We start from the raw sequence: 144,179 nt of genomic DNA, 5'->3' as shown, positions 1-144,179 counted from the left end.
CTAAGACATTCGCTCATGGTAGCCAGGCTTTCCAAGTAGAGGCACAGACTCTTACTGTCACCAAGTCATTTTCCGCATAGGGTGGCTTCTCAGTGACAACCCGCCATTGGCCTAGTTGGTTATGGAAAAGTGCACATGAGACCATGTTAAATTGCTCAGGTTAACTAGTTTTCAGCTTTAGATCCATTTTAAGAAGGACCACTTCTAGACTTTTTTTGTTTTCTATTGTGTTGAATGAATTTTTCTTCCTGAATTACGGTAACATGTTATATATCTCAGTCACCAATCATTTTCCTGTTGTATATGTTTCAGGTTATCTCCATGTCTTTTGCCATCAAACTGGGTATATAGGATGCAGACATTTTTAAATTTTATGTAACCAAATACATTATTCTTTCCTTGCCGATTTCCGCACTTTTGTGTTTTAATTAGCAAGGCCTGCCCTCCCCAATAGTTAGTATGAGTTTTTAGTATTTCTTTGTATTTTATTCCTAAGCTTATATGATGTCCCTCTTCTAGTCAGCTCTTTTATCCGCCTGAATTTCCCTTTTATGTGTTTTTGGAGGCAGGGGATGAGGAATACTATTTCAAGACCACCAGCTCTATAACCTTATGTTCTCCATGAACAGATGTGCCCTCACAATGCATTTCTTCTCTTTGGAAATTAAATATAGAATCAGGTCTTGCTTGCAGACAGTCACAGAAGCTTCATTTCATATGAAGTCCCAATGGTCTTACTTCAGATCAAGCCCAATGCAAAGCCGGGACACTTGTTCCAGTGGCCCTTTTGTCTTCTTTCCAAGGGAAGACATTGTAAGGCCATTCACAGATATATAAAATGCCTTCTTATGGCTTGTGCTGACTACAGAAGAACTTCTAGTATGGCCCAGTATGCCTTGAAAAATTTGATGAGCTTTCCAGAATAAGCAGATAAGCCTGTGCTGTAAGGTCAAAACCCCTAAGTCCAGATCATTCTCTTCAAAAGACCTTCTGAGTACCTGGCCGAGGGAATTTGTTTCTTATGCAGTTGTCAATAGGCAACAACAAGAGGGCTGCCGGCTGGTGAGGCCTCCTGAGGGCAGGGCTTGGAAAGAAGTTATGGGGCTCATCCTGTGCAGGGAGGTGGTGTGATCTAGAATCTCAGTGATCCTGGCTCCTCCTTTGTTCTTTCAACAATTTCCTTGTTCAGGGAGCGATTTTCCTTTGCCAGCAAAAGTTTCATCATTCAAACATGCATCTGTCAGTGGGGACACCATGTCCCCTTTTTCTTTACCAGACCATGGACAATCAGCAAGGAGCATCTTATCAACATGTCAGAGCCTGGTTCAGTTAACCAGAAGGAAGGACAGGCACTGAGTAATTGGGGCGCAATGACACCGGGTCATTCCAAACCATCACAGCTTGAACGCATATAGTCTTTTCTTTGTCCTTGGATTTCTTCACCAGCACATCTTGACTCCTGGGGAAAGCATCACCACCCACAGAAACTTTCTGCCACTGTTTCAAGAGCCTTTTCCCCCAATGTAGTAGCACAGGTGGTGTTAGCAGAGGACTGGAGGTGAGTCTGCAAGGTCAGGGTGGACCATTCAGCCCCATGTCCATGTCTAGTTGAGCCAACGTGAAGTCTCGGGACGTTGTTGGGTGTATTTTATCACTGAGGCGGTTTGTCCTTTTGCATTTACCTCTGATGCAGTTAACAGATTCCTAATGAGTGTGTTCCACATAGCTTCGTGCCCTGAAAACTTTGGGGAGTTACCTCTATCTACTGAGTTTTCTAGGAACCCAGTGAAAGAGAAGACTGAATCTTTGCAAAAGCCAATCCTTTCCTTCCTGGAGCTGACCCTGGGTTGTTCTGCCGACTCTGGTGAAACGAGCTCCTGTTCAACTTCATCACGAGCTTCTGGCACTTGCCTGTAGCACTGGAACATGACGGGAAATAAGACAGAGAAAGACGCGAGTGCGCACAGATTGCCTAAAATGTCTGCTGCAGAACCCCCTGCCCCCCGTTTATTCTCTTATTTATCACTGTGCAGCCAGATGGAAAATCTAAAGCATTGTGGCACCAGGAAGCTCTCTGACGACCCAGGGTCCTGAATGACGTCTTTGCCAAGTTAGAGATTGGACCATAGTCAGGGCTGAGGCTCCTTGTGGAGACGAATGCCAGGATTCCAGAGCGCTCTCCTCTTCTTACGAAAGGAGGAGATGGTCTGGCAGCAGTCCACTCACATCCGCACGTGTCCTGGCAAAGGCACAAACAACTTCTCCGAATCGAGCTCAGTACTGGACAGCTGTAGGTGCTTGAATGCCCTCTTGGGTATCACTAAACCCAGCCCTCGATCTTTCTTCTCTCCAAGGTGAGGGTCTCCCAGGAGTCCACATGTGTGATCAGGCATAAAGGAGAACCACACCTGCTTACCACATCATGGTCACCACAAAGAAAACGAGAGGGAAGAGGGCCATGGGAGGGCTAGGGACGCAAGCTTGCTTTGGCTCGGTACCTCCAGCCTGGCCGTTGGGAACTTCACCACGGAGTAGCAGATGGGTGCAGGGCCAGAGCAGCCAAGAGCAGGTCTCTAATTCACAACATCAGATGAGTTTGCCTCCCCGACCGCCACCCCCTGGCAAAGGAGGAGGGCTCTCTCAATCTCCTTCAGAATTTACAGATGGGAGCCTCTGGCCGAGCAGCCCACTCAGGAGACCTTTGTGAGAGCTGAGTGAATGTCCTACAAGGTATGTCGACGGCTGGCCTCACAGGAAGCCTGTGTGCCAGGGACCCTGGGGAAGGCTGTGGCCGAGCTGGCAGGATGTGGCTCTGGGCCACAGTGATATGTCCCCTGCTAGCCTACGTGACAGAGGGCTGTGTGTTGCCTGGGCTTCAGACCAAACACTTCCCCAGAGCCAAGCGACACTGTTCAGCGAACTTGAAGCAAGAACTAACACAAGGGGCAAGGAAAATCCGTGCAAAGGGCATCAGTAACAATAGCTAATATCCGCTGGCTGCTCCCTGTCTACAAGGCCATGTGCTAGAATGGCCGAAATGAGAACTGTCCCTTTCCTCTTCAGAGCAGCCCTAGGAGGCCAGTGCTGTGTCATTATCATGCCTGTTTGACAGAGGAGACTGAGGCTGAGAGAGGCCAAGACACTTGTCCTGAGTCAAACAGAAGCAAAGGAGACAGGACCCCAACCGTGGCTGTCCCATGTGGCAGTGACACATGAGTCCCTCAGACCTACGTTGTGAATACAGATAATACCTAATACATTCTCCGCAAATCACCTAAAACTAGTGAGAAAACAGAAAGAGCCCTTCTGCCCTGACTCCGTCAGGTGAAACCGGCTCCATCCCTCCCCTTGTCACCAGCAGCCTGGCCTCATGGCCGCCAAGCCAAGTTTGCTTTAGCAACTGCTGCTCCAGGCCCTGCCGCAGAGCCCCGGGAAGCTCTTTGCTTTTATTCCCGGTAACTGCTCTTGGTGTAAAGCTCTCAAAGATGAAGCTTATCCTGATGCGTTTATTCCCCAGATGTCTGGTTTTCTTCTCCCTCGGGGTCTGACCCCGCCTTCACCTCCTCTTCCTACTCAGCATTGGCCTTCACAGATTGGAAATCTGAAGGTGTCCTGCCATCTCCCTGCAGGCAGGCCCCTTGGTGAGTGGGGTGAACAGGCACAGCGCATGTACCGGGAAACCCCACATCAGTGACAATGACAGTGGCTCCTTTATCCCCTCCTCCTCCACCTGCAGCCTCACTGGGATGGCTTGCGTGTGTGCGCGAGTGAGCATGTGTATGCCCGCGCTCAGGCACCCAGTGCACATTCAGCTTCCTGGTTGCTCAGATACAAGAGATGAAAATGTTCTGTTTGTGGTTTTAAAGTCTTTTTAAAAAGTATCTAGCTTTCATTCCTTTACTCCCCAGCTTACAGCCTACACGTGCAGGAAAACCCCAACCGCAGTGGGTCCCTACTCAGCCCCACTGCTCTTCGTGGAAAGGATGCAGACATTTCCTTTGGAAAGCTTAGGTGCTGATTTGCATGTTACTTGCATGTACTTTGCATATTGATTGCTCATTTCCAGTCAAACTGCTGAACACCCAACCTCGCGGGCTGCCGTTCTGTCCTCCCGTTCTGTCCCCCACCTCTCATCCATCCAGAGCAGTGGTTTCTCTCCTGCAAAACTAACATATATTTGGGGGCTGCACCTTGGGGTGGGACGCTCCTTCAGGGTGATGGTGAGCACCAAAGCACCAAAGGAACCTTCTGTCTTATTTTAGGAAATAGTGTAAGTTTCAGGAGAGCCCATTGTCTCAGTCTCACCGCCTGAACCAAGTCCCGGAGACGGGAGGCTCAAACAACAGAAATCTGTTTCTCCCAGTTCTGGAGGCTGGACGTTCAAGGTCAAGGCGCCAGCAGGGTTGGTTCTGTGAGAAGTCCCTTCCTAGCATGTGGATGGCCGTCAGCTCCCTGTGTCTTCCCACGGCCTGTGCTCTGTGTGCGCTCCTGTTCTTCTTCTAAGGACGCCCGTCTTGTTGGATAGAACCCTGCCCTCCGGACCTCATCTAAACTTGGTTACCTCCCTGAAGGCCCTACCTTCAAATACAGTGACATGGAGGATCAGGGCTTCAGCCTAGGAATTTGGGGGACACTATTCAGTCCTTAACGCCCATGTTACTATAATTTCACTCTAACCTAAGAGCCGGGGTGAACATATTCCTCCTGAACATGGAGATTTCCCTGAGTTTCTTTGTTTCCTTTTCTTACTCCAGTGGGGAGAGGGCGTGGTGCACGGAGAAAGCTCGAGTCCCGGTAGGGAGACAGCCCTTCTTACGTTCTCACGTGTCCGCTGTTCCCAGGACACAAGGGTACCCCGGCCTCCAGGTGGGCCACCCACCACCCTGTGCCCTCCTCCGCAGGAGTCCCCTGCCCACCTGGCCCCTGATCGGTGTGTAGACAGCGGGCCCCAGACTGCTCACACTTCACTGGGATGCGCACAGACCGACTGGTTGCTTCGTCCAGGGTTTTGCTTGGTTTTGGTTTTGTATGCAGCTGCTCCAATCTTCCTCAGCCCCCGCCTTTGCCATAGAGCAAGTCCGGCCCATTAAGCTCAGTCTGAAGAAACGATTTAAGTATTTAGCTTAATATGGTGGTGTTTCGTCTCTTCACGTAAGGATTCAGACTTTGGTCGCATTCCTCTGTCCCTTTCCTTGGTAGAGGCAGAGCTTGTGGCCTGCTGGAAGCAGAGGACAGATGGAGACCGCTCGGGGTCCGCGGTGACGCCCTTCCCCACCGCACACTCGGACGACGCCCTGCCTTACTAGGGAGGTGCCTGCCTCGAGGTGCTTCCACACCGTGGCACGGCTGGCGGCGCGTGCTCCCCCTTTAAGGAGCCAGTTTCCTTCTCAGAGCCTGCGTCTGAGCCCCAGGGTGCACTCCTGGTGAATCTCAGAGGAGTGGGTGGTGCTCTAGGGACAGCAGTCCTTCCCCCAGTTCTCCCATCCCCGTTCCTCCTCCGTGGCAAAGGGGTGCCTTGGTTGGTGGCGTGGGGAGAGGGGGGCTAATGAGGCCCGCTGGAGGACTGGAGATGCTCAATTCAAAGTCTGAAATGCAGTGCAGCTCCCCCTGACTCACAGACCTCCTTTGCACTCACCGCCTTTTGAAGTAGCTCCGCCCACTTTAGCCAGAGGGAGTAAAAGCTGAATTTCCACCCCTGTTCACTCCTTGGTTGAGATTAGGGAAGGCAGGTCCATAGCCTGTTAGTGCACAGCGTCTGCTCTGGGGCTAGAATAGGAGTGGGACCTGTGGGCCCTGCACAGCCGGTGACAGCCAGCTGGGTGCTCCCTCTCCCTGCTCTACTCATTCAGACACAGGCCGCAAGTCTGCAGCGTCTCCCTGCAAATTTAGGAGGAAGGCAGTGATCACACAGTGATTAAAAAAAAAAAAAAAAAAAGATTAAAAAGAGAGAAAAGCTCAGCTCCTGAACAAAAGCCAAACAGGAATTTGCTCCCAGAGTGATCAGTGGTGCCTCAGGGGTGAATTAGCACTTGCCCGCACTCCTTCCTGCAGCTGCAGGCACCCCAGCGTCCTCTGACTCCCTTTGTAATGCATGCAGCACTGGGCTGCTCTCATCTTCCAGGCTTGTGAGCAAATACATTTAATTTGGATGTATTACATCCAGGAGGGCAAGTTCTCCCGATGGCAATTTAAGCAGCAGGTCGAGATGGAGTCAGCACCCTGCTCCCTGCGATCCTGGGAGATGTGCAGGACGCAGGAGTCCAGCCTCGGCCCTGGGTCCCGTGGGAATCCAGCTGGGGTGGACAGAGCTTCTGACTGGCTGCTGGATCCCACCCTCCTTCATTTGCATGCTGATTATCCAATTAGTTAATGTTCTCCTCTCCAGTTGAGTGGGCTCCTGGGAAAAAAAATAGTAGGTGGAATCTCAAGGCTATAATAACGGCATTCTGCTCCTTGAGAAGCATTTGATGGGTGTTTTTCCACAGAACTTAATTCAGTTTTGAATATGAATCAGGATGAAAACAAAACAAATCTAATAGCAATCAATAGAATTTCGCCATGGCGGATCGCAGGGTAATTTACAATGAATTAGCACAACACGAGCTGAGTCAAACCCACAGATGCTTCCTGCCTTTACCAGCAAGGCCTTGCAGGAGGTCCGTCAGAGTAGAAGTTCTTGGCTGGAGGCTGGCAGCTAGTCCTGGACATGGGTTCCGAGGCCGGCGGGCCGTGCATTTTTGGAGGAAGACGATCCTTGCAGCAGGGTCCAGTGGTCCCCGCTGTCCTTGCCAATATAGAAAGTTCAAAAGATGATTCAGGATTGATTAAAGAGCACAGGAGGAGAGATGACTCCAGACCTGGGTCTTGGAGCTGCCAACTGCTACCGTGTGTGTGTGTCTGTGTGTGTGTGGATGTGTGTTGGAGGTGCACTCATACACTTGTGGCAGGTCTGCTGGACACAATAGGGGAGTGAAAGAGCACTGGCCTTGTATCTGGACCCTGATTCTGACTCCCGTTGTGTGACCTTAGGCAAGTTTCTCACCCTCTCTGTGCCTCAGCTCCCTTACCTGCAAAATGCGGAGGGTCATAGTGTGCGTCTCTTAGGGGCTTTGAAGCTTAAGAAAATCAATGCGCACCGAGTTTTGCAGACTTTGCACACAGTAGAGACAAAGAAACTGTGGCTTCTGGCTGCTTTCCACCTGTGTTTACGGTCGTGTTGCTGTTTTCATTCTAGATCCTGTGTGCTTCACATTTCTGGTCATTTTTGCTTTGGGTAACGGGTGATGACACGTGTGGCTAAGTGCTCGGCACAAAGTGAGCATAGTAGGTCTTCAAGGAGTGTTCGTTCAGGGGCACGCACGCTCCTGTCCGTGAAGTACAGCCTTGCCCTGGAAGAGCCTGGAGGGGCCCAGACTTCAGATCTCTGAAGGCTGCACTTCAGTGAATCCTCTCCCTCTTTTGTGCTGATGGCAATAACTTCCATATGTATGTTAATTGTCTTTCTCTTGAGAGATAAATTTCATGGGCTACCATTGAGTCTGCTTCCCAAATGTAGCTTGGAGATTTTATTTGAGATAAACCATCATGTGAATAAAGATAGATACTATATTTAATCTGGGAAGATTCCATTCGGAACCTCTTTTTTTTTTTTTTCTTTTGAGTCAACATTAGTGCTGCCATCATTCAGAGGGTATGGATGTTTGGGGGAAATTTACGTCCCGCTGTGCCTGCGAAGCTCTGCCAGCCCTGGGCAATATTCTCTTTCTCCCTGAAAACAGCACTGGTCGAGGTTGTAAGACAGCGTCCCAGATTGCGGTCCCCACGCCACGAAGGTCCATGTCTGTTCATGCACAGCCGCGGTGATGATACCCTTCCCTAGGAGGGCCCCTGCCTTACAGGTGCTGTGTTCCTATCGGAGCAGAAGGAGGGGTGTCTGCTGGCTGGTGTAGAGGTGGTATGCACAGGGAGGATGCAGAGGCTGGCGCCCAGCAACCCGGGAACCCTCTGTTTAATCTTGTCCCAGTTTGGACACAACGGGGAGGAAGGTGAGCATGTGGTTGAAGGCACATGAAATTGTGGTCACCTTGCGGTGTTTCCCAAATTGAAACGAACCTGCCTTTTCTCATAACAACAAAGATGCAAAAAAAAAAAAAAAAATCAAGACATGTTACTTTGGATCCAGACAGATCTTGGTGTTTCTGTTCCATAAACAGGAAACCGTAGCATGATTGTCACCTTTGGATCGGTTCCACATCAGCACGCCCGTGAGTCTAAGTTAGGGACATCAATGAAGAGCGGATCTCGTTTCTTTAATCTAAGCACACTCCCCTCGTCAATGACCCTCTAGCAGGTGCCCTCGGATCTCATCTGCGGACGTGGGGCCAGTGGATCTCAACACACTTAGGAGAAAATGCACCTCAGCCATCGTCTTCTGACACATTTGCGGGATGTACAGTAAGCTCATCCACCCACACATGGAAATGTGACCCACGGCTGCAGCCTCAGAGAGGCGCCCACCGCGCCCGGAAATGATGCTTCTCCAGGAAAGCAACAAAAATGCGTGACATCAGCGCTCGCCCTGGCAGAGATGTTCAGTTCTCCATGGTGATGGGCGTGAACCAAAGCAGGGGCAAGACGACACCGGAGACGTTTTATTTATGGAAACTACATGACGCTCTTTCCACCCCCAGCCCCTCCCAGCGGGCACCCCAGGCTGTGATTTGCTCAAACTTACATTGTTTTTTATGGGCGTGTGTCATCCCCCAAAATGGTGGAAACTGATCTAGGATTCAGATTTGCTGGAACTCAGGCTGCGGAATGGATTGATGTATACCTTGCTAGAACATAACAGCAAATTCAAGTTCGAGGTGGAGGTAGGAAGGGACTTACAAACAGAAACATAGACTTGAGCTAAAAATGTATTTTGAAAGCGTGGAATTAAGCTTACAGATACGGTAAGAAGGAAGACGGGATTCAATAAACATGTATTGGTCAAGCACGTAAGGCCAACGCAAGGGCCTGTTAGGGAACAAATATGAAGAAACTTTGCCCTCAGGCCCTTGCAGGTGTGCAGACAACTGAAGGTCGTGGGAGCTGGGGTCCTGTGAGGGAGGACGCAGCTCTGGAGGGTGAGCCCTGGGGCACGAAGGGCCTCTCTAGCCGGACAGGCAGGAAGGAGTCTGTGAAGATGGGCACCGAGAGGAGGTGGGATGCCACCATGGCACCGAGCAGGAGGCCAGTGGGAGGGCCCTGCGTGTTGTGAGGAGACCCCCTGCTCTTTCAGACCCCAGCTTTGGGGGGAGTGGGTCCGCGGCGTGTCCTGTAGGTTTCGAGCTAGGGACACCCATAGGAGTGGTAGCTCCTTTCTTTAAGAATGTGGCCAGGCTCCTGACTGTTTCATCCAGGCGAGAGCAGGCAGTAGGGACTGATCTTTGCCGGACAGGGAATTAGGCTGCAGGTGCGGCGCTGAGGTCACCTGTGTGGCGTGGAGGGAAGGCTTGCGCTTCGCTGCCCTCTGTGCTGCTTGTTTTCCCTGTCGCTAAGTGTTTGTCTGAATTTTCCCTGAAAATCCCATCCTTCTCTCAAGGCAGTGAACTCCTGGGAGTCTAGTTCTAGAAAATTCCCAAGCTCAGCCCATCTCTTTGTCTCTCAGCCCCAAACCATGGCTCTTCCGAACTCTAATTTGAGTTCAGGGAGTAAGAGGAGGGTCTGATCAGTGACACGTTGGTTTTCCGAGTCTGCACAGTTCTGTGTGGCGCTTAATTGTTGCTGCTCTTCATCCTGCGGCTGAGAGTCGCGGCCGCGAGCCAGGCTGTCTCTCTCTGCTGTGCTGTGAGGACGCTGGGGCGGTTTCTGCCAGGACTGGAAGTGCTGGGAGCCTCTACATATTCTATTTCTCTTGGAAAAAGGCTCTTCTGGGGCCAGTACAAAGAGAATTCTTGATGCTTCTGCGAGGGATGCCAAAAACCATACAAGAACAACAACAACAAATTCACCATCACGTTTACTCCTGAAGTTTACTGACAGCCCGTCACAGTGAAATAAAACATTGAGACTCACTTTGTGAACTTAATTTAAAATGACTTAGTGGAAAAAAGCAGGCTCTTGCTTTGAACCACCTGTGGTCCGAACACAGATCTGACATTCAAGTGTGGAAAGGGTCTGTGTGGCACTGCCGACTGCGTGTCCTGTATCCACGGCCCCTTCTCCCTTTGCCAGCAGGGCCTCCACCCATGTCCGCCCCCAGCCTTGAGGTCCATGTGGCCGTAGGGACGCTGGCCTCACCTGTTCCCCCAGTGCTGGGCTGGGTGGGATGCAGGTGCTCACAGGGGACACTGGAGACAGAAAGCCTCCCTTGTTTTGGCACGAGCAACCACACTCACCCTCTTCTCTGGGATCACGTTGTGTGTTGGGGGCTTGGAAGTGCTACAGCCCCTTGCCAGTGGGAGGTCAGCCCTGGGGGACAGTGGGGCGGAACTGGCATGGACAGAGGAGGCGTGCCTGAAGCTTGCCCTCTGCTGGACGCACAGGAAGATGAACCGGGCAATTCCCTCTGCCTCTCTGCTGCTTGGACTGGGGGCCTCTGCTGTTCCCAGACAAGAGAATCCCTGAGAGCTGAGAGCTGTAGAGAGTATGCTCATTGTTCATATTACAGTTGGGGACCCAGGCGATCCAGAGGAGGCCAGCTCAGCCATTGTTGGCTTTGAAGGCCTTTGGGTTGATTCTTTTCCCAGCAGGGAGTATCTCAAGCTCCCAGAACCAGCCCCAGACACCAGGCATTGTCTCCATCCTGCCAGGAGAAGGACCTGCGCGCCCCTCTGCCCAGTGAGACGGCCGAGCCGGAGCACAGAGGCAAAGGGTCTGCTGTGACCTGCCTTTCCTGAAGGTCTCCGCTTGGCTTTGTGATGGTCACAGAGCCACGGCAGCCACCCAGGGGTAGCTGGCTGAGGGATGGGGGCTTTCCTTGCGCCAGATGCTCTGCATAGCCCACCACCAGCAACTGCACCCTGCTCAGACAGCCCTGGGTGTGCATGAGCCTCTGGTTTCCGCAGGTGCGCGCCAGGGTCCGAGGCCTTCAGCGGCAGAGCCAGGACTGCCCCTCTGGGCATCCCTGGCTACACAGCCCCCCTGCCGCTCTCCCAACATGCTGTCCTGTGCCTGGCCACTGAGCTTGGGCAGAAGTGCTGGAGAGCGAGGAGCTCCCTTCCATGTGGCTGCTCTGGCCCCAGGCATGGCCACGTTTGGGATGTTGTGTGATGCGAGTTCTGTCTGTGCTCAGTCGCTTCTTCAGTGGTACGGGCTATTTAAAATTGTATCGACTTGGTGTTTTCTGTGGTCAGCAGAGAGCATGGCGCCTGGGATGCTCCTGGTGCTCTTGGAGGAGCTGGCCGGATGGTGATAAGAATTGCAAGAACTTCCTCTCTGTAAGGCTTTTTCTTCACCTGCCATTAGTTCTTTCCCCAGCTTCTCACATACTCCTCTCACCACCTTCAAAACGAGGCATTCTTATTTCCATTTTACAGGTGAAGGCAAAGATCAGAAAGGTTAAGTAACTGTCTGAGATCACACAGCTTGAAGAGTGTAGGCTCCATGCGGGAGCTGTCGGGGCTCCTCACCATGACTAACGTGCCCCTAGACCCAAGGTCTTCTTACAGTTTGCTCCTGGAGGGAAGGCGACAGGGGCTGAAGGATCTGACGTACCCGGCAGGTGTGGGACATCCATGGTCCCAGAAGCCTCCCCTGCCTCCAGCTCCCTCCCACCTCATCCTTACTCCTCCTGCTGATGACACAGAAGCCTGGGAACGCTGGCAAGTCTCTATTATTCTCCCCAGAAGACGGGTCACCTTGGGAGATGGGCAGCCCCACTGCCCCTGAGCTAGGAGCAGGGGAGAGAGGAAAACCTTCCACGTCAGGGAGTCCACACAGGAAGATCGTGGCCACGTGTCTGCCATCCCGTGTGGATACATCCTCATCACAACACATTAATAAGATGCTTTTAAATTCCGATCACTTCAAACGACGAACCTTTGCACATGCAACAAACTACTCCTGCCCCACGAAAGAAGACCGAGTGATTCCTCATAAAACCACCTCAAGCTTAACCCTGACCCCCCTGCTTTAATTATGCGCTCCAGGCAGGCCAAGTCCCCTGCAACAAGCAGGCATTCATTACCTATAATTCCGATTTTATAACTTTTTTGTTTGATCTGTCCCAGAATTCATTCTGAAGAAATTCAACAGAATAAATGATCGTTCTCCCCGACCACTTGACTGCTGCTTTGAATATGTAATGAGGCTATACAAGTATATTATTTATGAAGAATTGATTGCCGCAGTGTCTCCATATCCCTCTCATGCTCTGCCATCGCGGTCTTAGTACGCTTCCTCTGAAATCCATGGCCGGCCCCGAGAACGTGACAATACGTTGAAGAAGCAAATGGATTTATTGGTTTGGGCAGCATGTTCTCGGTGAGGAAATTAGGGAATTTCTGTGCAAAATCTGCTCTCAACCGCATCTCAGGGCCCTGGCTGCTTTGAGGTGCGATGACTGCGTTAGCCCAAAGGGCAGCCCCCTGGCCCCAGGAATGACGAAGACCCAATGAGCCAGAAGTACCCACCTCCATTTCTCTAAGAACCTTCTGGAGAAAAGCACCTGCTAGCGGGGAAGACTACAGCCCTGCTGCTGCTGTGAGGCTGACAGGGGCCCCAGTCCGCTGTTGGGTCCCTCAGACCCAGGCCTTCAAACAAGGACTTGGGTCCAATAGTTCACTTACAAGAGGGTTCCAGGGGGAATCGTAGCGGGTAGAGAAATGGGCAGGTGCCAACAAAGGGTGTGTTTGTTACCAAGCTCTGGGATGCCTCATGAACCGCCCCAGAGCTCCCCTGGGGGTGAGGGAGCAGGGTGCAGGACCTCCACGGCCCTTCCTTGCTCAGCATTGCTGGCCTGCCCCACTGGTGGGATGGAAACGGGGTGGCCTGAACAGGACCAGCGAGTGCTGGGGGCATGTTTGTGGCCGGCGGCGTTCCCAGCCTTTACAGACCCTTGTCCCACGTTGCTCACCATCCGCCTGGAGCCCCAGGAGTCATGCTGGCCTGGCCTTGCTTCATCTTTGGGTACAGGATGAAAGGGATCCAGATGGAGGGTGGCGTCAGAGTGAGGACAGCGGTTGGGGAGCGTGGAGCTCTGGTGTCATGGTGAACGTTAAGACCTGAGCCGGCTGTTGGGCCAACCAGAACCTTCTGAAGAGAGGGCTGGAGCTGGCGGTGTGAAAAGCCCACAGAGCCAAGTAGGGCACAGAGGGGAAGGAATTACTGCAGGAATGGGAGGAACATGCAGGGGGAGACAGCTCAGTAGACGGGTCCCGCTCCTGGGCTCTGTGGGCAGGGGTGGAGGGTGTTTGAGGCTCAGGCACGGTGTCCCCAGCTCAGCTCCAATGCAGGGACCGAAGCTCGTGTCCTCTGGGCTGGGAGAGGAACAGCTCCAGCTTGTCTCCAGCCCTGCTGCTCCAAGCCTGGCCAGAGGCCCGGCAGCTCCCGTGTCACCTGGGAGCCGTGAGAAATCCGACTCCGGTCCAGCCCCGGCCTTGGATTCAGAATCTACATTTTCGTAAGATCCCCAGCTGCTTCCAGAGCACGTGGAGTCCAGAGTGCAAGAAGCACTGACTGGGACCTGGCTTTCCACTGGGAGTCACAGGCCCTGCCCTGGGTCTTTGGGATCTAAGTGGAGGGGAACCCCCATGGTCTCAGTGCTTTCTGGGGGGCCAGACTCTGCACTGTCTCATTTCATTCTTCAAATGACAGTGTTCCATGGGGAGCACCCCCGTCCTGTCCTCCTCATCATCATACAGGTGAGGAACCCATGACCCACAGTTGCCTTGGGATACACACACCTGGACCCCTGCATCCTACAGCATCTGGCCTGGGCTCCAGTCCCTTCCTTGGGAGCCCACAGCCCTCGGGCCCCATGCCACGGCCCATCCAAAGACCAACCCCCAGCAGCAGACAATCCCATCACATCTTGACCTGGAAGATTTTTGGAAGATTTCCATATAAGAGAAAAAAGTTTATTTTGTTTCGAGCCCCAAGTGGAGGAGAAGGTGAAAGACAAAGTAGTGAAGTTGGAATCAGTGTTTTGTGCTGCTTTTTCCTGTTGAATATTTTTCGTGAGGCATCCGATGCTCTTTAAAGGTCAACTATTACTATTGTTCATTTCCTCATCAGTTAGCTAATCAAGTATTGTGCATTGCTTAAGGTCACAAGTGTTAGTTACTGATGAAAAGGAAGGCCTGCTCTTGATTTTGTAAGGGGAAGGCATGATTTGAGCACATGCTTGTAGAAACAGTTTTGCATTCAGGGCAAGCATGTTGCACACAGATTTGATTTGGGGGAGATGATGTTATGTCGGATACAGGCTCCTGAGTCCGATCTCTGACCGCCGTGTGCGAGGACCACACTTGCTGTGCTCCTCTGGGTGGGACGGTGGCCGCGGCAGGGACCACTGTTTCTGTGTCCCGACCAGGAAAGACACTGAGTTCTGCAACAGGATGGCCGAGCCTGTTTTCCCTCTTGTGTGATGAGGACCTTGAGTCTGTCGGTCAGCTCTGGGGTGAGGGGCAAGGTGTGCAGAGCCTGCATTCAGTAAAGTAGTCGGCGAGAAAAATGAGATGGTACTAACCACTAGGAACTGAGAACCTGCTTCATGTTGCAGCGTGCAGATGAAACTTCTCTGGCGCGGTCCTCACACTGGCCAGAGCAGGAAGCTGTAGTCCCCTGTGAACAGTAGAGAAAACCAGCCAGCTGAGAGGTCTGGTGACCTGCCTCCCACCGCACAGCCAGGTATTCTGGCTCCTGGCCTGACAGAGTCCTGGGGTGGGAGTCCCTCTAGGGTCCTCTCTCACTTCCCACAGCTACAGAGCAGGAGGGTTGGCCTCTGTGTTTTATTGCCCGTCCGAGAGGGAGAACTCATGTGTGGGGCTAACACAGTAAGGCCCAGAGGCTCCTCAGTGACAAGAAAGCCTGGAATAAAACCCCTGTGGGGGTCTCCCTGCACAGGATGAGCCCCGAGGAAGGGGAGATCTTGGGAGGGGATCTTCTTTTGCCCAGACCTCACCGTATCCCATTTTCTTTCACCATCTTGGGATCTGTTTGGATGTAAGAGACAGGACCCACTCCTATAGTTCAAGCATCGGGAACATTCCAAGCACTCACGGAGGACCCAGTTCCAGAAGGCAGAACAGTGTCCCTGGGACCTGGGCTGAGGGTCAGTGGCTCCTCTGTCCCGCTTCCCTCCAATATGGGTTTCTTTTTTTTTTTTTTTTAAGATTTTATTTATTTATTTGACAAAGAGAGACAGCGAGCGAGAGAGGGAACACAAGCAGGGGGAGTGGGAGAGGAAGAAGCAGGCTCCCAGCAGAAGAGCCTGATGTGGGGCTCGATCCCAGAACACTGGGATCACGCCCTGAGCCGAAGGCAGACACTTAATGCCTGCGCCACCCAGGCGCCCCCCAATATGGGTTTCTATCTCCCCTCTCTCCCTCTCTCTCCCCACCCTGTGCCTCTCCCTCTCTACTAAATGGGACTGGCTTTCATCCATACAGTCAGCAAAGAGGGAGAAAACAGAGCATTTCTCTAAGGGGGAGGGGGACTCAGACGATTCTGATTGGCTGATTTGGGTCACATGCTCAGGAGCAGGTGATTCTGATGGAAGGTCTCACCTGGACTACCTGCATGGGGGATGGGGAAACACTTCACCTGAAAGAGGCGATTCTGTTTTCAGAAGAGCAAGACAAGCCTGGGGACCCTCCGTTGGAGTTGCTGACTGTGGGCCACAGCCCATCTTCAAGGCAAGAGCGCCCTTTGAACATGTGTCACCTGAATCAGGGAGGCCTAGGCCACTGCTCTGCTCCATTCCCAGCCCTCTGATCACTGCCATCTTCACCCCCTTTGAGGGTCCCATTATTGGAGGGGACATGTGAGCCATGATGATGCTCAGTCCCTTGGTTTCTGGGTTCCTTTTTTGTCGTTGTTGGTTTTGTTCTTTGCTGCAGTAACAGAATTCCGCTATGGAAGTCATTTTAGGTAAGACTGATTTCGTGAGTTTTTCCATTTGCTAGAAGTGACCCTGTATTTTGGGATGGGGGTGTGTGTCCAGGCTGTCTAAGCTCAAGGGTGTTTTAGGACTCAGTGGGAGGGCTTGGCCCTTCATCGGTGTGCATCATAAACGTATCCATACATGATTCCACGCACATATGGCATCCCCCCCCCCCCGAGGACGTTGTTTGGACTGGACATTGTTCTGCAGACACTCACCCACAGCCTGTCTGGTTCAGACCAGTGAAAGCCACTGTGCAAATGGGCTGACAGGCCTCTCTGCCCATTGCACGCAGACACACATTTCCTGCTCCCTCTGGGCATGGGGGTTTGGGGAGACGCTGCAGTTCATTGCTTATCAATCCTGCGTTCAGTCAGCTGCTTTGGAAATATGACAGGCTCCGTTCTTCCCCTCAAGCTGCAGCCCGTGCTGGGGCTCGTCCTGGGTTGGAGATGTCGGCTCCCCTTGGAAATCACGAGCTGTAATGACTGGTTAACATGTCGACTGCCCTAAGAAGGCCCCGAGTCATCTCCTGCAAAAGGTCAGCCTGAAGCCAGTGTATAATGACTGCTTCTCCGAGATAATTAGTGACTTTCCTTCAATTAAAATTGGAAAATGCACAGAGCAGAACATTTGTCTCAGTTAACATCCGCTGAGATTCATCTTCAGACGGATAATCACTCCCCGAAGGTGGGAGGGATGGCTTGGGAGACCACTGACAAGTCAGGGCTGATGTGCTTGTTTCTTGAAAATCGGAGAGGTGCAATCCTTCTCACCATGGTGAGATGAATTTGGCACCGAGATGGCATGGGACCTTGGAGGGCCTTGGGGAGATGTGCCTAGCCCCCCCAGGCCCCAGTCAGCTCCCCGCATCCCACGCTGCCTGCCTTGCTGGAGCCAGGGTCTGGGACAGCCATATCTGATCAGCAGCTGACTCCTGCCTTCTGAACATGCCCGACAACACGGCTCATTATTCAAACAGATGTTTCTGTTTGTTTCAGATTGCTATTCCAGAGGGAATCGCGCTTTCTCGTTTACAAAGTGAAGACTGTACTTGAGTTGGTGCAAGATGTTAGGGCCCCCAAATACGCAGATGGCTGATAGGCTGGTGGCTCGGGGGAAGAGGTGGGGTGGGAAAATGGTCATTCTGCAGTGACTGAACATTCTGCATTTCCTTCATGGACCTCCGGTCCTTTATCTTTGTCTCTTGAATATTCAGAATCCTGGGTGGCTTCACACTGGAAGAACCCCCCAGCCCCCGCCCCCAGCAGGCTGGTTCTGCGACTGGCCGCTCTGGGGGCCCAGCCTGAGGGGGTGAGACCCTCCATCCACAGGCTCCTCTCTGCCCCGTTAGGTGCATTTTTGTTTACTCCCACATACTCAGTAGTTGTCCTCTGATTATATGAATAATTCATGTTCATTATTTTAAAAAGTAACAACACATAAAATTAACACGAAGAAGGCAAAAGTCTCCAGAGTCCCTGTCAGTAGAAGTGTCTCCGGGTCCCTCCTGGGTGCCCCGCCTCTGTTTACCTCTGCGAGTCGACCTCTCCCCGCTCACATTTAGCTTCACAACCTCAAGCAGATGGCCGTCCATGGGAAGTATATCCCAGGCCAGGAGGAGGCGGGGTCCCTGTGTCCACACATCAGCACAACCAGCAGATGGGAGAGGGTAGTAATTTCGTGGGGCTGCCTCTTATGGGAGTACTCGGGGTTTGGGTGGAGATTGGAGAAAGGTTTCAACCAGCTGAATCATGCACATCTCCTGTTTCCATTCTTCAAAAGAATTTTAGGTAGAGGATTCTGATTTCAGAGGATAGGCAGGAGGGCTGCGTTCTGTGAGGTTGTGGGGGGGGGGGAAAGTGAGGTTTAGCTACAGTCTTAGCACAGCCAGAATAGGTCTTTGGTTCTGGCAGAAGGGCATCTCTAGATACGGCCTACCTGTCAGAGTCGGGAAGGTGGGAACTCAACTTTGGACTGGGCTCGGGGTAGATGCTGGACAGCCTGGGAGGCAGGAGGTCAGGAGCTGGGCAAGGGTTGCAGGAACTCCAAGGACAAGTAATGTTGGAGAAAATGTGGGCATTCCCATGACTTCTGGCTGTTCTCATCCTCACATCATTTCAGGAGACATTCTTTCCCCTGTGATCCCACACCACCTCAAATCAGAGCACGGCTTGCAGGGGCCAACGGAGAGCTAACCCGGGCACTGATAAGCTCATCCGTTCACAGAAGGGCAATGAACAACTTCAAGTTTGGGCAGGAAGTGCTGAACATGACCAAGTTTTGGCAGGAGTGTTGTTTTCCACTTTAAGATGCCTGAAAGGCATTTTAACACTACACTCCCCTGTAGCCTTCCTGTGGATGATCTATAACTCCATTTACTGCTGTAATCTGGGTGGCAAAAGGAGCACTCCATCATTGTGCTGTGAATAGTAAATTAGCCCAGATAAAAGTGTTCTACATCCAATCAAAACCATTAAGTAACTAGTTGACTAAGATTAGTGAGCACGTTTTGGAGCAATTATAACTAATGAATACATTAACTTCCAGAGGGCGAGCGGCTTCAGGAGGCTTTCTGGTCCCTCCAAATAAAATTAGGGTAGGTGGGAAGAAAGCTGAAATCATTTTGTGAAAAGGACAGATTTATCGATCTATTCAGGGCCATTTAGAAGGGGAAGGGGTTCTTAGGGGGACGTGGGCATGTTAGCCGTCAGCAGGATCGTTAAAAGGAGCGAAGGAGTCCTCCCCGGGCACCACCTCCTACAGCCCAGCCAGGCCAGACCCAGAGTCCGTGCAGCGGAGCCTGTGTCCCCTTTCCTGGACCTCAGTGTGGCAAATTTCCACTGTCTGTGAGGAAATACCATGTCCATGTTTTAAGTGTAAAATTAATGTATACTAATTGCGGACAGTACAGGAAACTCACCAAAAAATGCAAAATAAAAACAAAACCAATCTATAATCCTGTCACCCAGAGACAGCCATTATTAACAATTTGGGGTAACTAGGTTTTTAAATTTTGTATATATATACATAAGTACATACGTATATATATATGTATGTATATATTATATGTTTGGGTAGTTGTAAATTATTCTGTTTACTTAAGAATAATGGCTTTAATATTTTGGTAAAAATGATACAACTTATCATATAAAGTTCAGGCCATACAGAAAAACTCAAAGAAAGATATTAAAAACTTTCACCTAAATTCTCAGCCACAAAAGTTACCCATGCCCAGTTCCTGGGTTGTCCCCCAGCTTAGGTGCTGATAAGAGGGAGAACTATTACCTTCTGCAAAAAAGAGATGATTGCAGGCATGCTGTTTTAATGCAAAAAAAAAAAAGTGTTTTGTGATTTAATGTAAGGAAATAAGCAACACTGAGACTGAAGGACCAGCGGGCTACTGGAAATGCTCTCCCGAGGCGACCCTGGTTCTTCTAAGAGATCCTGACCCTTCTCCCACTTGGCTTTCTCCTCCTTGCTCCGGGACATCTTAGCTCGGACCTTGGCTTCCAAGGCAGCAGTGAGGCTCCTTGTACAGCCCTCAGCTGCCTGTCTTGCTTTTCCTAACTTCTGGCAGATTCTCTTAGTCTGGAGGCTCAAACAAGGGCCCAGCACAGAGAAGTTTTAGCTTATGGCCAAGTCACTAAAGGAGTATTCTTAGCTTCTGCCACCAAGCCCCATCTTCAGATGCAAACACAAACACCAAACAGAGCAAAGCTTCCAAGAGCCGAGCACTAATGTAAGAGAATCAAGTGGGTTGTGTATAATAAAAGCTAACAAATACACGTGAACATTCAAAGTGGACAGGGAAAACCCTGGCCTATTCTTGCCCCATGGGAATTAGGGTCCAGCACATCATCAAATTTTTCAGGAGGAACCAAAGACCTAAATATTTTTTAAAGATTTTATTTTTTTAAAGTAATCTCCACACCCAGCATGGGGCCTGAACCCACAACCCTGAGATCAAGAGTCAAATGCTCCACCGACTGAACCGGCCAGGCGCCCCCAGAGACCTAAGTTTTTAAGTGAAATCTCCTTATTTACATATGTTGACAGTAAGTTAAAAAAATAAAAACACACATAATGCAAAGAAAACTCATTGATGGGTCAACCGAATTTCTTTTGCACATTCCTGCAATTCAGGACACCAGTGCAATTTGAATATCAAGTGAGCAATGGACAATTTTTAGGGAAAATATATCCCATGCAATATCTGGGGCATACTTACACAAAAAGCTATTCATTTTTGTTTTTTGTTTTTTTCCTCTGAAACTGAAGTTTAACTGGATGTCTTGAGTCTTCTCTGGCAGCCCTCGTGGATGAGCCCCTCCCATCCGGACCCCCACTCCTAGGAAGTCTGTGGGCTCCAATGAAGCGTGTGTGGGCTTTCTCTGTCTTCCCTGGTTCTGTCCAGATTTCAAAGTATTTGGCAGCTAAGTGTCCTGTTTGTGTTTTGGTCCATTTCCTTTTTCATAATGTAGTTGTTTTCCTCTTACTCTTGTTTTTTTTTTTTTTTTAATTTTATTTTATTTTGGTTTTCAGTGAATTTGGTGGAAGTAGTGGGGCAAAAATGTATTTTAAATCATGGATGGGCAGTCTCTGTAGTCTGCTTTTTCTTTTTTTTTTTTTTTTAAAGATTTTATTTATTTATTTGACAGAGATAGAGACAGCCAGCGAGAGAGGGAACACAGGCAGGGGGAGTGGGAGAGGAAGAAACAGGCTCATAGCGGAGGAGCCTGATGTAGGGCTCGATCCCAGAACGCCGGGATCACGCCCTGAGCCAAAGGCAGACGCTTAACCGCTGTGCCACCCAGGCGCCCCTGTAGTCTGCTTTTTCATTGAACATTATTATCATATACATTTCCTCATTATTAAATATTTTTAAAATACATTTTTCTTGGCTGCTTATAGACCCTCATATGAATTTTGCAAACCTGTCTTAGGTGAAGTTCAATTATATGTAATGTTCAGAAATCCTGCATACAAATATTTGAGGTAGAAACAGAATGTAGTAGGAGAAACAATATTGTCCTGTTTGGTTGGTAGATGGGTCAGGAGAACAGACGAGAACCATCAGCTGGGGGTCATCTCTGTTCTTAGGAAGGCCTACAGAGGGCAGCTCATCCCAGAGCCCTCCTCCCAGACTCTCAGTGGGCTCCCTTACCTTTGCCTTAAGTATACTGGTGAAAGAGTTCTTTTTCTCCCCCAGGCCATCTGGGGATCCCTTACTGTTAACTGGTTCTCTGTCAGCTTCTGATGAGCAAGGCAAACCTACGAGCTGGCTTTGATGTGATTAGGGAAAGTGCTTCTTCACACTATTACTTCTTGGTGGTGGGGAGGATTCTCGTGTAACTAGGCCACGCCGTGAAAAAACAACCTGATACGTTGGCTTCTCTTGGTTTTGACAATATGATTAAAAGTCCTAGACTTTCCTGAACAATTTGCCGCAGAATGTTGACGTTCCATTTGGTATCGCTGGAATCTAAAGTTGTGTGAGCGAGACGAAGGTAAATTTACAGCAAGTGGAGGAGGGGTCGCAGCGTCCTGTGTGCGTGATGCATTTGGGGGTAGCTCGCAGTAGCACTGGCTTGCTGGGATGGGGAGGGCACCGCGGAGACCACGTACACTTCCCGGGAAAACCCCACAAATCAGGTGGATGGTATCTACTTTAACGGCATGAAGCACTGTGATAATTCCTTTCTGTTTTCTGTGGGCTCCAATCTGGATTTTTCCAAATTCTCTCAAACAAGTGTAGCAAGCGTGGTTTGTCATGTTTGTTCGCAGTTTCTTAGCTGGTGTTTTTAATTTTGTTGGTGACTTTGACTGCCCCTCTCCTGAACTTGAACAAACATGAGGCCATTCGTTGGACACGTTGGGTCTCCGTAAGCCAGCTTTCTTCCTCCTCAGACAGAGGAACTTCATCCAGCGTGGGAGGCGTCCCCTGGCCGACACTGCTGCTCCGTGCCACCCAGACCAGAGGGGCCCTCCTTGTTCGGGCAACTGGTCCCTTAGTCCAGCTGTTTATGGCTAGGGTAGCAAGACAGAAAGGAAGAAGAGAGGAAGACAGGGGGGCAAGAGAGGGAGACTGTAAGGAGAGATCGCTGCTTCAGTCTAGCTCCCGGTGCAGAAGGACCACAGGCGCTGGTTAGGAGGAGCTGGAGTGCAGACACTGCGAACATCACTTGCGCTCTAAAGCTGCATTCCAGAAAAGGGAAATCAAATATTTAGTGGCTCTAAAATGCTAATCTATCCAATGAGGATTTGCACCTAAGATGTTTCTCCACATTTGGTGGCATCCAGACAAAAGATAGCTACATTCCTAAAGCATCTCCTGGAGAGAGACGCATGATAAAGAAAAAGTAAAACGCCCACAGCCCCTTCTGCTGCACACATCACCAGTCCAAAAGCCAGGAGGGTGCTGACCCTGGCGTCTTCACTGCTGGCCGAACACAACTTGATTCTCAGATATGACTGGGTTAGCCGGGCTCCTGCCAAAAGCTTGTTTTGACTTGTAAAGAATGCAAATTTGGGATAGAACTCAGCGACAGAGAAGAAAGCTGGGATGCTAAGTTGTCCTTCATACAATCACAATGCAGAAGCAGAGCTGGTTTTTTTCTTTCTAATTCTTCTGCCAGCTTTCTATTATTGTTGCCAACCTCTTGTTTCCAAACCACCTGCCAGTGCGCTGTCTCTATTCAGGTCGGTGTGGGCTTCAGCGCTGGGAATGGAAGATTGTTTCAGCTCCCACAGACACCTATCCCACGAGGCTGGAGATCTTCCCTCCTTTCCTTCATCTCTGCTTTTCTGTGGAGTCGAACAGTGCTCTGTTCTCAAAGATGGCGCACAACGGGGTACAAACGACAATATATACACTTTTTAAAAAATATGTGAATTATATTTTATACAAAATCGTATTTCTACCTCGTTTCACTTACAGAGAAATCCCCTTTAGTCTCATGATATTGTCTCTCCTCAGCGGAAGCCTGCCCTTCGCTCCGCCGCTTAGTCCTTCTATCTTAAATCTGCAGGGACTGTGCCTGTTCCGCATCCCTGGCAGGTCCCCTGATCCCTCAGGTTAGGATCCAGATGTGAACCGGAGCTGTGAGGAAGCTTACCCCATCTCTGCATCAGAGGGGACATTGGGGTTGTCACTCGGATTGTTTACGGGGCTGCCCGCGAGCACCTGCCGGTCCCATTGACGCGGGCGCCTCTCCCGTCGCTCTTCGGCGCCCCACCCGCTATTACAGACCAGCTCATGCCCACTGGGAAGCGTGCTGGCGAGAGGAAGGCGCCCGAGCCCTTCTCCTGGGCCGCACAACCACACTTGCACGCGCATGAGGGCGGTGCTCGCGGGGCACGTCTGCACAGTTGCGTTCCTCACACAGAGTAACTGCACTAAGCGTGTCCTTAGTGGTGTGGGTGGCAGCAGCCCTGTGAGGCCTCCGTGCTATGTCTCTCTTCTTGACTCCAGTCTGGATTTATCCTCCTGCCTCAAACTACCCGCGAGTCCCTGAAACGGGAAGTCAGGCAGGATGAGCACACCCCCCCCCAGGATATTGCTCACTGCTTACTGCGTAAGCTTTGTAATGCTCATTTTATGAGAGGCTTACACCATGCTCGAATATAGGTCAGAATATTATTGGGGCTCTGTTGACTCTCTCTCTGGTCGGGGCAGCAGTGTGTCCCCTCTGCAGAAAGGTGCTGAAGAAATTTGCCGAGAACATAGTAGGCCGTCAATAAATAGGTACTGACCTCATGACAGGAAGAGAGAAATGGCATTTTCAAACATGGCTAATGAAATTTGGAGCCTAGGAATGAGCATACGGTTGAGCTGTAGTTTTAAAATCCAGTGGAGAGAGGTGGGCAGAGTGCTAAAGTGAGAAGCCACCTAAGAACAAGTCTGCAAGAGTGAGCTCGCACAGCGTCTTCCGGGTGTCCTTGTGTCCCCATGAGCTCGCACGGCATCTCCCGGGTGTCCTTGTGTCCCCATGAGCTTACACAGCGTCTCCCGGGTGTCCTTGTGTCCCCATGAGCTCGCACAGCATCTCCCGGGTGTCCTTGTGTCCCCATGAGCACTCACAGCGTCTCCCGGGTGTCCTTGTGTCCCCATGAGCTCGCACAGCGCCTCCCGGGTGTCCTTGTGTCCCCATGAGCTCACACAGCGTCTCCCGGGTGTCCTTGTGTCCCCATGAGCACTCACAGCGTCTCCTGGGTGTCCTTGTGTCCCCATGAGCTCGCACAGCATCTCCCGGGTGTCCTTGTGTCCCCATGAGCTCACACAGCATCTCCCGGGTGTCCTTGTGTCTCCATGAGCGTGCACAGCATCTCCCGGGTGTCCTTGTGTCCCCATGAGCTCGCACAGCATCTCCCAGGTGTCCTTGTGTCTCCATGAGCGTGCACAGCATCTCCCAGGTGTCCTTGTGTCCCCATGAGCTCGCACAGCATCTCGCGGGTGTCCTTGTGTCCCCATGAGCACTCACAGCATCTCCTGGGTGTCCTTGTGTCTCCCTGAGCACTCACAGCATCTCCCGGGTGTCCTTGTGTCCCCATGAGCTCGCACAGCATCTCCCGGGTGTCCTTGTGTCTCCATGAGCATGCACAGCATCTCCCGGGTGTCCTTGTGTCCCCATGAGCTCGCACAGCATCTCGCGGGTGTCCTTGTGTCCCCATGAGCTCACACAGCATCTCGCGGGTGTCCTTGTGTCCCCATGAGCTCACACAGCGTCTCCTGGGTGTCCTTGTGTCTCCCTGAGTTCTCACAGCATCTCCCGGGTGTCATTGTGTCCCCATGAGCTCGCACAGCATCTCCCGGGTGTCCTTGTGTCTCCATGAGCGTGCACAGCATCTCCCGGGTGTCCTTGTGTCCCCATGAGCTCACACAGCGTCTCCCGGGTGTCCTTGTGTCCCCATGAGCTCTCACAGCATCTTGCGGGTGTCCTTGTGTCCCCATGAGCTCGCACAGCATCTCCCGGGTGTCCTTGTGTCCCCATGAGCTCGCACAGCATCTCCCGGGTGTCCTTGTGTCCCCATGAGCTCGCACAGCGTCTCCCGGGTGTCCTTGTGTCTCCATGAGCGTGCACAGCGTCTCCCGGGTGTCCTTGTGTCCCCATGAGCTCGCACAGCGTCTCGCGGATGTCCTTGTGTCTCCATGAGCTCGCACAGCGTCTCGCGGGTGTCCTTGTGTCCCCATGAGCTCACACAGCATCTCGCGGGTGTCCTTGTGTCTCCATGAGCTCACACAGCGTCTCGCGGGTGTCCTTGTGTCCCCATGAGCTCACACAGCGTCTCCTGGGTGTCCTTGTGTCCCCATGAGCTCGCACAGCATCTCGCGGGTGTCCTTGTGTCCCCATGAGCTCACACAGCATCTCGCGGGTGTCCTTGTATCCCCATGAGCTCGCACAGCGTCTCCCGGGTGTCCTTGTGTCCCCATGAGCTCGCAAAGCATCTCCCGGGTGTCCTTGTGTCTCCATGAGCTCTCACAGCGTCTCCCGGGTGTCCTTGTGTCCCCATGAGCTCACACAGCGTCTCCCGGGTGTCCTTGTGTCCCCATGAGCTCGCACAGTGTCTCGCGGGTATCCTTGTGTCCCCATGAGCTCGCACAGCGTCTCCCGGGTGTCCTTGTGTCCCCATGAGCTCGCACAGCATCTCCCGGGTGTCCTTGTGTCCCCATGAGCGTGCACAGCGTCTCCCGGGTGTCCTTGTGTCCCCATGAGCTCGCACAGCGTCTCGCAGGTGTCCTTGTGTCTCCATGAGCTCGCACAGCGTCTTGCGGGTGTCCTTGTGTCCCCATGAGCTCGCACAGCGTCTCCCGGGTGTCCTTGTGTCCCCATGAGCTCACACAGCGTCTCCCGGGTGTCCTTGTGTCCCCATGAGCTCGCACAGCATCTCCCGGGTGTCCTTGTGTCTCCATGAGCTCGCACAGCATCTCCCGGGTGTCCTTGTTTCCCCATGAGCGTGCACAGCGTCTCCCGGGTGTCCTGTGTCCCCATGAGCGTGCACAGCGTCTCCCGGGTGTCCTTGTGTCCCCATGAGCTCGCACAGCGTCTCCCGGGTGTCCTTGTGTCCCCATGAGCTCGCACAGCATCTCCCAGGTGTCCTTGTGTTCCCATGAGCTCGCACAGCATCTCCCGGGTGTCCTTGTGTCTCCATGAGCTCGCACAGCATCTCCCAGGTGTCCTTGTGTCCCCATGAGCGTGCACAGCATCTCCTGGGTTTCCTTATGTCTCTGTGCACGTTGCTGCATGGAATATGCATCAGACTCTGGGAGTATTCTCTTCCCCCCATTCGTTATTCCAGCCAGTAAGCATTTACTGAGCATCCACTACGTGCCACTGCTTATGAACAGGACGGTGATAGAGCGAGATGGACACATGAGCGCATGGAACACATTTTGGCTCAAGGGTCAGCATACTGGCCCACGGGCCAAAGCCACCTCCCTCTGTATGACCTACAAGCTAAGAAGAGTTACTTTTTTTAATGGTTGAAAAAATTAAAAATGAGAATCATACTTGGTGACATGTGAAAATGATACGCATTTCCAACGTCAGTGTCCATCAGTAGGGTTTCTGGGAACAGAGCCGTGCCGCTCACGTACGTATCATCTGTGGCCGGTTTCTGTGGCAGACCTGACTCATTATGACAGAGACCATTCGGCCCACAAAGCCTGAGCCGTTTACTGTCTGACCCTCACAGAGAAATTCGCCAGCCCCCAGGTGAGTGGATGAGGAAAACAAGACGAGGAGACTTCTTCGGTTGGTGTCTGACCCCAAACTCTTTCTCTTTATGGCACGCCCTGACGTGGTCTCTGTGGAATCCGTGGAGACCTGAGTGTTCTTCATGAGGCTTTTACTTCAGCAAACCAGGCGGTAGATATCGCTGGCTCCTGAGGACGGTTCACATTCCATGGGAAGCACCTTTGTGGATTGTGTGGCCCTTTGGCATGGAATGTACAGGAATAATGTGGAAATTGCCGCTGGGCAGTGCTTAGGATGGACGTGAGGTGCTGGGGAGAATGGGGGTGGCAGACGCCAGGGCGTAGCTGCCCCACGTGGAGGAGAGGAGCCCTCTGCGGGGGGCGGGTAACTCGGAACAGAGCCTGCGCCACCCACCAAGGCCCTTGGCTGTTTTCGGCTCAGCAGCAGCTCTTGCCGGATATGACAGATCACCATGATTGGCATGTTTGGTTTTTTTTTTTTTCCCCACATTTATTTCCTGCCTGTTCCTTAAAGAATTTAACACAGATTTCAACTAGAAGATATGTATGTCCTCGAGTTGCTAAAATAGATATAGAGTGTTTAAATCCCAAGTCCCCAAATTCCTACAATTTATTTTTTTATTTTTATTTTTTTTAAGATTTTTTAATTTATTTATCTGACAGAGATAGAGACAGCCAGCGAGAGAAGGAACACAAGCAGGGGGAGTGGGAGAGGAAGAAGCAGGCTCCCAGCGGAGGAGCCTGATGTGGGGCTCGATCCCATAACGCCGGGATCATGCTCTGAGCCGAAGGCAGACACTTAACTCCTGTGCCACCCAGGCGCCCCTAGTTTGTTTTTAACCATAATTGAACAATTCCTGAAACTGTTTTGGCTAGTTGGAAGCAATATTTCTGTAATTCATAACACCAAGATTCTTCGCTGATTCTCTATCCCTGGACAAATGAGAGATATTATCTTCAGGGTGAAGCTGGTACTCACGGTTCTTCCCTGTCCTGGCTGTGCCTGCGCGGATCTGAGCCCCCTGCGTCCCTGCAGTCCTGACTTCCCATCTCCCGTGGATAATGCGGACTAGCATCCCTGATAAGGACTTTCCTCAATACGTAGAGAATTTCCTATTTTGCTCTCTTAACAATTTAAACACCCTTTATTGGAGCTCAAATTAAACTCCGTCTTGTTAGAACCTAGTATTTCCCACGTGCTGTTGATAATTGTCCACTGCGTGTCGGAATCGCGGAACAAGGACACTGAGCCTTGATGGTTTTGATTTCTGCTGTCGATTTTTAATCCTAGCGCCTATCTGTGTGTTCTGAGCTGTGTGCTGTGGAGGAGCTGAGGCTCCTCGGCTGTCTGAGTGCAGGCCCGGGGGCAGAGGGAGTCCCTGCAGACCCTGCAGATTTTGCTCATTTCTGTTGGAGCCCTGCGCGTGGAGAGTGCCCTTCTGGGCCTCATATGGTAATTCTAGAGTAAACTGGCCCCAGTTAAAACCCATCCGTACCTGCAGTAAGTGCTTTGGCTTTTTAAAAATTCGGGTGCCTCATCTGTTAGCCACGATAAATAATAACAGCTGTAAATGCATAATGAACTTAGACGGAGGGGTACCTTGCAGAGGGAAGCCCCCGGGTGCTGCTGCAGTCATCGCCAGGATTTTTGTTGTCCTTCTCATTTCCAAATGAGCCTCACCTGACAACCTCGTCTTGATACACGATATTTTGTCACTCCTGCGACTGAGTCCCATCTCTGTTCAACTTCTTCAACCCATCACGTTCCACCCTCCACTCCATCAGCTGTTCTTTCTTCCCAGGCTGTTCTGTGTTCTCTCTGCCTTAGGAACTCTCTCTGCTCTCACACCGTGTGGGGTGCAGGCCCTGATGGAAAGTTCCCAGGCACACTTGCTCTTTCCCCCCAGGCATCCGGGACACACAGCTGGACGTTACCTCTCAGGTCTCTGGCTTCCATGGCTACTGTTGGGAATTCTGTTGCCAGTCCGATTGTCCTGCCTTCAGGGGAAATCTGTCTGTTTTCTCTAGCGGCTTTTGATGTCTTTAGGGATGGCTTTCTTTTTCAAGTTTATCCTGTTTGGCACCATTTTTATATTTCATCCGAATGGAAAGTAGGGCCCTGCTTTTGGATATTGCTTCCCATTCTTCATCTCTCTCCTTCCTTCTGGAATTCCTGTTAAATGTATATGGGGCCAATGTTTCCTACTTCCTGTGTCGCTAAGTCTTAACCCACTCCCTGTGCTGCTTTCTGGGTGGTTGCTTTACACCCACGGCCACTGACACCTTCAGCCGTTTCTCTGCTCTTCCATTGGCGGAGGCCTTCAGTTCGGTGACTGTACGCCGGGACCAGCCTCTCTCAAATCTGCCAGCGCCTGCCCCGTGGGAGTCATACCAGCACCTCCTCATGCTCCCGGGAGGACCAAGTGCACAGGCAAAGTACCTGATGCCCTGCATCGCATCTCACAAACATGCAGAAAGCCCAGGTCTTATTTTTATTTTCCTGTGTCTTTCTTTTCTCCCCAACAGCTTGCAAATTTTGTGTCCCTCAAGCATCCGCCATATTGCCTGACGTAAAGAATGTTTGTAAGAATGAGTGAATGAATGAATGAATGAACATCCTTCCAGATGGGTGTAGGTCACTGTCAGTCGTGCAGCTTTGGACCCGCTGATGCATGCACTTAATAATATATATTTAAATACTATGGCATAATTTTCAGGGTGCTCTCTTATCAATGGTTTCACTAAACAAAAAATATACATGCAAGTGTTACATACACAGGTTCTCTTTGTTAAAAATATGAAACATCACACAAGACAATAAAGTTCCCCTCGACCATCAGGGACAGACCTGGCCCCTGCTCCATCATTGTTCCTGACTTCGTGGTGTCCTTCCAGCCCCTTCTCTGTGCGTTCATAAAACAAGCATGTGCTTGCGTGTGTTCAATATTGACAGGATTGTACTGTAAGTACCCGTCTGCAGCTCAGTGACGTTATCTCAGAAATCTTTCCACCTCAGTATGTAGAACCGGCTTATTCTTGATAACAGCTGCTTTGTCCCATGGCATGGAAACACGGTCCCATTACGACCCCCCATTACGCTGTTGCAGTATATTTTTATTATAAGCAACGCTGCAAAGGATATCCTTGAAACTGACAAACATTCTTTGCTTAACCAAATTTTAGTCAGGCAGGTGGGTTTAGCTGGAATCTGCCTCATCCTTGGTTTCTGCTCCTAGTAACTGTCCATCCATCCACAGCATCCACCTGCCCCCTCCCCCATCTTGCTCCTTGGCTGTAAATCCCTGCTTGTTTGGGTTGTGTTCAGAATTGAACCCAGTTCTGTGCTGGGGGCTCTCTTCCCCTATTGCAGTAATTTTTTGGAAAAGAAAATCTCTCTTCTCTGCTTTAACTTCTGTCCAGCTCTGGTTCTCTTGAACTACTTTTAAATACATGTCACATGATATAAATCCTACATTATATGGATTGTATACATTATGCAGGACAGTTGTACATTACATGAATTATACATTGTCTCTAAATCATGCACTCACAAACACTGTATCTCTGACTCCATCTCAGCTTTGATTCTGTGGTCAGTGCATCCAGGCTTTGAAGCAGCCCCTTGAAGATGGCAGAGTAGCACCATTCCCTGGGCATTTCACACAGACTCCAAGTCAGTGGACCTTTACTGAGCACCTGCTACTTATGGCATTTTACACTGGTGGCCTTTACCTCTGAGACCCTGTTTGAAATAGACCTCAGGGGTGCCTGGGTGGTTCAGTCAGTTAAATGTCTGCCTTCAGCTCAGATCATGATCCCAGGGTCCTGGGATCGAGTCCCACATTAGGCTCCTTGCTGAACAGGGGGCCCTGCTTCTTTCTCTCCCTCTCCCTCTGCCTGCTGCTCCCCCTGCTTGTGCTCTCTCTCTCTCTCTCTCTCTCACTATCTCTCTCTGTGTCAAATAAATAAAAAAATATTTTAGGGGTGCCTGGGTAGCGTAGTCGTTAAGCATCTGCCTTCGGCTCAGGGCGTGATCCCGGCGTTCTGGGATCGAGTCCCACATCGGGCTCCTCCGCTGGGAGCCTGCTTCTTCCTCTCCCATTCCCCTGCTGTGTTCCCTCTCTTGCTGGCTGTCTCTCTGTCACATAAATTTAAAAAAAAATTTTTTTTAAATAAAGTAAAATAAAATAAAATAGACCACAGATCATACTGGCTCCTGCCTGTGAGAGCGACTTTGGTGGGGAATGGAAGCTGCAGTTCGGTTTCTGTCCGTGGGTTCCTTGTCCCTCCGAGACTGCACTCACAAATCCTTCCCACTAGTGTGTTTCAGCTTGGCGTTATGCTTCGATTTATTCCCGGTTCCCTTCCAGCTTAATTTCGTTTTTGTGAAATAGGTTAAAAACATTATCATCTACATATGTATTGTGTTTGCGTCAAGTTTTTCAACCTAATTATCTAACTGGCTTAAGGCAAAAACTCTTCTTTGCCAATGACACTCCTCTTGCATTAAGAGTGGGATCTGATTTTTCAAGGACCCTAAGATTGAACACACACCGATGTGTGAGTGCCTACAAGCACACACACACCTTCCCCTGTGAATACGCTCATTGATCCCTGCAGTGCTTTTAAGAGCTGCCGGATCCCAATCTATAAGTGACTAGTTACTTCTGAGCTCCATTCACTGCAGCCCCTCCAGCCTCCTCCCATCCTGCTCTGTGGTCACCCTTGGTGCTTTTGGAGGCGTCTGTGACTATGCAGTCACTAACAGCGAACAGCGCAATGTCACCAGGTTTAATACCCATGAATTAATTTAAAACATGAGAAATGCCTTGAATTCATCAGTTCAAATGGCAAAAAGTTTGGTAGGATCAGGAATTAGTAGCAGTCTGTGCTTTCTTTACATTGGGTTTTATGTGTGTGTCTCTCGGGGGTGAGTCTGGAAAACCATGTACACCTGTGATTTTTTAAAAAAGTCACAAAGAGCAAAAATATAAAGAGATTCATCTCTCTGTTATTTCAGACCAGAATGCCTTGTCTCTCCATCCAGAATGTACCATTCTTACCAGCTTATTGTAATTCTTCAGATATACGTAGAGCTCTCTCTAGCTCCTGTATTTAGCAATTATGGGAGAATACAATACTCACTGTTTTGCAACTGGCTTTTTACAGTTAATCCATATTTGGGGATTGTTTTATACTCACGCACGTAGAACGACCTGTTTTCGCAGCCATATAGTATCGCACTGCATGGGTGCTGCACCTTAATTTATTTAAGCAGAACCACAGGAAGCTGTTTTCGACCATTGGCTGTAGCACATGGTGCTGTAGAAACCAAACCAAACAGAAACAAACACCCAAACAACCGCTTCTTTGTGCATCTTCACTCCATGTTAGTATATCTGTAGGATGAATTCTAAGAAGTAGAATTTTGGGCCACAGGCTCTGTATGTTTTTTATAGTAAGATTTTTATGGAAGTATAACAGTCATATGGAAAATGTATCAATCAGAAACAAGCGTACAAATCAATGGCTTTACAGAAAGAGAGCACACACGTGCGACCCTCGCCCAGCACCAGGAGAGAACGGGACTAAAACGACAGGCGTCTCCAGCTGGGGCACCCGTGCGTCACTCCCCCCAGGACCGCCACCCACCCCTCTGTCCCCATGGCCCCGTCTCCCTTGTTCAGGACAGAAGCGCACAGTAGGTGGTCTTGTGTACCTCTGTGTGTCTCATGGTGTGTGCGTGACATCGTGTAATTTGTACATTTTTCTTGCCATGTGATACCTTAAAATATCAATAATACTACGGCTTATTCATTCCACGGTTGATGGGTATTTGGGTTCCTTCCATATTTTGTCTCTTGCAGGTAACGCCACCATAACTGTCCTTGACATGTTTTTCGTGCATGGAAGTGTGCATTTCTGTGGAGCATGTCCCGGGGAGTGGGTTGGTGGCTCACAGGTAATCCGCACGTTTGGCTTCACCAGACACGCCCAGCGGGACTTCCAGAGTGCTTGCGACATTTAATCTCGCACAAGCAGCACGTGAAATTTCAAGTTGCTCCACATCCTCACCAATATTTGGCATTTTCTGTCTTTTTAACTTAACTGTTCTGGCTAAGTACATAGTGACAGCACGTTTTGGGTTGAATTTGCATTTTTATAATGATTAATGTGACTGATTACCTTTTCATGAGTGTAATGGCCATTTGGTGACAAAAGGACTGTTCAAAGTCTTTTCTTTCTTTCCTTTTTTTTTCTTTTTCTTTTTCCTTTTTTTTTTCCTGCTGGGACATCTGTCTTTTTCTTATTGATTTGTGAGAGTTCTTCATTATACACTGGATCAAAGGCCTTTGTTGGGTACATGGATTGCAAATACCTTTCCCACATTGTTGTGTCTTGCCTGTGCACTCTCTTCAGCTGTCATTTGTCAATTTTAAGGGTAACTAATTAATCACTCTTTCTTCTATGTGCTACTATTACCATTAGTGCTACTTGGGTCCTGCTTAAAAACATTAGCCTTCCCTGAAAGACTGAAGCTATTCCAGGCTTTCTTCTAAAACATTCACAGCCTGGCATTTCACATGCAGATCTGCAGTCTGTCTGGTATGGGTTTGGGATTGGTGCCTGATGGAAGCCAGGGCCCATCATTCTTTCTGCATGGATATTTGAATGGCCTTACGACCAAGACCATCCCCCCTTCTCTGCACTCGGTCCTTCTTGCTGTGACACTGTGATCACATGTGCATGTTGGCTTCTGTCCATTGGTCTAGTTGTTTGCCTGTGCTCCCGTGTGCACGGTCCTACAGAGTGCCCAAAGGAGAGCCTGGGTGTTCACCGGATCTCCTCCTTGAAAGAAGCTGAATTCACATCCTTTTTTTCTCTTTTAAGCCCCAGAGATCGCTGAAAACCATGCCTTGCTCTTTCTGCTCTCCTTGTGGCTTCTTAGCCCATTGTCCTGCATACTTCAAGGACAGAACCTCAGAGAATCAGGGTCACCTCTCAATCCTCCCCTTTATCCAGAGGAGCTTGGCCTCTCATCGCTGGGCAGCCCCACACTTCAAATTCCATGTCCTCAGTTGGATGGTTGGAAGAGATGTCACCCCATGCTCAGTCCTCGTCCCATCCACACACCAGGGGACTGGAAGTGCTGACTAATGCTCCAGAATGGTGGGGTTGGCCCCGCTGGATGCAATGACAGATCTTCATGCTTCCAGACTTGATTCTGGGGTTCTTATCCCTGCTTTCCTTTCTTGTTTTCATGGGTGCTGTTGTCTCCTACAAGCTACTCCATGATAGCCTGAAGCAGAAACCCAGGTATGTGTCTTATAAATGTTGATAAATATGAAAATATCGCTAATTTCCCTTACCTTTATACAGTACACACACCTTAGCTGAAACTGTAAGAGGCTGATATTTAAATGGAAATACAGGTTAATTCCAAGATGGGGAAGTGGTACGTTTCCAGCCATGCCTTTTGGGTCTGTTCATAACATTTAATCTACCATCATTTATAGGAAATATGCTTACAAGCCACATCAAAGAAACACAAGTCCTTGATGGTTCACTAGGAGCTGGCAGGACAAAGACAGGCGGTCTGACTGTCTCTGTAATTTCAAATATGCTACAAACATGGTAAAGACACCCACCTTCAGGGTTCCTTCGAAGCTCGATGCCTGGCCTTAGTTGGGAAATGTGACCTAAAGGCTTACATCTTGGGGCAGCTGGGCAAGGCCGGCCTTGAAGTAAGGCTGCAGCTCCTTGAGCAAGTTCAGGCCAGGCAAGAGAGCTCTCTGCTCTGTTCTCTGTGTGTGTGTCAGGGGTTCAGTTGAAAGACACATAGGCAAGCGGCTCTCAGTGTCCAGCAAGAGGACAGAAGTTTGTTTTATTGGTGGTCACCTGATGGGTGTAGAGCCCAACCCTATCCTTGTGCATCCTGACGAGGGTGGGTGTGCCCGTGGTCAGCTCCCACTGTCTGTGCGGCAGACCAGGGCGGTCCCCGTGTTTCCGCACCTGCTCTCAGCACGGGGGTTCGCAAGGGGCTGAATGAGACCAGAGAGGGCATCTGGAGTTGGAGAAAGATGATCCGTGATGAAACAGGAATGACAAAGTCTCTAAGGCAGCACATTTTCACCCAGTTGGATCCTTTCCTCCCAGCCCTTCTTGAAGGATTTATGCTCCTGGCTTTCATTGCTAGGGCGTATTCCTTCCAACCTTTGGGGAACTGTTTGGCCTTTATGCAGAGCCGCACTTTGAAGTACGTTTCAGCACACTCATGCAGGTGCACACGTGGAGAAAGTGACTCAAGCAGGAACTGGCTCAGGTATTTCTGTCTGCAGAGCATTATCCCTTCAGCGACAGACCTTTCACCACAACTGGATGTTCTCAACCCTGGTTGCTAATTGGAAGCAAATGAAAAGGATTTTTTTTTTCTTTTCTTTTTTCTTGCTTTTTTTTTTTTCTCCCTTCAATATGGAGATTTTGATTCCATTAGTTGAAATAGGACCCGGGCTTAAATATCATTTTAAAAGCTACTCATGTGATTGTCACATGCAGTAGAAGTTGAGAACGACAGATCTATCCTCATTTCTCCCCATCTACCCCATTGCTTTCTCTGCTCTAGGCACCCTGGACTCGAATTCTTGAGGACCTCATAGTCATTCCTGTCTCAGGGCCTTTGCACATGCTGTCCCCTTAGTTTTAGATAATTTTCTTCCCTATTTTCATCTGACCAACTTCACCTGATTCTTTAAGTCTCAGCATGAATGATCCATACCCCCGGAAGCCCTCACAATGTGGTTCCCTCTTCCATGACACTTGACTGAAATTCCACATGTTATTTGGAAGGTTATCCGTGAAGAGTTGGTTTCCCACACTGGACTCATCTTCAGTGTGTGTCTTGTTCTCTGCTGTCACTCAAAGCCTAGTGGAGGGCAGCTCGGAACAAACCCTGACAGTTGTGCATGCTAACCCCGTCCTCTTGTGCTCCTTCCCCCCTTGCACTCTTCCCTTCCGTCATCCAGCATTTACTGAGCAGGCAGGGTGCTGTCAGGACATAGCTGCTTATCTCTTCCAGGATCATTAAAGCCATTTCCAACTGTTCTTCAGCTTGCGGAGAGCGTGGATTAATGGGCTGACATCGCTCAAGTACTGGAAACATAATGAAGCTTCTGGACTCCTAATCAGAGTTTGCCTCTCTTACAACTAAGATAGTCATGACTTTGCTTTCCTTCTGTCATTATCTTTACTTTCTCGCCTGCCCCCCCTCCACGTTTACTGTTGTCAGCTCCCCAGAGCTACTATTGACATGCAATGAGATGCACCAATTTGATGAGTCTCACAGATGAGTACAGCTTGAGTAACCACTGCCATGGTCATGCCCTAGAACATTACCTCCAGAAGCTCCCTGCGCCCTGTGCCGTCGGTCCCTTCCTCAGCCCCCGGCCCCTGGCAACCACAAATCTGTTTTCATCACTGTAGCTTCGCCTGTTTCAAGAATTTCATATAAAAAGAATCAAATAGCACATAACCTTTTATGCCTGGCTACTTTCACTCAATAGAATGTTTTTCAGGTTCCTCCCCGATGCTCTGATCTTCGTGCAGTTCCTGTTTTCTTGCCAAGCAGTAGCCTGTGGCATGGGTGGCCCGCAGTTTGTCGATCCCTTCACTGCTTGATGAGTGTTTAGGCTAGCTCCAATTTTTGGCTATTCTAGAAAGTTTCTGTGAACATTTGCATGCAAGCCTTTGTGTGCGTGTATATGGCTCCAGCTCAGAATAAATAACCGGAAGTAGCAGCACTGGCCGTGCGGTAGGTGGCTGTTGATAAGAAGTGGAACGCTTTCCATGGTGCTTGTGCATTTGACTTCCCACCAGCAGTCGGTGAGACTTCCAGCTCCTCTGTATCTTTGCCAGTACTTTCCGTTTCAGCGGTGCCGGGCGGTGCTGGGCAGCGGTTTCAGTCTGACGTTCCCTGATGACTAGCCCCCAACACGTTTTCCGTAGGCTCGTTAGCCACCGGTACACCGACTCTGTTGAACTGTGTGGTCAAGCCTTTTGCTCATTAAAAAAAAAAAAAAAAAAGAGCTGTCATCTTATTCAATGTTAAGTATTCTTTGTATATTCTGGATATATAGGGCACTACCGAGTGTTTTTGGCCGTGCAGGAGCCCCACTGACTGCTGTGCCTTTCTGGGGGTCCTTGTCCCAGCACTTGCAGCTTGCTCACATGTCAGCATCGGGGGGCTGAGTCTTGAGGGCATCCTCCGAGGGTCCCCAGAGTGTGTGTGCTGCTCACGCACGCACTCTCTCTCTTCCTTAGCTTTCCAGAACTCTGCCTCACAAGTGAGAACCCCCTTGACATCTGCAAACCCTGAGCTCAGTCTCCTCAATCTAGTGAGACCACTGGACTGTGTTTAGCTGCCCTCCCTTCCGTGGTGGACAGTCTTCCCAGGCAGAGAGATGGGCAGCTGCCATTTTCTGGGGGTCACTGTCCTGCTTCCCAGGAGCCAGCAGACCAACCTTGTCTCGGGTACCCCCCTTCTTGCTAGCCATTTACAAAGAGAAGGTAAATGCAGTGCCTATGAGTCTATAGGGACCATAGGGCAAGTCGTTTACGCCTTCGTGGTTGTTAAAATTAGGGAACATTTTCTTATGTCTCTAAATTTATAGGTCATGTACTTTTGCCTAGATTTTCCATAAATGCAGTGTGCTTTTGGCGAATAGAAAAGGGAGATAGTGTCCATTGGGAAAACAGTGATTGACCAAATTACCGAATCATGTCCTAGTTACATCTTGTGGATTCAGCAATAATCGTTTCAATCTTTTATTTGTCCTTTAAAAAAAAAAAACTCTAAGAAGGATTTTATATCTTAAAAAATCAGTTGTCTTTCCATGAGTATGTTGCCTGAGCATGAATCTTTGCCCTAAAATTTTAGTTGAATTGAACTGATGTATCTGTCCACAACCATGTGCACATATACGTACATAGTGCCCACACACATGCATTTCTAATTTACAGGTAGCACTTACAAAATAACTTACTGACATGTGTAAAGGAATTCAATGTCGACAGATTAAATTACCCCTAAAACACACAATAATGTATTACAACATTAAAATTGCCAAAAGAAAAAGGTACTTTTAAATTTTAAATGAAAAGAAACTTTGTTTGAAAAAGCGTTCTAGGGGCGCCTCAGTGGGTCAGTTGGTGAAGCGTCCAACTCTCGGTTTCAGCTCAGGTCATGATCTCAGGATTGTGAGATCGAGCCCCAGGTCAGGCTCCGCACTCAACAGGGAGTCTGCTTGAGATTCTCCCTCTCTGCTCCTCCCCCAGCTCACTCAAATAAATAAATAAATTTTTAAATGTTTTTTTATTATATTATGTTAGTCACCATACAGTACATCCCTGGTTTTTGATGTAAAGTTCGATGATTCATTAGTTGCGTATAACACCCAGTGCACCATGCAATACGTACCGTCCTTACTACCCATCACCGGTCTATCCCATTCCCCCACCCCCTTCAAATTAATTAATTAATTAATTAATCATCTTAAAAAAAGAAAAGAAAAAGCGTTCTGTTTTCTGAGACTTCCAAACACAATTATTAATATGGATTATACACACTCTCTTTCACTTCAGTATTCTTGTTTTGGGGGGGGGCTAAAGTCATGGGGGGTGGGTGGAGAGTCCCCCCCCCCCATGTTCTACTATTAATGGTGCCTTACCTTACCCATCTAACGTAGCTGACTTCCAGCGTGCTAACATTTTTTCTCCCTACCGACCACCTAGTCATTAACCAAAAACATAAATTGATCAGCAGTACTAAAGCCCACACCTTATTATCCATTTCTGTTAGACAAGCCATAGTATGTAAGATCCTGATGCACAGCGATATAAGGAAAGTCGAATTTTGGCTGTTAAACTGATAGAGCATGATAATCTCTAACGTGTCCATTTCTCTCAGTTACCCATAAATAAGGTGTGTGTGGGGGAAACCCCTGCCTTTAATTTGGAAATATAATTCTTGGGGCAAAAGCAATTCCCCAGAAAAGTGAGGAAACCTTCAAAATCTGCTTTCTGTAAACAGTCCAGGTGCAGGGATGAGCCAGTTGTATTAACGTTTCTCCATTCGAAGCAGGTAGCCCTTATCTGGCGTTTTAAATCCACTGAATAAATGGAGCTGGGGCTGCCAACTTATTTTCTGTCCTGCAAGCAGCGATCACACTCCAGTGGCTTCTGGTTCTCACTGGCACTGCATGTTAAAAGTAGTGGTTGACATATTTTCAAATAGGTGTGCACTCCCTCTTTGCTTACAAAATTTATCTAAAAAGACTGACTTGGCATTTAGGAATGCAAAATTTTTCCTTGAAATAACCAAGACCACTCCCAGCCAGAAATGTTCTCATTAGCTTTGAGTAATACTGGAGGTTCTGACCTGCCCAGATGTGTGTCAAATCTGCGATCACAGGAACTCAGTGCCCCTCCCTGACCCCCAACTCCACCTGCCCCACTTCTGGCTCAGTAGGGCTCTGGCTGGACCGGAGGATCTGAACATTTAACAGACATTGCAAGATACCCCTGTGCATATTTCAAGGATCATTGTTTTAGGGACTCACTCTTACGTGGGCAGGGAGCTCATCAAGATTCCACTTGCATCCTGAAATATGCAAACAAGTAATCCAGAGGAAGTCTCTGCCATTCAGTGAGCAGTCAGTAAAATCTTAACTCTTGGCTCAAGAATCTTCTGGACTAGAAGTATTTCTTACTTGACTGAAGACTCCATTTATTAGGCAGAACAATTTTTATCTCTCCCTCTTGTCCTGGACAAATGCGCTGGTCAGGGACGCTCAGTTTGCTGATCCTTTCATTTCCTGAAAGTAACTCATTCTCCCTGCCCAGCGCAGTGCTGGTAGGAGCCCACATCTCTCTAGCTGTCAGTCCCTTTTGCTTGGGGGTTACACAGATCTGGAAAGAGGGTATTGGTTACTAGAGGTTTGCAAAAGGTCCCTGGATGTCCACTACCTTCAGTGAGGGGAAAGAGACAGAGACAGACCGAAGGAGAGAGAGACTGTCAGGTTATTACGTTCTCCTACACACTGCATGACTTCATGCAGCGAAATATTTTGACCTCTTTGGAGTTTAGTCAACTTCTTCAGAGAGACACACGATGCAGAACAGGTAAGAAAAATTTCCATGCATTCGTTGCAGGTATTGTAAGGAGTAGACCATCAAAATCCAATCCACATTCAGAAAAGGGAGTAAAACCTTGCAAAGATTAATTGGTGGAGACAAGATATGCTGTTAATAAAAGTGCTATAAACGAAAATTATCAGAGTATCGGTTTCCTGCTCTGTCTTGGAACCCAGCCCAAGGACACGAGCCGACTCTTGGAAATGAGTTTTAATAACTTTCTTTTCTGCTTGTGTTCGTCTGTAGGCAAAATTTTGTAGTTTTAATAATCATCTCTGACAGTAATACATTCCTCCAGTGTTTATGCCTCTCTAACAATACATGGCTATAATTACTGTAGCAGGGGATTTAATAAGTTGCAGAAAGTGGAATAAATATGACATTGTGTTTTCCAAAAAATATTAATCCTCTTTCTTTGTGTTTCTGTAATTGGAGGTTTTTGATCAGGAATGTTTTCCTTGGGTGCCTCTTTGGCTGCCAAGGATGGAGGCACGTGGGCAGCGGGCTCCTCACCACTGGGGACACTTTTGCTGCATTTTATTCCTCTTTCACTGGCCTCATGGACCGGCGTCCTCCAAGAGATCAGCAGGCTGATCGCACGATGCATGGCATCCCTGTATATTGGGTTAAATAAAATGCATTATTCAAGTGGATTTTGCCTGTTGTATAGTCACATCTAGAAGCTAAAGACCCCCCCCCAAGGGATCCATCATGGACACCCCCTTCCCTACACACGCCGTCTCCTCTGTACCAGCCCCCCACCTACCCTTTCTACCCCACTGCCATCTCCCCCTCAGCCTCTGTGACTGGCTTCTTCTCCTCTGCCCAACCTGTAAGTCACTCAGCCAGGGGAAGATTTCCCCCGGGGGACTCTTGGCAAGATCTGGGACATTTTTGGTTTGGTTGTCACACCTTGGAATGGACGTGGTGGGGAGACTACTAGCCTCTCATGGGTGGAGGCCAGGGAAGGTGCCAAACATCCTGCAATGCACACCCCCCACCCCCCGCAATACATAGTCAGCCCAAATAGCAACAGAGTCAAGGAAGGGGGTAGAGCCCTACTGTAAATGTTGAACTTCCTGTAGAGCTCAATCGTATGTTTTCTCCTCCTGGTACATTCTCGTAACTTCTGTCCAGTCTCACGGCTTTACGTATCACTCATGCTTGGACAACTGTTGCCTGGGTCTCTCCCCTGGATCACTGGGTTGGTGCACCCCACTCTGTGTTTGGTATCACCCTTTGTGTGTCTAAAGGGTTCCACAGCCTGCTCCCCCTGGTCTTTACCATCCTGGTAATTGGCACCTGCATTCACTCACTTGCTCAAGCCCTGCACTATCCGATAGAGCAGCCACCAGCCACATGTGGCCTCTGAGCCCTTGAAACGTGGCTCATCTGACCTGAAACTCACTGTAAGCTTAAAATGCTCACTGAAATTTAAAGACTTGGTTTCAAAAAGAAAAGGATATAAAATACTTTATTAATAATTTTTATATCGGCTGCATATTGGAATGATCATATTTTGAATATGATTGGCTAAATAAGATATATTATTACAACGTATTAGCTGTTTACATCTGCAAGGCTGCATATACAGCTCACATCATATTTCTGTCAACTGTCCTACCCTAACCAACAGTGCTCACCTTTCATAGTGATCTGCGCTGGCATCCCTCCCAAAACTCCCCTCCACCCCCAATCCTCTGTCTTCACCGCCTCCACTGGGCACCCAGGCTTCCATAATCTTTTGCTCAGTTCTTGAAATGGCCTTATAAACCATCTCCTTGCTTTCTGTTTTGTCCACATGCCGGCTAGAATGATCTTTTAAAAGCTTACATTAAATCACACCACTCTGCTGCCTGAAGCCCTCTCCTGGTTTCTCAAAGCAGGGAGGACCCAGTTCCCTTGTCTGCTGCCCAGCACCTGACATAATCCGTTCCCACCCATCTCTCCCATCCCACCCCTGCATATCCTGTCTGGTGTGCACACAGTGCTGCATGCACTGGTATTTTTCTTGCTCCCAGGTGCCCCGAGATTACTCACTGCAGCCTTTGTGTTAGCTGTCCTCTCTTTCTAGAATGCTGTTTACTGTGATCATTGAGTGCTGGGTCCTTCTTATCTGCGGATATCGGTTTTAATAGCCTATTAAATAACTTCAAAATAGAGCCAAACTCAGCTCTGTGTGACATGTGCTCTCTGTCCCCCAAGTGTCTGCTCTAGCGGCCTTTGCCATCTGTCATTGTGTCTGTTGGTGTCGTGCACTAACTTGTGGTCTGATGCCCACTGGGAGAATGCAAACTTCTTTTTCACTGCTATATCCCCAAAGTAACTGGCACATAGTAGGCACTTAAAAATATTAGTTTATAAAGCCACCTCCTTGTCAAATTGTGGCTGAATCCCAGGGATCTCAGTAAATCTAGTATATTCTAGAATATTCTGTGTATTTCTTCACATAGAAATTTGCCTTAAAGGGTTTTTCTCCGTCAGCCCCCTTTATGATCATGTGTCTGTGTTTTTCTTGGTCTGCTCCTGCTCAGGCTCTTACATGATCTCTCTCCCACCCTCTAGTGCCTCGGGTGCTGACCCCCTTGGGCTGCATTAACTGGGCTCCCTTGCTCCCCGGTGGGTGTAGCCAGTGGAGGATGAGTAGGTCAGAGAGTGGATATTGTCCCTCCGGTTCCCTTCAGCCCAGGCCACAGCAGTGTCTGTCGTGATCAAAGACAAAATCTCTTGCTGGGCGGTATCCTCCATCTCTACCTCTGCCTGGTCCCGGGACAGGCCCCCCACCATTTGCCAACTTCAGAATTATCCCTGCTGATGCTTCCCCATCTCCTGAGGCTGCCCTTTAACTTGCCCACGTCTTTGTAAAGAGTCCTTCCTCGATGCTCTTCAGCTGTTCCAGTTGTGTGCGCCATCTTGTTTCAGCAGGATGGGCTCCTTGGCTTATTCCATTTTCTTCAGCAGACCCTCCGAGGCTGATCTTTTCCAGTGTTTCATTTTCCATCGTTCATACGGCACAGGATATTATCTGTGACTCTTTTTTTCTCCTAAAGTTAGAATTATCATGGATAAGCTGATGACTTTCAGATGTTTATCCTCATTTCAGAACTCTGTCATTCAGTCTCTTATATATAATTGCCAGTTAGATAGGCGTGCTTCTTCAATGCATCCTTAAGGGTGGAAATTATAGGAAAACAGATTTTTCTCAAAGTAAGAAGGGAATTTCTAACAGAGATATCTAACAATCAAATGGTCTGTCTCAGGAGACAATGGATTCCCTATTAAAGAAATTATTCAGGACTAGACGAAAGAGATAAGATGACCCAAACGATTCTTTCCGGATCATACCTAGAAATATTTCACTGGGCACATCTCTGGTAGAATAGATATCACTGACAGAAGAGTTGGTTGGGATGGAGAAAATATGTGTGTGTATATGTGTGCATTTGTGGGTATGTATTTAGATGTATCTGGGAGTGTGTGTGTGTGTATAAATAGAGAGACATATAATGTATACATATCTGACATCTTTTTTAATGCCTGCAACCCAAATAAAAATAAGCCCCATGAAGAATGAATGAGCTGACAACACACCGTCCAATTCTGCGTCTGGAGCACGCACAGGAATTTATGACAAGCAGTAGCCAGATTTTTTTTGGACATGCGATAATCTTTTATTCTGTTTTATGTGAAAGTTAAAAGCTAAAGAATGCCATTTGCAGACCTTCAGCAGCTTCTAGCTTGGCTTTAGAAATTCATTGCAGAAGAAGTAGAACTTTGATATAGGGCCAGCACAATGGCATCCAGCAGCCAGATCTTAATTTCCGAATTGATTCTTCAGCTCAGCACCTGCTCTGTTTGCAGGAATGACAGACAGAACATCCGAAAGTAGATTTCAGTGCATGGAAGTAGCTAAGAGATTCCAGCTGAGGGAAAGAAAAAAAAATTAAGTGAGCCCCACGTCCACACACATCACTTATTGTAAAGCCACTTCCACAATTTTTTATCAGGAATCTTCTGCTCTGACAAGAGATTAGCATCAAAAAAGAGCAGTGCGTACATTTCAAATTAATATGACTATTGAGAAATCCTATAGAGGCTTGAATTGACTCTGGCAAGGTAAATTCACCAAGATCCCAGGAGATGAGTCTGACACTGGCCCCACTTGTCAGGCAGAAAATGCCAGGCAACAGAATTCTCCCTGAGCAAGGTCAGTGGGAACATAGTTCGTCTGGTGCTATGGACAGGAAAGAGGGCCCAGAACAAAATCAGACCCTTTACGGAAGAGGAAGAGACTTTTGCTCCCACCCCAGACTCTCAGTGGAAAACTCTTGGGACGGCCACAGTGACACTGGGATGGAGGGATGGGAAGGCTCCTCTCCTGTGGGTTCTGCAGCTACAGGGTTCCAAAGTGGGTATCGCTCAATCTCCTGAGCCCCTGGGGAGCAGGCCTGTCTCTGGTTGGCTGGAGCTTTGAGGAAGGGGCCAAAACAGCCCCAAAAGGGTTTGCTACTCGGTCAAGGGGAGAGAGAAGGAGACTAGTGGGTTTTATTTTAGATTTCCACACTAATCTAGTCATTCCTATGCTTCAGATGTTGTCCATCACCTTCAGAATCAAAGCCCTTCTATTCAGCGTGGCCAACAGTGCCCCAAATATTGCAGATCCTACAGACCTTTTCGAGCTGTCTCTCACCCAGTCTCCCCCTTTCCAGAGTCCTTCCCACCTGGTCATCTTCCGTGGCCACCCACTGCTGGGCCTTTGCATGTGCCCTTCCTTCTGCTGTCCCATGCATCCTGTCTTTCCCCATCCCTTCTCTTCTTGAGTTTGCCGATGCTCAGACCTTGGTTTATATGTCACCGCCTCTCAGAAGGCTTTCCCTGTCCAGCCCTCACCCACCTACTGGGTCAGGTGTCCATTTTTGAGTTTCCCTTGAACCCCTGAGTTTTTCTTATCATGTATTCTGCCAGATTGCATCTTGACTGCTTGCTTGCCTTACTGCACCGGGAGCTGGTGTTCCCGAGGGGGCTGCGCATCCTTCACTCCTGGGTCTTCAGCCCCGGCGCAGTGCTCAGCGAATGGGAGAATATCAGCCTCCTCAGGCCCCAGGAGTGTGTGTGTGCAGCTTTTTAAATTTATCTTCTTGAATTTGGCTCTGGAGAAGGAAGTTTTGAGAGCATATGATAGAGAACTCCTAAATCAGCCTAGAAAATGCCTACACCCTTGTGAGCCGATTGTTGGTTGACGCACAGATGCAACAGTTGCTCTGGGCTCAGAAGGAAGTGAGGGGCGTGTGTTCCTGGCAGGTGACGGAGAAGGGTGTCAGGAGGGAAGTCAGGGGGGTTTGGGTCACAAGGGCTCGCCATGCCCTCACCAGCTTAGAGATGCAGGGGCCTCACAGAAAGTGTGAACAGATACTGGGTTCTGGCCGCCGTCTCGCTGCACCTGGGCCTCCAGGGGAAAGCCCAGCCCACACCTTGCTTTCCACCTTGTGAGACCCTAAACAGAGACCAGCTGAGCCACACTGTGCCCGGACCCCAGACCCACGAAAAGTGTGAGATGGACAGTGGGCGCTGTCTTAAGCTCGTCGGCCTGTGGCGACTTGCCAGTGCAGCCATGGGACACTCACACAGGTGGGCTCTGGAGTCTTCCCAGATTGGTTCAGCTCCTGCTTCTGCCACCTGTGCCCGCAGCACCTCCCAGGCTTCTTCCTTCCTCTGTGAAACAAGACATACATGCCACGGAACGTTAGGAGGATTTAACGAGAAGTCACACAGGACACCAGCACAGGACGCGGCATGCAGATGAAGCCTATAGGACATGCTAGTGGCCGTGTGACTCAGTGAATGCAGACCTGTAGTAGTGCTCCTTTCCCCGTGGCCAATTAACCGGAAGACGGTCTAACCTGGATGCTAGTAAAGGAAGCAGAAGCCAGTGGCCACACTTGCTCTGAAGGAGCCCGTCCTCCTTCCTTTGGTTTCTGTTAGTTATCAGGTGATCATTGTCATTGTCATGGTGAGTGAGGGTCACATGAGGAGTGTTTTGTATAAATTCATTTTATTTTTTACTAGACTCAGTTCCATGAGGTTTCTGTAACTTTCAATCACAGTACCCCTAAGGCACTACTGAAATACAGATGCAGTAAATTCAAATGAACTGTTCTAGACCTTGTAAATCGAGGTTGCCCTAATAACCATCCTTGTAACGTTGACGTCTCTGGGATTGATGAGCCTTAATGCGTTATGGTGGCTCCAGCCCCGTCCTGGAAGGGAGGTGGACTTCCTCTCAGTTCATCATGGTGCCTCGCACTTACATCAACAGGACGGCTTCTAAGGAAAGTCATTTCCAGCCCCATTGTCCAGGCTCTTACCAATTTGCATCAGAATCCTCTTCTCCATCTACCTGGCAGATGCTTAATGCAAGTCATCCTGTCCGCAGGAAGACATACGTCCTGACATGAGACATGTGTTCTCCATTTAACTCAGCAGGTGACCCTTTGTTGTGATCCCCCCTCCCGCCGGAGGTCTAATTACTCCGTATGTCTTTTCATATTTTGTCTGATCTACAATTGTAGTTCTCATTATCATTTCGTGGGTTGTGGTGCTATTTCCTCCAGTTTCATTCTCTCTCTTTTATGTTTCTCTTGTACAAAATTAATTACATTGTACCTTCAAGCATAATTTCAACACTGTCTCCATTGCAATGTGTCTGCCTTTAATTAATGCTCTTCTAATGTAGATTTTAGAGCCAAATGGTGCAATATTCTGAGCATCAAAGAAACAAAGGATCTAACAAAACTACAATGAATGAGCAAGACAAAACAGCTGACAATATATTCTCATTGAAAATGTCACTTGGGCTGTATGTTGGGTAGCAGGGTGGATTACTCGGGGCTTTCTCTTTTTGAAGAGAAGACAAGAGATGTTGACTCCGGAGGTCTGATGTTGTTGGCCCGGGCTTTGTTTCGACTTACACTGATCAAACATCTCAAGGGGAATTAACCGAATGGAACATTCCCACGGCTCAGGCTCACGGAGAGGGGTGGATCCCACAAATACATTTCTTGGACATTTTCTATAGAATAGACAGGGCAGATTCCCCCCTCCTGAACTCCAGTCTATGCTTTTCATGTCTCAAAGGCTCCTCTGATGCTCGTTGCCTTTGGTGTTCCCACTCCAAAGGAGAAGCTGTCTCTTTGGGTTACTGTGAAGAAGTTTCACGAAAAGAAAATCAAACACACTTGTCGTGAACTTCCACCCAACAGGAGGGAGTGCTTTAAAAATGTGTGTGTGTGTATGTGTGTGGATTTGCAGTAATAAATATGTACCCTCTCTAAAACAGGCAATTTATATTGAGTTGGACATATTTTGTGCATTTCTGTTTATAAACTTCAGTTACTCAACATACCATTTCTTCATGAATGATCAACATGTCAGTCTGAAGGGGTAATAATTTTGAGTAATAGAGGCTGAAACCCTAATTCCATGCTATGAGGGGAGTTTGATTCACCTGAGACAATGGGATGTGAAACTAAGTGTGAAGGTTTGTGTGTCTGGGTGACCATGGCTCTGGTCCTGCATAAACGTGAGCCACCTCGCACCTGCCGGGCAATCCCAATTTTCTGAGAAGTATCACTTTCTCCTTCCACTGCCTCATCCATGATGGTGGAACTAGAACATCCAAGGGGTGAAGATCGTTACTCTCCCATAGCCAGAGAGGTCACTGTCATGAGCTGAATAGAAGCTTCCGAAAGATATGTCCACATCCCAACCCCTAGAAACGGTGAATGTGACCTTATTTGGAGAAAGGGTCTTTGCAGATGTGATTGAGTTAGGGATCTTAAGATGAGGACATCCTAGATTATCCAGGTGGACTCCCAATCCAGTGACAAGTGTCCTTACAAGAGAGGCAGAGGGAAATGTGACACACATGAGGGAGAAGACCACGTGACCACAGAGACAGAGACTGGAGGGGCACAGCCACAAGCCCAGGGACACCTGGAGCCACCAGAAGCTGGAAGAGCCTCTGCAGGGTGGAAAGGAGAGGTGACCAGGTAAACACTAGGATTTTTAAGACAGTGAAACTGTTCTGCGTGATACTGTCATGAGGGATACATGATCGTGCATATTTGTCAAAACCCATAAAAATTTATAGCACAAGTAGTAAAACTTAACTCACGCAATTTTTAAAGCAGAATTTAGGAGTTTGGGGAATCTGAAGAAGGAAGGCAGACTGTAAAAAGAGAATCTAACTATATTCACATGCACGGCACAACCCCGGTCAGGTGCATGAGGAAGAGGATGATCGAAGTCACTTCAGAAATCAGACACCGGAGAAATCACACCTGTGCCCCATGCTCTGGTTGGTCAGGTTGTTTCCTGGGGGAGGAGGGCCTAACAATGAGTGGGGGTCCAATATTGCTGTGCCTGTGTTGGTAGAATTGAACTACTGGGCAGGGGGACAGGTGGTCATGGCAGCCAGGCTTCCCACTCTTGGGGTGGGTCTTCACTGAGAAGCAGTGGGAAGAGGCTAGAAGGATCCATGAGTTTGAGGTGGGGCCTCTAGGAGAACTCGTGTTTACGTGGTCAGATGCAGGTGGTTCTGTATAGAAGTACTTACAGACTTGCACGCCTGTGTGGCTTAGCACACACACACACCTATTTCTGTACTCTGCCCACAGCAAAAAGAAAGGATGCCCAGGGCAATGCACATGCCTCATGCACAGAGCTTGGTGGCTTAAAACAGAAGTGTGTTCTCCCAAGTTCTGGAGTCTGCACATAGGGTGTTAGGGCCTGGTTCCCTCCCAAGGCCCTGCAGGGCCATGTCTCTCCAGGCTTGTGGTGGCTTCCCGAAGTCCATCACGTCCTTGGCTTGCAGGCTAAAGATTTCAGTCTCTGCCTCAGTTTTCACGGCATTTTCTTCTCTATGTCTCTGTATGTCTTCTACCTTTCTGTCTTTTATAAGGGCACCTTATCTTTGGATTTAGGGCCCACTCTAGCCCAGAATGATCTCATCACAAGACCTGAGATTCTGGGAGGACATATATTTTGAGGAGTCACAATTCAATCTATTTTAAGTATCTTATGGAAAGGGAGAGCGAAGAGTGACTTTATTGTGGAGAAATCTGATAAACATGACTTAACTTGGGTGATTGAGGCCAATATCAACAGTGGTGAGTTTTGTTGTTTGCGTACACCCTTGATAAGATGCAGTGAAATGGCACTTTACCTCTGTGATCTTCACCCAAAAATCTCTAGTCCCAGACTAAACATGAGAAGGGCATCAGGGGAATTTCAATAGAGGGGCTTCCTGAAATGCCCCTGACCAATACTCCTCAAAACCGTCAATGTCATCAAAAGTAAGGAAAATCTGAGAAACTGTCCCAGCCTATGGAGCCTAAGAGGACATGACAACTAAAGTCAATGTGATGTTCTGGACGGGATCTTGCACCTAAAAAGGACATTACGTATAAAGTAAGGAAATTAGAATAAAGTGTGGATTTTATTTAGTAATAATGTATCAGCGTTGGTTCATTAATTGTAACAAGTGCCCCATACCTTTGTAACATGTTAATGATAGAGTGTGAGGTCTATTGGAACTCCAGCTATCATCTCACTTTTTCTGTAATCTGTCAATCTCAAACTGTTCTAAAAATAAAGACAAAGAGCTGAACAGAAATTTCTACAAAGAAGATATATAAATAAAAATATATTCTCCATCACTCCCAGGGAAATGCAAGTCAAAACAACAACGAGATATCAGTTTACACCTGCTAGCAAAACTAAAATAAACAAGATGCCCCAACCACACGTGAGCGAGGGTGTAGAGAAATCTGAACCCTGCTGTTTGTGAGGATATAAGACAATGCACTCACTTTACAAAACAGCTTGGCAGTTCTTCAAACATAAAGCATGGAGTTATCATTTGATCCAACAATTCCACCCCTAGGTGGATACTGGAGAGAAGTGAACACTTACGTCTGCACAAGACCTCTATAGCAGCATTATTCATAATAGCCAAATGGTAGAAATAACCCAAAGCCCATCAACTGAGGAATAAACAGATGTCATATATCCCTATGTGAAGTGTTATTCAGCCCTAAAGAGGGATGAAGTCCTGATGCACACTACAACGTGAATGAGCCTTGAAAATCCGCTGATCGAGAGAAACCAGTCAAAATAGCTTTTTATGGTGTGATTCCATCTATACTGTAACACTAAATGTCCAGAATAGGAAAATTCGTGGAGACAGGTAGTGGAGTCGCGGTTGCCAGAGGCTGGTTATGAGGAAGGAAGGACAGGGAAAGACTTCTGATGGGCATGCTTTTGGAGGGGGAGATTTTCGTGATTTAAAATTTTCTAGAATTGGGTAATGGTGATGGGTCTGTAACTCTGTGGGCTGCTTCAATAAATGTGTTACAAATACCCATGGTCAGAAGGGTGGGCCTCCAGTTTCATATATTGGAACAGCGGACGACCGTGTCGCGGTGTAATGGTCATCAATCTGCCAACACAGAGCACATCTCAGAGACAGGCAGCAAAGCGGAAGGTCATGGGAAGACGCATCAGAATACAATCTCATTAATAGACCGGCATCTTCATACTGTTTAGAGACACTTACATGGGTGCAGAAGAAAAACAGAACGGTCAACATGAAATTTAGGATAGGGATTCTCTTGGGTAGAAGGAGAGGGAAGTGCAGCAGACAGGGATCCATTTCGCAGCTGGGTGGTGCAGTCACCAAAGTCTATTTTAGTGACCTTCTTTAATCTGACCGCACACGGTTTTATAAACTGCACAGTCCACTTGAAAGTGAAGCTCTCTGTTTCCTTCTGAGCCCACCTCAGCCCATTCGGTCGACTCTGGTCCCTCAGCCCATTTTGTATTGCCAAGGCCAAAAACTATGCACCTGCTGAAAGTTCTTTCCTGTTTCTGATGGCATGCCTTCCCCCCATACTTTCTCTTTAATTCTTCCAAAGGAGGCGACTCTGAAGGTGCTGTTGTCAGTTTGGGAGCAGAGAGGGGCAGGTCTTCACTGTGGTTGGAATCACTTGCGTGGTTCCGACACACAGCATCGAAAACCCTCTGCAAAGAGCCCCCGGGGGAGAGCGGTGCCCCCTCTCCCCGCTCCATTCTTGTTGTGAAAAGGAAGGTTGGCCGGCTTGTGGGTGTCCATCCCTAGTGGAAGTTGCAGGAGTGTCTGAGGACCGAGGGTGAGCATTTTGTGTGTGCTAAAATGTCAGGGGAGCTTCGTTTCAAACGCTCAGGACTCTGCAGGCCCGGCCTTCTGAGGAACATAGCCAACTTTGATTCCAGCCAGGAATAAAATGCAATGTATGAAATAAAAGAGTTGTCGGCAGTCATATTTTTATTTCTGTATTTCACAACAGAAGGGTAACCTGTTTGCAGTATTCCACATGGAGGAAACCGACGTGTTCCTGCCTGGTCCTGCACAGGGCAACGTAGACAGGTGGGGTCTGTGTCTGGGGCCCACGAGACCCTGTAAGTCATTCCGGAAACAGATTAATAGGGTCTGCGGAACAGAACAGTGTGGAGGAAACCAACATCCATGTTGGTTCCATTTGCTTCCACCCTATTGGTTGGTTCCACCGTTTGCTTCCATCGCTTGGAAGTGAACAGACCCAGAGAAAATCAAGCTCAGTGGTTATACTTAGCACCTAATCTCAGCTCTGCATTGGAATTGGGCTTTATTTTCTGCTAATATTTGTTCTTTTGACAAGGAATATTTCCTTATAATATGCAGTGTTATATCACTCAAATTCCAGCATACGTTTCCTTTATTTTAATGTCTCCATAATGAGCACGTTCACAGAAATGAATTTCATGGGTGAATAGGTTTTATTGTTTATAGAACAGCCATTAATAGAGTCTACAGTCCACGGGAAGAATAATGTTATTTGAATAATATCGTATCTTTTTCTACTCACCGGCTTGTTTCCAGATAGACCTCAGGTGGAATATTTTCAACCTTGCTTCTTCCTCCTGAATCATAGGGGAAGTGAGCTGCATTCTTCTGCTGAGGCCATGAAAATACCTGTTTTTAAATCTGGAAAAGGAAGAGAACTAAGCAAGCAAGGGCGAGAAGAAATAAATGTGCAGTGTTGATTATATTACATAGTTCCCTTTTCTTTTATTTCTTATTTGTGGTAAGCTTTAAGATTTCTTGATTGAGATCATTGCTAAAATCTGAAGTAGAATATCTGTATTACATAAAATGTTCATACAAAAGAAGCTAAAGTAAAACTCAAAGGAAAGGAACCCACATGCATAAAATGTGGCGTATTGTTGCTGATTCTGATTCATTTCCAAAAAGTGCAGCATCTGATTGATGGATGAGTTTGTCTGGTGCTCCCATTGATGGCCGTGATCTGTTTTGAAAAAAATAAATAAATAAAACAGAGAGAAAATGCAATGCTAAGAGTATACATTTTGCATAAAAATTCAGATTTCTAGGTTCTCGTAAGGAATTAGCACACTTGGCAAAATTACATTTGAATTTCCATGAAGGCCTCTTTGGAGAGCCTTCCCTTCTGGATTTGCCACAGTCCCCACCACTCCCTATTATCACTGATGGAGTCCTCCTGCTAGTCACTGCTTCTCACTTCTCTTCCACTGATTTTTCTTTCCCCTGAGGTTAGAGAATAGTCTTCTTTTTCCTCTCTTGGTTCAAATAAGCTTAATGGGTCCAGTTTTCCTCTACCTGTTGGACAAAAACTAGGGCAGGCCCTGGGATTTTTCTTACATTCTCAGATAATGAGAATCCTCTATTCTTTCCAAGTCAGAGAAGAGCCCACCCCAGTCACTAGAACATGTCATGCAAATAATACTCAAAAATCTGAACTTCCCTGAGAGGTAAAGTTTCTCTTCATCCCCAGGCCCACACTAGGCAGGTGGTGGGAAAGTGGGATGGAGTGAGCTTCCTTCTGGTTGGCTCTGCCGGCACTTCCCCTCCTGTCCCCATGCACCTTTCAAGTGTGGCCTCTGGCCCCTGGGCTTTTGGCAGTGAGGAGGATAGTGAAGAGAGGGAGGCAGGGGGCAGAACACTTACCCAGTGACGCTCATCAGCTGCTCTCACCTGCTGCAAGGCTGGTGTGGGCTGTTCAGAGACCGCCCAAGCCCATCACTGAGCCCATTTCTTCTTGCACCTTCGTGAAGTGAAGGAGTGTATCTGGCAGATGGATCGAACTCTTTCTGCAGCCTCCAGCTTCAACAGGGCATGTCCAAGCTGCTCTCAGCTCATGTGTCCTCATTCTGGAGATGACATCGTGAGGACAGCCTGGGTGCTCGCGCTCTCTCTCTGCCCGTGTCTGGTCCATGGAACACATGCCAGTGGGAGCCGGCCCCCTCTCCACTGTAGCTGTGTCCTCTGTAATCCCTGTGTCCCTTTAGCTTTTTTGGGCTTGAGGACACTGAGCCCCTCAGGTTCCAAGGGACAGCGCTTTGCAGCCTGTTTTCCTAATCAGCCCTCTGTTAGGACTCAGAGCCCAGTCCAGCCCCCAGCCTCCTGTACATGTCTGACAGTCATCTAGAGGGGCCAGTCAGTTCTTCACTGCTTCCTCGGCAGGTCCTGGCTTAATGCTGTAGATGAGGCTCCCTTCTTCTGGAAGGCCTCGGGTAGTAAATATTTCAGACTTCGTTTGCCAGATGGTATCTGTTGCAGCAACTCAACCCTCCTGTAGTAGTGGGAAAGCAGCCAAGGGCAATATGTACATGAAGGGATGGGACTCTGTTCCAATAAAACTTTATTGACAGAAACATGTGCCAACTCTTCCACAGACCATCCTTTGCCCAGCCCTGGTCTGGATTCTAGAACATCTCTGTGGAGTGAGTAGAGTTGGCACCCTGCTGCTACTGGGCCTCGGTCCATGGGAGTGCCCTGCTCCATGTGGAAACATCATGCTAACAGATAACGGAAGACCTTTTCCAGGTCTCTACAGTGGGTGCTTACAAAGCCTTAATTCTTGCAGTCGGGCATATGGATAAAACTACATGGCTGTTCATGTGACTAAAATTAATTTCAAAATACCTCAAGTTCTTTTCTGGTGCTTTTTAAATCCTTCAAAAACACTTCTTAATTTCTTCTCCCTCCATTCCGTACCGACATAAACTGTAGGTGCCACCATGCCTCCCCCCAGTAAAAAATACATACTCCTCCAGCCCCTGTCCTGCGCCCAGTGAGCCAGTGGGCATGTCCTATTTTCCTGTGGGCAACGCTTTCCCCACACTGTCTTCAGATCCCTGTTTCTCAACTTAGTTTGGGGCAGTTGGAGGGAGGCAAATAGACCTAGTTTGACCAGCATCAGATGTCAAGGTTGGATGTAGTGTTTAGTTTGAAAATCTTTGCTAAAGATGTGAACGCTACACCACAGGCAACGGGAGATCCCTGAAGAGCGTACTGGGGGATCGCATGAGAGATGACCCTGGTGCTCTGTTGGGACAGGCATGCCGAGGCGGTCCCGAGCCTGCAAACCGGGATGCAGCTAGAGCCCTCGGGGCACCATGGGTGTTGATGGGAGAGGGGATCAGAGATGTCCTCGAGGGGTGAAGCAAGAGTATCCGGTGGCTGAGGAGGAGCCGGGAGTTCACCCACACGCAGCACGGGCTGTAACAGAGCCACTTTGGGGGTTGCTGCTGCTAAATGCACAGTAATGCACCTGTCTGCGTGGACCAAAGGTGGTTGAGAAAGGGGTTTGTAACCACAGAAGGCTCTAAAGACGACATGAGCCCTGAGCGGGGCGTGGTGGGAAAGTGTCCTTGAGTGTGTGTCTTCCATACCTGTGGTACTGGGTGGAACATCGCATTGAGGCTGTTGGGTGACACTTGTGTGTGTGTTCATGTACACTTACGTATGTCGTGTGCAATTTCACAAGCTTTGCATGTTCATTTGAAAAAATTTGAACCCCCCCCAAAAAAAAGTACAAATAAAATTTACCATACTGTCCACATAGAGGTCAATGTGACCAATATTTTGGTGGTTTTCGTTCTGGTTTTACTTCTATATCTTTTCTTTTTGTATTTTTCAGAAAACTAAACAGTTTTTTTTACTTGAAAATATATAATTCAAAAGTTCTGTAACCGTAAGTCGGCTGTCACGTTGTATCTCAGTTCTCCAGCTCACCCCTAATTCTCCTCTCTTCTTTTCCATTATAAATAATGAAACAATGGACATGTTTGTGCACCTGTTACATGCATGGCGGGAGGGCGGAGGGAAGCATACCGCCACTTATGTGCTTGGGCCTCCAGAAGGCCTGAGTCTTTGCAGGCCAGCTCTACCATGACTGGCCTCATCCCCTGTGATCCCACTTTTCACATACGTAAGGTGGTAATGAGCACTACTTTCCAGGGTTTTGTGACAGTGAAGTGAAATAATCCTAGTAAAGAATTTAAAATAGGGCAAATGCAAAAATATTTGCCTAAACAAACAAACACAGAAGCAGACAAATGCACCTGGGTTTGATTGCTAGGTCAAGATACTCAGTATTTTAAGGCCTTGATGGACCTATTGTCTAATTGTCTTCCAGGAACATGTTCCCAATTCAACAATTCACCTGTAATGCATTCAAGTACTTTTCTTACTAGAGTTTCACCAAGGCTTGAAAATAACTTTTTAAATGCACATATTTTCAACATGGCAACTTAAATGATATTCGTGGCTGTTTCAGCTGAGGCTCCTTGGATCATTACTGAGTTTGAACACTGCCTTATATATTTATTAGCTATTTGTGATTCTTGTCATTGCTTATTTTTGTGAATTGCTCATTATCTTGTTTTTGTGAAGATTAGTAAATTAGCTATATACAAGGAGATTAACATTTTCTGTCTTGTAAGGCATTTTTTTTTGCCGATTATGTAGCATACCTTTTGATTTTCATAGTGTGTTTTATATGGAAAGTATTTTGTTTTTTCTACAACTAAAGATGAAGTTAATGATATCATGATTGTTATTCCTTGCTTTAGTATTTAGGATTTCCTTGAAATGCAGAATATACGTGGGTGTATGTAATTCTTTTCTGTTTAATTTTTTAACATGACCTGCAATCAAGTTAGATGTTAATATTTTCTCTTAGCGTTGGTCTTGTTTGCTTTGCTCTCTTGTCTACGTGAGCTGAGAGGTGAGGACATTTCTCAGGATTCCATATGGTGATCAAAGGCCTTGTTAAAATGTGCTGGACCGTCCCCACCTTCCCCTCTGTGTTGATTCACTACCCTCTTCATTTTCTAACTCGCTGCATGGCTTAACATCTTTAATTTTATATTTTTACAATATTTTGTAAACAATATTTGAAACAGTATTTTCTCAAGTTTTAATTTAAAAAATTTTAATAGCCATTAGCGTCTACTCATTCTTCAACATAAAGGATGAAATGCTTTCTCTATTAGCAAAGGAAAAAAGATCTTATTTACCTTTTATTACAATCAATAAATCATCAGGGTAAAATTGGCACCTTTAGAGTATTTTGAATTCCTTCCCAGCAATAGAGGATGTAACATTATTTATTTATTTAGCCTAAAAATTAGTTTCATGGTTACCCTCAACTTGATCCTATAAATTTCTGCTTAAATTGATTTTAACCATTTTACAGTCCCTTGTCTGATGTGAATGTGACCTTTCATTGGTCCTATTTTCTAGCTTGTTTGGCTGATATAACTGTTGATCTTTATCTTTTTTGTAACTCAACGCATTAGTGGATACTCATTATTTCTGTACTTCTAGTTGATCTTTGTGGCCTTTGAAGATGGACAATGTCACCAGCAAAAAAAAAGTTCAATCTTCTATTTTCTAATAATTTTCCCATTGATTCTTTTCTTGCTTTATTGGATGGGCTGGATTCTCTGAATGATGCCACGCCATGTGGCGATAATGGGAATCCATACCTTGTCCTTTCATCTCTGAAGTTCTTATTCTTTTCCTCCAGCTCTGGGGCCAATCAGCCTCGGCCTGGAGCTTAGGGTCAAAGAAGGGCAGCATCTGGCTACGCAGCAAGACTTAAGTCTGGACATATCATTTCAATTTTATTTACAATAACTAGAGATAGAAAGTCATCTACATAGGAAAGGATGAGTTTTGTTAAATGAAATTATTGTGTAGCCTTGAGACCAAACCTTTTGTAGTCACTGAAAGTACTTCTTTTAGGGACTATGTCTTGGCCCAGGAAAGACTTCAAATGTATGAGATAAACAGAAGTGTCCGGGTATAGGAGTGTGAGGTCTGAGTGAGGACCCCTGGGATCTAATCCTGATCTGTACTCACCAGCTTTGGGAGCAGAGCAATCAGCTCCAAGTGCTGTGACTCAGTTTCTCACGTGTTAGATCCACAGTCTGCAAGCTGGAGCCCCAGGAAAGCTGGTTGTATAACCGGGTCCACGTTGGAAGGCCTGAGAACCAGGGGGCACCAATGGTTTACATCCCAGCCCAAGAGCCAGAGCCAGGTGAGATGAGATGTCCCAACTCAAGCAGGTAGGCAGGAAGGAAAAGGGGCAGATTCCTTCTCCCTCACCTCTCGTTCCATGTGCCCTCTCTGCCCATCTACATTGGGGAGGGCCGTGTACGGTAGAGTCCGTCGATTCAAATGCAGATCTGCTCCATCAACACCCGCACAGACGTGGGCAGAAAGGTCGATCTGGGCACCTGCTGGCTGGTCACACTGAGGCACAAAATGAACCAGCACAGGCTGCAGCAGTTGGTACGGGCACCTAGACCCCTTCATCTTGCAGATGCTGGGGGCACCCGGAAGTGGGGCTCTGGTGGTCAGGGGGACCTCAGGAGGTGGGTGGGGCTGCATCCTATGTGATCGAAGCCCCAACCCTGAATGCAGTGCAAAGAGGCAGGTTCCAACTCACCCTAACCTTGGATGCTCGTTACTGGACAATGCAATGCATTTGTGGCATGGTTAATGTTTTATTGGTGATGCTTAAGTTTTGGTTTTCTTTGCATCTCTGTTTTTTTTTTTCTATTTTTCTTCCTGTACAGAATTTCAAGAAGTTTATCCCTTCTAAGAGCCATTCTGCCTTATTTTCATATTTCCATTAACCACGTATCAACTACACAATACCTGATATACAGTTTTCTTCTGGTCTGGGTGGTCTTGCTGCTACCTTGCACTTACCTTTCAGTGTGCAGAGCTCCCTGTATTATATAGATGCACCAAGTAAATTAGCACATTTCAATATGCATTCATGTTTCTTGGATCCAGGTCTTGGAACTGAAAGAGGAGAAGGTGTGATGGATACTTCAGAAATGTAGCTGGCATCATTGTGCCTTCTGTTTCAGATGTTATGAAGAGTGAGTTGTTATCGATGGCAAAGCCCCATCAATGCATGCAATGCTGTATTCCTAAAATCCTTAGACTTCTTATGATAAAGACAAGCATTTTTACTGAAGAAAATTTATAGTGCAAAAATAAATGGGAAAAAGTTACTTACTGTCCCAGCATTCAAAGATAACTGCTTTTAATATTTTGTAAATTTGGTTTTCTAAATTTGTTATTTCCCACTCAAAAATATTCTTTGTGTATATGTCTGTGATTTTTACACACAAAATCAAAAACCATCCCCAGGGGCACCTGGATGGCTCAGTTGGTTCAGCATCTGCCTTGGGCTCAGGTCATGATCTTAGGGTCCTGGGATCGAGTTCCGCATCGGGCTCCTGGCTCAGTGGGGAGTCTGCTTCTCTTTCTCCCTCTCCCTTTCCCCCTGCTCGTGCACATTCTCTCTCTCTCTCTCTCTTTCTCTCTCTCTCTCAAATAAAAAACTAAAAAATCTTAAAAAAAAAAATCCCCAGTCCTAAACAGAGTACGTGTATGCCATACTGAATGAATGTTTCCTCTGGAGTTCAGGTCACTGAGATTTTGGCAGGTGATAAACTGGGTCAGGGATAGCTGCCCTGTGCCCTGTTCCTGAAGAGAGCAGTGCTTGGCTAACAGTAGGCATTCAATAAATATTTGATGAAGGAATGAATGAGTGGACCATGAGACATAAATCAGTAAAAGCAGCACATGCTAGAGAGGATCAATAATTTGATCCTTAAAACAGACAGCCCTCCAGAAAAGGCATTGGGGTTTAGAAACAAAGCTTGGGTGTTCAGAATAGGCAGGAAGAGAGGGTGTGGAGGTAACTTTGCTGCTGGCCTGAAGTCATGAGACCCCATGCGGATGCAGAGCACAGCGGTCTGGCTACCATCTTGGAATGAGGAGTGGGAAAGAGGTAGAACAAAACATAAACTAATATCTCGATAAATTATCCTGACACCAGCCGCTCTCTGAGTCAATTAGGAATCTGTCAGTTCGAGGCTATGGGGAAAATCGCAGCCTCTGGACATAGGAGGCAGTGTCGTTCTGGAGCTGGGCAGAATCCCCGGCTGGCTGGGATTCCAAAGGGTAATTACTGACTAAGCTGACAAATGCCTGGTCTGTTGGCTGTGGGAAGAGCTCGGTCCTAGGGGAGCTGAGGGGGCTGCTGGGGGAGGTCTGTGGTGTCTGTAGATCCCGGTCACCTGCAGGGAAGGAGACCACGGACAGGTCGCATGGCTTAGTCAGACTGGGTGCTCTGGGCTGCGTGACGGGATGCTGGTGCACTTGCCCCGCGGGGAGGACTCGGGGGGTGTGTGGCCTGTGCAGGTAGTAAAGCTTCGCGAAGACCGATTCTCTGCCTTCCCTAGAGCTCATTTGCATTGCTTCCCTGGGGTGGCCTGACAAGGGGCAGGTCCTGGGAGCTTGCGCCTTGTGATTTAGGCCGTGAACTCTTGCGCACCTTCCACAGGGCGTTGCTTTGCCGGTACAATAGAGGCGCCACTTCGGGCAGTAGCTCAGAATTGGAATTCCTTGTATTTAAGACCAATAATCCAGCATCTTTTGCACTTACAAGTTTGTCAGAGACCCAAACCCACGTCAGGCTGCCTGCAGATAGTAGATCCCATTTGAAGAGATGCGGAAAGAAGGTTTGAACTGCTTTCTTGAGGTGTAATTGATATGCACAATCCCCATAGGTGTACCACGTGCAATTTGGCGATTGAGGACGCACGTGGGCATGCATGGTGCTATCACCACAGTCAAGGTCATAGACACGGCCATAGCCTCCAGAAGTCTTGTTTATATACTTATTTATTCTGTAGTAACAGCGCTCAACATGAGTTTACTTTCTAACAAATTCCCAAGTCACCACACGGTGTTGTGAACACCGAGCGTTGTACAGCAGATGTCTAGAACTTAGCGATCTTGCATACCTGGACCTTCATACCCATTGGACAACTCGCCTGTAAAGGAAGACCAGCCATGGACCCACCCCAGCCTGTGCCTGGATCTGGCATCCAGCAGGCAGTGTTAGTGCCACCACAGGGGGGCTTCCACCTCCTGACGCCCCATGCCCTGATCGCGTGCAGACACCCGGAGCCATCTGAAAATATCGTGCACAGCTTCTTCAAGGAAACAACCCTCATCCCTCACTGTTGCGGGTGTCTCCAACTTCTGAGTTCATCCCAGTGTAAACTAGAGAGTGTCCACAGCCTGGCTGTCCCCCAGAGAGGCCCCTCTGCACTGGAAGGACATGCATGAGCCCTCCTCTCCTTCCTGGGGCCAAAGCTGCCTGGAGTTTGGGAGATTCCTGTGACACGTGCAGAGCAGGATGCTAGCTCTTTCCCAGGAAATCAGGCTGGTAGCATGTCTCTCTGCTGAGACAAGAGCTGAAGCCAGAGCAGGGTATAGATGGGCTGCAGTCCGGGGCTGAACCACTCGTCACCATTATAGTTACCTTCATTGCCACCTTGTCATCATCATCCTTGGAGCTGCTACTCCTGTGACAGCCTCTGCAGCAGAGACTCTAGTGTGGTGCAGAAGACTCAGGCTCAGAAGTGCAGATCCCTGGTTCAGGTCCTGCCTCCATTATCCTGCTGGCTGTGTGACCTTCGGCAAGCTACTCACCCTCTCTGTGCATCAGTGTCCTCATCTGCAAAACAGGCATCGTGATATTGGGCTACTTGATGGAATGAGTGGTGCAGAGCCCGCAAAGCACAAGAAAGAGCAAGTGCATAAAACAGTGACGGTATCTATGATCTGCAACAATACCGTAACGACCCCGTGAAGAAGGAGTATTTTTAGTCCTCACTTTAAAAGCACAAGTTTAACAGACTTGGTTCTAGGGCCTGAGGTCCATTTATGAACCAGACCAAAAGAATCTTTGCCTTTGTGGAGTTTTCACTCTGTGTGATGAGGACAGTAAATAAGAAGGCAAATGGATCAATCATTTGACTTCAGCTCTCAGAGATGCCAAGAAGGAACGTAGACAGGGCGATCTGCTGGGGAATTACCAGGAGGGAGGCCTAGCAGACGGCCCTGTCAGGGAAGGGCCATTTGAGCGGAAACCTGAATACAGACAAGGAAGGCCAACCATTCAGATAGGAGGAACCGAGTCCAGGCCAAGGGAATGTGCATGCAAAGGCCCTGAGGCAGGAACTGGCCATCATCTTCCAAGTCAGGCAAGACTGGTGTGGCTGGAGCTTGGTGAGCAGGGGGAGAGTCCTGGGAAATCAAGTTGGGAGGCAGGGAAGGACCTAATCAGGGAGGCCCCAGCGTAAGACCTGCAGAATCCATCCTACTACCGATGGAACCTCACTATAGGGTTTTAACCAGGGCAGGGGGTTAATAGCCCCCCTGCGTGTCGTTGGGAATCGAGGGGCTGGTTGATGGCCTGGCCTGGGATCCGTGAAGAGGGAAAGACACCCTGTATTCAAGACCCATTGGGGGCATGGCGCTGGAAGGGCTTGAACTTTACTGGGTGCAGATGGAGAGGAAGGGTGTCCCGAACCCGCTGGTTTTCATCTTCAGGGAAGTGCTGTGACTCCCCTTCTCCTCTGATTGGCCGTGCTCTTGCCCGTGTTTGGAACCACAGTCCTTGACTGTATAAAAGAGTCTTTTTCTAAGAAGATATTTTGTAAGGCCCCTTTCTAGCCTGAAATGAAACCCACAGGTAATACACACCATCACATCAACTTCAAAAACAAATCAATATAAAGCCCTGTGACGTAGGAAAAACAGGAGCATAGCGTTAATAAAATCATAGGTATTCAGTATTTAAATGCCCAGTAGGATGACCGTAGAATTCAGAATGCACCGTGGACTTCAGTGCCCTCGCAAGGGCACTTGGGAATACTGTGAGTAAACAGCGAAACCCAGTGTGGTGATGCCTGCTCCCAAGACGATCTGAGACAAGGCAGGTGTCACCCCAGCCACATCCTGGGCCCTGGCGCACGTGCTCGTTTACCCTTGTACAGAAACGGCCGCCTCTCCCCAGTTAGCTTGAGAAGCTTACCCTGTGTCCCGGGAGATGTGCGCCAGGAACACTTGCAGATGTCTCTTTCGTGTCCCTCCCAACGTGTGTCCTGTTCTGGCTCAGACTTCCTGGGTCATCAGAGTCTTCCTGCCCACCCTCCGGGCCCACCCATGCCTGGCATGAACCGGGAGGGCCCCTGTCCTTCCGAGGTGGGGGACTGTCAGTCTGTGAACACAGGCTAGGGCTGGGGGCCTCCCTGACACCCGTCGGCTGGGTCCTGGATGTGGTAAGTCATCAAGGCTTTACCGAAAGCCCGCCTCTCTCCCCGCACACTCAAGAATAGTGCTTCCCTCATTTTCCCAGTTTACCTTCGGCTTCTTTGGATTTGTTTATTGAAACCTTGCACTGACTCCCTGTACTGTTCCCAGACCGCGCCCATGCAGTTCAGGCTCCACTGTCCTTTTGTCGATTGTGTTCTACTTGGCAAGTGTGTACTGAGGGGGTGCGGTTCACACGGATCCCAAGCAAACAAGCAGCCTCACGGGGGCTGACGGCTGGCAGGGAAATCCTGGCAAGTGCACACACATCCCCAGGAAGGGCGGCCGCGAGTTGAGTGTGGGTGGTGGGTGTGCTCCATGTCCCCCTGACACAGGACACCCGTCTCCTGGGCCTGGACCAAGGGGGCAAGACTTGAACGGAGCAACCTCTGTCCCTCTTCTCACCCCTTCTTCTGTCGTGCGTTCCCTCCTCCCTCTTCTGAGTTCATCAGACCCTTGGGCCACAGCACATCATCTTCAGCCACCTGGGAAAACCTTTCTTGCCCTCACTCCCTTTCCTCTTCCCCCACGGCCCCCTCTATTCCTCTTCTCTGTCTGGACATCCACTCTGCCGTGAGTAATGCATGTTCACAACACAGACACATATCCCTACACAATATCGGGCGGGGGGGGGGGGGTTGTGCCGTGGCTCTGCGCTCTAAACCTCATTCTGTTTTTCACACGTCTCAGTCAACACAGCAGCTTCAAATGATGTAACCGTGCTGCGGTGTGCATATCCCGTCTGCTGCTTCCCACGGCTGCAGAGCACGCAGTTGTGCAACCGCACAGGACGGACCCCGGGGCCCGCGGCAAGGCTGCCTCCAGCCGCTCAGGACAGACCCCGGGGCCCGCGGCGAGCCTGCTGCCAGCGCCCCGTGCTCCGAGCAGACGCCACCCCGTCTGGGACAGATGCAGCGGGGTCGGCGGTGCCAGCGTGCGTTGCTGCATTCCCTCCCAGAATCGCGATGTTGGACTCAGGGGGAAAGAGTGTCCTTTCTTTCCTCTGTTAATGGGAAAGCAAAGGCCCGGAACAAGAAGACAGTTGAGAGCAGACTGGACACTCAGAGTTGGCGTGTGCAGTGATGGGGGCAGAAGCCAGGGTGGGCTGGGGATGCCTTCGTGGTGCCCAGGTGCCCTGGGCCTGGTGCTGAAAGAATGAATGGGGGAACCTGAGGACCACCCTGAAGAGGGGAGGCCAAGGGCACAGTGGGCTCCTGAGCTCACCTGCTGGAGGCGCTGGAACCACTGGACTCCCCTCCCCCATCCCACAGCCCTGCCAGCCACCAGATGCTCTCCCTCCGGGATCGGGAGCCCCAAAGAGGCCGGACTCACCCAGTGTCCCGCATACTCTCGGGTCCATTTCTTGGGCATCTCATGGGAGCAGTTTCCCTAATCTCCACACCACCAGGAAGCACCGAGCCCTGGGGCCAACTGGTGCCTCGCCAAACTCCACCAGGGGCGTTTCCAAAGAGCTGTCCACGTCTGCCTTCTGGGCGGCCCCAGCGGAGCTGCCAGAAGAGGGATCGTCAGGTGACACCAGCACCAGCTGGCACATCAGGGAAGAGAGAGAGGCTTGGGCCACCAGGCTGCCAGCAACCTCCCCTGACGCCGGGCGGCCCTGCACTCTGCCCCCCTCCTTTCTCCGTGTGCATCCCTAGCCGAGCCATCCACAAGCTCCGTGGCCAGGATGCCGCATGGGGAAAAGAACTCTGGACATGAAAGCCTTGAACCGATGTGCCCAAAAATGCTGCCGTGCAGGGTGACGCTGGCTCCCTGGGGCCACAGTCTAGCCCTCCCAGGGGCTGGAGGCTAGCTCCAACTGGCCTGTCCCCACGCCTTCTCTGGCGAGGATGGAGGAGCCGAAGCTTGCTCAGGAACCTTCAGGAGGAGACTGGACATGCCGTGTCTCCGAAGCTGCTCTGCCAGGGGCTCCCCTATGTCCGAAGAGCAGACACTCATTGACTCATCCCCGTGGAGGACGAAGCCAGTGTCCTCACGGAGGTTGCACATTAGTGTGGGGAAGGCAAACCACACAACGGGTACATGCAGGGCAGGATGTGGGGGAGCCGGTGAGCTCCGTGAAGAGCAACACCGCGGGGCGTGGTGCCACTCCACGACAAGCTGTCCATTGTTCTCGGTGTCCGGGAGGGCCCCCTGCGAGCAGAGCCCCAAGGTGAGAGAGGGCAAGATGCCTCTGAGAGGGGACAGTGCGTGCAAACGCCGGGAAGGAGGCCACCGTCGCGGGCAGAGGCGTGGAGAGCGTCAGTATGAGGACTGGAGGGCTGGTGGGCAGCCAGGTCCTGGCTCCGAGACCACCGCTCCAACCTCAGATCTCCTTGGCGAGATGAGTGGCCCTCGGAGCATCCCGAGGAGAGGGCGACGTTGTTCTGATCGCTGAGTGGTGAACACGCCACAGTACAGAGCATGGACAGAATTCTGGGGGAAGCCCATCCGGGGCAGATCCCGTGGCTCAGATTAAGGTGGGGAGAAGGGGCTGGACGCGGTTGCCTTTGGGGAACAAATCTGACTTTCAAGGGAGGAAAGACAATAATGTCTTTGTTTCTATAGAGTCTGAGCTTTGGGACCAAAAGGAAAGCAGTGCATCGGTGACTTAAAAGGTCAATGGGGGGATGCGGCAGATCGGGGCCTGACCCTGCGGTCAGAAGCAGACAGAACCCTCCCCCTCGGGTCAGGAGCAGGCCATCCGGTCAGGAGCAGACAGACCCTCTGGTCAGGAGCAAGGCCCTGCTCCCCCTATTTGCAGGTGGACACTACCTCTGCCCAAGGAGCAGCTCCCCAGGGCTGCACCTCTTCCCAGATAGCCTGCAGCCCAGGGCCGTCTCCTCGGGGTGCACAGGGACGGCCTTCCTGCCTCCGTTTGGCTGACTCAGAGGGGCCCTTCCAGCTCCAGCGTCCCCTCAGGGATTGGCGGGGCCTCCTCTGTGCACCTGCTGCTGACCCTGCCCTTCCTTCTTCCCTCACCCTCAGGTCCACTCCCTGTGAACCTGCGGGGACCACTCTCCGCCTCACAGTCTGCCTTCTGGTGCCCCGACTTCAGGCAGGAATCACCTTTTCAGTGGCCGGAATGCATGTGGAAGCCCACTGAGTCAAGTCTTCCGGTGGGCGTTTCTGAGCAGAGATGTCATGTTTCAAGGGGCCAAATCTAAAGAAAGAGGGAAAACCCCTCACGGCTACGAATGAATAAGAAACTCCTGCAGATGAGTTTTACGTTGTGATTGTGGAGGTAGAGAGGAACAAGCTATAGAACTTTCCAGTACATGACAAAATAGGGGCCAATAAATAGGATGCCTTCTAACAGCCGTCCTGCAGTCCAGATATTGGGCCATCATTTCTGAATCATGAAAATCCTAAATACGGCCCGATGTTCCTCTCCTTTATCATTTCTTCTGGGAACGTCTTCCTTAGTTCATTTTTGTGTGGTTACCAAACAGCCGTGTGATCTCACTGGAGATTTGGGTCTAGGAGTCATCTTTGTTGTCCTGTAAGGGACCGGGGAGCTCAGTCCCCTGGGAGACTGTGCACATCAAGGCCCCACCGGCGTCTGCTCGCTGCGGCGTGAACGTCCCAGGGGCTCCGCGGAGGGCAGGAGGAAGTGCGCACACGGATCTGTTACTTTCAGTAACAAGAAGAGAGAGGGGATGGGATGGCAGGTGAACTGAGCAGGAGGTTGGGTGAGCACAGAGGGGGAAGCGTCAGGCAGCCCTGGAGGCCTGCGGGTAAACTACGGATGCACACGGAGCTGACACTGCCTCCTGGGTCGTGGCTCCCGCCAGAGTGGGTTCATCCAGCACCGTCTCGTTCCTCGAAGCAGCAATGGGCACACGTGCCGGAACCTTCTGCCCTCCATGGGCTTTCTGCAGAGACCCCGGAGCATTATCTGGAAGGCTGGGCTAGGGCTCCCAGGCAGCGGGCAAGGCCACCTTCCATTAGGGCCATCAGGATGAGGCCGAAGGCGGTGGGGAGCGAGAAGGGAACCGGTGGCGTGCCTGGTGGAGCAAATTACCTGTCAAGGTGTTCTGCACAGGAGGGAGCGGAGCTCAAGAATGCTGTGTCAGCAGCAGACGGCTTGGACTCCCCTGGGTCTTCCAGGAAGGCGCATTTTAATGAGCTCCCCGGATGATTCTGGTACCAGATGAAAGGCCCTTTCCCGTTTTTTTAGTTTTCACTCCTTTTGGGAAAACTGAGCTGGCTTCGTCCCTCTCTCTCTCTGCTCCTCCCATTACATTTTCCTCCCAGGATGGATTTCTGCCATAACCGCTTGCAAGGTACACAACCCCGTTGAGAATTCAGCCACCTAATGATACCCTCATATTCCGCTCCACATCTTTCTCAGGTATTTGCTTTAGGGAAGTGGGCCCTAATTGGCCAATCAGAAGTGCGCTGGCGCTGACTTTATCGGTCCCCTGGATTTATCTGGCTGGCTCTTGACTTAAATGGAATGAGGGCTCCTTCGAGCAGCAGCACGGCACGTTTACCTCACTGCTCTGTTTCTTCCCAGACCGAAGCGAACTAATGTATTTATTAAAGCGTTTTGGTCCTTTGGAGACAGACTAATAAGAAGCCTGTGTCAGTTTTGTATGATAAAATGAGTCAATAAAGAGAAACGCAGGCAGACAGGACACATCTTGAGCCACAAGTGGCATGACGCAGATCGGTGCTGTCACAGGAGAAGATTCCAGAAGAAGAATCCGCTGGATTGTATTTCCGTTCTTAGGTTGATACTCTACATCTCAGTGTGTCTGTGTGTCTGTGTGTGTGTGAGAGAGTGTGTTTCAGGGCAGATCTGTTTAAGACAGAAAGTAACGAAAGAATTTAAATGGAAGCTTGAGAACCAAGTGTAACGATGTCATGAGTTTCTAGTCGGCTCTGCCGTGATTTTGTGGGGCCTGCGGTCTCCATTAAAACTGCTCATCTGTTGCAGGGACGCTACCGCCGTGAACACAGGTGACACGTGAACACGTTACAGCTGCCTTCCAATAAAACTTTATTTAAAGTATCAGGAGGCCGCACAGTGGAGCCAGGAAAAGCACCCCCGGCCCATCCCCAAAGAGGGGATCTGTTTTCCTCCCTCATCACCAAACGGTTGTTTATTCATCGGGGGTTCCTTGCAACCTTGCACTTTGGGGGTGGTCTGGCCCCAGGAGCAGAAGCGCACAGGGGAGGCTGGGAGGCTGCTGTTCCCATAGTAAGAGACTCTCCTTGGCAGGCGCTTCATTCTCATTTAAATGAGCTCTTCTTTGGGGATGACAGTTAGCATGGAAATAATATAGATGGCATTTTACAGCCAACACCTTCACATCTAAGAACAGTCATTTGTTTTAAAGACAATTCAGTCCCTGACGTTATTTTTTTTTCACTTAAACAATTTGAGTAAAATTTAATTGTGTTGAAATGGAGATTAGCATTATGGCTTAATAATAACCAGAGGAAGGTTTTTCATTTTGACTAGGGAACTCCGAAATTCAGTAAATGACAAAGTTAATTGGATGACAAGGACAGAAGTGTCTGTGGTGGTAAATCTGTAAGCAGAAAGAGACTTGATGGGAACACTGGCAAACTGGTGTTTTTGAATTTCCAAGAAACACTCCACTTTGTTCCTAACTTAGGCAAAAAGAAAACTCAGAATGACTATTGCTATAGAAAACCAAATCTCTCCTTTGTTGTGCTGATAATGGATTATTATTCATGCCTGAAAGCCACCATTATTAACCTCTTCAATTACATGCCTAAAAAAGAATGACTCTATCTAAAACCAGGAGCAACATTAGATTGGGGTGACAATGTCTGTGGCTGCAGCATGGTAACCTGTCCCCTTCCTAATTGATCAGCTGGCTCCAGGACCCAGGATCCAGGAATCACCAGGCTGGAGTGCCGGAGTGGAAAGCCAGAGACAAAGATGTGAAGGCCCCTCAGGGGCTTCTGCTGGGAAGCAAGGATGTTCACCACCCAGTGTTTGTTTTGAGAGAGGGCAGGAGAAGGGGAAGGAGGAGGAGAGACAGAAAGGGGGAGGTAGTTCAGGTAGCCCCCTCCTTCCTAGTTGGAAAAACCACATTTAGGTTGAATCTGTGCCAGGAGCCAAGTCATGACGGCAGTCACAAAGCTCCCACAGAGGTCCTCCCACCCAGTGACCATGAACGCTTCGTCAGGCAGGTACTCGAACACCTGTGTTGCAGAAAAAGACACTGAGGGGTGGGGGCTTTAGGAGTTCTCCTGGGTCATCAGGGAAATCCTGGAAAATCTAGCTTTTCAGGGTCCAAAGTCACTAGCTGCGATCTAATCATTTTTGGTTTTGGCCGAAGACTCCCTGGATTCAAGTGCAAGTAATGGACACTGGTCGTAACGGTTTAAATAAACGGCGTCTGTCTGCTCGCTTGTTTTCCGGGTAGTTGCTTGTATTGTATCACCTCAGCCCCACCAGGGGCAGTACTTCTGTGACTTTCTTTTTCTTCTTGGTCACGGGGGCTTGATGGCCTGCTACAGCACTGCCCCCAACCAAGTTGGAAATTCTCAGGGAGCAGGAAGACAGGGGTTCCATGGGGACTGGGCAGCCACGAATGCTCGCCCTCACGACGCTGGGACTGACCTGGGGAGTTGTCCTTTTTCCAAGGCTTGGACTGACGCCATTTAGATCGCCGTCCACCTCTGGTCACAGAACATCAGTGGGATGAGGTCTTTATCCTTGTGGGCACAAAAGCCACCCACCAAAAACCACATGACTATATCTATCATAATGATGTACATGATTTTGTACGGTTATAGATTTGCACAAAAATAAAGCAACAGCCACAGGAAAGGTTTATTTAGAAATAAACTCACTGAAGAATGATTTCCTGAAAGAAACCTCAGAGTTTAGTATCAAATAAACATGCATAATTTGTCTTTTTTTTTTTTTTTTTTAGAAATCCAGGGTCTCCTCTGAGCTGGCGTGGGGCTATAGGGTCGTTGTATGTCTTGGTTGTTCACGGTGGGGTTGGTTGGTAAACTGAAAAGAAGGCAGAAGTGACTGGCACCTGCCTTCCGTGCGCGCCCCCAGAACAGAAGATTGCGGGCTGACTGGTCAGAACCCAGGTCAGGGAAACACTCTGCCTGCCGTGTAACCCCGATGGTGAGGCCACCAAGGACAGAGCCTCGTATCTCCATGAAGACAGAAAGTCCCACGGAGTGGGATTTGGGAGGCGTGTCTGTGTGTCCAGGTGAAGTCGACTGGCAGAGGCCCTTCAGCCATCGATAGCCAGCAAATTAGTGTGAGTGTATGTGCAGGTCTGTCTCAGCAGGACAGTGGTTTACCTAATGACTGTGGTCAGCAGGACACTTAGAAGATCCAGGGCTGTTCCAGAAGCTCCCTTGGGCTGGGCCCACCAGTTAAGACAGGACACAGGGGATGATGGGGCTCCCTGGCAGTGGGCTTCCCTGGTCCTGCCTCCGAGGCCATATGTTTGAGTTCATAACCAGCCTCTTAACAACACAGAAATCCCTGCTCTTCACCCAAATTACCTAATTCAAGACTCATCCTGAGAAGTGTCCAGGCCTCCTGCTCCCCAGCTAGAGGGGAGCTGCCCCGTAGTTACCACGCAGGCAGACCTCCTGCTCCCCAGCTAGAGGGGAGCTGCCCCACAGTGACCATGCAGGCAGGCTGATATTCACCAGGTTCTACAGCTTCGAAATTATGCTCCTCTGGAATAGTTTTTAGCTAGGAGTGATTGCCAACTTTTTAAATCCTGTGCCTAAATCAAGACTTTACTAATTGCTTAACATTCAAATGCCAATAAACGCAACCACACTGTAGCCAGCATGAGAATGCCTACTTGGAGAGATGTTACGCATTTTAAAAGGTGTTCTTATCTGATAATGTCAACACAGAGCGGCATTGGTTTTCTTTGGATAATTAGTTTATTACCACAACTATTGCTCAGGACAAAATAAGCTGTAAGAAAAGAGCTGATGAACACACTTCTTCTCAAGGAAATGTTGGCAAGCCAGAAGAACTCTTGATGAATTGCTTGAGTAACTGGGGTAATCCTTACGCATCCCTGGGAAGCTGCCAGGAGATGCCAAGTGTTCTAGGGAGAGTTTGTTTGGGTAAGTCTGCAGAAGGTCCTGTGTGTCTCTGGAATGTTCACTATTGTGGGCTAGCCCACGTGGGAGTGATTCCGCATGGCATAACTGATGTGGCCCCTTCTGTTGAAAGATTGCGGAAAACAGACACAAAGTTGCTTATCTCTCAGTTGAGCTGCTGACCCAGAAATGTAAGGACGTGTTAGTTTGGAAATGTGTGATGGCCCATTTTTATGTCAATTTGGATGTGTCAACATGGATCAGTGCCCTGATATTTGGTTAAACATTATTCTGGACATTTCTATAATGGTGTTTTTGAATGAGATTAATATTTAAATTAGTGGATTTTGAGTAAAGCAGATTGCACTCCATAATGTGGGTGGGCCTCATCCAATCAGTTGAAGGCCTTGATTGAGCAAAGTGTGACCTCTCCCAAGCAAGAAGGAATTCTGCCAGCAGACTGCCTTTGGATGTGAACTGGGTCTCCAGACTGCTGGTTTATCCTGCAGCTTTTTGGCCTCCCAGAGGCTCCATAATCACATGAGTCAGTTCCTTAAAATTTGTACCCTCTCTCTACACACACATCCTGTTGGTTCTGTTCCCTGGAGAATCCTGACACAGACCATGATGCTGACCTTGCAGGCCCGTTACCAGGGCTGCAAGTGGTGCTCAGTTTGAATGCAGTACAAAGCCAGCACCCTGTGTCTTCTAAGAGCCCATGAGTCCCGTTCCTGCCATGTGAAACACCCCTGTGTTTCCTTGTTCATTCAGTGGACTTCCCGAGCCCATGTGGGCCCCCTAGGGCTGCAGCAGGCATGGTGGAGATGGAAGTGGACGGACAGGGCCCTGCCCACACTGCCCCGGAGCACACAGTCTGAAGACCAGGTTGCAGATGCACATTCTGTGTGTGTGGCCAGGCTGCACTGGAGCAGGGACACCCAGTGGAGTAAAGCGTGGAGGGAGGAGTGAGTCGCATTGTGGTTATCAACCTCACATGGGAAGTCAGCACCACCCTACAGAAGAGGTGACAGCGAACGGGAGTGTTGAAGGGCTGGTAGCAATTTTTCTGTAAGAGAGGGAGGCATCCCAAGCAGGACACGGAGGCAGGTTCGGGCACTGTCTGAGGTTGGGTGGTTGATATAACAGGGAAGGGGGAAGAAATGGTGGAAGATAGGGGGTGAAAATTAGCAGAAACTAAATGGTGGAGATCCTTGTATGTGTGATGGCAGAAGTCAGAGCTTTTCTGCTTTCCACGCTGGAAGTTCTGTGCTCCAGAAATGTGTGTTGGTTTGCCTGGAACTGTCCTCATTTTGAAACTGAGAGTCTCACATCCTGGGAACCCGTTCCCTTCATTGCCTGGAGCAGAAGGTCATCCTAGTGATATGCTATGTGTATTCAGTCAGCAGTACTTAGTAAGCACCTACAGTGTGCTGGAAGCTGTGCATACAGGGGTGTTCTGATAGAAGCTGTGGCTGCTATCTCAGCAGTGAATAGGCACCTACAGACTTGAAAAAGATCTAATTATTTATAAAGGCAATGTGTGTCTGAGAAACTGAAAGACATCTAGGGAGGGGGTGGGTAGTGCGAGGTGAGGCAAGGGACAAGACAGGCATTTACGGCGGCCCTCCTGAAGACTTGGGCTTTTATCCCCAGATAAGTGGGTACATGGGAGGATTTAATCTGCCTTGAGCAGGGATGCTATGTGGGCTGCTGGCAGTTGTCATTAGTAGAAAGGGTCCTATGAGGGGTCTTTCCAAGGAGGGATGGGGCGTGGAGGCCCACACTCACTGCCTGGGATGGCAGGGTGGGAAATGCACATGGCATGAGTAGACCCACAGCATGAGGAAGCCCGTAGCCAAGGGCTCCCTGGAACAGGGCTGCCACTCCAGAGCCAGTCTACCTCGGGGAGCTTTGTGGAGCTTAGAATCCTTACACCACAAAGGTAACGTAGGTTTGAGGCCTGAGTTTGAATCCCAGGTGGTCCATCCTGAGCTGTGCCAGCTTCACATTCCTGACACTCAGTCTGTCCTCTGAGAAGGGGAACCAAAGCACCATCCATGTCGATGCAAATGGTGGGTAATCATCTTTTCTGATGGCTAAGTAATATTCCATTTTGTATATGGACCACATCTTCTTTATCCATTCTTCTGTTGAAGGGTATCTTGGCTCCTTCCACCGTTTGGCTACTGTGGACATTGCTGCTATGAATATTGGGGTGCATGTGGCCCTTCTTTTCACTACATCTGTATCTTTGGGGTAAATACCCAGTAGTGCAATTGCTGGGTCATAGGGTAGCTCTGTTTTTAACTTTTTGAGGAATCTCCATACTGTTTTCCAAACTCTTTGCACCAGCTTGCATTCCCACCAACGGTGTAAGAGGGTTCCCCTTTCTCCACATCTTCTCCAACATTTGTTGTTTCCTGCCTTATTAACTTTGCCATTCTAACTGGTGTAAGGTGGTATCTCAGTGTGGTTTTGATTTGAATTTCCCTGATGGCTAGTGATGTTGAACATTTTTTCATGTCTGTTAGCCATTCATATGTCTTCTTTGGAGAAGTGTCTGTTCATGTCTTCTGCCCATTTTTTGACTTGACTGGCACAAAAACAGACACATAGATCAATGGAACAGAATAGAGAGCCCAGATATGGCCCTCAACTCTATGGTCAACTAACCTTTGATGAAGCAGGAAAAAAATATCCAACAGAAAAAAAGACAGAATCTTCAATAAATGGAGCTGGGAAAATTGGACAGCTGAATGGAAAAGAATGAAACTGGACCATTATCTTACACCATACACAAAGATAAGCTGTAGTGGATGAAACACCTCAATGTGAGACAGGAATCCATCAAAATCCTAGAGGACAACGTAGGCAGTAACCTCTTCGATGTTGGCCACAGCAACTTCTTTCAAGACACGTCCCCAAAGGCAAGGGAAACAAAAGCAAAAATGAACTTGTGGGACTTCATCAGGATAAAAAGCTTCTGCACGGCAAAGGAAACAGTCAACAAAACAAAGAGGCAACCCACAGAGAGGGAGAAGATATTTGTAAATGACACTACAGATAAAGGGCTGGTATCCAAGATCTATGAAGAACTTCTCAAACTCAACACCCAAAAAACAAATGGTCTGTGTACTTTATCACAATGGAAAAAAAAAGAGTATTGGCCTGGGTTCCAGGGCACCCCTTAATAGATCCATACAAGACTATCTTATATGTCCCTCTAAACTGAGTAGCTTGCTTAATTTAATTTTTATTTTATTTGTTTACATTAATACCCATCTGTGAACCCCTGGCTTACTTTTCTTTGGAAATGACTAATTTCAGATTTGGTACGTGCACCATGAATGTTAATGAGTCTTCAATTGTTGCCGGGCACCTGTGGTTGTAACAATCGTTTGCCGAATAGGTCTTGCGGAAGAGCCCGTGGGATCACTGGAGATAGCTGTAGATAAAGAAGGTTTTCTCATGCTGTGTCCATCTGCTTAGTGACCTCCCATGTACCACAGGTGTGTCAGCATGATTCACGCTCACGCTTCCTGTGGTCCTTTGCCAATCTAATCGCCTGGCCATTAAAGAGGAGGAGAAAATTATGTCGCCATCCAGGATATATGGTCTATCGGCTGCTGCTGGCTGCACAGATGCCTAATACCATTTTGAATATTAATATCCACCCCCAACTTTGAACAACATTATAATTTGGCAGTGCTCAGTGGTGCTTCTGCCTTTCCAGCCAAATGACATTTGTCACACTCAAGTAGGAACAATTATTAATAATTTTCATTTCATTAGAAGCACTACAATAAAATGTCAACAGCCTTAAAAGTGCATCAGAAGTGTACAAATTAATTTTGATTTTCTGAAGTGTAATTACTTTTGTAAGTACTAGGCTGTGTAATCACTTTGGGCGTTATTACTTGTGCAATCAATTATACTTAAATGCACTTATCTGTTTTCAAACATGATTTTCAGAGGTCACCTGTTGGCGGTTTTTGCTATTATAATAGGAAGATATCATAATTCATATTGGACATTTGGGAACCAAGGCATGGATAAAGTAGCAGTGAGATAAATTGAAACATAAGGCAAAAGTTATTTTAGCAAGAGATCACCCCTTCCCACATATGAATTTGGGGCTTAATTAGTTTTAATTTAATTCTGACTGGGATACTGCATAGTGACTAAAAATAGTTTTCACAGTGGAAAAGCTAACACGGTTGTTCGTATCTGTTTTAGAGGATGGATGTTACAAACTTGGGTGCTGATATCTGACATCCAAGCTTGCTAGACGTGTACCATTGAGTGTGTTACTCCACACCTGTAGGCTACAGTTTGTCCATCTCTAGCGGGCAGGTGGCAGATGTCCGCTCCCATGAGGCCATGGGCCTGTTTCGTCATTGACCATGTCATCTTCATGACATGGCATGGTGCAGAGTAGGTGCTGAAGAAGCACGTGTTGAATGAGTAAATGAATGAGAATAGTCATGAAAATTCAAGGATGAAATGTACAAGTACTCATTAACCGTTAGTGAGTATTGTGTCATTAATTATCATAATCAATATAGTATTAATAATGATAATTTGAATCTTAGAAAAATCTGTTGATCCACTTATTTGGGCCAGGAAACAGAGCCAAACTCAATAAACCCGTGGGAAGATTCTACACATCACCAGTAATTAAATACAAACACAACTTCAGCTAAATACCTTTATTGCTTATAGAATAGAAGAACAAAAGATCGGGGCGCCTGGGTAGTGCAGTCGTTAAGCGTCTGCCTTCAGCTCAGGGCATGATCCTGGTGTCCTGGGATCAAGCCCCACATTGGGCTCCTCCACTGGGAGCCTGCCTCTTCCCCTCCCACTCTACGTGCTTGTGTTCCCTCTCTCGCTGGCTGTCTCTCTCTATCAAATAAATAAATAAAATCTTAAAAAAAGAAGAAGAAGAACAAAAGATCAATAATGTTCAGAGATGCTGGGGTGGTAGAAACGTGGGTGCTTTCATACACTGTTGGCATGAATGTAAATTGGCTCAACCTCTCTGAAGAGTGATCTGGGTAAATATATCAAAATTTAAAATGGACACAACACTTTGATTAAGGAATTTTACTTTTGATGTCTAGGTTACAGAAATAAAAATTTAGCAGACAAAGATATATATACCCAAAGGATTTTTTGCAGTAGTAAGTTCCTAAAACAGATGGATCATAAGTGCCCTTCAATAAGGTATATGTAAGTAAGTGATGGTATATCCATAGAACAAAATCATAGGATCCATTAAAAAGAAGAATCTTTATGGATTGATGTGTAAATTTGCTAAGTTATAGTGTGAAGTGATGTAAACAAGCTATGATCCAGCGCATATAGTATACTTACATATTTTTTAAGAATAAACTAGACTTCATAAAACCTAAGAAAATTTCTGGAAAGTAAGTTGTGGATCAAACATAGAGTTACCACCTGTGGAAGGGGATTGGATAAGTATGGTTGTGACTTTTATTTATTATTTCACATATTCTAACTGACAGCTTTACGTGTGGTTAACTTCGCATTTGTAAGAAGTTTAAAACAAATGGGAAACAAACGATAAGAGACCCTTAACTCTAGGGAACAAACTGAGGATTGCTGGAGGAAGATGGGTGGGTGGGGAATGGGGTAACTGGGTAACTGGGTGACGGGCATGAAGGAAGGCACTTGATGGAATGAGCACTGGGTGTTATATGCAACTGATGAATCACTAAATTCTACCTTTGAAACTAATAATATAGTATAGGTCAACAAAATATAATAAAAATATTTTTTTAATGCACCAAATTTATTTGACGATAGTTTTAAATGTGTGCGAACTCTCTTGGTAAGTAACCAACCAAATCAATCAACGAAGGGTGGCCAGACCCATCTGACTCACACCCCCGTCCATCCGGGCTGTGCTCCCAGGCTTGCTACTTAATTGGCCACCAGCTGGTGCTGATTAGCAAGTGTACCAGTATAAATGGAAACTTCCTGAAAGAGGACTGGTTGATCCATATAGTTTATATGAAGAATTGTTTAAACTTCCACATTCTCAGGACCTCCCAGTAGTATAACCCAGAAAGTGGGACCCCTCACAGTACTTTCCAAAAATATAGATGGACTCACAAAAGTGTGCCCTTGGCCTCAAAATGATTTCGGTAGCTGTTAGCGAACTGCCCGCCAAAAATTTATTCTGCTAAAATGTTGAAATCCTGCCTCCATGAAGATGGAAATAATGAGTCTGGCTCTTTGGGAACAGGAACTGAAGTGGTGTTTCTTAGACTTGTTAGAATCAGCTCCATTTGATGTCCGTGAATGAAGGGTCCTTCTTCCTTTTACCATATTGACTTTTAAGAAAGAATCACATTTTAAAACATTATATTAGTAAATAAAATTGTAATTACAAGAAAAATGATGAAACCATAAAGTAAAAGTAAGCCCTATTTTAAAAAATTAATCTCCTGCTTTAAACAGAATAAGACCTTGTATTGACCTGAGAACTTGGTTAATGAGGCATTTGCCAAATTGTTTAGTTTTTATGGCTTGCCAAGTGTGTAATTACTTTGCTTGGCACTTTTAGAAAATGTTATTATAAACTCATCTTCCAAAGAAAATTATGCAACATAATTATTAACTCTAAAATTACACACACATTTATCTGCTAGTATTCGCTTTCATGGTTCAGCTGTCACTTAAACATCGGCTGCTTGAATCACGCACCTGTTCACAATGATGTTTTCAATGTGTTTCTACTAATTTCCCATTATATGGTAGAAAGCCAAACACCAGGAAAGAGAAAGTAACAAAAACTGGGCTTTAATAGAAACTCATTTCTCCTAACATTGGAGACCCTGATCGCATTCACACGGAAGGGACTGTTGGATCCTCGTCCATCTTGATCATGTTATTCACGGTCTCTGTTAGACATTTTCATCCATTTTGAATATTTCAACCAGAAACACCAGCACTTCAAACTCTAACACACAAAGGCGAGGTGGCTCATGTCAGGGTTAGATTTTGTTCTTGCTTTCTCTTGCATGCTGTCTCTGAAAGGAAAGAAAATAATGCTTTTTTTCTAATGGACAGAAGAGAAAATGTGCCAGGGGAAAACTTCCATGAAAATTAGAACCTTTATTTCAACGTAGTCTTCACCCAGACTATATCTTTCAATCCTCTTTCTTCAAGACACCTTATTGGTCTGCTAACCAGTAAGCTCTCTGAGGGCAGGGATGGTCCCGTGACCTCTACACCCCAGCACCTGCTCAAGCTTGCTTCCTCCCAGATGCTCAGTGATTATTTGTTAATTGGACAAATGTCCATATTCAACTTTTCACTTCAATTCATCAGCAAATCAGAACACAGAAACTGTTATGGGCTGAATTGTGTCCACCCGCCCCCCCAGCAAACTCATACATTGAAGCCCCAGACTCCAATGTCAGAATGTCACTGTACTTGGCAGTTAAGTTTCAGTGAGTTCATTGGGGTGGATCTTAATCCAATAGGACTGGTGGACACCAGTTAGGGTTAGGTCTAGTAAGAGGAGATTAGGACACAGACCCACACAGAGGGATGACATGGGGCAAAGGCAGGCATCTACCAGCCCAGGAGAGAGGCCTACAAACCTGCTGACACCTGGACTTTGGGCTTCCAGCCTCCAGAACTGTGAGAAAAAAAATTTCCATGGCTAAAGCCACTCAGTCTATGGTCCTTTGTTATGGCAGCCCTAGCAGACTAATAGTTGGCTCTGCCTAGTTGAGAACTCTTTACAAGTAGCTATGGAATAATTCAAGCTAACTGCATTGAAGCTTCATGTGGAATTCCAAGATGGGAGAGAAATGGGTTCAACGATGGCATCTTGGTGGGCTGTGTCCACAGAGAAGTGCCACCCCCAGAAGTGTCAGAGACTTGGGAGTCCAGAGCTCCCTGGGTGATGAAGTCCAAGGAGGCCGGAAGATGCAGAGCCATGTCCGGCTTCCATTGTCAGAGAACATGTCAACCTTTGCCAGGACAACAGTGGAGAACTTTACTGTCCTATTTGGATCCATTCACATCATACGAACCTCCCAAAAGGTCATGTGAAGGATCCACTGGAGATTGCTGGAAGTTCACAGTGACCATGCAAGGGGAAGTTCTAAAAATGCACAACCTATACACATGGACACTGGCCTCCCAAGACCTGAGGGGCAGATGCCATCTTCTCCGTGTAAAGTGTCATGTCCTCTTCTTTTGGAAGTGTATTAGGGGACCTCCTCCATGTCAGGAAGCTGAACACATTGCTGTCTGCAGAGAAATAGGTTTTACTGAATCCTTACATGCTAAACTAAGATGGATATCACTCAAATAAGTAATAAAAATAAAATAACCATGCTTAGAATTCTCGAGGCAGTTCTGGGCTATTTCCACTTTCACTGACCCCACACTTCCTAAACTGATCGCTTCTTTTGCCTCTGATTTGGCAATAGAGATTCATACTTATTTCTCTGGGGGAAAAGGACACAAACAAAGAAGGCCTGAAAACATAACCTTTTTTTACCTGTGGCCACGGAGAGTTTATTAATAGAGACCCACTGTGACCATGCCCTCTGGGATTTGTTCAGATATTATTTTGCTCTTTGCCGTATGCCTTCTGAGATAATCCAAAGAAATCACATGCAAATCTGCAGGATGCATTCTCAGACATTTTTAGGTCCCGTTTTAAGGAAAGAGTGAGACATATTTTCACTTTTACACCTTCTGTTCCCTCATGAAAACATTGACTTGAAAGTCAGGCTTGCAAACAGCTCTCCACTTAAACAATAAAAATGCACTGAAATCCTTCCAGTGACACCAGAAGTCATGTAGAAGATATAGGTGTTTATATGCACATCGAATATATGGAAATACACCATGTAAAACCAATGACACATACAACTCCTCAGTTCAAAATGGTAAAGAAGAATATCAACAGTTTCTACTGGAATGTTCACTTAGCCTTAACAGGAATATCAAATTAAGCAGCAAAGAAAAAGATGGTCCTGCTTGCTCTCCATTGGGTAGTGAAGGCAGGTTGATATAAGTAAAGAGTTTTATTCACAAGGGGAACCCGCACCTTTTTCCAGGAAGAAGTCATGCCCCATCAAATGCAGGCGGAGCCTAATGCCGGTGGTGTCAGTTCACTCAAATAGAGCAGCATTCAACTCGGGGGTCCTACAGCCTTATCCCTGGAGACCCCACCACCAACTATAAGCCAAGAGTGTGCAGTTCACTTTGCCAGATGCATACTTTTTTCCCTAGTGATTAACTGGAGAAAAAAGGGAAAGTCAGTCCCATTAATTTCCAGATTCAAATAAAGTGGTAGGAAACCATACCTGGCCAGCCTCATTTTAAGCTCCGCTTGGTAAGAGAACATTCCCTTAGAATTGTACCTTACGGTTCTTTTCCATTATGTCTCAGAAGCTCACCATGTGGGAAAAAGATCACGCTGCTTATCAGGGAGAGCTGCTCTAATATAGTCCTGGCCCTGGAAATGTGTCACATTAATGCTTCCTCACACTCATCATCTCTTACCGTCTAACTCAATTGTGAACAAATGTACCATTTCCTGTAGTCCATATTTAGCAAATTTACCTTAAAACCCACTGTCTACAGTAAACAGTACATACATTATATGATGTGCTTATAATTCGGGGAAATTCTTCTTTAAATTCAGCATAATGTGCTTCAAAGTGTATCTGAAAAATAAATGGGGTTTGGCTACACGAAAACTATTAGCCCCAGCTCTTTCAAAAAATCCACACTTCCTGAAGTTTTCCTGATTTCCTGACTCGTGTTGAGATCACACAATTTTCAGGCAAGACAGAAAAACTTGCTTTGTGCTATGGGCATCGAAAGCTGGATGGTAAATTGAAGCGGAACCATCGCCACAGTGACTTTCCATGGCATACCAGGTTGCAAGAACATGAGAAAACCTCATCAAGGTGTCTTTGTGCCCGGCCTTGAAAAGAGTGTTTTAACCCAAAGATGGAGAGAAAGGATGTTGGAGTGGGAAGGGGGGTAGGTGTGGAGATGATGGGCATGTTGGGGTCTGAAATAGGCATCAGCGGAATCCCCACTTTGTTGAATCTCACCCCTCGTCACCGAACCCATCGAGCAAGGACATGTGGATTGTGCAGCCTTTTGCTTTCTGTCCCTTTAGCTTCTCGCTCCTCATCACTTCCATAACATCTGCTGGGAACACCCAAGGCAGGACCTTCTGAGAGGCACTCACACTAGACCAAGAGTGTGAAAAACAGTCAGATTTTTACATTGGTGTATGAATGATTTAATCTTACTCATGAGTGTCCACCCCTGGCTCAGCAGGAAACAGAGTTCAGTTAACACTCTTTGCTTTCCCCACTTTAACTAGCTGCCCTTTAGCTTAGATCATTCCCTTCCATGTAGACACTTGGTTTTTGAGAGCTCAGCGTCTTTGCTCCTCTTCTTCCCAAGATGGCATCAGGGTGGATGCGGAAATTTTGGCAGTGGCTAGAGGAGGCTTCCAAGGGCCACCTGAGCCACCACCTGCGTCTTGGCTAACCTTCATGGAGATGCCGCTTCTTGCTCTTAGCCAGTCTGCTGTCCAGTCCCTACTGGCTTCTGTGGCGGCTGAAGGCACAGCCAAGTAACTCAGAGTTTGTCTTAGCTCATCTGAGCCCAGAAACCCTGCCCTCAATCCACCTTGGTTCCCTCACTGGCCCCTTTGGGTCTCAATGTTGCTCATGTCCACTCCTTGGCTGGGAGGCTCCCCTTGCATCTCTGAAGTGATGCAGAGTCACTTCTGAATATCTCCTGGGACCAGGAGAGACCCCAAGGGGAACCTTCGTCCTCCCTCTGCCTCTCCAGTGACTTACCTTGGATGTGGTCACCTCTGTTGGGGTGAGGGACATCTGCAAAGTGCTTTTCTCCTGGGACACCCAGGGGGAATCATATTCCCTACACCAAGGCCACCTGATTGTGTAGAAAAGATCTTGGATTCAGATTCCTATTTGCCTGTATTGGAATCCGGGCTGCTTATGACCTTTAAGAACCTGGCCCAGTTACCTACATTTGTAAGGCTTCAGTTTCCTCACCTGCAAATTGCATGTGATGAAAACAGTAGGCTCTACGTCTTGTGCTGATACTCTCATACCACTTCCAACAGCGGACACTGTGTGATTAAGCCTCACACATTACTGGTGGTTATCATCACATCTCTGAGTCTGTGGTGGTAGACGAGTTAGAGGGAGAAAGCGGGTGCCTGACTACTGAGCCAATATGATTCCACGGATACTTCAAACGCACTCCTACCAGCTGCGCACGACTAGTTCCTGCGGGCCAGGTATAGCGATTAGCAGATTATTATGCCTTGAGACCAGCTCTAGTTGAGCCCAATTTTACAGCTTGGGGAAACAAAGAGAAATTGTTACCTGCAGAACGTAAGAAGTCTATCTTAACTTTAAGGTATAGTTTGACTTACTACCTTCAAATTAAGTTGTGACTAATTCATGTCTATCTATTGAATGTACACATGTGTAGATAGATATCCAGATTGGTTTTCTGCATTGATCTTGCTGGTGCATTAAATATGGATGGAATTAAAAAAAAACAGTCATCTGACTCTTGATTTCAGCTCAGGTCATTATCTCAGGGATGTGGGATCAATCCCCACATCAGGCTCTGCATTCAGCAGGGAGTCCACTTCTCTTTCCCTCTCCCTCTGCCCCTCCCCCTGCTCATGCTCTGTCTCTCTCTAAAATGAATAGCTAAATCTTTTTTTTTTTAAAGTCATCATTTCAAGAAAAATAATGTTCATACTGTCATCTAGAAGGGACGATATTATGTTGGCATGGGTAGTAGCTCTGTCTCACTGTGATAAGTTACCCCCAAACTTAGAAGGTTAAAATGGCAAACGCTTATTATCTCACATTCCGTGAATGTCAGGAATCCAGACACAGTTTAGCTAGCTGTTCTGGCCGAGGGTCTCTCGAAAGGTTGCACCCCAGCTGTCAGTGGTGCTGCCTCATCTGAAGGCTTGACTGGGGCTGCAGAATCCACTTCCAAGATGGAGCCCTCACCAACATGTGGTCTGGAGGTCTCACTTCCTCACCACCCAGCCTCATCTGAGGGCTGCCTGAGTGCCTATGGGACGGCAGCCGCCTTTGCCTGGTGACTAAGTGGAGGTAGACCAAAAAGGCAAGAGGCAACAGTTTATAATCTGGTGCCCAAAGTCACCCACCATCATGTCCACCTCATTCCACTTTAGAATGAGTCAGTAATCCAGCCCTTACCAAGGAGAGGAGAGTCAGCCTCCCCCTTTCCAAGAAAAGATTATCTAAGAATTTTTGGATGTTTTAAAATCACTTCTGACTCCATCTCACACTTCTTTAAGCCGTGGTGGTGCCCGGTGCACCCGGAGTGCACTGTGGTTTGCAGATCAATCCATTTGGGTGCTTTGGCTGCACCTTCAGACAGCGTGCATCACACATGCACATGACCTCCCCACAGCCAGCACGGGAAGGGCACACGCCTGCAGAGTTGCTGGGATAGAAACCCCTGGTTTTCGCCCCTCTCTCCAAGGACCCAAAGCATTCTTATTTCAGTATGGCTGAAAATGTTAATGCACACATTTTATCATGGGGCCAGGCAGTTAGGAAAGACAATGACCCTTCAGCAGTAGATACCCATCGCTATGGCCCTCAGCAAATCCAAATAGACAAAGTTCATACTTCTGGAATGCCTCTTCGAAGGGTTTTTTCTTTTTCTTTTTTTTTCTTTTTTTAAAGATTTTTTTTTTTTTGTTCACTGAGAGAGAGCAAGAGCAGGACAGCACAGAAGTAGAGGGAGAAGAGGACTCCCAACTGAACAGAGAGCTTGATACGGGGCTTGGTCCCAGGACCCCGAAATCATGACCTGAGCTGAAGGTAGATCCTTAGCCAACTGAGCCACCCAGGTGCCCCATCATTTTGTTGTTGTTGTTCTGTTTGTTTAGAGAGGGAGAGAGCAAGAGAGTGTGAGCTGAGGGTGGGAGAGCAGAGGGAGAGAGAGAATCGTCAGCAGACTCCACACGGAGCAAGGATCCTGACTCGGGGCTCAGTCTAATGAGCTTGAGATCATGACCTGAGCTGAAATCAAGAGTCAGAGACTTGACTGACGGAGCCACCCAGGCGCCCCTGACGGGTTTTTTCTAAGTATATAACACCTCTTAGGCCTTCAGGTCTTTCCAGGTCATGGCTGACCCCCTGCGTTTCGGTCCATTTGGGACTCTGCCTTTTCTCTTCATGGGACTGACTCCTCATCCCAATTTGGCTTAAATGCTCCCTCCTCAGAGACCTCTTCCCAGACCAAGCTGTCCAACAAGAACCTAGAATCTGTTACATTATAGGTTGTACTTGGGTTTCATTTTCCTTAATAGAACTTAGCATACTTTGTAATTATATGATTATTTACACCCTTGCTTGTGTGTTGTCTATCAGCTCTAGACCCTAAGTGCTATGAGGATGGTTTTGTTCCAGATGTATACTCAGCACCTAACACAGTTTATAGCACGTAGTAATGGCTCAATCAGTAATAGTCTATTGAGTAAGTGAATGAATCAATGGCCATGCCTGTGGATGTCTACTGAAATGCAAAGAACTGCATGTCAGTCTGGAAGAAGGCAGAGCCTCTGTCTAAAGGACAGATTAAGCATCAGTGGGAACTAAACACATCCCTAAAAACAGTGTGTATACGTATGTGTGCATGTATATTCAAGCGTTTATACAGATTATAGATAAGAAAATAGGGAGTAGGGAGGAGTCTGTGCAGACCTCACCAGCTTCCGTGACATTTCCCAGCACTTGTAGCTAAAAGATGATAAAATTCAGCATCTCTTTTAGCATTCAGAATTGTTCATTCACAGGCAAGCAGTTTAGATGAAAAGCTGAATTTTCAGCAGCACCAGCAGGAAAATCCTCACTTAACTGTGTTTGAGGGTAGTCGTCAGTGATGAGGGTCTGTTTGATAGGGCGGCTTGTGTGCTCCCTGAAGCGTGGGGTGGCGTAGCCAGCTCTCCACACAAGACCTTTGATGCCGCGAAACCCTCCGTGTGTGAGAGAGAGGCTGGAAGGGCGCTGGGGGCAGACCCAAGATGCTCCTTTTTTTTTTTTTTTAAGATTTTATTTATTCATTTGACAGAGAGAGAGAGCAGAAGGAGGGGGAGCAGCAGGCAGAGGGAGAGGGAGAAGCAGATTTCCCACTGAGCAGGGAGCCCGATGCGAAACTCAATCCCAGGACCCTGGGACCATGACCTGAGCCGAAGGCAGACAGCCAACCAACTGAGCCACCTAGGCGCCCCTCCCAAGATGCTCCTTCAGCGTGAAGGAGAAGGACCGTGCTGCTGGCCAGGGCTGGGCTTCAGGTCAGAGCACTCCAACTGGAAATTAAACAGTCATGGGAAGAAGACCGTGGACATAGCACGTTTTATGCACAGTCTTGGCCACACATCTGTGAACAGATGGGCATTTAGATCATTTTTCTACCCAATATTCCCTGCTTGGAGCCAAGATACGCCATTGAAAAATGAGCACTTTAGCCTGTCATCATGGAAATAGCCATCCGTGTATTGGCACTACGCGTAACTGGGATTTTGTTGAAGAATGGACTAGCATACTGGAGTTGTCCATTTGCTTCAACAAGTAGGCCTGTGAGCCTGCCTCACACCAGGTGTGGGTGGTCCTGGAAACTGCATCGGTAAACTGTGGTCTCTGTAATCAGGGATTTCTCTTAAAATACACTGCGGTTGGCGCTGCTATTCCATCTAAAAATTAAGCCACAAGAGTTGCTCCATACACTTGTGTGCCTCGTGTGTTTTGGGGCGTATGTGACAGGCACGTGAACTTGTTCATAGAACGTAGTAGAATGCCAGCCTTCAGAGCTTATATTAACCTGTCTGCAGGATGTAGGGACTTGGGACCATATACCGACTCTTTCCTCGGAGCACAACTGTGGTAAATGATTCCACGGAGAAGACACGGCGGGGTCCTTGGGGTGGATTATTAAAAGGGAATGTAGGCATCAGTGACTCATTGGCAGTTCGGTGTGTGAGTTGCAGCTGAGCTTTGCTCAATGCTGGCTTGGATCATCTACTCGAAAACAAACCCGCGAGGCTTCTTCGAATGTTTCATAATCATCCATAGATGGTTTTAAAATTGTTCAGTTTTATAAGTACAGTGCACTTGGTTGCCTCTAAAAATACATATGCCACAGAAATTTCTTTGGACAACTGACAGTTTCTCTCAAGCTTCTTCCATGCTAATATTTACTGTGGTATGGAACCAGGTTATAAATAATTATATTTCCTATAAATTTATTTGCCTCGGTGAAATACAAAATTTAGTTTAAGTATCTCAAATCTACGATTGCTTTTGGAATATAAATATTCTCTGTGCCGTGACAAAGGTGTGAATCACTGGGTGTTAGTGGAAAGTATCACAGAGTCATGCTACAGCCTGCACAAGTGACTGATGACTGCTTGTCACAGCTTCCATTGAGAGGTATTAGGCGCTCAGTGATTCATCGCTGGTGTGTTAGGAATCGGTTTGACTAATGGGGGTAGAAGCATTTAAACCTTACGGCAAAGGCTTTACATCAAAGGTAACTCACACGCTTAATCTACCTTAAAACAAATTTGGAAACCCAATGTGGAACAGAATGCAGGCACTCACGCAATTATCTGGGCACACGCACACGCGTGCATCGCTGTTGTAAGAACCCGCTCCTGTCTCTTCTGCATGCACTTAACTAAGTCTGCCATCCGCCGGCCTCTAGCATTTGATATGCTCAGTATGAAAGCAGTAACAAAATGCTCAACGACACTTCCATTTCCATATTTAAAAGATTTATTATTCAGTGCTGCCTGTGTGTGGCATTTCTTCACTCTCATAAATATTTTACAAATTTTGAGAGCTCCAAATTTAAACTACCAATTAGCTAAATTAACAACCCAAATAATTGAAGAACAGTATACTTAAAGTTCTGGCTGTTTAGTTTTTATTTTTGAGAGTCATTGCATTTGAGTGTCTAGGACTAAGGGTTTGGACAGAAATCTGTACCTGCGGGGATATTTAGCCACGTGTCCTCTTAAGAGTGGCCTAACCTCAATTGCTCTACAAGTATCTGCAGAAAATAATTACTGCCTGAAAACATTTTGGAAAATGCCTGTCTCCTTTTCTTCTCCTCCTCCATCTGTCTCTGTGGTCCCTGGATTCACCTTCCCTCTGCCGGGGACACTTTTCCGGCACGAAACACGTAACTCACTTCCTCATCATCGCCAACTGCTTGACAGATTTTCACCTTTTCAATGTGCTCTTTGGACATCGTGTTATGTGAGACGGTGTCCCCCTCCCCTGAGCCTGTTCCCTGACCTCCTGGACCTCCCTGCCCTGCTGTACGTTTGTTACTGGTATTGTGTAACGTGCTTCTTTCCCTCATCTTGTTATTGGTTGGCTGTCTTGTCCTCCAGGCGGGGAAGCCCCATGTGCGTGCTGGTTGGTCCCCACCACGCCCCAACCACTAAGATGGCGCTGCTCCCCTTCTGGGCACCAGCAACCTGGAGTGGCCTTTGTCTTGCAGTTCATCCACACACATGACCAGTTGGCTAGAATATCCCGCTTTATTGATGTTTCTTTCTTCGGACTCCTGGAATGTCTTACTGACGTTCCTGAATTGAGGACACACTTCTGGAAGCTCAGTACAGGGCTAGGGGAACGCACCCCCCATGCTCCACTCCCCGGGGAGCATACAGCCGTCTGGAAAACACCACTCCTGCCCTTTCTGTAAACAGACTCCTACCCAGCACTAACAGCTGCTTAGTTACGCTGAACTGTTAGATGCGAATCGAGTGAATTTTATATTTTAGGTTACAAAGCGGACCTCGGGCACTACACTCAGACCTTTCACAAAAGGGACCGCTTCCCCCTTGTTCTGGCCCACAGATCGGGGACTAGAACTAATCACTTTCCGATTGTTCTCGAGGCGCTGGACGTGTGACTCTCCTTCCCGTGCTCGCTCCTCCTGTGTGTCCCGGGAGAGAACTTCCCTCAGCTCCTTGCCTCCTTCTGCGCTGTGATCTGTAGCCTAACCTCTTAAAATGCATGGACTAACCTTGGGGTGTATATACTTAACAGAAAGTCAAGATAAACTCCGTATAAAACGGCTACCTTTAGAAACATTTTAAATACGTTATTATAGAATATTCCACATTAAGGGATTTTTCCATTTATAGATAAATTGGTCTATTTGAGGAACGTAAAATTATGATTTTGCTCTCCCACAAAACCCTCTTTAATCCTGCGGCTACCAAGCCAGCCTATAAAGATAATGTCCTAAATCTACCTTAAACGTCTTCCATTTTTGTTCAATTCTGATTCCTTTCCCTGCAACATGGGATTTGCAGTCTCTAGGGGCAAAGAAAGTCGTTCAGGTTTAGAACTGCTGAGGCCGGCTGGGAGGATGTGTCTGCGCCTCCCAACTGGCTCACCCTTCCAGGGGCGTCTCGGGGGTCCCTCGGGATAGGGGCTGGTGGCTCCCACGTGCCTCACCTCGCTGCCTCGTGGTTGTCTCTGAGAGGCTCCCGATCTTGTTGCCTTAATTTTGGCCACGTTTTCTCTCTTACTATCTCTGAGACATCAGTGGCTATCACGGCCAACAAACGGAGCTAGTTCTGTGCCTGGCACGGCTCTAAGCCCTTACCGAGACGACTTTGTCCAAGGCCCCCTCGGTCAACCTGATGGGGTGGGCACGGGCGTCCTGGGTGAAGGGGGCAAAGGCAGGCTTGGTGGTTTGGACAACTTCCCCAGCTGGCCATGGAGCCAATGTTGGAAGGGTTGTCTCTGGTTTCCTCTGGGCTCTGGAGGGGAAGAGGAGCATGCTGTGATCAGATTTGCCCCTCCTGGGGGTGACTCTAGGAGCACAGTGGACAAAGACCCGGAGACTCGTTTTCTTGACAGTTGCCCTGGTCCTGACATAGCCTGAGGTCTTCACCCCGGTGGCTGACAGTCCAGTCAAAGGTTCAAGCTGTTGGAGCGATGTCAAGGAGGATGGCTATTTGGATGGGGAAGAGCAAAAGGAAAGGGAGAGTCATCAAGTGTTCCTGGCCCTTCCATTTGTCATCCCAGTCCTGCTGAGCTCTGGGTGATGAGGGTATCGTTGTCATCCCCTTTCACAGACAAGGAAGCAGAGGCCCAAAGAAATGAGTAACTCTGCTAGGTCAGATGGCTAACATCTGTATTTGTCCTTCTGGACTTCCATACCAATTACCGCGGGCTGGGTGGCTCAAACCACAGAAACCCCTCACCGTCTGGAGGCCAGGAAGTCCAAGAGAAGGTGCTGGTCAATTGGTTCCTGCTGAGGGCCCCCTTCCTGACGTAGACAGCAGCCTTCTTGCTGTGTCCTCACACCGGGGAGAGAGAAAGAGCAACGTCTCTGGTGTCTCTTCTTGTAAGGACACTGATCCCCTCATGACCTCACTTAACCCTGACCAACCTCCCAAAGGCCACCCACCAAATACCACCACTTTGGGAGTTAGGCGTTGGGTATACGGGTTTGGGAGAGACACAAGCATCTAGTCCTGACACAAGGTTTTCCAATCTTGGCACTCCTGACACTTGGGGCCAGAGAATTCTCTGTTGTGTACACTGTGGATGTGTGCGGCACCCGCGGCCTCTGCCCTCAGATGGCAGTAGGAACACCGTCTCATCTAGGACAACCCCAACGTCCCCACACACTGACACATTTCCTCCAGGAGGCAGGGTTTTCCCCACTCGCGAACCACTGGCCAAACTGACCCCCAAACCTGGGCTCTTACCTGTCATGCCGTCCCAGGTAACCCTGGAGGTGACCCCAGAATTCTGGCTTTAGTGACAAGGGGCTGAACCGACTATCTAAGCCACCTTCTAGCCTTAACGTCCGCATGCCTTTATTCAAGCAGCCGATCAGCTCGTAGACAAGGCAGGGCAAATGCAAAATTAGCTAAAGGCCCCTTTGTGCTTTGTTTTGATTTTTTTCTGTCTGGGAAATGCTTACCTGAGAAAGCTGAAGGTGAAGCTTCCTCGGAGCTTCTCTGTCCTAGAAGCAAGTTCACATTTTCAAGGAGTCACTTACGTCTGGCTTTCACGAATACAAACAAAAAGAGCAGAAGCAGTCAGCTCCATCCCAGAACCCTTGGGGCAGGCTGCTCCTTGCAGGGCTTACAGAATCCCCTGGTCCTGGACAGGACTTGGGGACCAGCCAGCAGCGGCGTTCTGGGCAGGAAGACCTGTGGACGGCGGGTCTGCTCCAGCCGTCACGCCTTGGAGACACCCCTGCATCTTCGGCACGGGGGCCACCTGCTGGCTTTCTGACTGACGGGAGGTACTCTGAAACCAACTACATATTCAGAAGATGAAACCGAATGCGTAAGGATTAAGTACTTCAGCGAAACAGAAATTACAATTATAATATATTTTTTAACAGAAGTGAACAGGTGGTGTTTTAAATCTATCCAAGATTAACCCATACTCAGCACTCCAGGCACCCGGGCGGCCGCAGTAAACATTGTCTAATTATGTATTCTTGGGGGTGCATTTTACGCTAGGTTTTCAAATTGGAATTTGGATCCGACTGAAGTTATCTACATAGTGCAATTTTTGTGTATAATAAAGTAGGGATTCAAAATATTAAGTATTCTTGGAGCAACTCCTCTTTGGGGTTGCGGCCGCTCCCCAGAAGGGGATGCAGCTGAGAACAGTGCGTACCCACAAGAGCTCGGAGCCCTCTCTGACTTGGAGGGTCTGGCTGCATCTAAATACACTTTTGTTGGTTCAGGGAAGCAGTGGGCTTTGCCTTCCTGGATTTTCCTAAAACGTCCCTCATTCTCCATGTTTGGTGACATTATTGGAGCTTTCCTCATAGGGCGGTTGCATTCTGCCCGCTGTGGTTTCGAACACGGGAGCAGTGCGGTTACATTGCTGAAGTGAAGGGCCCAGCCCCCCCCCCTTGCTTTATGGTAATGGCACAGATGGATTTGGGCCCCAGCTGATGACAACAGGAGCGGCTGAGGTCCCCGTGGAGCCGCTGGAATAAGGTGGCATCCGGCTGGCTCCCACTCTCAGGAGGGTTCTTAGCTCCACCTCAGGCTGGGCAGGGCCATGTTTTGAGTCCAGCTCCAAACAGCACCCTTTGATAAAGTTTTCTTATAAAGTCTTTCCATTCCAGCGTTTTCACAAATCCCCTCCCACCTTCGGAATAGAACAGCGCCTCTCCTACTGTGAGTGTCAGGAAGGGCCATGAGGGAGGCTGTGACTGAGATCTCCTCCAAGATGGATTCAGTACCCACCCCCCCACCGCCGTGCCCCCTCCGCCCCAGCTTGAACTACGCATGCAAGTCTGTCACTTGTGCCCTGTGCTCCCTGGGGCTTACAATCTCACAGGTCTGCATGGGGGATGGGGGGGCTCCCGTCAGGGCAGTAACCTGTTTCACCGCAGGGTAGGGGAGCTGTTGCTTTAAACTTCCGCACCGACCCAGAGCCCAAACCAGCTCCCCTTCCCACCCCTGCAAAGCCAAGTCACCTGAGGCTCTTCCTGCACACAGTGCTGCCTTCAGTGCTTGCGGAAGCCGAGAAGTCAAGGTGCGGGAATGCACATGGTTTTTCTTGCTCAGTGTCCCCCACCTTCTTCCCCAGATTCTGCTCCAGGCTTCCAGGGTGCGGCCACGCCGGCCCAGAGCCCGAGCAGAAGGGCCGGGCTTCCTTCGCAGGAGAAGGCAGCTACTTGGGAGGCTGGAGAGGCAGCCCTCCCTACTTGGCAACGAGCTTTTATGACTTTTTATTTATTGATCCCTGGGGGTTCTCAGCTTGTCAGACCCACCGTCCCCTCGCAGGGGCATGGACAGCGTTTCAAATGTCACAGGAACTGTTCAGAAAATGGCCTTCCCCAACTCTCGGAAGCAAGGACAGTTCTGGAACCCTTGTCACCACAGAGCCTCAGGGTGGTCTTCCCAGGGGGTTGGCATCAGAAACAAGAAATGTTTCCACATTATGTACAATTTGCATATTAAAGAGGGAAATATCAAAGGCAAATATGCTCTGAGCCGAAAGGCAATGCTGTTTGCTTCCATATAAAAGAGTGCAGGACATTAGGGGACTGGTGCTCTGGAATCCCATGAACCAGAGCAGAGAAATACGGGCCAGGTTAAGTCTTGACTTGCAACCAACCTTGGGCCCGGTGCTGGAATTTTCCTTGCCCCTCGACCGGGACATCTCCATGCCCCTGACCCACGGGCACACAGCGTTCCCAACACAGCCAACCTGCCCTCCGTGGCAAAGCCTCCAGTGTGGACCCCCTAGAGTGGTATCTGTGGTCCATAAGGAAAAAAAAATCAGGAGCAAATATATTTGGTAAATTATGTGTTATGTGAAGTTAAGTGGTTTTGGTACAGGAAGACTGCCTGGGGCCGTTAGCATAACAGTGGCAATCGGATTATTCGAGGAGGTGGAATATGCAACATTTCTCAAGTGAATTTTTAACAGAAACTGTGTGGGGGCGGGGTGGGGGTGCATCACTCAAGACTGGTGTTGTAAGAATGCACTCATGGACCTTCTGGGCTTGGAAAGAAGCACGTGCCCTTGGAGGCAAGACCCTGCGTCCTCCAGAAGGAAGAAGAGGCCTTGACTCAGCCCTGCTGCCCTCTGCCGTCCTCCCTGCTGGCCGCCGCGCTCCCATGTCTACATGGTGGCCCCCGGGTCACCTGCTCCTGCTTCTGTTCCTGCCTGGGCTTTGCCTCTGGGCCCCTGACCGTCACCCGTCTGCCTCTTTGAACTCCTCCTTGGCCTCCCCTCTGTCTGACCCCCGGTCCCCTGCTCCTTCGCGAGGCCACAGGCTTGGATTCCCCAAGAGTCATTCCTCTGTTTCAGCCCAGCAAGTCCTTGTGTGGGACAGGCGTAGAGAAGTCTGCAAAGAGGACGGAAGTTCTCAACAAGGAGCGTGACTCCCATTGATGTGGGAAACAAAGACAAAGGAAAAATTAAATTTCCTTACTATCCTACAGTCCACTGACAAGTCCTTGAAACAGGCAGAGTGACCTTCCTCTAGGGACTCAGCTGCCTGGATGTTAAGACTTTGCTAAGGGCAAAAGGCAATCTCAGCCTGACCCCCAGGACCCTGTGAGTCCCCTTTAACATATAAAGACTCCTTTGAAAAATTCCTTTATCTCTAAACCCCTCAAGATACATGTTGGCAGTCATTCCCCAAGCATATGGCACACTGATACACATCTGAAGGGTCTCATGACTCAGGTGTTATTAGACGGTAATAAATGACTTTTTCCTAACAACAGCTAGACCCTCAAGGTCCTGGAAACCTTATTCCCAAAATTCCATAGAGACTTAGGCTATCCCTAACCCCCTCCCAACTTGAAAGTTTACAATGGGCCACTCCTCCTGACCCCAGTGTAGCTCTTTCTGCCCACCGGTCCTGTCCCCGTGCTTTAATAAGACCACCTTTTTGCACCGAACATGTCTCGAGAATTCTTTCTTGGCCGTGGGCTTCGAACCTTAACGTCTTTCCTGCATCACCATCACTCTGCTTCCTGAGCTGAGGGTCTGCAAGAGAAAACATCCTGTGGAGGAACCCTCTCAGGCATCCGCTGGGACCCTGGACCATCAGCTGATAACCCCGCTTCCTAGTGCTGGTAAGAGCTTCGTTGTGGTGCTTGACACACCCGTGCTCGAGTTTCAGCCCTGCCACTTACTGAGAGTCTCGGGGTAAGTCCCTTCACCTCTCTGAGCCTCTACGCCTCTGTGGAAATCAGTGGCGAGTCTAAAAAAATAAGAATGTCTCATGGGATACTGCATGTAACATTCTTAGTCGGAGCGTCTGGCACATGGGAAGTGAGCTGTGCATATTATTAGTATCATCACCCCCACTCGATTCCAGCACTGTGACCCAGAGAACCAGGCAGAGGCTCGGAGCCCCCACTCGCAGGACCCCCTCTCCCAGGCTGGGCAGCAGGCAGGAATGTGCTCTTTCCCCTGGAAGCAGAGCCTGCCTTCTCCCCGGGCCGTCCTTGCACGAGCTCCGCTCTCCAGATTAAACACTGCTGTTGGCGTGGAAGCACACATTTATTTGGTCATCATATTTGTTGGGTTGCTCTGCGGAGAAATGATTGCTGCTAATTAACATAGCAACACATGAATCATTTCTGGGGTTCTCGCCGCACAAACTGCGCAGCTGCCGGTCATTTCTCCCAGAAGACAATGAGGGAGAAGATAACAAGCCTGTCTTTCTCCACCCCGGCGACATCCTCCTCCGCCACCACCCCCGTCTGCCCTGCTGTTCCCGGAGCATGACAGGCGCCGTGGGATGGGGAGGGTGTTGGCGGAGAGCAGGCTGGGCTGGAGGCAATGCCTTGGTCTCTGGGATGACAAATGTTCTCAGCCGGGTTGTAGGACTCCTGCTGGGGCAGGGCCGGTCTGTCTTGAGGACAGAACAGAGTCTGTTATTGCTGAGGGACAGCTTCAAGGTGTCCAGCTCAGTGCGCGGGCCTGCGTCTCCCTCCTCCTGCGCACATACGCCAAGTCCTCCCCGTGGCGCACGGGGTGCACCTCGGCAGGCGTCAGATGCAAGCTGCCTGGCGGGACTCGGTCCACAGACGCTGCCCATGGGGGCTGGAGCGGCTCACGGACTGAGCAGCCTGGTTCCTTGGGGCAGCCGGGTTTCCACCTGCGTCTGACACTGTGCGTCCCTGCTCGCAATGGTGTTCGGCGGTGGTCCTTCCCTGCAGAGCCCCCAGCCCCTCAGATCCCACTCATGGCCCTGGCACATGCTCCTCCTTCAGTCTTCAAATCGAGTTTGTGAAGAAAATCTCAAGCCACGCAGCACCACCGTCTGCTCCTGCTTCCAGCCTGTCCTGAGTGTCGCCGTTAGTGCTAAGTTGTGGGCACACAGATTTCCATGCCCAGACTCAGCAACAGGCTACGTCTTCAGTCAGTAGTTCCCGAGTTTTCAGCACTGTCAGCCCCTGTCTGCCCTGCTTTGGGGCATCAGTCACCAGGCATATGTCCCTGGCCTGAGGAGCAAAGCACCCGGGGAAATTGGCACCTGCAACTGACGGATCAAAACACCCGCATGCTAGCTTTTCAATGACAACAGCCTGAATATTCTGACTCCCTGTGCACGTGGTCTGTTCTGTCAGAGGATAAACGATGGTTCATGATTCCTTGCGAACTCCAAGAGGCCCTGCACCCACTCCGTTTCTGCCCCTCCTCGAACCTCTGGCACCTACCACGGTGGTTGGTACGTAGCAGGCGATCAATATATATTGGTCACATATCATTTGAATGAATGAATGAATGAATGAATGAATGAATAGACGTAGGAACGTAGGTACTTTGAAATGGACCTTGTGTTTTAGCAATTCATGTGTAGTCTTTTATCGGTCCTTTGTAGCCACTGATGGACGGCTCAGATCTGGTTCAGGACTGGATCCGTTGGACCCTACCTCTTGACCACCGCGCTTGTGGTGTATGGTTTAAGCATGTCTCCGTGAACGATGTTTTCCTGCAGGTCTCAAACCTGGCCTCGCATTGGCATTAGCTGGGAAACTTGTTGAAATGATGAAAATGTAATTGTGGTGAATGGTTGCACGACTCTGTCAATATACTGAAACCGAATTGTACACGCAAAGCAGGTGAGCTTTGTGGTATGTAAATTATGTCCCAGTAAAGCTGTTGAAAAATAGTGAATCCCATACCTAAAGACTCAAATTCCACTGGTCAAAGTCAGCTCCGTGGAGTTGAGCTGCCGAATGCCCCCCCGCCCCCCGCCCCGCAGGTGACTGTAGCGTGCAGCCCAGGCTGAGCCCCACCAGCTTTCATTCAGCCCAGTTCTCTGTTACAAGTCAATGTCTGCAAACTCCTGGGAATCCTGAGCCTACCATGGAGACCATCGATTATTCTGTTTGTATAGACCGGGCTACTCGGGGACCCACAGATCGTCATCAATGTCTTAATGCCATTGTTCCCAAATCTGACCAAACACCTTACAAAACACAGAAATTGTGTGGAAGTCAGCTTCCCTTGGCCCACCTGTTCACCTCTTGAATCACTAGCCCCTGAGTCTGGGCATTAGAAATCCGAATCTTGGGGGCGCCTGGGTGGCTCAGTCGTTAAGCGTCTGCCTTCGGCTCAGGGCGTGATCCCAGCAATCGAGTCCCACATCGGGCTTCTCCGCTGGGAGCCTGCTTCTTCCTCTCCCACTCCCCTGCTGTGTTCCCTCTCTCGCTGGCTGTCTCTCTGTCACATAAATAAATAAAATCTTAAAAAAAAAAAAAAAAGAAATCCGAATCTTTAAGAGCATCAGTCAGAGACCACAACCAACGTTCACCAGGCTACTACCTGAATGTGTTATATTAAAAACGGGTCAGGTACCCAAGACGCCGGCTAACCAGCAAAGACTCCCAGAAGGGTCATGTGCATTACGTTGTTGAGAACTGTTGGCACTCAAAGTCACAGAGCTGTTGAAACAAGTGACAGTCAGTGTAGTTAAGGGCAGCATGACACATCACGCAAGACACCAACCGGAGAGGGAGGCCGGCCAACCAGGAGGGTGTCTCCTCGAGGTCCAGTGAAGGAGCTGACCCTCCTTGGCGGTGGTCCACTCTCCCATCCTAGTCCTGAATCCCACACTTGCATGTGACACTTGGGTTCCCAGTTACACTTTCTCCCCTCCCATAACCTCAGTCTCTCGGCTGCCACCCTCCCTTCCAGCTCGTAAACATGCCTATCTCCCATCTTTATAAACTGACCTCCTGACTCCCTTCACCTACATCTCACCCTGCACCAGCCACACTCTCCTTCCCTCCTCCACTGTGCATCCAGGCCTGAGTTGCCTTCACTTGCCGCCGACCAGGACTTGACTGGCGTGCCACGTTCTGCCTCGTCCCCATGTCCCCCAGCCCACCCAGCACCGACACCCGCTCTCTGACCTGCCTTCCTCATCCTTGCCTACCTGGCTTTCCAATGTGGGCATTCTCCAGGCTCTGTCCTTACTCTTTCTTCTTTATTTGTCTTTACTTTTATTTGTCTGACTCTTACTCTTTATTCTTCCCTAGAGGGTCTCATCCACTTCAGTGTTTCAAATCGCTGTCTATAAACCAAAGACTCCCAGATGATCGCCCGGCCCAATCTCACACTCAACAGCACTACATGTCAGATGCTTCTCAAACTCAGTGTAACCTGAACTGACCCCCCGGTCTGCCCTGCCAGATCTCCATCTGTGGTCCTGTCTTGGCGCCTGGCGCCATGCTCCACCCAGTGCGCCAACTCAAGCCCTCACCATCATCCTTGGCATCCCCCTTGTTCATCCTCCTTAATCCATGTTTCCCACATCTTAAAGTTTTACCTCCAAGTATTTCCCAAATCTCCTTGTACTGTTTAATCTCTGCAACCCCACATGATTCCAAATTGTTGTTAAAATGCAAGACTCATCACCTCTTCCTCCTAAAGAAAATCCATAAATGATCCTCTGTGGCTCATGAGATAAAGAACTAAGTCCCTAGCAGCGCCCTTGAAGACCCCGGTTAGTCCTGCCCTGCCCGTCTCCCCAGCGCCAGCCAGAAGCCCCTGCCCGGCCACACTGGGCTCCAGCTCCAGGGAGGGAGGGGACACTGTTTTCTCGGGGCTTTCTCACAGGTGCTGCCATATCACAGGTACTGAAAACATATCTGTTAGCCAAAATGAGTGTTGGATTACTGCCCGCGTGTAAATGGGGGCTGATGAGAGCATCTGACAGGATGACTTCATGATGGCACGTGGTAACACTGGTGAGACGCTCAGCCCGGTGTCCAGCACACTGTGGGGGCAGGCACACTGATGACGCAGTGAGGGTGACTATGGCAAATGGATCAGGCGCATCGTAGTCCTGGGACAAAACCCAGTTTATACTAGATGATCACGTCACGTTACTGCCCCGAAGCAGGATCTTACAGGGTTGGTGGATAGGACCCTCTGTTGGCTTCCGTTTCCTCTAATATGAAATGGGCGTGTGGGTCTGGGTAGGTTCCCCGATTCTCCCTGGAAGAATTTGGGGTGTGGTCATTGAGCACCATGTGGGCTGGCGAGGTTCTCGGCCCTGGGACAGTCGGGCCATCGCTGCTAATTGGTTCAGAGATTCTTCCATTTTATGGTTTTTACTTGAAGCTCTGGAACAAAGGGTCTGTGTCTATAAACCTGACAGTAATACACAAGCTGTAGAATTTGGGGTGGGGGGGTGATGTTTGTTTCAGTCAGAATTCTTCATGCTGCAAGCAGTAGAAGTGCAACCCAAGCCAGCTTCTCCGTGAAGAAAACACTCACGGCTATGACCGTACCCAGACCGGGTGCCTGTGCTCTGCCTTTTCCTGAGCACGGCCACAGCCCAGCGGCCTCCCCTCAGCATGGAGCTTGCTGAGTGACATCCCAGGCTCAGACCTGCCCCCAGGTGAAGGCTGCGTGTCTCCTCGGGGCTCCCCCGCAGAGGGGGGTCTGTCACAGCCGTCGCCGAGCCGGGGCTGAGGTCCACTCTGACCAGACGATCTTGCCCTTGGGAGCATCAGGTGATGAGTAGATCAGCCGGGGTTCTGCACCCCACGTTGAGGGGTGAGGAGAGAACCTCCTGTGGGTGTGAGCTGAGGGCGTGAGAGGGCGGAGCTCCTCAGAGAGAAGTCGCACGATGGTTGCCAGGAAGATAAAGAAATGCTGGGAGCAAAACTCAAAGCTCAAACATTCTGATGCTCAGACCATTTCAAATCCTCAGAAGAATCTAAATTCACTCAGGCAACTTCAGTGAAAATTGCTGTTTCAGCTCCAGCTGCCAAATAAAACTTCTTCCTGACCCATGCTTGCCTCCAGACTATCTCTCCGACTAAGGAATTCAAACTGAAGGCTCGCGGCCCTTGGAAAAAGCCGGCGGCCTTCTCTTCAGTCCGCCATCGCTAACGGAACGGTCCGGAGATGAACAAAGCCTGCCGGAGTGCTGGTGTTGGCAGGATTCCGGTCGTCACGTCCTCCCTTCACCGAGCTGGCACTGACTCTACTCCTCTCTGTCTTGAAGATCTTGACGAGTTCCTCGCCCATTCAAGCAGCTCCCTCGTCAGTGCATACTTGCTGACCTAGAATATTAGGCTTTTGTGTGCCACTATATCAAACGCTTCCTTCCAGTCCAAGTAAATTATAGCCAGGCTTTCTCCTGTTGACTCTTTGTGCTGTTTCCTTGAAAAATTCTATCAGATCGGCCAAGCGTGGTTTTCCTTTGGTGAGTCTACGCTGACTACCTGTAATTAAGCCAAGGGGAGTGCGCGCAGCCCCTGCGTGATGTGTGGGCTTGCGTTCTGCTCCCGCTCCCTCTGAAGCCAAGCAAGTCCGGAGTCACACAGAGACGCTCGTGGCTTTTTCCCAGCATCAGTCCGGGGCTCCAGGTCCTCTTCTCCTCGTGGACGTTTCATCAAGAGCAGCCCCCGGGGACCGCTTTCAGGTGAGAAGACAGCCGGCAGGTGGATTCTGGAGGCTGGTGTCTCAAGTCCAAATCCGCTCTGCCTTTTCGCAGCTTTGACATCCCAAGCAAGTCACCAGATATCTCTGAGCCTCAGTTTCCTTATCTGTCAAGGGTGATGGCAGGGACCCCGGTCTGCAGGATTGTTAGCAGGATTAAATGAATTCAGGAAGTCATGTGAGGCGTCTGTCGGAGTCGCTCCTTCAGCAGAATGCCTGCCAGCCAGTGGCCGAGGAGTCCGTGGGGTCGACCGTGTGTGTGGGCGAGCAGGGCACCTCCCAGCCTGGTGCTACTCGCGTTTCCTGCTGTAACTTTGTTCCCTGTGTGCGACTTTAAATATACCGTTCCTTTTAAAAAAGTCCTGCTTCATAGAACATGTATTCTGCAGTCCTGGTGCTTCCCCGGGAAAGAACTCCTTAGACCCTTTGGTTTCTCTCCCCAGCACAAGTGCTCAGGGGAGCCGGGCTTTCCGGCTGACAAGCTGGGGAAGGATCTGAGCACGCTTGGCCACGTTCCTTCTCCCCGTGGAATTTGGCTCCCTCTCTGCAGCGAGAGGGTTCTGGCCTACTCTGTTTGCCCAGAGCAGTCTCGATTTTCGGTGGCCGTTCCAAAGTAATCATTAGGAGCACCTTCCTTGGCTCTCAGCATCCGCCGTGGGGTCTGCAGTCACCCTGGATCTTTGCCACGACCTAAACTTGTCTCTCCCTCCGAAGGGGGCCTACAGCTGTGCAGCGGAGCCTGGGACCAGCCAGGTGAGTCTGCGTGCTAGACTTCTGAGAAAGGTGACCGTTTTCTCGCTGTAGCCGTCGGGCTTCTGTGTAGCTCTTTGTTGGTTAATGACTCAAGTAGGAAGAGAATGCTCACAGTTCTCCTGCCCCTCCTGGAACTCATGCCCTGGGCCCCCATCTTAGCCTGCCCGCCTCAGTCCGACACCACGGACTCTTACCTGCGACATCGTTCTTAAGTCGGGAGTAACACCTGCCACCTCCGAACTCCTGAGGGACCCCCTGTACTTCTGCTGTGATGTTTGTCCACTTCTCCAGGCACAGCGACGCTCACCCACAGCTTATCGTTTGCTCCTTCAGGGTCCACGGTCCGTCTCTGTCCTCTCTCTAGTCATGTGGGAGCTTTGCTGGTAGGAAACACTGAGCGAGGATCTTTAAGATGAACGTGTGGTTGAGCAAGTGAATGGACGGACTTGATTTTGGGAGTCGAGATTACAGAGGTGCGTACGACGACTGTCTTTGGCCTTGGGTTGCAGGCAGATGCTTTCCTCCGGCCCATTCAGGCTCGCAATTATGCCTCCTTGTAGAAATGCAATTTGTCAAAACGGACTTACAAGCAAATGGCATAGACGGGGAACTGACATCTGGACTGGGAATTATGGGAAATATGTGTGAGCTAAGACTTTTTAGTTGCGAGTGACAGTAACTCAGCTCCAGCCAGCTAAGTGAGAAGGAGCGTGTGCTGGTTCACAGTACGTGCAGGGAATGATGAACAAGGGAGGAAGGGAAATCCTGCATTTCAGGAGTGGGTGGGGCTGAAGATTCAGAGGCAGGACCCCCCCCCCCCGCCCCCCGCATGATTTCCATCTGCCTTCAGCCTCATGCTTTCTCATCACGGACTAGCTCTTTCCAGACGGGAGGGAACATGGCCACCAGCTGGTCTCAGATGCTAATGTGCTTGACACTGAGTCACAGGAGAGAGATGACCTCTTCTCCGGTTCACAAGCCACAGGAAGGACCCTGGTTGTCCCCGCTGGTGTCTGACACCCACTTCTAAACTAAGCACCCATGACCATGGGTGGGAGCTGGTGAGGAAGGGAGAGCTGGAAGGGCACAGTAGTTCAGGAGGGGGCCAAAGTGAAGGGAGACAGTGGGAGTGGAGGAAGGGTTTGGGGGAAGGGGGCATGGGGGGCTAGAAAAGGGTGCCCCCCACGGATGCCTTCAGTGAGAGCACTCCATGTCCTCACTGCTTGTGCTTAGATTTGGGGTGAAGGAGGACAAGGACGGCTAGAATGGAGGAACATAAAGCTAATGAATTATGGACCACTGCCCGTTGGGGGTCATTAGACTCGAGAGCAGTGCAACTTAGAAATGACAGGGTCAATAGGACCATCGCCCCAGCCACCTGCTGACACACACAGTGTGGTCCTTATCCATTTGAGCTGCGAGCGGCCCGGGAGGGAGGGTTGCCAGGCATCGGGCACTGACACTACACAACGTTACTCAAACTCTCCTACTTTGCACCGCTTGGGCTAATATCCCAGTCACCCTTCCAGGTTCCCCTCCCTCCAAGCCCAGTTTCCCTAACACTGAAGAGTGTGATGGCATCTACTGAGCAGGGCACTCATGAGGGTTAGAGGGGTGGGTGTCAAGTGCCTGGGTCATTCAGACTCCATTACAGGTGGCTGCTCTCCTAAGGGATGGAGACTGGTCAGGAGACAGGTCGCACTAGACACCTGTTGCTTCTACTTCACCCACCTGCATGATTCCATGCTCCTTTCAAGCAGTGACAGCTCTGTGGTGGGGATTTTATTCTGGAATGTTCTGCCTGACTCTGCACCCCTGAAAACTTCTGACCCACCTCTCTCATCGCCTGCTGAGGTGCAGAGCACAGACGCTGAGATGGACCCTGAGGTCATGGGCATGGCTCATCTCATTCCCTGCAGACCACTCAGAGGTTCTCACCTCCCCATCATGCACCTGCAGCCTGTCTGAGCATCTACTAGCCCATATGCAAGACAGCCCAGGCGTGCAGAGAACGAGATCAAATCCCAGGACCGCCCTGGAGTTTCTGGGTCCAGCTTGGGCTGCAGCCAGACCTTTGCTCTTTTCTAGGCTTGGAAGTGTCTGTGGACCTAAGGAAAGAGAAGGTGCCAGAAGATGCGAGCTCGGCACTTCTCTTGTAAGAGAATAAATCCTTGAGACGTTTTACTAGATGTGAGGAGTAAAGGTGCCCAAAAGGGAATGAGCAGAGCAGGCAGAAGAAGGCAGAGGGCAGGAGCAGAAAGGCGGTCCTGGGGGCTATGAACAGCCTGGGGCAGCATTCTGGGGTTGGTGCCGCACCAGGGGAGGCTGGGGTTGAAGTGCTGTGTCTCCCAGCCCCGGCCCGGATGTGACACGAAAATCTCCCACTCTGGGCTGGGGACTCCTGCCGCTGTGCACGTTTGGGCCAGGCTGGGTGGTGGTACAGTTCCTCGGCGGTGCTTAGTTGAATCCTGACAACAGTGTTGAAGGGAAGTTACTACTATCGAACCTCCATTTCATAGATCAGCTGGCTAGTACGTGGTCAGGGGGGGTCTGAATCCTGACATTCAGCTCAAGCAGCTGGGTCTTACCCACACTGCTGTTCTGCGTCCAAGGACCTTGTGTCCGGGGGCAATGAGCACGTGGATGGTGAGCACCGAGGACCCGTCTGTGCTTTGGGGCTGGCGGTGGGGCGGGCAGTGGAGAGCCCTGTGACGGCCGAGCCCGTGGTGACAGCCAGGAGGGAGCGGTCAGCACAGAGCGGCAGAATGGAAATAAATACTAAACTGATGGGTTTGTCTTTGCTGCGTGCCTGAGCTCTTGGGCTAATGTTCTTACTCGCTACCCATGGCTTCCCTTGTCCACCGTTTTCCATGTGTGGCTCCCCAGAGCAGACCTGGCCCCCCCACAGCAGTGCCCGTCTGGGATGCACCTTTGTACCCAATGGCTCTGTCTCCACAACCCTGAGAACATTGGTAAATAGAATCTGTAGCTAAAAAGCGTTTGAAATGGGCTATCCTGTTGCAAGAAATTATTTGTAAATAATCTCTACAGTGATCGTTTTGGAAAGTGATAAGTACAACAGTTATAAAAATGCATCCCTTATAATGTATAAAATGTGGGTTCCGAAACACACATGGAAAGTGCTTAATGTACGTGCTGAACGAACAAAATAAGAAATGGATGCCTTGAATATTCTTACCAAGCCCCTTCATCTTATTTCTCCACATTCACCAAGATTTTCATGTGTATATATTTTTCAAATCTAATGAAAGTTTTTCATTATGTTTTACGTAACTGTGTCATTCCCGAAATGGGAGATGCGAGTATCTCATAAAGAAACATACATGCTCCTTTGAAGCAAATGAATCTCTCTACTCAATGTAAACAACACGTGTTAATTCATTACAGCCTAGGAGGGAAAGAAGAAGGAAAAGACGTCCTCGCTGGAATCAGCGCTAAGCGTACTTGAGTGAATATGATTTCCGGTGCAGGTCGTCGCACCACTGCCTTGTGAATCGGCAGCTAGACCTTCAGCCTGGAGCAGAAACACAGGTTATTTATAGATTACTGACATTGTTTGTTGTGGTGGGACGAATTCCTCCTACATGGTGGGATTATGGCACCTCTTGCGATTAAAGGCCCAGGACGTCCCCTCGGAATTATAATGACATCAGTCAGGCTGAGCTGAATTCATACCGAAATTCACTTACCATCAGGTCTGCAACTGCAAATGCTTTGAGAAGGAGCTGGACGAACTGAAAGTCACCGTTTTTCATTATCTGTGTGAGCCAGCGTGCCCTGAGTTGCAGATCCAAGTCTGTGGTGAGAGGATTCTAGACGAGGCACGTGGAAAACAGCTCTCCCGTCCTCCCCAAGTGTGGCTTGTGTGCCGTTCCCATGTGACGTTCCACGGTGCAGAGGAGCTAGGTGTCGGGCTGCGTAATCTGACCGCTGACCTCTAAGCCCACAGCGTGACGGATTCCCTCAGCCTAGGCCAGGCGCTCTCAACCTGGACCCCAGTGACATTTCGGGTCAGGAGGTCTGTGTTGCAGGGACTGTCCTCAGCACTGGAGGACATTCAGCAGTGTCCCTGGCCACGGCCCACGAGATGCCAGCAGCCTCCGCGTGGCAGATGTGACAACCAGCAATGTCCCCAGATGTGGCTGGGGTCCCCGGGGAGCAGAGTCCTCTCCAGTTGGGAAGAAGTGGGCCAGCCACATGCCCTTTTGTATCCTGTCCCGGTGTCACAGGGCACCAGGCCTCACACAGGCTGTCCCCAAGTCCACCCAGAGCAACCATGTAGAGTAGTCAGTGCCAACGCACCCTCTGCTCAGCACATGGGGTTTTCTGAGTTCCACGCTCCGTGTCCTACTCGGAAGAAAAGGAGCGTGGAGACATCTGCAGGTCACAGAGGCCCCGCCCCTGCTTCCCTCACTGCCTGGCTCTGGACGTTCTCTTCTCGTGCATTTAGCCCACAGTCTCTTGTCATGTTGCAGTTCATATATGCTGAAGTTTTCAGTGCTTAGTATTCACGCTGGATGGGTTCCTCACTGCACCCAGCACCCAGTGCGGGGCTGGGCACAGACTGGACACTTGGGAAGGCCCACTGAGTCTGTGGGTCCTGCAGGTGGTTGGGGCGTGTGAGGCTCTCCTTCCAGCTCTCCCTCACCCGGCCACTCGACGAATGTTCCATTCCACTCAAAAATAGGCACCCTATAGAGAGAGACACTCACACACATTACAGGTGCAATGTTATATTAACTATGTATCTATGTATAATTTAGATGATTCTAATGGAAGAAATTAAATATACATATGTTCATTACATTCTTTATGTTCCATTAAATTATATATAACATTGTTATTTATTATTATTTATTAACTATTTTAATATTTTATATTAATTATACACATATAATTGAACGGGATGGCAGGAACACACACACACTCACAGACATACGTATGTCCTGCTGTCTCCTATGGATTCCCTCTGGGAATTCCCTCTGGTTCACACAGATTCTTTTCATTACAATTAATTCTCCACCCACTTGCCTCCCCCCGCATGGCTTCTGCTCATATCCGACATGAGTATAGGATCTGGAAAGGACATTCAGAGAGGAAATCGAATGCTCAGTAAATGTGAAGAGATGGTTGATCCCCTACCAAAGGCGTCGCAGGTCCAAACAGCAACTCGGGCTCATCACGTAGCAAATACAAAATAAAGCTGAAACTATCTGGTGCCGTAGGAGTCTGAAGGAAAGGCAGTGTCCAGCACCTTCGTGAGAAGGTAAATTGGTGGGCGTTGGGGGGACACTTTGCTGAAGCATCTCAGAGTGTCGAGTGCGCTCACCTGAGCCCAGCCGCCTGTCCCTGGGAGACCGTCCAGCAGAAGGCACACGAGTGTTCTAACTGCCGTACCTTCCTGGGGACGAAAAATGGGTGAGAGTAGAAGATGAAGAAAGGACACATCTTATTCTCTACATTTCCTATTGTTTGGATCTTCCATGCTGAGTATTAATGTGTTATTGTATAAATAGAACAATAAATTAATTCATAGAGTGGCCAACGGGCTGTTACTAACAATTCAGGAAAAGTGTCAATGTGTTTCTTAAAATACGAAAAAAATGTGCAACACTGCTCGTTAAAAAATATATAAAATATTATATGCTAACATATTTATAAAATATTATTGCCCTAAGATTAAAAAATAAGGTGTAATTTTAAGGAAGTTGGCATCAGGAGAGGTACACTTAGCAATTATTTGTAAAAATTAAATTGGTACAATATGCCCATGGAGGTCCTTAGAGATACAAATTAAAATCCTTGAATATATCCATGCCTTTCAACCCAGGAATTTGACTTCTAAGATTAGGGGCTAAGAAATAATTATAGAAATGTAACGTATGTACAATTATGTATATTTAAAGATGTTCACTGCATTGTTATTTATAATCTAAGCACGTGGAAAATGCACGAATGCTCAGAAGTTAGTGAATGGCATTATGGCATCGTGTTATATGCTATATTACATCCTGTAACTCACGAGAAAGAGTGCTATGAGAAATGAGTATTACACAGAAAATGCACACGGTGTTTGGTTGAAGAAGATGATTATGGAACTATGTTTATAGGATGGTCCATACTAGCCTAAGGGTCCGCAGTAATCTGCAGGAGATGAGAGTATGTGTGGTTTTTATTTTACTTTTTGGCCTCTGTGTGTATCCAAATATTTGTATTCCTGAGGCGGGAGAATTTAAAACAAACGTGGAGGCGTTCGTGTCAGGCATGAATCCACCTTCTCCCTCATCAAGCTGCTCCCCCGGGGAGGTGACACTCCTGGCTTCTCTTGCCTGTTTACCCCAGGAGCCAAGCTGTGGGGCGGGGTGGGGGAGGCACCAGGACAAGGTGACTAAACCTGTGAGTCACCTGGAGCTGGCTTTGTCCTCCTCTGAGTGTGAGTGTGGGTGTTGTTTGGGAGTGAGAACCACAGGCAGATTCAAAGTCTGACGTGTTTTAAAGTTTGATGGGCTAAAAGCAGGTCAATGAATTAGTTAAGGGCTGGCGGGGAAGACAGTCAAGATTCACAACCTCTGGGGTGTCATGGATACACAGACATAAAGATGATGGAGTCAGGAGCAACAAGGAGGACAAAGGGTTTGTCAGAGGGCTCGGGGTCCACCATCCTCAACGTGGTGTCCAGAACTTGGGAGTTCCTGCCGGGAGACCCTTGGCAAGCTCCCTCCAGCCCCAGAGTCTTTCCCCTCTTCTGGTTCACAGGTGGTGCTGTTTGTTTTCCAGGAGGAGCAAGAGCCCTGAACTTAGTATTTGAGGTGGATAAGGCACACAGAGACCCGGGGCTGTTCCCAGCCTCCCCGCCCTCCTCCCCCAACTCCGCCAGGCTCCCCACTCACCATCCAAAGCATCTAGGCGAGTCAGCGAATGTTTCCTCAGAAGATGGAGATGCAATGACTGCTTTGCAGGACTGGTTTAGGAGTTAGAAGCCAAACACCTCGACCCACAGCGTAGTGGTGGGGCCAAAAGTGTTCGGTAAATGATACTTCTTGTTAGCATTATTTCCAGATCAGTGTCCAGTGGACAGCTTAACACATGTGCAAGGAGAGGAGAAAAGTCTAAGTGTATCAGCTGCTTCAGGGCAACGTTTCCCCAGATATGATCCATGGAAGGTATTCACAACTGTTGCTTTGGAGAAGCAGGAGGGTTGTACTTCTTTTTTATAAGTTCTTATTTCAATTCCAGTTAGGAAACATACAGTGTCACATTAGTTTCAGGTGTATAGAGATTCAGCACTTCCCTCCATCACCTAGCGCTCGTCAGGACAAGTGCCCTCCTTCACCCCATCACCTGTTCCCCATCCCCCCACCTCTCCTCCGGTGACCAGCAGCGTGTTCTCTGTTTCCTGGTTTGCCTTTCTCTCTCTCTTTTTTGCCCCTTTACTTGTTTGTTTTGTGTCTGAAATTCCACAAACGAGTGAGATTGTATGGTATTTGTCTTTCTCTGGCAGACTTACTTCATTCAGTGTCACACTCTCTAGCTCCATCCACATCGTTGCAAATGGCAAGATTTCATTCCTTTTAGAGCTGAGTAATATTCCGTGTATGTATAGACCACATCTTCTTTATCTACTCATTGGTCAATGGACACTTGTCTGCTACCATAACCTGGCTATTGTATCTACTATAAACATGGCGGGGGGGCTGTGTTCCTTTGAATTACTGGTTTTGTATCCTTTGGGTAAATACCCAGTAGTATGCTTGCTGGAGGGTAGGATATTTCTATTTTTAACTATTTGAGGAAGGGACGATCATACTTCTAACCTTCGGTTTTTTAAAATGCGTTTTGTAGACATTTGTATAAAGACACCAAATATCATTATTCCTATCGCTCCGTGATAATGTAGCTTAGAAAGATAGCTTAATGCACATAAACAGGCCAGGAACTTCTCTAATGCTTCAGACATTTCATCTTTATGTAAGTCCTTCAGGACTACTGTTCCCATTTTACAGATAAAAGAGCAGAGGTACAGAGATGTACCTGGCACCCAGCCGCCGCAATGTGGACCCAGGCGTTCGGGCTCTGAGCCCCCTCACCGCACCTGCCGCAGGCTGAGCGCTTGCCAGGGGCCCCTCAGCTGATGCTGGCTGCTGGTGGGCCACTGCTCCGTGTCGTGCATTTCGCCTGAATATTTCAACATGTATCTGTGGCATTGTTCAACATTTATGGTGTCTGAAATATTTATACCGCACAAATTGGTTCCCCACAGACCCGAGGCTGGAGGGAGGCAGTTTTATCAAAACAAGCACAACGACAACCACCACAGAAATTCTCGAAGTTCCTGAACTGTCTGGAACTGTTCAAGTGAGGGCTCCTAAGTGAAGCATACCCAGGTTCGGTTTCTAAAATGCCAAGATCAGATCAATGAATAAACAAAACCCAAGGGGCATGAGTTTTGGAGGAGCCTAACTCAGTTGTTCCCCATCATGAGAGAAGTATAGTTGCCACTTTGTGAAAAGTCCACGCACGTCACGCACAGAGAAGCAGAATGCTCATATCCCACTGATTAAACAAAATGCAGACCTAGAGCTGGTCCTGCCCCTCACACGGGGATGAGACACAACAGCATCGGCCCTAATTCTAAGCAGCTGTGTTGTACAAACTACCCTCCCCAGCACTACTCAAGAGACCAGCTTTTGGAGCACATCTTTCATAACAAAAATGCACAGTGTAAAGAAATTACTTTATGTTCCTATATTTGATTCTCATTAACTTACACATAAGCACATTTCTTTAATTTGTGTTTTGTTCTGTATTAAAGCAAAGTGAATATGAATCAAATTTTTATCACTGCTTTAAGTTATTAATTCACCTGCGAGAACTTTTTTTGATGCTGTCTGCTTTAATCTAAGCTTACATTTATATTTCATAAACTCCTCTTGGTATCCCATCAATATATTATAATTTTAAAATGTTTCATGGCCAAGTAAGTTTAGAAAATGCTGATCTAGAACTATCTAAAAATGTTTTCTTGTCATGTAGAAAAGAGATAACATTTTTTTGTGTGTGTGGCTGGGAAGAATTCTGCCATCTGTTTTGATAATCTCTGATTAACAATGGCACGAAATGGGCTATAGATACAAAGATGGTTAAGAAAAAGTCCCTAAAGAGGAAATGGTGCCCTTGGGTCTTGCCCTTGGTGAAATCAGAAGCCACAGGAGCATTTCAGCACAGGATAAACAAGAACTGACTCACGTTTTGAAAAGATTGTTCTGACCCCGTTGAGAGAGGGAGAAGAAGGAGAGATTGCAGCGGGAGGGAGCTTGCTGCAAGCCTCGGAGACGGCTGGGCCCAGGGTGGCAGCAGTGCGGATGGTGGGAGATGGTCAGGCCCCGGACATGCTCTGAGCTCTAGGACTTGCTACAGATTGGTGGGAGAGGAAGAGGGGGACTGAGGACACCTCCAGGTCTTTGGCCTGAGAACCTGGAAAGATACATTTTCTATCTGCTGAGATGAAGAAGTCCATCGTCGAATTTTGGGTGCTGGACCAGAAGTTCAGCTGGAACGTTTTAAGTGTGAGCTGCATCTCTGGCATCTCATTGCAGATGCTGAGGCAGAGTCTGGATCATAAGGGAGAGGGGCTTGCTGGGATTCTAGAATGGGGGCTATTAGCATATAGATGATTTGGCCATAAACAGGATGAGATCCCTTAGGAAAGTGGTTTTCAAACTTGACTGCACCTAGCAATCACCTGGGAAGCTTTGAAAACACTCGGATGCCTCTGTTCCACCCCAGAGATTCTGATGGAATCAATCTAGGGTGCGGTGAGAGTTCTCGAAACTCCCCAGGTGATTCCGATGTTCAGCCAAGGTTGAGAACCACTGCCTGAGGGACCTGCTGGAGGTCAAGAAGTGAGCAGAACAGAGCCCTGGGCCCTAGGCATCCCAACATTTTGAGGTTAAAGAAATGAGGAACCAGCACGGGAGATGAGGAGTACCCATGGGGAAAGCGTGGGACCAAGAAAGTCTGTGGGCCCAGAGTCCTAGTGAAGAAAGGAGAGATGAGACGCTGTGCCCGGTGCTACAGACACACCAGACGAGAGCTGAATGAGACCCCTGGGCCACAGCGGGAGAGGCAAGGGTCCTTCACAGAGCAGGTGGGTGAGTAGAAGGTGTGCAAGCTTGATGGCACAGTCAGCAGTGAAGGGGGAAGAGAGGAACTTGGTACAAGTGAAGAGAAAACGAACGTACAGGGAACATCATAAAGTGGGCTGGAGGGCGATATGGGACCCGGAGAGTCTCGATGTTGGTCTGTCTTGGGTTTAGGCAGGAATCCTGCTAGTAATAGATTTCATATTATAAATACGATCAAAGGGCGGGAAACATGGTGAATGACTGCAGCCACGTCCTGGAAGAGGGAGTGGGCACCACACATGACCACGGGCAGGACAGAAGCCGAGGTGGAGCTGCGCACAGGCGGGGGCGACGATGACGGGTGCCGAAGTCCTCCCCTGACCCTGCTCTGCTCTCTCGGAAGAGGAAGCAAGGCCTGCGGCCGCGCGGAGGGCTGGAAGAGGAGGCATCACAGTTTTGAAGGGAGGAAAGCTGCAGAGTCGTCTTTTGGGAGGGGAGAGGCGGGGAGAATGAGTCCCGAGCTCGCACACACATCAAGTCAAAACAGGCTGCCGAGCCTCAACCCCAGGGTCTGATTGGGTGGGTGATGCGGCGTGAGGGAGTGGGCCCTGACCAGATGGGACGTGGCCAGATGAGCATGAGGAAGAAAGAAACATCTTCCAGCTTTTAGATGAAAACGTGGAATTAGATTCTACCCCAAACATGCAGTCTCAGGAAGTAAGGAGCTTTCGAGTTAGTTGGGTCAGCGAGCCCCCGAGTAACGCCATTAATTTTCAGACAGGATGAGCGCGAGTCGCCGCCCGACTCCTTGATGGGTTTCCCATAAGTCTGGGCTATTTGGCCGAGGTCATGTTGATAGTCACTAAGAATGAATATCAATGCCTCCTGGAGCTCTACACAGAATTCGATTAAGCCATCGAACGGCTGCTTCTTTATCACGCTTTCAGAAAAACAGGTGCTTCAAACCCTCATCGTGGCTAACGTGAAAATCAGAGTTTATTATGCCGTTCATTGTCAGTACATCAAGACCTGAAATCCTTGATGACACACTTGAGACATCGGAGAACCAATTCTTGATTATCTGTTGCTTTGAATTTACACTTTCAGGGGACATTATTTCTCCCAAAGTCACCTCTTTGGTGGCTTTTGATCTTGGAGCTGCAGTGTTCCAACTTTAAATACTCAACGGTCTCCTCTCCAATTCCCCTTGAGCTGTTTCCCCTCAAGGACTGATGACAAGGAGCTTACATTTCTGGCCTTTGTGCTGATGAAGGGTCTGGCTTAGTAGGGGTGTGGCTTGCAGTTAGGAGTTGAGAGAGCTGGGGATTCTGTGCACAAGTGATCAGATCCCCCGATACTTGGGAACTACTCTCCATTTGATTATTTCTTTAGTTGGACAAAATGGGTGAAGGAAACAGCTGTTGGGTCAAGGAGCACATCGGGCTCCCCATAGCTCCTCCCTGCAGAGGCGAGTGCCGCCACACCTCTTCACGAAACCACCAGAACAATCTTGCCTAGCATTCTGTCTTAGCGATATGAGCTCTTACACGCTCTTTGAAAAATCAGTTCTGAAATGTGTCTCTTCTGTAGCAATTGGATGTATAAGTCCACACAGAAGAGAACTGTTATTTTATGCAAACTGTGAGTCTGACTAATAAGACTTAAGGGAAGGAAGGTTGACTTAAATAAGAGTAAAGAGAATTATCAAGATCTTACTGCACTGCCTCGGCCGTGGAGACGTGCACTGTTGAGTGTGATATCATGTTATCATGGCTGTTGTGCGGGGCTGGTGTGCTGCTTCCGGTTATTCTCTGTGCCTTCTCCCCCGTGACGTGAGTCCACTTCCCTGCCCCCCTCAATGCCAGGCTTGGTCACTGGACCTGCTTTGGCCAATAAAATGTGCTTGCAAATGTGAACTCCATCCTCCTAATCATGGAGGAGAGTCCCCAGTGATGCCCAGGTCCCACACGAGGCTCCGGGACCCCCATGCCGGCCCCACCAACTAGCCAAAGGCAGGGAACAGATTCTAAAGGAACCGAAAGAACACAAATATGGACATAAAAATAAATTTTATTGCTTCAGGTATTGTTCTAAGTGCTCATTCCATCCTCGCTGCAACTCTGTTATTCTCCCAGTTGAAGAGATGACGTGGCCAGGGCCTGGGGAGTCCCTCGCCCCCAGTGACCAGCAACAACACTGTTACCCTAACACAGGCAGGCTCTCAGCCACCAGCCTACCTGCTGAAGCTTCTGGAACAAACCAAAATCTCCGTGTTGGGACACAAGAGATGGTCTCCTCTGAGGAGTGAACTCACCCCGATAAGGGAAGAAATGAGAAGCCCTGGGGCCCAGAGCTGGAATCAGATTTGGGAATCATCCTGGAGTCTATTCCTACCATGACTCACACAGTGAGTCACAGAGAAAAAGTTAAAACTGGCAACTGTCGTGGGTTCCTTCCAGCTCCCCAAACTCACATATTAAGAACGCTGGATTTCAAAATTAAGCCCAATTGGTGTAGGTGGCCAAGAGAGTTACCACATTATATTTAGGTGGTTTTTTTTCTTTTACTAATTAACTAGTTTGTAATAACATTTTTTTCACAATAAAAAGAGTTGTGTTCTTTTTTTAAAAAATAACATCTTTGGGGCACCTGGGTAGCTCAGTCAGTTAGTGTCCGACTCTTGATGTCAGCTCCGGTCTTGATCTCAGGGTTATGAGATTGAGCCACGTGTTGGGCTCTGCACTCAGCATGGAATCTGCTAGAGATTCTCTGTCCTTCTCCTTCTGCCCCTCACCTGGTAACTTCTGTGAATTCTGTGAGTTTGCTTCTATGAGTCTGAATATATTAGATTTCACAAATAAATGAGATCATGCAGTATTTGTCTTTTGCAGTTGGTTTATCTCACTTACCATAATGTCCTCAAGATCCATCCGTGTTTTTGCAAATGGTAGGATTTCCTTCTTTTTAAAGGCTGAATAAGCTTCCACTGTGTGTGTCTACATCGACGTCTCCTTTAGCCATTCATCCATCAGTGAACAGTAGGTTGTTTCTGTATCTTGACTATTATGAACAATGCAGCAAGAAATGTGGGAGTGCAGATATCTCTTTGAGATCCTGATTTCAATTCTTTTTTTTTTTAAAGATTTTATTTATTTATTCAACAGAGACAGAGACAGCCAGCGAGAGAGGGAACACAAGCAGGGGGAATGGGAGAGGAAGAAGCAGGCTCATAGCGGAGGAGCCTGACGTGGGGCTCGATCCCATAACGCCGGGATCACGCCCTGAGCCGAAGGCAGACGCTTAACCGCTGTGCCACCCAGGTGCCCCTCAATTCTTTTGGATAAGTACCCAGAAGTGGGATTGCTGGATTCCACGGAAGTTCTATATTTAGTTTTTTGAAGAACCTTCCTACTGTTCCTCCTAATGGTTGTATCAGCAGACATTCCCACCACCAGACATTCCCTTTCTGCACATCCCCACCAACTCTTGTTACCTTGTTTTTCTTAAAAATAGCCCTCCTGACAGATGGGAGACCATTTCTCATTGTGGCTTTGATTTGCATTCCCCTGATGATCGGCGATGTTGAGCACCTGTTATTATACCTGCTAGCCATCTGTAGATCTCTCTGGTGAAATGTCATGCAGGTCACTTGCCCACACTCTAACGGGCTGAGCCTGAGCCTGAGCCTGTGACCAAGGTAGACGTTCCCTGCACTCCCTTTCCCGAGGCCAAACCCTGGGGTGGAGCTCTCCCTTGGCTCTGTGCTGTGCGGGCCCAGAGGAAGGGTCACCCGTGTGGGGTGACGCTGTCCCTCCCACCCTCTTCAATGTGTGTTTTCTCCTTTCTGTTCTCTACTCAGGCATTGCGGTCCCTCACCTGGGACCCAGAGCTTTTGTGAAGGTGTTTTCCTGTGTGGATGGTTGGTGATACTGTTTCTTCTGTGTGGGGACATGGGCTGCAACGTCCTGTTCCACCAACAAGCGGGCTTCCTCCTGATTTTTTTCCGTAGCCACGAATTCACTCCTTCACCATCTGGAAAACCCTCCTGAAGGCAAGGGCCCAGGTCCTTCCTCGCCTTCTGGATTTTTCGGCCGGGAAAAGTAGATCCGACCCCCGTTTAGGTGGAAATGTGATGTGACGCGTCAACACAGAGCATGCCAATGTGGACATGCTAGACACACTTGGTCGGTCAGCACAGCAGGGCGATGACTGCGGCCCTCGGTCACCTGCACTAGGAAACCCCCTTGTCCACCGGGTAGCTGTTTGACCTTGAGCGAGTTGATCCATTCTGGCCTGAGTGGGAAGTCCTCCCTTGTGAAGTACGACAGCTCTTGGCTTGCAGGCCGCAGTGCTGGTCGGATGGTTAATGCACAGGCCAGGGCCCCACACTCGAGGACTCAGAGCAGGAAGATCGTTATTCCGTTCCCACCGGCTTCAAGATAGGAGTGGGGAGCCCGCCAGGGCTGCTGGCCCACGTGGCACTCGGCAGGCCCTGAGGACACCTCTTGGTGGTGGGATGGTAGCGCGAGGCTGCTTTCTGGACTCCAGAGTGGGGCAGGCAAAGTCAGGGGCAGTGAGGCAGCCCCTGAGCAGCTGGGATGGATGAGGGGGCTCGACAGGTAGAAGGAGGCTGGTTTGTTACGAAATTTGAATTCGGATCAAGAGCATGGCCTTCATCTTTCAGCCCAGGGCACAGGGCCAGGCAAGAGTCAGAGATTGGTTAGGAGGCTATGAAAGCAAATATGGCCAGAGGCTCTAAGCGGGTTCAGGGCAGTGAGATGGGAGCAAGAGAAACAGTGCAGAGCCAGAACGGGTTAGAAGAGGAAGAAGCGTCCACTGTGAGTGACTGAGCAGAATGTTTGTTTGCGTGTTTGTTCTGTTCCAACAGCAAACGTGTACAACAATACTTGCCTTTCATGGAACAGTTTGTCACCAAGCAGCATCCGTGCGCACCGCAGAATGGTTAGAGGAAACCCCTCCAGGTGGTTATGCAGTTTGCTCAGAGCCTCACAGCACCGAACCGGGGTAAATCCTAAAAATCACAGTCAAAATGAAATTATGGAAGATGTAATTCTCCATTTGTTTTTTAAATGCATTTGATCTCAGAAGCCAGTAAAAGCTCAAATATTTTAAAATATGAAGTAATTTTTTCTTCCATTAATCCCTTCCAAAGAGTCTGATTTATATAAGGATTTCAAAGTCTCATAAAAATAGAAGCTCTGACTTTTAAAAAATGTAGGAAGGGAAGGATCGCCTCAGCCGTCTGCAGCTAAACACCAATATTATCGTATCTGGAAACACTGATGTATTGAAGGCTGCTCCAAGCATCTAGCAATTTTGAGGCAAAATCCCTTTCTGTACTGATGAGTTCTCTTGACTGACAATATAGAAACGGCTTCTTAATTTCTTTCTTTTTTTTTAAGTGAACACCTTGCACCAGCGTCTTAAAATCGTTAGGAGAAATGGGATAAAAATGTTCATTAAAGGTGATGAGGAAATTCAGATGAGACCTAAAACAGCCCCAGTGAGAAAGCATGAAATCAGAGAGATCAGAGCTAGGGCACGCTGCTCCACGCGCAATGATGCAGCTGGAGGAAGCCCGCTCAGGTAAGGGCTTAATTAGGGCTGTCAGTCACACTAATTGCCTATAATTAAATGGCATGAGTCAGCAGGGCTGTGTGTGTGCCCGGTGACAGGCCTGGCCCCATCGACTGGGAAAACGGAATCGGGGATAGGGAGCCTCACCCGCGAGGGGCAAGTGGCTCTTGATGTCCATTCACAGATATCTCCCATCAGCCCCCACGCGGATCACCTGCTTTCCCAGACAACAAGCACTTGGTTTTTATCATCATGGAATCATGCGCTGGGAGAAGCTCCTGAATAGCCTTTCTCTGGTCCCCATGCTTCCAACGTGTGGCTGAGGATTGCGATTATTAATGAGCACAACTCCAGAGGTCGACTGTGAGCGGTCAGCCACCTTCTAACGCTGAGGGCTCCTGTTTCTCTCGTGGAGGCGCTCAGTGTCCTGTCTCTCAGCACCCCAGGTGACCCCTCTGTTTCCCAGTTGCCGTCTGTGGGGAGGCGTGAGCTCTCCGCTGTCCCGGGTTCCCCCTCCAAGACCACAGTCTGCACCTTCTCGAGAAATCTGTGCTCACCATCATTTCTGTCGTCTCCACTGACCTCCTCGTTTCCATATCTAGCCCGAGTGTCAGGGGGCTCTCTCCCCTGCCCCTCCCGGTCCCGGCCCCCCCAGGCGAGACTCCGGCCTGCTCTGGGTGTTGGCTCTGTGCATTTCCTTCTCTCTGCAGCACTGTCGCGCTCTGCCCAGGGATGTCAGAATCCCGCGGAGCGATGTGCTCCTGGAAGGCAGATATCTGTGCCTCTCTGCAGGTGCCACGCTGTTTTCTGAAGCAGTCTGTGTTCTCGAAAATATTTTAAACACAGAGTAGATGCTCGAGAAATGTTAATTGGGTCATATATTGTGGGCCAGAGCCACAACTCCTGGGGAGGGGGCTGCAAAGGATCCCAGAGTATCTGTTTTTCATCTGGTTGGCTTTGATAGGAGACCAAATAAAGCCAATAAAACTGTTCACCTTGCGAGCCCCGCCTCCCGCCTCGTGGAGCCCCCAGGCTGTGACAGCAATAAAGTAGGTGGAGAAGTGAGAGGGGAAAACATAAATTAGGTCATGAGAGGATAAAGAGACGGATTTTCAATAGGCTTCAGCCTTCAGAGCTGGGAGGGTCTAAATTAAATGGATCATACAGAATTCAATAAACAGGGATTGTAGATGGCAGATGATTTATCCCATTATAATTTGAATGAAACCCAAGCATCAATAACACCCCTGACCCAAAGGTTATTAAGAGACAGGTAATAACACGGACTGCAGCAGCACATGTGGCATATCATTGCTGAGGATTTAGGACTCGGGCATTTAGGTCTGGGGGATTGATTGCCGGAGAGATAAATTTCACCCTTGGTGCCACAGAGCAGGCCGCAGGAGGAGATGCTGCTAGCCTCGTCCCCAGGCCCCTGCCTGAAGCCCAGAGTGCTTTCCTACGTGGACGAGACAGCCTGGACATTGCCCTCAGCTTGGCGAGACATAGACACATTTTTCCTGACCGTAAGTTTCTAGCTTTCTTGTTCTTCGAGCGTTTACTTTAGAAAAGCCACAATTGTAAATTCTTTCTCTGCCGCTTTGAAATGTGTGCAAATTTCCCCCAGCCTCTTCCTGTCCTACAACCCAGGAGATACCTTTCCCGACGACCTGGAAGCTACCTCTCTGAAAGGAAATAATGAAGGAGACTGTACCCTTGTCTCCCGGTCTCCAGGGGAAGAGGAGCCTAACCTTCCTTCCCAGGTGCCGATTAGCAAACAGAGCACAGAGATCTCGTCTGCAGCTCAGGAATAACTCAGCATGCTCTGCGCGTCCCACCGGTCTTCTCCCACGGACGTCCCCCAGGACGTCTCCGCGAGGTCACCGCAGGGCTTGCACACCCCCCACCTTGGGCTCTGGGACTCTGGTCCAAGTAGAGTCTTGCTTCCTGCCAACTTTGCTGCGGTGTTTACTCTGACACATGTCTGCAGACGTGAGAGGAGGCATGGCTCCCGCCCGGTCGCGGCTCTAAGAAGCCCTGGGCTGCGCGGTGTGTGCCCAATGTGCCGGCCAGTGAGTCGGGCCTGCTGTTTCCACTTGTATCAGACGATTCCGGCGGCATTCAAGCGTGAGAAACGGACCAAATCAGTCACACAACCGGGCCTAGCACGTCTCGAAAGCACTGGATTGAAGGCATTGCTTCCCAGATCACTTTCTTCCCACACGTCTAATTCCAGCTACGCAGCATCTGGCTGGTGTGTCGCCCCAGTCATTTGGTTTGATGGGATTTTTGCTTTTCGACACCATGGAGGCTTCCTATCGGCAGAGTCTAATTACGTCATAAAGCAGGAGCACTCTGGAGCACTCTCCTCCATTTCTGTGGGATTGCTCCTTTCCTCTCACAGGCCCCCTGGGGAAAATGCCCTCATCTCCATTTCCCTGGTGAGGAACCCAGGCTCAGAAAGACCACGTGTCTCGCCCCAGGTCACCTGCATGGACAGTGCCAGAGCTGTCCGCACCCCAATCTTTGTGATTTCACGGTGGGAGGTAGCAAGGATTTCCTCAGATGAAGTAGGGATCCCAGAGTGAGCCTAAATACGGGAAGGTATCTAGAGAGTTGGCAGGGCACCTGGGCCAGAAACCAATTTCTCAATGGACCAAAGGGGGCTCCTGCTGGAGAGAGAGCCCTCCTGGAGGAAGCAATGGACAGAGGGGCCAGGCACGGTGTGGTCAGGGTGGGCAGGTGTCGACTGAAGAGCCAGCAGCAGATTTGGGATAGGAGGGCACTCAGCTTCCTTGTGTAATTCTGCAAGACTGCAGGACCCCAAGGGGGCAGAGCCATGCTCCTTCTCAAAACAGGACATCAGTGAACCTTGGAAGGCCAAAGTTTTTGGTGCCCCAGTGGTGGGGAGAGAAGCAGGCCATGCAAACACAGCAGTGCCCCGTGGAGGCTCCGTGGAGGCCGGCGTGGACCAGCAGCAGTATCGGGGGGCAGGGGTCTTGCTTCTGCGCATCAGTGAGGCCCCACACACTGGGCACATCCTGGTCCTCTTGAAGATGGACTTGCCAGAGAGCCAAGGGGGTAGGGGAGCCCTCAGAACTCCGTGTTTGCTGTCACTGTCTCCTGTGTTCACTGCCCACCGAGGGCTGAGGAAGAAGCTCTGGGAGCTCTTTGCCAGCAATTTCTCCCACTGACCATGAGTGGGATTCACCCACATGAATCCCGGCTATGCCTCCCATGGGCTAAATGCTCGCCATTGTGTCCACCTGCCACCTTCCCGGGCACTCCCTGGGTGGCATGGCATCTGGTGACGGAAGTCGAAATCTGCCAGGAGAATTGTATGTCAGTCAGGGAAACTATTACCTGTTCATTTGCTAAGAGAAAATTAAATTATTCAGCTCCCAATAACACAAGCAGAATCCCAGCCATAATAGTGGAGTAATTGTTTTACAATTAAGGCGTGCCCAGAATGTACATTACTGAGTCATTTTAATAATGTGTGCACTGAGTCCCTTATTTTTTTTTCCAAAGAGAGGCAATTCAAATAAGTAATTTAGTGGTAGAAATAAACTATGAATTTAATTTATATGTTCATTAATTGTACAATTAAACAGAATACTAATTGACTGTAGAATTATAGCTAAATGGAACACTGCACCGGGGTAATTAGTCCTTGTTCTGTTTTTCATTGTGAACATAATTTTTGGTGGTCTCATCCTACCCAATTAGGTTTTGTTTGGCTTTATTGGAGCATAAATCATTCTTCTAGCACAAAGATGTAAGCCCCCCCCCCCCCCCCGGTACAGCTGGTGTGTTACTCCCTTGTCGCAAAAGGTTATCTCAAAGGAAAGGACATCTGGGTGCCCAGCGGGTCAGTGGTGACAGCATCTCAATTCTGCCACGGCATCAGGGAGCGGCTGAGAGTCTGGACAACGTGCCCACCCCTTCTTCAATTTTCACCCAAAAGTAATGCCCAGAACTGCCGTTTTTTTAACAGTGGTGTCTTGGTGTCCGCACAGCACCGGCTCTGATACTGGGGAGACGGTCAGGCAGGGAAGGCGTCTATGTAGGAAACAGAGTACCTTTCGGGTCAGTATCATGGCTCTGCCTTGAAGGGGCAGCTTCAGGGGGAGCCAGAGGGTCCCCTTGCTCTCAGGTAATTCCTTGTTCATTCTGAGATACATGTAGGCTGGTTTTGTTTTCCCGAGCCGCTCAGAAGGAAACAAGGGGAATGTGGAGTGGTGGTCCCCTTCAGATGCATGGGACGTAAGTCTCCCACGGAGCCTGGGTCACAGATGCCTTTGCGCACTCTGGAGGCACCAGTCTCCCAGGGCTCTGGGCAGCTAGCTTGTCAAAATGCAGATTCCCAGGCAGGGCTGGCTCTCCCTCGCAGCTAAAGAGGCTTAGACTTCAGGCTTTCAGTCAAGCACAGTTTCTGAGCGTGGCACAAAGTCAGAGGTGAAAGCAGGCTGCTCCCACACCTTTTCTTTAACAAGGTGTTTCTGTAAGACCATGTTTGTTCCGATCATTTAACATCTATTGGGGTGTGTCCCCAACACCCTGGGAATACAGCAGCAAACAAGACAGACACGAGTCCCTGGCCCACGGAGCCTAGGGAGCCCACGGCCTTCAGCTGAGACCACGAGCCAGACTGTGTGGCTCAGGGCTTGATGGGTCTGCTCTGCTCGCCCCTCAGTTGGGGGAGGGCCCCAAAGGTTCCGGGGCTGGGAAGTGTGCGGTGGGTCTCCTGGGGCAAGATGGAGGTGTCAGCAACGCTGGTTTCTTCTGGAGGCTCCAGGGGAGAATCCATTTCCTGGCCTTTCCAGCTTCTAGGGGTGCCTGTGTTCGTCAGTTCGTGGGTCCTTCCTTCTTCACAGCCAGCAATGGCAGCCCTCCCCGCCCCCCCCCACCGGCCTCACGTTGCCCACTGTGAAGACCTCTGTGATGACCCTGGACCCACCTGGACAATCGAGACACCGTCCCATTTCAGGACACTGAACTTAATCATGTCCACAGAGTCCCTTGTGCCCTATTAGCTGAGCTGATCACTGGTTAGGATGTGGACACTTTTGGGAGGCATCTTTCTTCCTACTCACTTCCCATGGGGATAAGGAGCACAGGATTGGTGGGTCTCGGATGCTGCGAGCAGCAGATACTGCTTCTGGGAGGTTTGAAACAGACGTAGTGTTGTTCTCTGCTCACGTCACCGTCCGGCCTGCTCTGGGTCAACACTGAAGTCACAACAGGTGGTCGGCGTTGGCTCCCGAGTGGCGAGAACCAAACATTTAACACAGGAGAACATAAGTGTGTACTCAGAAATCTCTCGAACGCACGCCTCCGTGCGCCTTCGTTACTTCTGCCTCTTCATTTCTTCCGAGTACTTAGCACCTGTCAATGCTTCTGAGAATTTACTTAGTTGTTTTATTTATCAGCCGTCTCCCCCGGAAGATCAGGGATTTGGGGTTTTGTTCTGTATCCCAAGAACCAGAGAATGTGCCTGATATGTCAAGGCAATTGGTAAATATTTATAGCATGAATAAGTGATTTATGTCATAGGGTTGGTATAGTGTATTTATTGAGCATACGGGAAACGATCTCTCTATTATAGTATTAAACCTGGGTTTTTATTACTATTTGGTGGATAAGATCTTTTTAAATGTAAGTCAAGTTGGGATGCTTTAGGACTCTCCCGAGTCCCTACACCAGGCCCACACAGTGGGGGTTTAAAATGGTGGCTGACTCAGCTTTCTTCCTTAAACCAGGTTCTCTCAAGTTCCCATTAAGGTACTCACAAAGCCACAGAGAAAATAGGAGAATTTGAGATGCTCTTGTATGATGCTGGTGGGAAAGTTGAGGAGATATGACAAAATGGATAATTATAGATAAGAAACCAATCCTAAGAATTATAGGCATTTCCATGGAAAACACCAGAACTACCAAAACAAAATTAATCACCAATGACATAACTAGAGAAAAATTGCTGCAAACATAATAAAGATCTCTGAATAAGGCGACAAGTGTGCCCCATATTCCAAGGAAAATCAGTTAAAATTGGCCAAAATGAGACCCATTTTAGCAAGCATTTAAAATGATAAACTAAAGATAAATGCAAAGACCATTTTTGGAAGGAGAAAATATGGTTTCATAAGCACAACCGCAAATCTGTGTGGTCTCAGATTGGGCTCCCGCCACGCTCCCGCCAGAAGGAGGTACAGACACAGCTGCATTTATGAACCCGAGGGGGGGCGTCCTCTCAACCAGGGGCCTCCCCACACCAGTGGGGGGGTGTACACTCAGTTCGTAACATGCAAAAGCTCATGACATATGTGTTCTTGCCAGTGTTACAAAAACGTCCACTTCAGCCTCAGTAAGACATACATTTAACAATTGAAGATACCATCAGAGACTTGAAGATTGTCATTATACCAGCACCCGACATCCAGTTGGGTGCCCGGCTGCGTGTGGAAGGGTGGGTTCTCAACACCGAGGTCGTCTGGAGCTTGCCAAACCCCAGAGATCGTGACTCTTGCAGCCAGGCCAAGAGAACAACACTAATGGCCAATGAATAGTTATTACAATTCAATAATTTGGTCATAAATTGCTATCTCTCGTCCAAAGGGGACAAAATGCCCCAGAATGTGAAGTCAGCTGCATCCACCTTACAGGAAACTGGGCGAGCATTCCATTCTCTCTTCTCTTTCGCATTCTCCAGGTCTCTAAAAGAAAAAGCCCTCCCTTTCCATGAAAACAACAAGAAAAGCTTCACACCGAGAGAAGAGCCAAGTTTTATGGGTCACAGTGACCTGATACCAATTCATTCTAACATTCAGTTCTAATTGGAACAGAAAACCCTGTATTTTTATCTTGTTCTTACAAGCCTCTTCAAATGCAAACTTCCAAATCCTCTCAAACTTTTCTTCTGTGTCACACTTGGTCAAAATCTTTAATAATACAACCGAAAGTGACTTTTTTATCTAAGAGACTCTTAGAAACTTTGGAAGTTAGTCATTAAAAAAACCAACCAAATAACCAACCAAACAAAATGGGTTTGCACCTGCTTAGCCTCCGGACCTCTCTGGCTCAGCTGCTGACTTACCTTGGGGTTCAGGGCAGGCTTCTAATGGGACTCTTAGCCCCTGTTCCCTCGTATTTGAAATGGGGATGGTACTATCTACTTCCAAACATCAAAGACAGAGGCAAAATAATTGAAAGAAGGGGAGACCCTCCCTCTTGTAGTGTAGACAACGGCCAGGTGTTGGTCGTAGGATGTGATGCCTGAGGGAGCGCGGTCTTCCCTTGACCTCTGTGGCAGAGATGATTCTGGAATAGCTGTGCTGCTAAGCGGGACTGTCTATATTCTCTTAACCTCACATTCCAACAAAGCATCAAACCAGTGGTCTTCCGTGGGTCAGGTGACCCCCACATCAGCGATGAGGACTATCAGCACAATGGTAGAAGGGATTCTAGGGCTCTGGGAGGCCGGGGCTTTGGAAACAGTTGCTAACAGTTCTGAGAGGGATTTGGGGCCTTGATGCAGTCAGCATACAGTTAAAGCCTCCGGTGATGAAATCCTCTAAGTGCTGGGTGCAACAACTCAGACTTCCCAGAAGGGATGGGCTAGACCAGAGGTCAGCACGCTTTTCTGCTGGGAATATTTTGGGCTTTGCGGGTCACGCTGCTCAACTCCATTGCAGAGGAAAGACGCCGTCGACAGCACATAAACAAACAGGAGTGGCTGGGTCCCAATAAAACTTTATTTATGGATGCTGCAGTTTGAATTTCACATAATTTTTACACATCATGAAGTATTAGGTTCCTTTTGGTTTCTTGAGTAAGTGAAGCGTGGCGGACGTGGGGGCTGTGAAACCCTTCTGCATGAAGCCATAAAGGTGGGTATTTGTCCGGACTTCCACAACTATGCAACGCAGTGGGTGAACCTCCAGGGAAACTGTGGATTTCAGTTAATAATAGCGCATCGAGATGGGGTCATAGTTGTCGGAAATGTACCACACTAATTTAAGATCTTAACAGGGAAAAGTGTGTACTGGAGCCAGGGGGGAGGAGAGTAGGTAAATAGAACTCTATGTACTATCGCCTCAGTTAGTCTATAAATCTAAAACTGTATGAGAAAATAAGGTCTAAAAAAGTGTTAAAAATATTCTTGGGGCATCTGGGCAACTCAGTCAGTTGAGTGGCTAACTCTTGGTTTTGGCTCAGGTCGTGATCTCGGGTCCTGGGATGGAGCCCCGAGTCGGGCTCTGCACTCGGTGGGTCGGTGGGGAGTCTCCCTGAGGATTCCCTCTCTTCCTCTCCCTCTGCCCCTCCCCCTGCTCACACGCTCTCTCTCTCTCTCTTTCAAATAAATTAATAAATAAGTATTTTTAAAAATATTCTTGGCTCATAGGTCATATGAAATCAGGCAGCGGGGCAGGTTTGGCCCACAATCCATCATCAGTGACACATAGACAAGCGGGGAGTAAAGCTCGTGGCTTCGTGAATATGGCTGGTGAATGGGGCAGATGTGTAGTGGGAGGCAAGGTGGGCTGTGGGGGCAGGCGAGCAGAGGCGTGCTGGGGACCCAGAGGGAGGCTCTGGCCACGGGAGACCCAGGTGGGAGCTTTAGGAAGTGCGAGATTCCTCTCCTTCATGCTGTTTGTTCAAGACCTAATTTAGAAATACAAAAACAACTCAGACTTATGAACAAGCTGAGAGTGTGGTGTGGGAGAATGATTTCAGTTTCCATCACGCTGGGAGAAGCCACTGATCAAACTTGCTGTTGGTTTAAATAGCCATATTATTTGCAGTGAAAACTTTGAAAACCAGGCCTAAAGGGAGATAGAAATTTCTTCAGATATGGTGCTACCTTTAATAAGCTGCTCACCCTACTTGCTTCCTGAAGACGGACCGATCAATAACGCGTCCCTTCGAACAGTATAATGAGCACAATTCGTTTTGGCAAACATGTATTGAGCACCCACTGTGTGCTCGCTGCCGTCCCCGGCGGCGAGAGCTCGTGGTATTTATGCGCTGGTGTCCAGAACGGCTGGACGGGACCTTCAAGCGAGAGAGACAACAAGCAGCGTCATATTGATTTCACGCAATGTTTGCTAATAGATTTTAATGCAGCCCGGTGGTCTCCCCGAGTGGCCACCCAGGGCCTGGTTAACGGTGGTCGGCGGCTGCCTCGTCGGCAGGCCGTGCACAGCCAGTGATGAGAAGGCATTGATCAGCACCCACTTGACGAGATTTTCACTTACTGCTTCCAGGAGTCTCATTAGGTCTGCCGAGGGCTCGACCCCCTTCCGTCAAGACAGCCGTGAAGCCGCTGCCCACAGGACAGGTGAGAACAGAGGCCCTCGGACGCCCCTGTGGAGACGCTCAGCAGAAACCAAGTCACAGCCCCAAACCCTGCTCTTGGCTTTGCATTGTTGTGTCTCCTCGGGATCGGAAGGATCAGAGACCTTATGAGGATTTCTACTCCCACTTGTGCGTTTTCTCCCATTACACGGTCAATACCTCACTGTATGTGCGTTTCTATACTACTTGCGGATGGTCCATTTTTCTCCATCTCCAAGGCGGCGGGAGTTGTCTTTTGTCCCACAGAGGCCCCTCCCCTAGGACCGGCCTTCCCCCTGCTGGCTCAGGGCTGCTTCAGGGCAAGCCTTCAAGGAAGGACATATGACCTCCGAGGGTGGCTGAGGGCATGGAGTCCGGGGAGACCGTGGCGTTCCGCCAAGCACCCCCAGCTCTGTGACCTCAGTTGTGAAGTCACTAACTCCCCTGTGCCTCAGTCTCCCCATCTGCAAAGTGGGAACTATGTTGACATCTATTTGTCAAGTGTTTAGACGATGCCTGACACTGGATGTGCCATAAAGGAATAATCCATACGGAGACCAGAGCTGAGAAGGCTGTTCATCTCCAGAGCTCCTTGGGGGAAAAGAAAAGGGAGGAAAGAGGGAGGCAGCCAGCTTCAGGTGCCAAGTTCCAAATAGGTCTCGTCGCGGTAGCGCCCGCCGGCTATGTCAGCCTCACTTGTAATCACTGCAGGAGCCAGGGTTGTACTGCCTCCTAGTTCCTGAGCTCACATTCCACTGTTGCTCACTGCCGTCCGCAGCATGAAGAAAATCCCCCTCGAGGGGGCTGGGTCTGCTTCTCTACACCCCAGGGCTGCACATTCATGAAGAGCCCCGTCAGCTGGGCAGCCCAGCAGCTTGGAGCCCATGGGCAGGTGGGAGATTGCTATAGCTGGATGGGCTTTCCTTTCTGAATAATCTGGAGGTGCAGCCTGCAGCCCTGTTCCCACCCCACTGACCAGACACCATCCCGGGGCCGCTGAACACCCACGGTTGGCAAGCCTCGGTCTCTCCAGTCCTCATTCTGACCCCGGTCAGCCTCGCTGTTCCCCTGTCCTCTGAGCACGGTGCCTACAGCTCAGCCTGCCTGCCTCCCTCTGCCCCTTCTTCACCTTTCCTGAGTGGTTCATCTATTTTAGTGCTTGGCTCTTCCACCAGCCTTCCAAGATTCCAGAGTGTTCCCCACGCTGACATCAAAGGCTCCTTCCCACAGTACCCAGTGGGGCGGGCAGGGGTTCTCATGTGGCGTGGGGAGGAGACAGGAAAAGGTCGCCAAGCCTGCTAACGAAGTGAACTGCTCGCGAGCACAGCGCGTCTCCGAGGGTCAGCGCGAGTGCCTCCGTTTGATGCTCACAACCAACGCGGCCAACGTGTTGCTACGCCAGCTTGCGTCCTAAATGAGGATGGCTCAGGGCTGCACTTCTGGGCTGCAGGGCGTCTCCTGTGGTCTCTGGGAAAGCGAGTGTACGTGAAGGTCGGGGGACCTTCTCTGCGTCTCGTCTCCGCTCCCACCAGCAATCACAGCTTCACCCGCCGCTGTGCGGAAGGCTAAAAAAGAAAAGAGCAAGTGTGGGGTTTGTTCCTCTCTTTGAACACATCACAGAGAGCCAGAGGAAATGTTTGCAGGCTGAACTGCACACCGTGAGTGGCACAAGCGTTAGGGAAACACATCAAGACCATCAGCTGCGCGTTTGAAAAGCAAATGTGATAGACGGAGCGAAGAGTGTCGGCGAGTCCCTGTCACTGAAAACGATTCCCCTTTTAACTAAAGGTCTAGCGAAGGTCAGGCGTGGGGAGATCTTGGAGAAGGGATATCTTCAGGTGGAAAAAAAGGCAGAAGAATAATGATTTGAAACCTGACACTGAATTCAGTGCACAGCACACCAGTTAGCAGCCTCGATGGAGCAATGGATTCATCCTTCTTCTCAATCGGCAGTGGACATTCAGGCCCAGACCCCGGTGTTGACTCCCTGTGACGGTTCGATGAGGTATCAGAAGGCGGCTATGCCAGGGAACCAGAAAAGGATGGAAGGGATGGATGACATCCCGTGCAATCCCGTCAACTGCAAGGAAAAACTCCCAGTGGGCAGGACGACACAGAACCCGGTGGCCCCCATGCCATTCCCCAGTGGCACGCGGTTACCCTGCGATCCTGTCTCCGCGCTACTTGTAACTTGAGGGTCGGTGTTGCTGAGTCCGTCTGAAGGGGAGGCGGGAGACATACGCTCAGTATAATCCTAATGGCAGCGAGGGCAAGAAGACCGCCTTGGCCCCACTGTTGGTCGGGGCAAAGGGGTGATTCTCAGTGCTGTCACCGCCAAGACCCATTGTGCGTAGACAGAGGCCTCCCTTGGATAGGATCAGATCTTGTCAAAGTCCCTGGATACTTCTGCCAGGACCTAACTATTCAATATTCTGCCTTGCCACAGTGCTTACTGGAACATCAGCGACCGCGGGTCCCAGACAGGGCTACCGAGTTCATTAGCGCACCGGCTCATAGTAGGTGCTTTGTGAGAAAGTCTAAATGAACAAAGGAATGATAAGCTGTCGGTGAAGCACATTCTTGGGACACTGGCTCTAAATCTACCTTCCTTTTTATAATCAATAAATCGAATGTAAGTAGTAGGTGATGACATTGATTGACCTCTAACTTCTATCCTTACTGGTGTCATTTGCAGCATTTCTACTTTATTAGTGGTTCCAACTTTTCACTAGAAACCTCACGGAATGTGTGACAAATCCACGGATGAGCACTTGTGATCTAAGATAAATGTTTCTATACAAGAGTCCATGTTTGTGACTCAGACACATTTCGTCGTATGGAGCTTTCCTCCTGGCAGTGTGGCCCCTGGATGGGGGGGCAGGCAGCGGCATCAGCATCCCAGAGAGCTTGTTCGGAATGCAGAATTGTGGCCCCACCCAAACCCACAAAACCTTATCTGCATGTCATCAAGATCCCTGGGTGATGTGCGTGCCCCTTAAAATATTTGAGGTGCTGCTGGTATAGCTTGACAGAAGCCATGGGGGGCCACATATGGCTTCGGGTCCACACCACGCCATTGCCAGTGAAATAGCCACTCTTTGGCAGCTGTGCACCCAGGCTCGGTGCCCCAGGAGCCAGTGAGTCAGATGTTCACACAGCCCCCCAGGCAGTTAACGTGGGGCTCACATGAGAACATCTTCCTAATTCTCCATTTGTGCCTTGAAATGCTCTACATAGAAGCTCCCCCAGGAAGGTTTCGTTCCAACAGGGGGGTCATCAGGAAGATTTGGGGGAACGTGGTCTGTTCTGTTTTCCGGTTCTTCGGTCTGCACCCCATCGGCTCATCACCCCTGCCTTATAGTGAGTAGCATTTTATTTAACATTTTGTGATGGCAAAATGCATTCCCACTTTATTTATAGGATGTCTCTCACTCCGTACTGGCATTCTGCTGGAGAACGATGCAGGTGACCTGGTCGTGGGAAGCTGGCCACGGAGAAGCCCCTGTAGGCTTCACTCTTTCTGTTTGACAGTTCAGGGCGTGGAGCCGCTTAGGGACGGGCGCATAGTGACTTTTTAGCATCAAACATTCAGCTGTTGCTTTGGGCTCCTGTTTGTTACCTACAGACACAAAAAGAGAGAGAGTGAGTGAGTGAGACAGATCCTTTTGAAAAAGGAAATCACATTTTTATTCTTTATTGAGACATGTAATTGGGCTCTTTAAATATTAGAGAAACCTACTAGTTTGGGCTGAATGGTCACTGCGACGCTCTGTCTCTTGACAATTCCCACACTGTGGAGACGCCCAGGGAAACAGACTGCTTTCCGGAACAACAGCTTCCCTGACTGTGAAGGTGCTGAGTATTTGCACATACTCGTTTCCGAAAAAGACGACTGGCAACAAGTCAGAAGGATTCTGGCTGCTCTGAACCGATTCACCTTGCGGTTCAGGGCGCTGCCGCGGCCGCCAGTTCCCGGTTAGAAGAGGCGGACATGCGTGCTTTGTATCGCAGAGCATTCAATGTAAATTAACTTTAACATTCCAAGATGATGGTTCATGATTTATTTTCAAAATAGTGTATCTGTGAAAAATTAAGAGCCACAAGGATCCAATTATCTCAATGGCTGTCTAATTTATGTGGCATGAAGTACTTTAAAAAAATCGGGAGGGATGTTTAGTGAGGCTAAGTTGGTGTAGCCTTGCTGGGTCACAGCTTGAAGTCTATCTGAACGGTGCAGATCTCATTAAATATCATCAACTTAAAATCGCTTCGGTGAGAAGAAAGACGAAGATCGTGCTGGTGGAAGCTCCTTTTGTTCGTAAATGCACCTCTTCTGGGAGCGTCTCTGACTTCCCCAAGCACACGGCTGTCTCGTAGGTTGCCAAGGCGGGCAGGGTGGGTGCGTCTTTCTGCCCAGATGCCCAGATCTCCGGCAGTACCGCTGTCAGAGGGAGTTCAGACCATCAGCTCCCTGCACCCCAAAGCCTGGAGGCCTGACTGCATTCTCGTATTGATTCTGGGAAGAAGCTCCGAGATCGATCAATACCCGTTGGCAGCTGAAACCTTCAGATATTTGTTAAAGAACTAGATAGTCATGTTTCCGTGGGAAGAGAGGGTGGCCGGTGTTCAGAGCTACAAGATTAAATAATGCCTAGTTTAGCCGTTGTTGGTCTGTGACAGGTAGACGCAGGAGCGGTGTTTACCATAATTAATCTACACAGGAGCACACATTGACCTGTTCCTTTGGCACCCGCGTAAGGAAGGAAATTTGTCATTTGCTGGTTGGGAAGCGGTTTCTCCCTTCTGCTGAGCTCTGCAGACAAAGAGGGTTCCCAAGGAATCCTGACGCAGCCACCTCAAACCCCAAGCTGCCGGAGGAAGTAGAAGACCCTCCCAGCATGGGCACAGCGACTCTTCCCCAGCGTTCTCTCCACACTCAGAAAGATCGCAAGAACCAAAGTACCCGAGTTGTTAGGCAGCCACGTGGGGCGGCCATGTCCCAGCATCCTGGAGATCCGTAGAGACCATGCTTTCCCCATCAGCCTGGGGTCTGGGGTGCACACGACTTCACATGCATCCCAGCTCCCCTACCTGGTGTCAGGAGGGATGCTGAATTCAGAGCGGGCTTCAGCTATATTTCCCGAGTCAGAAAGAATTCCAGAACAAGCCACTTTGAACCATCTCATGTTGTATGGGCCGTATTCTGAGATACACTCCGTACATGACCACCCCCATCTTGTCGGCTTTTCACCCCATTCTGGAGTGACAGGGGGTGGTGGCCTTGCTGTCACAGCAGCAGGGAGGCGACATTCGATACCCAGAGCATGATGAAGTCCATTGGAAGATGGCCAAGCCAATGTGAGAAAAAGTTAAGATTCAAGAGAATCAAGATAAGACCCCCTGAAATCGTCGGCTGTTACCAGAATACTTAGATTTTATGTATGGTTTTTCCATTATTTGTTAAGCCTTCTGGGTTTTCTGAAACAGACTAATGACGAGAGGAGTGTTTGAATTCTCTCCTGGGTTTGCATCACTGCTCTGCCACTTACTGGGTAGTAAAAAATAGTGTGTGTTGGAGTCTCAGATTCCTTATCTGCCAAAGAGGAGTGATAATCCCCTGGCCCCCAGGGCTCCCGTGCAGAAGAGATGAGCTGTGACACGTGCTGTGCGGGGAGCAGCGGCTCCTTACACTGGGTGGAGATGGCGTCGTCTTCCCCTGATGGGCGTGTGTCAGACGGCTTCGTCGTCGTGTGTGCGTGTCTGTCTGTCTGTCTGTGCACGCTCAGAGCCGCAGCACTAAATGAGGCCCCGTCAGGCCTGCAGAGAACTTCTCTTCCTCCGGATCGAGCGCTGGCTTCCTCAGCCCAAGATCCTGTGTGGTCTCCAGCAACTCCTGGGGATCGAGTCTAAACTCCCAGAGGCACCTGTGCAGGGGAAGGGGTGTTGCTGTTCTGGGAGCCCCACACACACAATCAGCTCATCAGTTTTCGTGCAGCCTCACCTTTGAAGACAGAGGCTCTCCTGGCAGTGGCGTCCTCCAAGTTCAGAGCAGACCACGAAGTTGAGCTGAACAATTTACGAAGGGCTTGCACGTGGATTACTCAGATCAGTTGCATTTTGCCCAGGGGTCACCGACAAACTGTCAGTCATTTCAAAGCTCACCTTCAGGACCAGCAATAAGTCTACCCTCTCATTTATGTGAAGGATCAACAGTCACGTGGGTCAGGTGTTAATTTCTCACCGGGCGGCTGGAATGAACATACATCTTTTGTTCAGGACACAGAAAGGCGGTTGCAGGGCGCCTGGGTGGCGCAGTCGTTAAGCATCTGCCTTCGGCTCAGGGCGTGATCCCGGTGTTCCGGGATCGAGTCCCACATCGGGCTCCTCCGCTGGGAGCCTGCTTCTTCCTCTCCCACTCCCCTGCTGCGTTCCCCCTCTCACTGGCTGTCTCTCTGTCACATAAATAAATAAAATCTTAAAAAAAAAAAAAAAAAAGAAAGGCGGTTGCGGGCTGATAAGAGAGAAGCAGACTCTCAAGGCATCTGCAGAAGGTAAGACCGCGAGAATGGGCTCCTTTTCCTGAGAGTTCCGCACAGCGTCAGGTGACCCCACACATCTTACAGGAGCTACAAAGTAGCTTGCTTCCCCCGTACGGTGGAGACCAGCCGATTGCCATCAGGTGTTGGGACAAATTGTAGGTCTGCCGGGCACCAGGAGGAAGGATCTGCTCACGGCGTACTCTGCTTTCACCCTGAAAAACACCTTTCGAAAACTTGCGTGTCTGTTGGGGTAAAGAATGCAATTTCCTGTGCAAGGCTTCTCAACGCCGGTGCGTCCGAGAGTTTGGGTCCGATTTTCTCTGCTGTGCACCCGAGGATGTTCAGAAGCTTCTCTGGGCTCTCTTACCGGGTGAAAGCAGCCCCTCGCCTGGGAAACATCCACAGACATCGCCAAACGAAATTCATTTCAGATTGTGTCCAGCTAGGTTCCGCAGCATAGCCCACTGGGGGCCACACCAGGAGCCCAAACAGCGCAACCAAGCGCGGCCTCAGGTCCCTGCAGGACAGCACCTCTCGCAAGCTGACTCCCGGGGGGGAGCGTTAGACCAGAGATGAAATGTCTTCTCCCTCTCAAAGATTCCAGCATTTGCATCTACTGATTTTCTCTTCTGGATTGGTAAATAGAAGGAACCTTCTGGAGAGCGTCACCCTGTCCAGAAGGAGGATCTCATGGGCACAATCTACTATAGACGCAGCAGGTCAGGCCCAGGTCCAGTCTTGACGGGAGGAAAGGACCCGCGTGGGACGTGTGCCAGGAGACACGTGGCATCGAGTCTCGCGTGTCCCACTGGAGGGACGAGATGGCTCAGTGGTTCATTGCTAGGATGGTCTGGACGCGGGCGGCACCCCATGGCACCGCAAGTTTACTGAATACCATTTAACCACACGCTTTAAATGGGTAAATGCCAGTATGTAAGTTATATCTCATGTTTTAAATGATGCGTTACTGAGAGGCCGCTTGCTTCTCCTCGCATAATGGTCGTGTGTTGGTAAAACCCGGGTTGAATGTGTCACAGAAAAAAAGAAGAGCAAAACTTATTTTTCCAAGAAGGGTGTTTATTGCTTAGAACTTGGAGCATCAGGCCCAGCTGGATCCAGGGGCTCCGTGATATGATTAGGGCTCGCTCGCTCCCCATTGTGCGTCTTGGCTTCTGTCTATGTTGGCCTCGTCCATCCAACCTCAGGTGGCCAGGGGAGTGGGTCATTTCTCAGACGGTGGCAGCCCCCACAGAAAGAGCCAATGTCCTCTGTGACCTGGAGAGGAAGTCAGTTTGTCTGGCTTCAATGTGTACCCTCCTCTGAACCCACCATGAAGGTTAGGGGAAAGGGTCCCCCAACTGCTTGTGCCTGGTCAGAAGACTGCCGCGTGACGGGGCCCAGGTAGCTGACCTTGCTGACGAAGCCCGGCTGGGCTGTGCCGAGCAGGCTGGGCTAGTTCCCCAAATGGAAAGCGAGGAAGGCAAAGCTCCGTCAGACAGACAGCAGAGCCAACGGAAGAGTGAAAAAGCAGACGCATCACAGGGCGTCTGCACCGTTGCTCCCTGCCCACATTGTCCCTGGTCCTGGAAGAATGGTACACACATGCACAGGACTTGGACTGAACTCCCAGCCTGGACCAGAACCCAGGCTAGACCAGCTAAGCTGCAAAGAACCTGCATTCCCACGAGTGAGGAGTGCAGGCTGCTTGTCGTAAGCCCTAAGCTCATGGGGTGCTTTGTTACACAGCATCGTCTGCATCATAGTGGCAACAGCTGACCGATACTACACTCCCTTTATTTGTGGAGCAAGGGATCTGTATTTTCTCATCAGCAGGGAGCTCCCCACAGTGAACAGTAGCATGTGGTCCCTCACACAGCAAAGCACCTGGCAGTGCCATGAACCCCAGCCCACTCATGGAGCCGTGTCTCACCTTTTCAGACCCAGCCCCATGGGGAAAGCGGCAAGGACAGCAGTGTTTACGCCTTTCTAAGATTGCCTTTTGTATCTGCACAACGGGATGCTGAGCTCACTTGAACAGACTGCCATTCTTTGCAAACAGCCTGCACTGTCTTTCTCCAGAGTGGTGAGCGTCTGTCCCCCACACCTATCTTGAGGGACAGCCACAGTGACCTACTTGGGCCTCCAATATTGCATACCCATCCAGACCCTACCTGCACCAAGGACACAGATCAGCACTGACAGCAAATGAGACGCTGTGCTCCCGGAACCACAGGAAGGCAACCCGGTCCTTCCTCGGCATTGGTTTGCTGATCTGTTTATGAGACTTCAGCCATGCCCATGTCATATGTCCTGGGGCACCCTGATGACTTCATCATGCATGAGTAAAATGTGACTAAGGAGTCAGAGAGAAAGGTCAGAAGTCTGTGCATGAGAGATATTACACACTCTTGGAAATGTGGGGAATACCTCTGAGCAGAGATTCTTTTCCCGAAGGGTTACTATTTTTTATTTTGAGAGAATTTTAGACCTTTGGGAAGGTTGCAGAATGAATGCAAAGAGTACCCGTGCCTCCTTCGCACAGCTCCCCCTTACATTAATAACCCTACGTAGTCTTCATCAAAGCTGAGAAATCGTCGTTTGCCACAATACTACTCACTAGAGTACTGGACTTACTTGAGTTTCGCGTCTTTCCATCAATGTTCTTGTTCTCTTCTGGGCTCCACTCCAGGATCGCACATAGCACTTGGTCATCATGCCTTCTTTGTCTCTTCCAGTTCTTTCCTTACCTTTAGTGACCTTGACACTTTGAAGACATTGGTCAGTTATTTTGCAGAAAAGACCTCAGTGTGCTTTTGTCTGATGTTTGTTCACTATGAGACTGAGGTTATGAGTTATTGGGAGGTATATACTCCAGAAGTGGTGAGCCCCTCCCAGTGCGTCATATGGGGGTGCTTGTTGTTGGTTGTATTACCTAAGGCCCACGTGTGTGTGCCAGGATTTGCCGCTGGAAAGTTACTATTTTTCCCTTTGCAAACATTAACTATTTGGGGAGCAATGCAAATATCCATTTCTGCTTTCCAACTTGGAATGGAGTGAACAGTAAATGAAAATACTCCCATCTATAAACTCCCATTAGTGTCTTTCTTTTTTTTTAATAATAATTTTTTATTATGTTATGTTAGTCAACATACAGTATATCCCTAGTTGTTGATGTAAAGTTCCATGATTCATTACTTGCATATAACACCCAGTGCACCATGCAATACGTGCCCTCCTTACTACCCATCACCAGCCTATCCCATTCCCCCACCCCCTTCCCTCTGAAGCCCTCAGTTTGTTTCCCAGAGTCCATAGTCTCTCATAGTTCATTCCCCCTTCTGTTTACCCCCCCTTCTTTCTTCCCTTTCTTCTCCTACCAATCTTCCTACTTCTTATGTTCCATAAATGAGTGAAACTATATGATAATTGTCTTTCTCTGCTTGACTTATTTCGCTTAGCATTATCTCCTCCAGTGCCGTCCATGTTGCTGCAAATGTTGTGAAATTGTTCTTTTTGATAGCTGAGTAATATTCCATTGTATATATGGACCACATCTTAATCCAGTCATCTGTTGAAGGGCATCTCGGCTTCTTTCACAATTTAGCTATTGTGGAAAATGCTGCTATGAACATTGGGGTGCATATGGCCCTTCTCTTCACTACATTTGTATCTTTGGGGTAAATACTCAGTAGTGCAATGGCTGGATCATAGGGTAGCTCTATTTTTAACTTTTTAGGGGACCTCCACACTGTTTTCCAAAGTGGCTGTACTAGCATTCCCACCAACAATGTAAGAGGGATCCCCTTTCTCCACATCCTCTCCAACATTTGTTGTTTCCTGCCATTAGTGTCTTTCTAAGCCATGGACACCAGATATGCCCAGTCCTCTGACCCCTTTGCTTTCCAGTGCTTGCCCTGCTTCTCACTCCCAGCCCCCACTCCATCCGACCCCAGGCCGACCCTTTCCTTTCCAATCCCCAAAGTGTTATTTGGCCCCAATACCACTGAGATCGAAGGCCATGCCTGGGCAGGCACATGACATGGGTCCTTCAGCAGAGAAGCCCATATTACAGCCCAGGGGAAACAACCACCAGAACAACCGGGGCAGGCACCAGCCTCCTCTCCTGACCCTCCCAGACACACAGAGTCCTTCACACCTGGACAGGGATCCCTGGGCCGAGGTTGGTGGGCCAGTCCTTTGTTTTGCAGCTTCCTGGCTAGGGCACCCTCCCCTTACTTCAGCTGGAAAGTCATCCCATTCCTGTGGAAAGGGGGCATGAGCTTGCAGCTGGGGGATTGGAAGGTACCAAGAGCACCCCTGGGGCCCCTGTGCTTCCTTGTGAATGTCTCCATCCCGTGCATTGGTTCCCTTGGCCAATCTGCTGTGATAGTTAACAGTTCTTCCTTCCCTCCCTCCCTTACTCTTCGTTCCCTTCCTTCCCTTCCCTTCCTTCCTTCCTTCCTTCCTTCCTTCCTTCCTTCCTTCCTTCCTTCCTTCCTTCCTTCCTTCTTCCTTCCTTCCTTCCTTCCTTCCTTCCTCTCTCTCTCTTTCCAACAGAACATAAGTTAATGTTTTCAAACAGAGACATTGATCCAGGATTTCATTTCCTTCCTTTGCTGTTTCTGCTTTATGAGGACCCAAGTGGTTACAGTGGAAACTTTTGACAGACCCAGCAGTCAGGCAAATTAAATCTTCCGGCCTGAGCAAATCCTGACCTGGACCCTTTGCACCATCTGCCTGCTTTTCTGCAGCTTTGCCTGTCTCCTCCGTGATAGGGCATCAGCTTCCCTCCCCGCGGGCTCAGGTTAAATAATAAAAAGCCTGAAAACAAAACAAGCTTCTATTACAGGCAACCCACTGCTGCTGCTGCTATTCCATTGCAGATGGGAGAAGAGGGGCCCCAAGAAGAAAAGGCTTTGGGGGGGCGGGAGGAAACACAGCGGGGATGGGGAGGGACACGGGGTCTCCAGCTGGCAGCTCCGAGCCACCCCCCCGCCCCCCGCCAGGGCAGAGACGTGCTGTCCGTGTTGCATTGTGAATGGGAGAGCTGACTGGATAGAGCATGTGTCTCCCGCGACCCCGCCACACACTTGAACCTTCCCGGGCTCCAGGCTCGCAGAGATGATTTCCCCTCCGCCTGCCAAGCACATTTCGCCTGCACGTCTGCACTGCCCGCTCTCAGCAGAGAGATAGAGAAGCATCCAAAACCAGGAGGCTCACCCTGGCCTTCCGGGGGAGGTCAAGGCCCCTTTCAGCCCCTTGGCCCTTGGTGAGCAGGGACTGCGGCTCCTTGCCGGGCCTGACACGAGAAGGCGAGAGCCCGCGCCACCGAGGGGCAGTCTGGGCCAAATGAAGCCCATTGATTAGACTTCTCTGGCCCAGGTGATGCCAGACCGTGTTTTTAATTTAATTGTGATGTTTTTAAAAACTAAGATCTTTCGCATGAAGTCTAGATTTCTAGTTTACCTGGGAAAACAGGCAGCTGTGGGTTCCCTGGGTGCCTGCCCCCACTTAGAAGTGAATAGCTGGGACAGGTCAGTGCCCCTCCTTTGATGCCGCCGGCTGCCCTCCTCACGCAACGGCCCCGTGAGACTGGCTGCTTGGCATCTTACAGGTGTCCACTCTGTTCCTGACTTTGCTGCCCGGTCCCTGTAGGCATTCGCCCTGTGACCCCCCAGTGGAGAGGCAGGGGCTGGGCATGGAGGAAGGGGCAGAGAGCCATCCAGGGGGCGAGGAGACGCTGTCACCGGGGAAGCAGGAGGCTGTCCCGGGGTGGTGAGTCTGGTCTGCCTGGGGCCCGTGGGCGGTACCCCTAAGCACGATTTGGTACAGATGTACTCGGTAGAAAGCAGTGCCGTGTGAGAGCCAGGGGCTCAGAGCCAGACAGCCTCTGCTCCATGTGATCCGACGTCTCGGTTTCCCCACCTGTAAACTAGGGATGGATTACATCCGCCCCAAACCGGAGCAGGCGTCGGCTTTGTTACTTTCCTGCAGCTCTGAGATGCTCCCGTGAACAGGGGAGAAAGGGACGGGTGGCCGTGAACGCCCAGGGTTTGTCCTCGGCTGAGCTGCTGGGAGAGCGAGGGACAGCCATCCTCCGTGTGTGAGTGTCTTCTAAGAAATGGGGTGGAGGAGGCCGGGGGTAGCTCAGGGGTATCCTGACTTCAGGATGGACAGCCCAACCCTGCCCATCGACAGCTGCCAGTGGAGAGGGCCACATGGTGGGGACTATGCAGGGCATGGGCAGTGCTTTCCCTGAGCAGTCATGTCCCAATCCTATCTCTGCTTAAAATGTGGTCACCTGCAGGACATCCCTGGGGGCTGGTTCCGCTGTCCCTGGGCACCTGCTCTCTGCCTCCAGGGCACACCGTTTCCTAGCTGGGCACACGGCACACATCACCCGACCTCACTGGATGTCTTCCCTGCTGGCCTGTGAGTCCCAGGAGACGGAGGCCACATCTGAGTCCACGCCCTGTGCCAGGGGTGAGCCCAGGGCCGGGCGTAGGTCAGACACTGCAGGACTGCTCACTGAGTGCATGAACTGGACACTCTGCCAAGGAGGGGCAGGTGCCCTCTGCCAGCCTCCCAGCCCACGGCATCCTGGGAGCTTCTTCATGAAATCCGAACGGTTTCAGCTGGGACTTGACCTCTGCCGAACAGTCTGCACTTAGCAAGGGCCCCCACTTGTGAAACGGGAGAGAACACCAGGTGCACCCAGCCCCTTAGGGCAGCTCTGTGGACAGTGGGCGAGCAGGTTTTGTCCTGGATGGGGTGGGCATGGTGGCTGCTGTCCATCCCATCTGCTCACTCGGCTGCAATGCATCGGGGCTGCGTAGCACGCTCGTGTCTCCGTCTCGAAACTGAGAGAAGGAATACGTTCTTTCCTGCAAGATGAAGATTGGGTCTTTTTTAGGGAAAGGGTGTGGTCCCTCCCATCCCCCCAAGAGGAGAAACAGGAAGCATGCTTTCTGGAAGAATCATTCGAAAGGGATTTGGACTATTTTACTTGTAAGCAGAGAACAATGTAACTTTAACTTCTTAAACTTTCGAGTAGGGTCCTTTTGCTTTTTAAATACTTGGAAAATGGCAGACATTTGTGTTTGACCACATGGCGATGGACTTACTGATGGAGAGACTAAGCTGTCAGCGGGCAGTTGGATGATGCTAAATCTGCACAGAAAAAAAAATCTATGACCTTAAGGGACCCAACATTGGGGTCTGTCTTCCTTCATCACCTATGCCGGTCTCCATGCTCTGGGGTTCCCGTGGATGCCCCTCCAATGGAAATGTCTAACATTTGCCAACTCTCATATAGTTAAATGCACCCATGGGAAGCAGACACCTGAATGCTCCCCCTTCTCAGAGGTTCTCGGGGCACAGTTACATATTAAAGGTCCTGACAAGTCCTGCAGGAGAGACCCTGTTTTAACCCACTTTTTCTGGACCTTTTATACCAAGGCAACTCTGATGGAAAAACAAACACACAAAACACTTAGAACACCACCCGGGCTGTCGTGGCAGCAAACACAGTTTGAGGAAGCCTCATCCTACGGAAGAGATGCTCCATCATATGCAGAAATTATCAATGAGAAAGCTAGTACAAATGAAAACTTTGTTCAATTTTTCAACAATTGAAAAGAAATCGGGTACATTTGAGCTGAAATTCTGAGATGGAAGAAAGTCTAAGATACTGACGGCCAGACCAAGACCATTCCGTCCTTCCCTCAGGACGCAGGGCATGAAACATTCCACCAGCCATGGAGCCTTCTCTATGAGCTGTGGACTCTCCCTGACTTTGTGATGCTCGTGCTTCCTGTAATAAGCCCCTCAGTTGTGCACGGAGCCCCTTCGACTCTGCTTCTGCCAAACTGGGAGCCAAGTCCACCACATCTGTGCATCTCAAGTGCATACCTCCTCTCGTTTATTCCAAGACGCTGTCGGAAGGACAGGACTTCTCAGCCGTTGGGCATTTGGGTAGTCGGGCGCAGCAAGCGTGTCTGCATACTGCAGGGAGCCCTGCCCATCAGGAGGGGCTCACGGCCCTCGCTGCCTGCAAGGAGAGGTCTCATCTTTCTGACTGCAGTCCTTTCTTTCCCAAAGAAGAAGCTTCCCCACCCTGACTCATGAAACGCGGATGTCGGACGCATCTGCAAGTGCCCCCACCGTTCTGCTTTCTGATCTTGCTTCCCACCAACAAGACTTGTCCTTTGTTAAGCGGTGACCGTGGTGTCCTCAGGAAGGAGAGAGTCCCCTGGGACCCAGACAAGACCTCGAGCTGCTCAGTGAGAGCAAAGGCAGGCAGTGATGTTTCCTTATCATGTGGTCTGCTCATTGATCCACGCACTCTGGGTAGGAGGCCCAGAGGCCCACCTGGCTGCTGTTCTCCAAGTTTCCTGTTGGCCGGGAGGAGTAGGTGTCTCCGGGGTGTCTGAGGCCCTGTTGTTGTTGTTCCCAAAGCATGAAGGTAGAATACAGCGTTTCCCTGTCGGGCACTGAGCTCTCTGAGGCCGGGATGCTGCATTGGAGATGGCAGAGAGAGATGCAGGTTCACTTAGCCCCGTGCGGAGCACCTGTGACCCACAGGAAGTCATCCCATCTCTGATGCGGACCAGCTGTCAAGCTTTCCCATCAGACAGTGGAAGAGTCCATTTCCTCACAGCTCCTGTGCAGAATCCAGTCGTCGTACAAAGGCTTCGCGGGCACCTGCTGGGCACAGGGCTCTGTGCTCAGTGCTGTGGGGCATAAAGCATTGCTGTCATCCTCACAGAGTTCCGAGTGTGCCTGAGGAGGGGAGATGTACAAACACACAGCAGGACCGAGTAATAAATGACAGGGGATGATTAGGTACTCGCGTGTTCGGGGCCGTGTGCTGCATTTGCCTGTCCAGCTTGTGTTGTGGGGGCGCTGCTCCTCCCCCATTCCATGTGGTTCCCAAGGGGCCGTGAACCAGAGGGTCTGGCTCCCGCAGGGGCCCCGGGGTCCTGTCTGCTCAGTGGCACTGCATCCCCAAAGCAACAGGGACTGGCTCCTGGGGGATCATGTGCCCAAGCGGTGCTGGTCAAACCAGTTACCAGAGTAGACTTAGAATCTTCGAAAAGTGCTTGAACGAAGAGCTCTTTGTGCTGGGACTGCCGAGCCGATGAAGTGAGCACAGAGCTGGGTCTAGGGCGAGGGAGGTGGTCAGCTGGGGGTCCTTAGTTCACATGACCCCGAGAGTGAGCGCCTCCTCGAATTTGTGCAGAGGTGTCCTTGCCTCACCCCAGGCCTGGACGTGATCTCCTGCCTCCCGGCCATCTTCCCTTGCCACAGGGAGAAAGCCTACTTGGAGCAGGAGAGAAGGTCTGCGTGCAGTGGGAAATAGCACCAGGACACAGAGAGACATAGAAGCTCAGTGACGTCGTGAGAGCTCCTAGATCCAGCCATGCCTGCAGCTTCTGTTTCCGATCACAAAGCTAATACATTGAATTGACTTTCTGTCCTAAAAGTGTCTTGGCAGCTTGGAGTGGAGTGTCGCAGGTGACAGGGTATCCAACGAAGACGAGGCTGAAATGAGGTGGTGGAGAGGGTGGCGAGCATCACTGTCCCCTGCTGAGGACCTTGTGAACTGCGTGCGTTGTGTCATCGTGAAGCAGAGCGTGAGGCTGTCACAGGTTGTTTGGGGAGGCAGGCAACTGAAGAGTTTGTAGACTGTGGTGTTTGGTGAGATCTGACAGCAGAAGAGACTCGGCTGCCTGTCCGAGGGTAGAGCGGGAGCAGAAAGGAGCTTTCTTTATGGTTATTTTTTGAGACAGGGAGCTCTGGCTCCAGCGGTGCCTCAGGTTCTGAGCTATGACAACCAAGAGATCGCCTTTTCTGGGAGCCATTCAAGCAAGATGGGTGAAACCAAGGGAGTTCTGATGCAGACAGGATTGAGGTCCCCTCCCCACCACATGCACTAAACCATAAGCAACTTGGGGGCCAGGGCTGGGAGTCCTCGTCCACCTTGTGTCCTGGGGCCAGTGTGGAGACTGACTCGGGCAGGCACACAGTCAACCATGGGAAATGAGCCGATAGATGAGTGGGTGGGGAGAGGCGAGCAGGTCTCGCTCTCATGGGACACCTGGACACATAGACCCTGGTCCCTCACAGCACCTGAGTAAGGAGGCAGAGGAGGAAGCTTAAGGACTCTCTGGGGACACCAGGGCCTGGGTGCCGGCAGTCCCCAGATCTGAGCAAAAGTCACACACTTCCAACTTTCTGGGCCTCCTCCAATCGCCCTGCCTTTGCCATGAGAGGCTCTGGAGCTGGGGCTGGGAGGGTGTTGCAGACACACCTGAAGGTGACCTACAGTGAGTCACACCCTTGTGCAAATCCCCTCCTGTCCAGTGCCAGCAGACCAGTGACTTGTGTCCTACCAGCAGAATATGGCAAAGGGGACAGGAAGTCACTGTCATGATCGCATTATATCATATGACAACAGTGAAGGGATTTTTCAATGCAATGAAGGTCTCTATTTAGTTGACTATAAATGGAGATCAACCTGGGTGGGCCTGACCTAACCCGGTGACGGAAAGCTCCTTTATAAGAGGGTCTCCTCCTCCCCTGACCTCAGAGACTCAGTAGAACAATGTGCTTATGCTGCCTGTGAAGAAGCAAACAGCCAGGCTGGGAATGGCCCACAGGGAGGGCCAACTTCCAGGAGCAGGGGCCATAGTCAGGCAGCTACAAGCAAGTGAACACCTTGGAAGAGCCCCACAGGAGCAGGGCGGCCCAGCTGCTCCTCGGCTGTGGCCGTGTGAAACCCTGAGCAGAGGGTGCAGAAAGGCCGAGCCTGGACCCCAACACGCAGGTTCTGTGTCGTGTTCCAAAGGGCTGCGTTTATGGGAATTGCTTGGATGAATGACAGGAGGAAACTCATAGAGTGCGGGGAGGGATTTGAGGGGCTGGGAGAACCCTCTATCATCCTAAAGTGAAAAGCCTTCGACTATGCCATTCCAACCCTGGGCTGCGTGGCTGGGAGAGCGTCAGCAAAGGGGAGAGCCCCGTGCTGAACTCCAGGGGACACACTCGGAATGCAGAAGAACTTTCTGCCCTCACCCATCCCATTCCTGCCCGGAGCACCAGCCGGGGAGTCCCCACACCCCTGCAGCTCAGCCCCCGCCTCTGCCTCGAATCTGTGAAACACTTCTTGTCCCTGATCTTTGTTCCCAAGCCTTACTGTGCCTCTGTTCCCCCACTGGGCTCTCGGGGACCCCTCCTCCTGACTCCACACAAGCCCCTCACTGTCCCGAGAAGCTGCCATCACACAGCAGAGCAGAGGAAACGTCCAAATTCCCTCACTCAATTATATTAAATTATACATTGCACAAAAATCTCTCCCATTGCTGCATTATTTAAGGAGAAAGAGCTAAATAAAGAAGCCCTCTATTTTTCATTCCTGATTCTCAGATAATTATAAATATACTGACTTTTTTTTTCTTAATCATGGATTAACTTTTACTGAGACAGCTGATTTCCTTTTTATGGAGACATAGTTTTGACTGGAGCCCTAACCTCGCAGTGAGGTCATGACTAGCCTGACTCCCACTGTGCGCACAGGAAGTCGGCCTGGGCATTGCCGGAGCACCGGCTGCTGGGAGCCAGGGGCCACGGCAGACCGCACCCTGGGAGCCGGTTTTATTCTTGAACCAGCCCGTTCCATGATCCCCAAAGGGCTTCCAAATCCAGGCCATGGCCTCCGTGGGAAATGCGTTCATCGTTTTTCACAGGGATTTGCAGATCCGTGCAAACCGAATTTCAGCAACTTGCCCATCCCTTACGTTTTGTTTTCCCAAGTGAGTTTCGGGTGGGGGCTGAATGCATGGTCGACTCTCCCTGGCTCTGCTGCCCGGCCTTCAGAGACTTCCTAGCTAACTGTGAGAAGCCAGCAAGAGGAGAGCTCACTGTTCCAATAAACCCATCAGTCCGTGTTCATGAGGGACGCAGACTCGTAATGCACAGAATGGCCTATCACTTCAGCAGAACGGGGTGGGAGCACGGGCTCCGGGTGGTGACCAGAGTTCCGAGTCCCATGCTGCCCTTTCCCAGCTCTTGACCTTGAGCAGGTGGCTCAGCCTCTCTGTGCCCGGTTTCCCCACCTTCAGAAGAGGATCCCAACCATGCTTGGCTCATCGGGCTGTTATGAGGGCTCAGTGAGTTCGTGGATTTAGAGCCTGAGACTGGAGCTTAGCCCGTGATAAATGCTGCGTGTCCTTGTTGTCTCCGGCTGCTTCAGAACCTCAGCAAGTCCTGGGTTTACGCAGCAGGGACGGCAGGTTTGGGCTTCGGCATCCCTTCTGCACGCGTGCTCGAGCGCTGAGCCCACGTGAGTTTTCAGTGGCCGACACCTAGCGCGTAGGGGGAATGGCTGCGTGTTCGTCTCATCCGGGGCTAACTCTCGGAGGGGCAGAGATGAGGGCTCCCCCGGGCACCAGGGTCGGGCCGTCACCCCAAGTGCCTGCCTGAGAAAACATTGCAGCCAGAGAAAGATGTGCGCGGCCACCTCTCCCGGCAGCGCCATTAATTTCCGTCCTGTGAGTCGGCCTTCAGCCAGACGTTTATTCTTCTCTGTCCTTATTGTA

The sequence above is a fragment of the Ursus americanus genome, chromosome 22 (assembly GCF_024610735.1).
Source record: "Ursus americanus isolate L20-20 chromosome 22, mUrsAme1.1.p, whole genome shotgun sequence".
In the NCBI taxonomy this organism is placed as follows: domain Eukaryota; kingdom Metazoa; phylum Chordata; class Mammalia; order Carnivora; family Ursidae; genus Ursus; species Ursus americanus.
This window is presented reverse-complemented; position numbering follows the sequence as displayed.